The following is a 144,179-nucleotide window of genomic DNA, read 5'->3' as shown; positions in this document are numbered from 1 at the left end:
GTCTCTGAATGTGAAATGGGTTTCCTGAATACAGCACACTGATGAGTCTTGACTCTTTATCCAATTTGCCAGTCTGTGTCTTTTAATTTGTGCATTTAGCCCATTTACATTTAAGGTTAATATTGTTATGTGTGAATTTGATCCTGTTATTATGATGTTAGCTGGTTATTTTGCTTGATAGTTGATGCAGTTTCTTCCTAGCCTTGATGGTCTTTACCATTTGGCATGTTTTTGCAGTGGCTGGTACCGGTTGTTCCTTTCCATGTTTCATGCTTCCTTCAGGAGCTCTTGTAGGGCAGGCCTGGTGGTGACAAAATCTCTTAGCATTTGCTTGTCTGTAAAGGATTTTATTTCTCCTTCACGCTTAGTTTGGCTGGATATGAGATTCTGTGTTGAAAATTCTTTCCTTTTAAGAATATTGAATATTGGCCCCCACTCTCTTCTGGCTTGTAGAGTTTCTGCTGAGAGATCAGCTGTTAGTCTGATGGGCTTCCCTTTGTGGGTAACCCGACCTTTCTCTTTGGCTGCCCTTAACATTTTTTCCTTCATTTCAACTTTGGTGAATCTGACAATTATGTGTCTTGGAGTTACTCTTCTCGAGGAGTATCTTTGTAGCATTCTCTGTATTTCCTGAATCTGAATGTTGGCCTGCCTTGCTAGATTGGGGAAGTTCTCCTGGATATCCTGCAGAGTGTTTTCCAACTTGGTTCCGTTCTGCCCGTCTCTTTCAGGTACACCAATCAGACGTAGATTTGGTCTTTTCACATAATCCCATATTTCTTGGAGGCTTTGTTTGTTTCTTTTTATTCTTTTTTCTCTAAACTTCTCTTCTTGCTTCATTTCATTCATTTGATCTTCCATCACTGATACCCTTTCTTCCAGTTAATTCAATCGGCTACTGAAGCTTGCGCATTCGTCACCTAGTTCTCGTGCCGTGATTTTCAGCTCCATCAGGTCCTTTAAGGACTTCTCTGCATTGGTTTTTCTAGTTAGCCATTCGTCTAATCTTTTTTCAAGGTTTTTAACTTCTTTGCCATTGGTTCGAACTTCCTGCTTTAGCTTGGAGAACTTTGATCTTCTGAAGCCTTCTTCTCTCAAGTCAACGAAGTCATTCTCCGTCCAGCTTTGCTCCGTTGCTGGTGAGGAACTGCATTCCTTTGGAGGATGACAGGCGCTCTGATTTTTAGAATTTTCAGTTTTTCTGCTCTGTTTTTTCCCCATCTTCGTGGTTTTATCCACCTTTGGTATTTGATGATGGTGACGTACAGATGGGGTTTTGGTGTGCATGTCCTTTCTGTTTGTTAGTTTTCCTTCTAACAGTCAGGACCCTTAGTTGCAGGTCTGTTGGAGTTTGCCAGAGGTCCACTCCAGACCCTGTTTGCCTGGGTATCAGCAGTGGAGGCTGCAGAACAGTCAGTATTGGTGAACAGCAAATGTTGCTGCCTGATCGTTCCTCTGGAAGTTTTGTCTCAGAGGGGTACCTGGCCGTGTGAGGTGTCAGTCTGCCCCTACTTGGGGGGGCCTCCCAGTTAGGCTACTCAGGGGTCAGGGACCCACTTGAGGAGGCAGTCTGTCCGTTCTCAGATCTCAAGCTGCTTGCTGGGAGAAGCACTACTGTCTTCCAATCTCAGTTGAAAATGCAGAAATCATCCATCTTCTGCATCGCTTATGCTGGGAGCTGTAGACTGGAGCTGTTCCTACTTGGCCATCTTGGAGCTCTCAGCATTATTATTTTCTAAAAAGTATTATATGGTGCACTTTCATTCTGAAATATGTACTATCTCTCCCTGTTGGGGTAGGAGTATACATGTTGCCCATGGAATTCAGGCACAGCTGTTGTCACCTTCTCTAGGCAGAAGCTTCAAGAGCCTAAGCATGTTTCACAATGTCTTCCTTGACCCTCTGCCACAATAACCAGCAATGTTCTAAACAGAGGCTTCTTGCAGCCTAAGCCTCAGAGAAAATGCTATGGATCAAAGCCACAGTCCATCATAGCATGTGCAGTAAATCAACTTTGCTGCATTAAGCCATTGAGATTTGGGGACTATTCATTTTCACAGTATAATCTATCGTTAGTAGTCCAGATACCCAGACAACTATGGACAAAGGGAGGGTCTGAGAGTACCTAAGACGTATTTGACATATTATATGTTTGCCTGAGCTGGTGCTCCCCGAAGAATCTAGCGCTTTTCCACCACAACATTTTTTTTTTAAATAAAAATTATAAAAAGCACTAGGATATTTACTTGGGTATGATTAGAGGTCAATATTTTATTTCTTCATGTTTTCATGAAAAAGCAATATAGGAAAAAATAACTAAAGTATCTTAAGAATTTGAAAGCTATTTATCAAACATGGCATATCTTACAATTAAATGAGAGTCTTATTAACAACACTGATTCCAAAGTTGTGTCTCAGGCTGATGGAACCTGAATCCTTGGGACTGGTGTCTTCAAATCTGTATTATTTTAAAAGTTTCCCAACTGACTCTGATGAAGCCTGGTCAAAAATCAGTGGTTGAGGTAAACATCTCTCTACTTAAGACCCCAGAAGACACAGAGTGACATACAGATCAACAAAAGCCCTTAGGCTACCCTACTGAAAAACCCATCTAAAGATATTCTTTCATATCCTCTCATTGGATCAAAACACTTCAAATTTCCAATGGAAATTCTTGCATATATAGGATAACTTTCTATAGAAGATATCTTTGCTTTAGTTTCAGTTGTCATTAAATGGAAATAGTTGACTCTATACAAAATTCTCAAGGCAGTTTCACTTAGATCCATCTTCGTAGAAACAGGACTAAGAATACCATCACAATATGATATGATTGTTCTCTGTTTAGGCAATATGAGACTGACTTGGACTCAGCAGGAGAACTTCCTTCATTAATATAATATGAGGCAATTGCTTACATTATTTTATAAGAGGTAATTCAGGTAAAGTAGTAGCAATAACCAAGACTCCTACAGGAAACACCAGGATTTTATTGCTAGGTGTCAGAAACAGCCAGTGCTGGATGTGAAGAAAGAAGCTGAACACCATGTGGATATTTCTAAATGTAGGTAATATAATCAATACAGTCTTGCTTCTGTTATACAAAATGGCTTTTTTACCCAATCCATATCTTGTGCATAGTTCTCTCTCTAATAGGATAAAGAAGTGAAAGAAAAGGGCTGCAGACATTTGAACCTTTTATTTGACCTTGATGGCAGGAGTGAAAGTCTCATAAAGTCAACATGTTGAAGGAAAGGACGGTTAGAGATTTAGAGAAAACATACTTCTCTAACAATGCTGTAAAATAAAATCAGAAACCTTATACTAATTTGTAATGTATTTGCTTTTAGGAACAAGAGAAAATAATATTGAACAATCCCTCTCCAAAATGAGCTGTGTAGTAAGGGTCACCAAGCCAGAAGCAATAGCTGAAAGCAATGTGGTTTGCTGGATTGCAAGGATCAGTTCTGTATGCCTTGGCAGCAAGCCTCAACCTCAACCAGATATACATGCAGCATTCAGAGGGAAACAGATAAACATCTACCATTGCTGACAGATGAAGAGAACTGGTCTACCACATCTTGGCTTCTTTACCTTCATTTTTAGTAATGCAAACACAAATGAGACTTTTCTTTCCCATGAAGTAACTAATTACTAGGTGAGTTATTTCAAGTCCTAGCATTACTACAAAGAAAAACAAATTCCTTTCTGGCACCACCTCAAAAGAAGAATTTCAATTGGATTAGCTTCCTTTAATCTAGATGAACATAATAATACCTTCTTTTTTTTTTTAACCATCCTTTCGTCGAATCCATTCCTTTCCCATCCTTTCTTCATTCTCACTTAAAAATAGTCTTTGTGACTCAAACACTCATGTTTGAATTATTTAGAAAACTGAGGCAATAAATACAAATCACTTTACATGCATACAGGGAGAGAAAGGTAGAGACAGACAGATGTGATAAACAGACTATTCCCTAAAGCTCTAGAATACCAGTTGATCCTGTTTTTTAATTTTTTTTGCTCAAATCAAACCTTTGAATTGAATGAAGTGAGAGGTGCCTGTTGAAAGTTTTATTTAGAATGTAACTAACCATGGCTTTATATGTGTTTTTTCTCCTTCCTTATTTCAACTGACTTATTTTATAAATTAACAGATTAGGCATTTATCATTGCACATTGTAGTCACCTAAATGCAGTCTAAAACATTGCTTGGAAAAATGAGAAAATTATTCCAGGTATTAAGTCTTTCTTACTGTTATAAGAAGTAAAGCCTGCCTCTTTTTTTCTCAGATTCCCTTCAGCTTCTAATTCCTACATAATAGCCAGCAAACTTTCCAAAGATTGTCACTTTAGCAATTTTTTCTTTTTCTAGAGATCTTCATGAAACCTTTCAAAAATCCAGTTTACCCAGGGGAAATGTTCTTTTATTTGGGTAAAATTGTGAAGAACGTATATTTTAATTCTTATTTCTTGTTTACCAGCTAGATCCAAGCCAAAAAAAAAAGAAAAGAATAAAAGCAAAGAAGGATCTCAATTTCTCAATTGTTCAAAAATTTTGTGTTATTTGCTAACTTGTGCTACTTTTGATATTTGATAATAAAAAATCCCCCATTACATCATTTTATATCATGCTTCATATATTTCATAATATTTATTTCCTTCATAGTATTTGTGACTTATTAAGTAATTTTATGTAATTATTTCTAATATTTTCTGCCCTAGTAGTGTATAATTTCCATAAAGACAAAAGCTATGTTTATCTTATTCACCTCTGTGAAAAATATTTTTAAAGTTAATGCATAAATTGATTGGAATAAGTGAATGTGTCAGAATGACTGGGCCAATCTGTACAATGGGAGCAGAGACACCTTTTATGTTATTGCTAAACAAAAATGGTCCTGGCCATTTACAGGGCCTTAATCCTTAGTCTATGGATCAAAGATGTGATAACATTTAGAAAGTTGTCTGAGGGTTGCTTTTTTGACAACTTTTAAGAAACTTCCAGAAAGAAGGATTCAAGGAGAATGCTGACGGAGTGCAGCTGTTTTATACCACATGATACAATGAGTTTCTGAGAATTTGAGAAAGCTGTGGGACAGGCTGAGCATGTATAGCATTGCAGTGGCCAACAAATTCAGAATGCTGGCAGAAGACACAAGACTCCTGCACAGAGGTGAAGAATAGTTTATTACACATAATAACAGCAGTAACAACATTCCTGTGCTGGTCCCTGAGCCCCACTTCCTCCAGGTCAATGTGAGAAGAGCCGTAATACACCTGCACTCACTGTGGGTTATATTACAGGATGGGAATCTCGAGCTCAGGGAAACGGAGTCTTCTATAATGGCAGTAAGCATGCCTGCCATTTGCTTTAGAGGGAAACATTATATAAACATTTTAAAAACCATAGCCCAGAAAAAAAGACAATCAGTACATCTTTTGCAAGATGTTCAGACAAGTGAGACACATGGAGAATTGTCCCCCAACATCCTATCTCTGGAAGGTGTTCTCCCTGCCAAAGGCCTTTATTAAATTAACTGATACCAAAGATGCATACAGAGATATCCTCTAGTATCGACATGGCTCCCACACATGCTGAGTCAGGAGGGTGGAATAAGGTGAGCGAAGAGCTAGAAAGCCAGATGTCCAGCTAAGAAAGAAAGGGCAGCTGGTGAATACTCCTTCCATCGCCTGGTTCTAATGCATTTGATAGAAGTTAAAGATTGATGCAGAAAACAGGGGTGAGAAAGACCCAAAATATGCTATTCTTCTCTCTTGTCAGAATATATTATCATTTGGGGCAAGCTAAATCACTTCTCTTTCATTTCTTCTTATCTGAAGCTTATGAAAGCCAAAATAACCCTTTCAAAGGCTACTTAATCTCTGCTTAATATGCAGCTTCTTTGTTATCCTCAAAAGCCAAGAAAACATAAGAGTGAGAGTTCAGATATGACAGGGGTTGCAGGGGTGAAAGAAAGCAAAGAAAAGCCATTTGTCACCTGTCATGTAAGGACCCAGCAGTGCTGACACAGAAGTCCTGTGAATCTGGCTTACTCCTGTTCTTGCTAATGCATTTGTGCTAAAATGAACAATAGTTTCAAGGTTTGGAGTAGAAGAGAGCCTTAGTTGTCCAGGACAATTATGCTTGCTATTTATTTACTTATTTTTTAAGCATTACCTGACTTTGTTCTTTAGAGTGAGGACCCTTTCCACAAAACAGGCCTTCAGGGCACACAGGTAATGTGTAAAGGTTTGTTTTGCGGGGAATAATAAAAAGATCTTGAGGATTTATAAACTGTTCCATCCATTAGAAACTATGTAGATCTGGCATTTAGAGTGAATTATTCTTATTAAGCAAAAATTGAGAAAATTGCTTAAGTCTCACCAGAAGGTACCTGCAGTCTATCAGACACTAAGACACTCTATAAGCTATAAACTTAAGAGAAAAGAAATTGCATGTCCGCGTGGATGTCTGCAGCAAGATGAATGACTCTAAAGAGAAAGTATCCCAGCTTTGCTCCTCGGTCTGCTTGTGCTGGGTGGTTTTTTTCCATTCTTATCCTCTAGAGAACTTAAAGAGGGCTTTTGCAAGGATTACAGCCCAAGAAGAAGTGCCCCTTTTTATTTCTTCAGCGATATCCCTCCCAGCACCATTTCCACCATCATATATCACATGCAAATATATTCAAGGACTTTTATAGAGTGCCAGGCATTATGTGGAGCAGTCTACATGAATTATTTTTATGAATTTCTAGTAACAATCTCATGAGGTACTGTATTAACCTCATTATACCGATGTGGAAACTGAGAGGTGGGGAAATTAAGGAAACTAGCCGAAGTCCCATAGTTGTAGTGATAGATATGGGATGTAAACTCAGGAAGGCTGACTCTAGAACAGATTCTTCTAACCCCTCCATAATGCCACAATGAAGCTCTGCTCTCAGAAGTCACAGGATCACCTTAATTAGTTAGAGTTACAAAGGACTTCTAATGAGCAGGCTTTTCTCATAATGGCCACTTGGTTCTCCTAATTTTCTCAATTACAAATTTTAATATTTTCACCCTTTTCTCTTTTACATTTTTTCCTCATATGTCTGAATTCACAAAGCGAATTTGTGCCAATACACCCCTTGCAGTGTTTGGCACAGGGTAAAGGCTTAAGAAATGTTTTTTTACTGAGCTTAGAATGCAGATCATTCCAATCATACTGCGTTCATTAGTGCCAAAACCATTCATTGTACACATTCTGCCTTAGGATGTTCCACCTTTTTTTCTTTCCTTTGAACAAATTCTCACATTTACACTTCACAGCATCTGCTCCGTCAGTCTGGGAGCACCAATATAGCATGCCAAGCTCACTTGAACTAGTGGCACTACTATACAAACATGTTGGAAGAGTCATCTTTGTTTCCAAAGTTTTTATGTAAGTGTTCAATCAACACTTCCAGAACAGCTCCCCCAAAAACAATCATTTCCTAAGACTCCATTGACAATATTTATTAGATTTTCCTGTAGTTTTTGTCAAATTAATATTATCATAGTAGTAACTGGCATGTAAGACATTATATCCTGGTACTTCTAGTGTCATGAAAACCATCTGTAAGACAATAGTTAAGAAATCAAAAGAAAGTTGGAAAGAAGGAAAATGTCGTCTTCTTATTCTAGAGAAAAGATCTTAAATGTTATATAAGTTCTGCCTAGAAAAGTCACCATGTCAGCAGTCAACAATTTTCACTGATCAATATTTTCTATAGTTTGGGACAGCTGTGGTCATCTCTTCAAATAAGGATGAAGTCTTCCTTTCAGTTGCCCATTCCTTCACAATCCCAATTTTGTATTGTAAAATATTACAAAATGCTGAGATTTTCCTCCAGAAACCTAGAAATCACCCTTAACTCTGGCTACTCCAGAACTCATCTGTAGTCAAATAGTTCTACTTTAAGTTGAGCCAAAAAAGGAATTTCACTTTCTTTTATTCATCAGACTGGTAACTCAGCATCCTAAATGGACTTCGAAATAGCAGACACATTCCAGGCAAACATTCTGGGGTCTAGACAGTGTAATTGCACTGAAGTGCTGCATAGACAGCAGCACTGGCAGAATTCTTGAGAGCAATATCTGCCTTTCCAAATGTAGTATCTTTGCCTCTACCTAGCCTTGATTCCATTACCAGGCCCAATCCTTCCCAGACTCTCATTCTCTTTTGAGACGTCATTCATGACCCTCTTTTATTCTTGCCCCGACAAGTCGAAGATCTTCCTGGCTTTTGTGACCCTCCATTAATTTGTCTCTTCCTTACTATCTGTTGCAGAGCAGATTTTGAGGTGGAAATTTGCATGCAGGAAGTGTTGAGCCTACTTAGGGAATCCATAGCTATGGAGAAGTGACAGAAGCAGATTGGGTAGAGAGATATGTTAGGCTGTGATGCCGTCACAACAGAAATTTCTGATTATTCCGTGGAGTGCCCTGAAGCTGGGATGGTCTTGCAGAACGATCCCTCTATTGAAGCAAGAGGGCCCAGCTTTTACAACTTAGCATCAATCAGTCATTGGATATGGCTGTCTCTGGAATGGGGATGAGACTTTTGCCCAGGTGGCTTTCTTCAGCTGTGGGCAATTTCTGGAGTGGTCACAGCTGAGAGACTTCAGGAGTCACCAGTCCCAGCAGTTGGGCGAATGAGGACTTTAGTCTCGAAGGGTGGATACTATGACATCCACTATCCACTTATTTTTCTTTCTCTTCTCCAATATATGTTTTTCTTCCAGTCTGACCTATCTCACTAACATTTATAGTCTTACATCCAGAACTCAGAACCCTGAGTCTTTACTACAGCTGTTTCATTAACCTTTCTATCTAACCCACTAACCTGGGTCTCTTTCTCTAACCCTTGAGATATTATCTCTTCTTCCTGTCCCAGTGGTTTGCAGCCCTCTGAGTGCTCTGTTATCTGAATGCCTTCAGTATGTTGCATACATTAGAATTTAAATATAGAATTTCTTAGTTGAAGCAGCAATGTCACTGTTTTGTGTACCTGGCGATAGGCGTGGGCGAGAGAAGAGACAGGTGTATTTGTTCCTTCATTTTGGTTTATAGTCTCCTTGCGAGCAAAGACCATGGTTTTAACCTCTTATGTTCTCCACAATGTATGCAGAGTGCTATGCATCTTGAAAATGTGCAGTATCTTCACAAAAATATGTAAGCACTTACTTTGTGCCAAGTAGTATTCTAGGTACTGACATTTCAATGGTAAATAAGACCGATGAAGACTCTACTCTCAAAGGAGATTACAACCAGGTTATTAAGAACTAGAAGTCAGTCTGCTACTTATTTTATCTTGACATTTGATTAGTCATTATCTAGAAATAGCAATACTATATTCATAAAGAAACTCTAATAGTCAACTGTTACATCTTCCTTACATAATGAAGCTATGCTATGGCAATAAATTGGCTCTGAAATCTCAGCAACTGAACACAATGTATGTTTGTCACCCTTATCATGCCCTGGTGTGGGCTGGGTAGCTCTTCTCCATCTTGGAGGTATACCATTTGAAACACGTGGCCCCCAAGTTTTCCTCATCAGGGAAAGAGAGAGTTTAAAGGCACACTGGCTCTTACCTGCCTCCATCCCTCTGCTCCAGTTCATTGATTATAATTAGGCACATGGTCTGAAACTAACTTTAAGGGAGGCTGGGAAATGTATAAGAACAAATAAATAAGCAGTGAGCACTAATTGTCTGTGCCATAATAGCCAATATTTGTTGAGTATTTTTATATGACAATACTAAGTGCTTTACATCTATTACTCACAACTCTATGTAGTAAATATATCAATTCCACTTTACAGATTAAAAAAAAATAACTGAGGTACAAAAAAGACAAGTCATTTACTCAAGATCCCACAGGTAGTAATTGGTGGAAGTCGAATTTTAAACTCAAGCTCTAAAGACTATTTTTTCCATTTACTATACCTTAAAAATAAAATAAAATAAAACCCCTAATAGAAGTTCCTATCTCCTTTCTGGACAGATCTTTGAGAAACATTGTATAGAATAATATCTTCTTTCAGTTGGTATGATCTGGAAATACTAATCCAACCTGTTATAGAAGTTTTCCTCTTCCAAATTCTCCTAAGTTGATAGAGGAGAAATTCTTCTTATGAGTAACATCTCAGTTTTCTCCCTGCTCTGCATGAAAACACTTGCTATTTTAAATTTTTCATTCTTTATAACAGTCATTAATAGTTCAAGGATTTCAGTGAGCTCCCTTTGAACTAATAAGCTGGACGAAAGTCAGCCAAAAGCCTTACTATTAAGCTGAAAGCTATTGATGATTAAAATTGTATTGTCACTCCCCACCTAAAAAAAAGATTCTTACAATTAGCATGTTCAGAGCCTACTAAAATATACGTGTTCTTTCTAAATAGGCATCTTCAGTGATGTGGGAAAGCAAAGCCCTTCTCAAGGGCTCAGATTTTCTGTACAAGCTTTCATTCCTCCTACTCCACCCTGAATCTTCCCATCCTTATTCCCATGAGAACAAGGGGACCATAGATAATTGAAATTAGGTTTGCCTTAATGATGGGTTAAGAAGAGGGATGACTTACAATGCCTGGACAAAGAGGGAAGAGAAGACCCTCTATTGCCACCTACTGGGCTCCATGTTTTTATCAGCCTATCCAGTCTACCGTCTCTGGTTTCAAATCTCTGGCCTCTAGCTTCTTTTGCAGGCTAACTTCCCTCTGACATGTGTCAATCTTTTGGTTTCAGTTTGGATGGAAAAATGTTTATGAAAAATAAATTAACATTTTAGCTTTCAGCATCAACTATTCTTTAAACTTATGCTAATTCATAAACAAAGATAATAACTAACCACTTCTCCCTAGCACTCAGTTGCTTCCAAGTGTTTTTCATTAAACTTAAGTGAAAACATTTCTCAGGATGCAATTTGAAGAGACTATTATTAATCATACGCCTTGATTAGGCTTGAACAGTGGAATAAGTAAACTGGCTGAATAAAAATTATTTTCTTCTTTCTGAATATCCTTATTTTGTAAGCTGGGTATGGCTGAAGGTTTTGGTTGCCTTTAAAAAGTGAGCTATGTGAAGTGATTTTCCAATTATATATTGATTTGCAATCATGCCTGGCATATAATTTTATATGGCTTTACATTTTAACTACTTGATTATACGGAAGATATTGATATGGATACCTTCAGGGTCGAAGGCAAAATGTTTCAAATCTTTTCTAGGGCACTTAAGAGAATAAACAATTTAACAGCATAGATTTAAGGAATGAACAGAAGCCCCTAGCACTTAGAAAATTTCACGATATAAAGTTTTTACTGTTCTCAAATTCTTTCTTCTCTGTATATTCACAGTTGCCCAGAGTTATCTGAAAAACACACATGACTTTTAAAAGGGAGATGCCAAGAGTCCCACAAAAATGTGCAAAAAGATTGAGTTATTGGTAAAACAAATTAGCCTGAGTGGATCAGCAGAATTCAAGATTGAAGATTTCTTATTTAAAACATAGATTACATATTGTGTTCCTGAGTAGAAAAAGTCCATATTGAAAAGATGCTGATTATTACTAAAAAGAATATATAAATTTGATTCAATACAAATCAATATACTAGCAGAATTTTTCAATGTTATTTGACTAGCTTGATTCTAAAATTCATCTAGAAGAAAAAATGAGTAAGAAGAGCCTCCCCAAAAAAAAACTTTGAAAAAGAAACTGGACTTTTCTACACAATATAAAAATGTGCTCTAAAGATATAATCATGTAAGCAGTGTGATAATGTTGTGGACTTAGGAAAATAGATCAAAAGAACAGAATGGAACATCCACAAATGAACGTATTCGTATGTAGGATAAACTAATAAATTATACTAGAAAATTTCACTGGGGAAAAAGTTAGATCCCTAATATGCATCTAATAATAATAATAAAATTTCAGGTAGTTAAGATCTAAACATAAAAACTAAAAATTGTTAGAAGAAACTTAGGAGACTATAGTTTTGGAAGGCTTGAAAAGGCTCTTTAAGCTATACATCATAATCAGAAAGCAGAAAACCAGAGTCTAACGTTTTACTATGTTGAAATGTGTGATTGACTTTAGGACTTCTGATAAGACAACTTCTCTTCCAGATGCAAGGTTACCTACAGTGAGATTGGAGGCTCCCAAAGCTCCCTTAATCCTGAACCACATTTTACACTTCAGTCTAGAAAGGAAATGACTAAGCACCAAGTGCCCCTGAAGCTAAGTGAGGCCCCAAATGCTCCCATTTAAGCCTCCCTGTTACTGACCCACAGAATAGTAAGTGCCCTCTGAACACTGCCTCCCTCCCAGCATCCCTCCTCTCAACATCTCCACCTTGTCCTAGAAGGAAGCTTCAGTTAGAACTGAACAAGCCTTCCCTAAAAGACCCCCAGTACTAATCTCATTGGGAATTATATCCCCATTTAATTTAAATGCCACCAGAAATTCTGGCTTCCCAGAACATTATGGAGCCTCATATCCACAGACAGATCTGTAAAGTCTCTCATCTTACATTACCCAAACTTCTCCCTGACCTCCAGCCGTATAATTTGCAGAGCCTAGTGCAAAATAAAAATGTAGGTCTCCTCGTTAAAAAAATTATTAAGAATTTCATGATGGTATCAGCAAAACATTAAAACCAGCATGGGGCCCTTCTGAGCACAGGGCTCTGTGTGACTACATAGGTTATACACTCTGAAAGCCAGCCATACTCTCTACTCCCAACCCCTTTCTTTATTGCCTTATGGCCTCAATTTCTTCTCTAAATGTTTGAAAGCATTCTTCTTAATCTAACTAAAACTCAGCTGTCCTTTGAGGACACTATTGGATTCCCATATTCCACACCACAGGACCCAGGGATGGAGTAGGTACCCTCCTTAGTCCTCATTCCTTTCCCTTTTCAAAACTTTTCCTTCCTTCTTCAAAAATCATTTCTTTCAAGCCCTTGCCACCATCTAGACCCACTGTCTCTCCTTGATGAAGTCATCAACACATTGCTCCATTGTCCAGCTAGTACATGACACCTCATAGGACCTCCGTAAATATGTATTGAGACAGTTAACACTTTCTTGTCTTAACTTGCACAATTATTTTTTAAACTTGATAGAATGCAAATTCTACTTGCCCAACTGCCTAATAGGAGCAGTCATACTTTAAGCAAAGTATCTGTTTTGCCTGAATACACCATATACTTTCTGTTCACAGTATGGTATGTGGATATTTGCATTCTATATGCTGTGTAAGTTTGTCATTAAACTAGCCAAAATGTGACCTGTTATTAAGCCAACTTGATATTTATATCTTAAATATTTATGATTATTTCTTTAAAAAGTTGGGAGTGGGGAGATGAAGGAATCATTTGATATGACTTCAGAAGAAATGCATGCTCCTTTTACAGCTCCCTGCAGCCGTATGAAAAAAAGAGAACCCATCAGCCTGTGAATGCCTGTGCCTGCACCATGAGAATTTCTATGTTCAACACTTCCAAATACTGCCCTCTTCTGGCTAGAGTGTGCTTGTTATTAGAGTTGTATGAAATGAGCCTGCTTCTGAGAAGAGAGGAATAAATGGGTATAGAGACAATGCGATTGTGAGACAATGAAATTAGAAAAAAAAAAATATGGGAACAAAAATGGGAAAGTTAGATTTATAAACTTACTAATCTTTAGGTCCACCCACATTATTCCTGTAGAGGTCATCTTGTCCAATGACCTCCAGAATGAAAACAGACAAGGCATACAACTTGTCTGACTTGCCTTAGTACCTGTGGAAAGTTAGGGGCTTGAAAGAAATGAAGCCATAACTGCTCTGATCTTTTTGTTGTTGACAGCCCTCTCTTCCCGTGTATACAGACCCCGTTCCTGCCCTTCATCCCTGCTCCAGCTGTTCCTCTGATCTGCTGCCCATTGTTGGTTGGGCTTCCAGATAACCTGCACACACAGCATGGCCACTTTTAGATACCTCCAGAGCCTCCCCTGATAACCCAGCTATGTATGGGTTTTCTTTCTATCCTTCATTGCTAAAAGGTATATGGAATTGCTTCATCGCCTTCTGCATCTGGGTTCTTCAGCTCTCTGGAAAATACCGCATTGGTGATACAAGAAGAAAATGAAGCAAGTAAACAAAGAGAGGAAGAGGAATAATACCTTTAACTAGAGAAAGTAAAACATTAATTTTGATAACTTTTTAAAAGTTGATCCCACATGCAGTTGGATTCCACATCCCATACAGTATAGAATGCTACTGTACTTTTCCTCCCAATGGTCAATGTCACTTACCTGCATGTAGGCTGCAGAGCGTCCCACCATGTTTCACTTTACAGCACATTTAAAACATGCTAATATACATGCTAGTGTTCACCAATGAGGCTGCTTAGAGCCAGAGGTGAACGCCACAGGCCCTGGAGGACAGCCTGGAGAGCCAAAGGGATTAATGTTTTAGCACACCAATAATAGGCACATTGGTTAGGAAATAGTGGTCTAGAAAATACAACAGATTAAGGCAAAATAACATGACTTATCAAATTATCAGGAAATCCTGTGGACAAACCCAGGGAGTCAAAAAGAAAAACAGGCCAATTAGAGTGGAAACGAAACAGATCCAACCCTGCAATTCATGGAGTATCCCACAATTTCTATGGGTTTTTTCCTTGCGGTATCCTCTACTGCCCCCTGCTGCCTCTACCTTCTCATCCTTTCAGGGCCAGCTCCAACTTCTCTCTGCAGTGAGGTTTTCCTAGCAACTTCAGTCCTCCCATCTGCTTTGGCTACAGGAGGTAGAGCCCATATAACATCATTTGGTACAATTACACTAAGTCTTGTGTTGTTCATTGATTTTTTTTTAAGACAGGGTCTCGCTCAGCTGTTCAGGCTGGAGTGCAGTGGCATGATCATGGATCACTATAACCTCAAACTCCTGGGCTCAAGAGATTCTCCCACCTCAGCCTCCTGGTAAGTGGCGACCACCACACTTAACTAATTTTTTTATTTTTTGTAGAGACAAGGTCTCACTTTATTGCACAGACAGGTCTTGAACTTCTGGGATCAAGTGATACTCCTACCTTGACCTCCCAAAGTGTTGGGGTATTTTTTTTCAACATATTTAGTCATATATCCATGTTCTCTGGCCTTCCATGGTCAGATACACCTTTGCTAGCCAAGAAAAAAAACCACCAAGATCCAAACCCTTGTTGGATGATGTCAGGAATCCCAGTCCTCTCCTCAGGTGACTCTGAGGATTTCTGTAGAGGATGCACCTACCTTGGCTGTTGCTTGCCATCTGTTGCTTCTAACTGCTTTTTTGCATGCTTCATGAAATTTCATCAGCATAGCTAATAATAGGCAAGAGTGAATAGTAAAACTGTACTGAGGGCGTAAGATAATATTCAGAATTAGAATGCAGAAAAGGAACACTTAAAACTTGGTAATAATGACCACTGCTCTTAAGTCTACCAGTCTTATCCCAATGTAGAGTCCCACCTGCTGTCTCATCTCAGTCTGTATTGCTGACATGTTGCTATGGCTATTGTTTCAGTCCCTTCTCATATAGGTGGACGTTCCTCTTGATCTTGTGCTGAGTCCAAAACTCCAGTTTCTTTCTGTCAGATTCCAGCCAGAGGATGAAAAACTAATTTACTTCATAATAATTACCTGGAGTTGGAGCTCTTTCCACTCCAAAGGCAAACATTCATTATTCACATTCTTTTGCAAAATTGTCTGTCTCATCTTGGCCCCAATGAGACTTCTCATTTATGAGACTAAACCCAAGAATAAACTTTGCATAACAAAACACCCCTAAAACTGTTTCCTCAAACAAATAAAATGATTCTTTCTTCCAAAAAAGAAATGATGCTCCTATGCCTAATATATGAAAATGGCTACAATTTTTTCAAGTTTCACCTTTTTTTGTCTTTATTTGCCAAACTTGTCTGCCTTGATGGCAAGAGCAATGCCTTGTCCTCCTAGGTTTGTGCCCAAATATTGTTGATTTTCCATAAGAGGGAAAGCGACCCCTTAACAAGAAGCCAGGAATAGATTCATGTTTGAGCTGCTTGGAGACACCATTAATTATTCCCCCAAATTCTTGTGCACCTCTCCGTCCTGCGGCTGCAGTAAGAACACAGTTTTTATCCTTTCTTGCACTTAGGCACTACCATGTGGCTGAGATTCAGCTAAGGAATGTTAGTGATATGAGGAGCATTTTTTCCAATCTGGGCCTGTACAAAACTGCCAAATGGCTAACTCCTTGATCTTTTCTTCTGGCAAGGCTGAAAGGAAAGCCCTCCCCCTCCCCCACTCCCCCACAACCAGGGCAACTTCTGAGTGCCTCATATGGAATGTTGAAAATAGAAACTTCATCGGCCTAGGACCCTGACTGATTTTATGAGAAAGGGATAGCTTCCTAAACTGCTCACTTGCCCAGTGCTCTTTTTAGTGCAAGAAATAATTTTCTATTTTATTTAAGCCATTATACTCTTTTGGTCTTATTTATTGCAGCAACCAGCTTGTCTCAGTACAAGCTATAAATGGATACCTATAGTCAGAGAAGCCCCTACTCAGATGGAAAGTTAGCAAAGGTCTGTGTGGTGGGATAAGGCACACTAATGGTTAATGAGAGGCTCACTCCCCATGCCCTCTCAGCCTCCATTTCAATACCACTGTCTAAAATTCCACCACATGGATTTCATTACTTTGGATAACGACGTAATACTTCTAGGAATCTTCTTTTAAAATAACTATCACCTGAAAGAGATAGTACATTCAACCATGATCTTCCATGAACCTATTAGGATAGATGAGTTTCTCAGATGTCTTTGCAATGAAATACGTAGTGAAAAGTTGAGAAAGGGATACAGGCAGTAAAATGTTGAAGGGAAGATTAGGGGAGATGAAGGAATATATGGATCATGGAGCACTCGAGTTTTTGCTCCAACAGAAACAGTGGAGCTGTTTTGACTCCACTGCGCAGTGGTGGGCAGAAGGTGGCAATGGAGACTGCAGAAGAAACCTCGATGGGGAAATTGATGCAGAAGATTCAAAGAGGGAAGATGAAAGAATTGAAGGTGGGTTTCTTGCTTGATAATATAGATGAACTCTGGTCCTCAAATCAGGTGCTTTTGAACACCCTTTGTCTACCCTATAAGCAAGTTATTTTGATGGTCCAGGCTACTTTTTAGATCTGTACATGGCTCCTTAGAAAAGCCCCAGTGAAAATCTTAAGAGAATTTTGGAATTTGTTCAAAACATATGTGCATTTCCAGAGTTCAGATGTTTTGATTATTTTTTCAGTCAGTGCCTTATTTAGAGGTTCCTATAATAACTGTCTACCATTCTAGATTATGCAGTTATTATCTTCTTTCTGCAGCTCATGGAAAGGAATATGACTTCTCGTACAGACCGGTGGGCAGGGCAAGGCCATAGGGCTATTGGTGCCAAAAGTCAATCATCAAATAATTCAACTGCATTTGTCCATTTATTATTACTTTAAAAACAAGTATGTACATATGACAGAATCAGCTTTATGATTAAGAATATTAAAGACAGTATTTTTCCTTAGCATAACATCAGTAGTCTGCAACCAAAATTTATATACACTGCAAAATAGTTGTGTATTCAATGGTGGCAAATCTTGGAGCCAGTCTTTATATAAGGATATCTGCCCCTCCAGAATGTGTCTAGTTGCTCTCTTGCTAAAGCAAGCTGTGGAGGTAGCCAGTGACCTTTATGGGCTTGAGAGCTCTATGCATCTGATCAATAGGAGATTTTATTGGTCCTACCTTATGCCACATAGATGCATCTTGCATTCGTTGTCTGTTGTTGCCATAACAAATTACTACAAACTCAGAGGCTGAAACAACACAGATATTCACACAGTTCTGTAGGCTTCAATCCTAGGCTCACCTGAAACAAAATAAGGTAGCGGGGCTGCATTTCTTTCTGAGGCTCTGAGGGACCATCTGTTTCCTTGCTCATTCCTGTTCTTAAAATAATTTACTTTGCTACTTGTGCTTGTGGAACTGAGGCTCCTGTTTCCTTGCTGGCTCTCAGCTGAGGGTGGCCCTTAGCTCTGAGGGCTTCTCTTACCCTTCGCACGTAGCTCCCTGCAGCTCAGAACCTGCAACAGAGTATTAAACCTTTCTTATGCTGCCATCTCTCTCACCCACACTTCGCCTTCTTCTTCTACTTTTTAGAACTCAAATAAGGTTTCCACAACTCAAGGTCCATAACCTTAATCACATCTGCAAATTTCCTTTTGCCATTTAAGCTCCTGTGTCCACAAGTTTTACAGACTAGGATGTCAACATTTTTGGGGCCCATTATTTTGCCTAACACATTCTCAGCTAACTAAAAGACATCTGAAAACCTTTGGCCTCTAGGGTGATCAGTGTCAACAACGATGGGACCCAGCCCCATGATGCCTAGGGCAGATTTCACTTTCTTATCTCACTCAGTTAAGCTTATGTCCATGCTGGCTTAATTTTATGTTCCTGTAAGTAGGACTGAAAGGCATTGTCAGAGATATCCCGGAATCTTGGGATCCCAGCAACCCCTCCCTGCCATCTTCTTCTTTCTTTTAATTAAAAATAGTAGTAGTTGGAATTTAAACCGTTCAAATTCAACCTCAGTGGATGTCAATGACTAAGTTTACCTAGATGTAGAGAACATGAGACTTCATTATATTTTTCTCAATGAGTGTATCTATTTTATAACAACATTTTAAAAGAACTAAGCATAAATGTCTACCATCCTGTGATAACCAGCAGTGGTTTTCCTGGTGTATATTCTTTTCACAGCACCCAATTTGGCCTCTACTGGAAAATTCACTGGTTCTCATTTGCGTGATTTCTTCCAAGTGCAGAAAAGCTTCTTTTTCATATCTCGCCACAGTGCTCACAGAGAGCAGGCAGGGCTGGCAGAAACAGGTACAGCAGTTTGAGTGGTCCAGACAGTGAGTCAATATGAAAGTCATAAATGATAAGGGAAGTGGGACCATTGCCAGAGGAGGGAAAGGACCTCTCTGGAGTGGGGAAGGAAAGGGCAGGACTTCCCGCCCTGACATGATATGGGATTTAAGCCATATGAGTTGGTCTCAGTAAGGAGTGTAAAGAAGAAGTGCTACTCATGCCAGAAGCAAATGAATACAGAAAGACCAAGTGCTGTTATCTGGTTTGCAGAGGAGAAGACTGGATATTTATTTGCTATATATATATATGTGTATATATATATATATGTGTGTGTATATATATGTGTGTATATATGTGTGTGTATATGTATGTGTGTGTATATATATGTGTGTGTGTATGTGTGTGTACATATATATATATATATGGCTTACAAATGGTCCTGATTATCAATAGGAGCTTCTTTTTTCATAAAGACTCTCAGACTCGTGTTCCCCAGGCTATTATAGCAGTGCATCAGGGAGCCATCCTTGAGACCTCACTTAGAAGTACTTGTTAGAGCCAGGAGTGGAGGCTCACAGCTCACGCCTGTAATCCCAGCACTTTGGGAGGCCAAGGTGGGTGGATTACGTGAGGTCAGGAACTGACACCAGCCTGACCAACATAGTGAAACCCCATCTCTACTAAAAATACAAAATTAGCCGGGTGTGGTAGTCATGCCTGTAATCTCAGCTACTTGGGAGGCTAAGGCGGGAGAATCTCTTGAACCCGGGAGGCGAAGGTTGCAGTGAGCCGAGATTGCGCCACTGCACTCCAGCCTGGGCAACAAGAGTGAAACTGTCTAAAAAAAAAAAAAAAAACAGGTAATGTTTGTTAGAAAATACTATGATATATGGAGCCAAAAAAGAGTCCAAATAGCCAAGGCAATCTTAAGCAAAAAGAGCAAAGCTGAGGGCATCGTGCTACCTGACTTCAAACTACAATACAAGGATACAGTAACCAATACTGCATGGTATTAAAACAGACAAATAGATGAATGAAACAGGGAGAGAGCTGACAAATAAGGCTCCACACTTACAACCATCTGATCTTCAACAAAGTCGACAAAAATAAGCAATGGGGAAAGGATTCCCTATTCATTAAGTGGTGCTAGGATAACTGGCTAACCATATGAAAAAGATTGAAACTGGACACCTTCCTTACATCATATACAAAAATCAACTCAAGATGGATTAAAGACTTAAATGTAAAACATAAAACTATAAAAACCCTGAAAGATAACCTAGGAAATACCGTTCTGAGCATAGGACCTGGTAAGGATTTCATGACAAGATGCCAAAAGCAATTACAGCAAAAACAAAAATTGACAAATGGCAACTGATTAAACTAAATAGTTTCTGCACAGCAAAAGAAACTATTAACTGAATAAACAGAACCTACAGAATGGGAGAAAATATTTGCAAACTATGCATCCAACAAAGGTCTAATACCCAGAATCTATAAGGAACTTAAACAAAACTATGAGCAAAAAACAACTTTATTAAAAAGTTAGCAAAGGACATGAACAGATACTTTTCAAAAGAAGGCATGCATGTGACCAACAAGCATATGAAAAAATGCTCAACATCACTTATCATTAGAGAAATACAAATCAAAACCACAATGAGATACCATCTCATACCAGTCAGAATGGCTATTATTAAAAAGTCAAAAAATAACAGATGCTGGTGAGGTTGCCAAGAAAAGGAAATGCTTATACACTATTAGTGGGAATGTCACCTAGTTCAGCCATTGTGGAAAGCAGTGTGGTGATTTCTCGAAGAACTTAGAATTTCCATTCTGCCCAGCAATTCCATTATTGGGTATATACCCAAAGGAATATAAATCATTCTACCATAAAGACACATGCACATATATGTTCATTACAGCACTATTCATAATAGCAAAAACCTGAAATCAACATAAATGCCCATCAACAGTAGAATGGATAAAGAAAATGTGGTACATATGCACCATGGAATACTACACAGCCATATAAAAGAATGAGATCATGTCTTTTGCAGTAACATAGATGGAGCTGGATGCCATTATCTTAAGTAAACTAATGAAGGAACTGAAAACCAAATACTACATGTTCTCACTTTTAACTGGGAGCTAAACAGCAAAAACACATGGACACAAAAAGGGAAACAACAGATGCCAGGACCTACTTTAGGGTAGAGGATGAAAGGAGGCAGGAGGGAGAAGATTTTAAAAACTACCTATCAGATACTATGCTTATTACCTGGGTGATGAAATAATCTGGGCACTAAACCCCTGTGACACAGAGTTTACCTATATAACAAATTTACACATGTATCCCTGAACCTAGAATAAAAGTTTTAAAAAAGGAAATGCTATAATGAAGCTATCTAAAGACCCCCCATAATGGATCTGAGAGATTGATATGCTCACTCAGAGTGAGAGATTTCCCCTCTCCATGCCCCTGACTAGAACATCCTTGTTCAGCCCCCTTCTGGTAGGACAGACCCTAAAAGTTTGACATTAATTGAATGCAAATGAGCATCAAGAGATCCTGGAATTCCTCCTATAACTTCAACTAGAGGGGAATTCAGTTAAACTTTGTGCAGTGCCAAGTAACAGAATGGTGAGGAAATTGCATTGTTGTTGATGCCTGTAAGAGCATTACATCCCACACCCACCAATAATGGCCTGGGTTAGTGTAGACTTCCAAGTACCTTCATCTAGTATCTGCTCTTTATAATCTAAAACAGTATCTATGGAACTATTTCAAGGTTTGAATTCATAGTTCATGGAGGTGCCAAGCATTGTTAAAGAAATTATTTTATTTTGAGAGTTACAAAGAGCTGCATAGATGTGAACTCATTGTGGGAGGGCCATTGGCAGAGAAGGTGAGCTCTTTCCCATTAATAGAGAGACTTTAATGACTTGCCTTGATAATAGACCAGAACTCTTGGGTTGATGTCATTATAACTGAGCTTGCTCCAGATTTAATTCCATGGAACATTTGTAGGCCAGCCAAGGTGAAGCCATCGTGGAATCTCCATACTCAGTACCTTGATGTGTCTCAAGCTGGCTCACAGTTCCCTGTGGCTGCAACGATTTCTACAAGAACTCATTCTTTTCAACCACTTCAAGAACTCACTGACTTAATGCTTCATACACATAAGGATGCTGGGTTTTTAATTTTTATTTTTGTCATACTCAAAAGTCACTTATTATGACCTGAGTGACAACTCATTTCATAGTTGAGGCCAGAATTTTTTATATTCCCTGCTACTTGATTTCTGAACATCAGCAAAATGCAGAAGTGTCTTTTGAAAAACTTAACACTGTCCACTTCAAGCTTGTTTCACCTCAGTCTAAGTTAAACCCAAACCAGCAGCAGAACTGCAAGATTCCCATTTGCCTTAGTTACTTAAATAATATACAAAATGTTTCAGATTTGTCAGATCATTTGTGTTAGTATGGATAATCTTATTAGTGATGAAATCTAGCATATATATAGCAATGGATGAGTGTGGGATTGGAAGTCCAGCAGTCCTGAATTTACTTCCTTCACTATTCCTCAACTCAAGCTCAGTGTGACCTTGAGTTAACTATTTAGACCAAATATCAGTTTTCTGATCTGTAAAATAAAGATAATGATATCCATCTGTAGGCTTGACATGAGATGTATATAATGTAACATATATGGAGCACTTAGCACAGTGCCTGACCCACAGTAAACTCAACATCTATTTGATGTTTTTGTCATTTTGGTTAATAAGGTAAAACAACTAAACCATCAACTATGAGTCATTAAATGCCGTGATTTTTCACAAGATTTTTATTTGAGGGTATCTAAAGACTTTTAAAAAGTTCATCTCTTGCTTCCTTTGAAGCACGCAGGAAAAACAGAAATATCTGCACAATATCCTAACTTAACCCTGTGTAATAAGTAAAAGTATGACCAAAGTATTAGGTAGAATAAATTTGCCTGTGTAATTTGGATCTGACTATGCTGTGTAAAGTCATGAATGTGAGGCTTGCAGGAACCCACTGGATCCAGAACGGCCCTGGAATTCCGCCATAAAATGAACAAAGATCTCAAGCAAAACTGCTGGGAGTCCAGGCAAAGCAGCACAGCCCGGGGGAGCAGAATTTCCTGGGCAGAGTCCCTCCCTGACCCTGGCGTCCTCCCAGGAAAGCCCCACCTCGATGAATAAACATTCAAGGACTCTAAAATACTAAGCAGTTTCACAACCCACTTACTGTGCATGAGCCTTGGGTGGGGAGGCACAGAACTTTCTGGCAGGCATTTAGACCACAACAATAAAACACCTATAAACCCCTATGACGGCATAAAGAATTCATGCTGGACTTCTCCTAAAGAAGGAAGGAGTTAGCCTCCACCTATTTTGATGAATTGTATTGCAGCAGTCTCCTGACACATGAGGCTGGCAGTGGCTCTGAAATATCTTGTATCATTTCTTGCCATTTGAAAGCGAGAATGAGTTAGATATGGTTCCAGTACATTGAGTTCTCAGCGATGTTTTGAATGTCTCTGCTGTTGAACAATCTTATAGAGAAAAGAAGCACCCCAATCAATAACTCAAAAAATGTCCCTGGATAAAAGGACATGTGGAACGACAGGTTATTTCAGAAAGCTCAGGGAGAGGAAGGAATCCGGTTCTTCCTGGGATTAAGGAGTTGCCTGAAGTTGCCTCCAAAACCCTTGTGCACTGAATAAGAGTCCTAATTGTGAAGTTCAAAATCTTGTTCAGGAAAGAAAATGGAAGGAAAATGGGGACCATTGGCTCTGAAATTTCTTTTAGACAAAAATCCGAGCTCTGATGAGAAGCAGCCTGCTTGTAAATCTGCCTGACAAAAGTGTGAAATGGTCCCCAGCGTGCCTATGCACATGCAGCTGCTTGTTAAAACCAGAGCATTTGCCCAACTGCATAATAGTGAGCAATGCTTGCAACACCGAAGCGCTGAACTGGGCCTCCCCTGCTAGACCAACCGTTGGTCAATTCCAGTTTTCCTTGTTTCCCCTCGTCAGCTCCTTTTTCTCCTTCCCATTCTATCCCAATCTCTTTCAAAGGGATTAATTTCTGTAACACTTCAGTAGAGAGAAAAGGGCTTTACTTGGCAGCTTTGGGTTTACAAGATCGTTGGTGAACAATCAGTCTGTCTGGCAGGAAGGTACGCCCACAAACATTACAGGGAACCAACTGGCTCTGGGCACTTGTCCAAGCAGCTTCATTTAAAGCATCAAGATCATAGAAGCCTTTGGCTGGAAAGTTAAAGGAAAAAAGCAAAAAGAAACAAAGAAAAAAAAAATACCAAAAACAAAAGGGAAAGAAAAAGGTAAAATGGATCAGTTTTTATTCGGGAGAACCATATTCTACTTTCTATGGAAAATATTTTCAGGAAATACCTGTTGACTGAGTATTTTAAACAAATTATATTACTTTTGCCTCCAAAAAAGAAAGGGCTGCTCGCTCTTTCATGTGTTGAATAAAATTAGCTGGGAATCAGACAGAGGCTTTTCACTCTTTGGATTTTAAAAAAGGAAAGACATTGTTTTACATGTTATGATATGCATTCTTCACTAATTATTAACATCTTTGCATACACATTATTATTTTGCAAATATAACTTTTGGCCTTCTTTCAGTTGACTCTAAATATAAGCTTACAAAGGGGAATGAGCATGTATTTGTATTTTCCTTTTCTGTAATCCTTCAGTGGAATGTTTTTAGAAGCCAAAACTGACAGTTGAGAGTGAATTTAAGATGAATTATATCCTAAAAACTTATCATCTCTTCATGGTCATAAACTCAGATATTCTTTAAGTAATCAAAGTGGAGAATACGAACAGAATAATCTGACAAAAAGATATGTCCTTAAGAAAATAACAAAGACAGATGAGAAATGTATAATCTTCATTGGTAGAGCACAGGGAGAAAAAAGCATATGGCTTTACTTTAGAGAAACAATGTGGCATTTAGCTTTAATAAACCTTAGTTACAATAGAATGACTTTAGTACATTAAATTGACTATGTCTTAGAACCACTGAAAATAGGCCCCCAAAATGTAACAAGGCACTCAAAAACATATTACTTAGTTTTTATCTTTGGCACAGCATAGATTACTTCGTTAAAGCTTAAGCAATTCTCATATGATTTCTAGCTAATGGTTCACACAACTACAGTGAACCTTAAATTTTTTAACATGTCTGCTCCTAATACTCACTTTCTTGCTCCATGGGAATTTAAATCCCAGCAAAATCTAGTATTTATTCTTTGGATAAAGCAAATGTCACTGTCTATGTGGGATATGAATGTGTATTTTGAGTGCTTTGAAAAATGAGAAAAGAATGACACTGACTTTCTCGTTACTCATGCGAGTTTTAAAATGAACTCAAAAATTCCAGAGTAGTCACTGACTCTCACTTGAAGGTGATTCATCACATTTCTAAGTGTTTTTGCATAGGGCCTTGACTTCAGATCAGGAAGAGGGGTTATTTGAACCCTATGACTACAATGAGTTCATGGGATAAAAATGGTAATGTGAATTCTTTTTACCTAGAGAGGAAGGGCATCTTCAGAGATAAATAACACGGGAGTGAGAGGAAGACTGCAGGGAAGTGCAGTTATAGGACCTATCTTTTCCATCTGTAGGCAATAACAGAATAGTGAACCACCAGGGCTTTCAGACCAATCATTCCTCTTACTTCTAGCCTGATGGTAGTTATGGTCAAGCAGAGAAAGTGATAAAGATCAGAAGGGAAGGAAACATCTTTTGACACCCAATGAGAAATGCTGGAAAGAGAGTTTCAATGAGGTAAACAACCTGTTTGTGGAAAATGCTCTAATTTCAGTAGCTGGTTGTTTTCATCTTTAGCTGTTTTCCCACCTGTATGAAAAGTCCTCTTTTTGGCAAGGACTGTGAATAGCTGGGGTCTAGCAGGATATAGAATTTATCATACAATCTAGGCTCTACTTTGTGGGTTGTTATAAAACTCTCTTTGTGTCACATCTCTGACACAAGTGCTTTGGACTAATTGACATTAAATGACCCCCAACGTACTTTTCAACATTGCAAATCTACGGTTACATAGGAGAATGGATGAACTGAAAGATACTCCTCTTAAAACCAACACTGTCCTGTGAGATGGTTTCGGGGATCTACTGAGAAAATGACAATGGTAAAAATATGCTAAGCAAGTCTGAGCTTGCATGGCAAAAATATTTTCTTAACTATTCTCGTACCCTAAATGAATAAACTTGAGGCTTTGTGATGAGGCCAAACATGGCAGTGTAGTTTCAGTTTCATTTGGTTTGCACCATGCTTTACAAATGATTAAATGCGAAAAATTCTGGACATTTAAAATAGATGTCTAGATTTCTAGTTTGTTTTGTGTTATTGAAAGATATGAGTACATTGGACTAAATTTCTTAATGATAACACCAGCTGGAACTGGGCAGTTGCTTGTCTCCTTTAGAGTGAGCTGACGCTCCACAGCGCATCATAGTCCTTACCTCCCCTTTGTTGCACACACGGACCCAGTTTACTCAATGTCATAACCTGACTAGTGGACTTGGTGAAAATTCGAGTTTTGTATCCCTGCTCTATGAACACCAAGACACATTCATATCTGGAAACATGACTTTGGATGTTCCCAAAGGTTTTTTTTAAGTTTCATATTTTTTAAAGTTTTATTCATTTTTATTTTTTAAATATTTTATTATTTATTTTACATTCAAAGAGTTTAATGATGAATGAAAGAAACTTTTGGGAAATACAGCAAATTCCCATAGGTCCCTCTCATGCACAGTGTTGCCAGGACATAGTGTCTTTATGTCTCAGCATCAGAAGATAATTCTTTGGACAGGCATTTCAGAACTGTTTTTCTTATTTTTCTGTAACCAAGGCAGGAAATGTTGTTGATTTTGGTCGTTTGAACAAGTAAAAAAAGAATACTTCTGCTCTTATTAGTTTAGAGAGAAAAGTCTCCCCTTATGCACTCAAATCTTTTTTCTAGGAACTTACCAGTAATGGTCCTGACTTCTGGTTTTTTAGGTACTAGTCTCCTTAACTCTTTAGGCAACAAGTTGTTTTCATTATGCCATTTTTTCAGACATTGTGGCTCATGAATGCTAATAGATTTTGTTCCATATTCACAACCACAAATGTAGCAAACAACTGCTGGTGGACGCCGTATCATTGTTGGCTGCAAGTAACACAAAATAAGTCATGAGTGAACTCCCATTCACAATTGCTACAAAGAGAATAAAATACCTAGGAATACAACTTACAAGGGATATGAAGGACTTCTTCAAGGAGAACTACAAACCACTGCTCAAGGAAATAAGAGAGGACACAAACAAATGGAAAAACATTCCATGCTCATGGATAGGAAAAATCAACATCATGAAAACGGCCATACTACACAAAGTAATTTATAGATTCAGTGCTATCCCCATCAAGCTACCATTGACTTTTTTCACAGAATTAGAAAAAACCACTTTAAATTTTATACTGAACCAAAAAAAGAGCTCGTATAACTAAGACAATCCTAAGCAAAAAGAAGAACAAAGCTGGAAACAGCACACCACCTGACTTCAAAACTATACTACAAGACTACAGTAATCAAAACAGCATGGTACTGCTACCAAAACAGTTATATACACCAATGGAACAGAACAGAGGCCTCAGAAATAACGCCACACATCTACAACCATCTGATCTTTGACAAACCTGGGAAAAATAAGCAATGGGGAAAGGATTCCCTATTCAATAAATGATATTGGGAAAACTAGCTAGCCATATGCAGAAAACTGAAGCTGGACCCCTTCCTTACACCTTATACAAAAATTAAGTCAAGAAGGATGAAAGAATTAAATGTAAGATCTAAAACCATAAAAACCCTAGAAGAAAACCTAGGCAACACCATTCAGGACATAGGCATGGGCAAAGACTTCATGACTAAAACACCAAAAGCAATGGCAACAAAAGCCAAAATTGACAAATGGGATCTAATTAAACTAAAGAGCTTCTGCATAGCAAAAGAAACTATCATCAGAGTGAACAGGCAACCTACAGAATGGGGGAAAATTTTTGCAATCTATCTATCTGACAAAGGGCTAATATCAAGAATCTACAAGGAACTTAAACAAATTTACAAGTAAAAAACAAGCAACCCCATGAAAAAGTGGGCAAAGGATATAAATAGACATTTCTCAAAAGAAGACATTTATGCAGCCCAAAAACATATGAAAAAAGCTCATCATCGCTGGTCGTTAGAAATCAAAACCACAATGAGATACTATCTCATGCCAGTTAGAATGGTGATCATTAAAAAGTCAGGAAACAACAGATGCTGGAGAGGATGTGGAGAAATAGGAAAGCTTTTACGCTGTTGGTGCAAGTCTAAATTAGTTCAACCATTGTGGAAGACAGTGTGGCGATTCTTCAAGGATCTAGAACCAGAAATACCATTTGACCCAGCAATCCCATTACTGGGTATATACCCAAAGGATTATAAATCATTCTACTATAAAGACACAAGCACACATATGTTTACTGCAGCACAGTTCACAATAGCAAAGACTTGGAACCAACCCAAATGCCCACCGATGATATAGTGGATAAAGAAAATGTGGCACATATACACCATGGAATACTATGCAACCTTAAAAAAGGATGAGTTCGTGTCCTTTGCAGGGACATGGATGAAACTGCAAACCACCATTGTCAGCAAACACAGGAACAGAAAACCAAACGCCCCATGTTCTCACTCATAAGTGGAAGCTGAACAATGAGAACACATGGACATAGGGAGGGGAACATCCAATACTGGGGCCTGTTGGGGGTGGTGGGCTACGGGAAGGATAGCATTACGAGAAAAACCTAATGTAGGTAACGGGTTGATGGGTGCAGCAAACCACCATAGCACGTGTATACCTATGTAACAAAACTGCACATTCTGCACATGTATCCCAGAACTTAAAGTATAATTAAAAAAAGAAAAAAATTCTGTTAGATAAAGCTTAGATTTGGAAATAACATTTTAAAATTATACCACATTTAAGTTAGCTGGAAAATCAACGTGATTTAAAAAAAATCCCCACTAGTCTGGTGACTTTATTTTTTTGGCAATTAAAGGATTAAACTATATTATTTGAGTAACTAGGATTGGGGTGAGGACATGGCTTCAGAGGAAATAAAAAAGAGCTAACCAGAATTCTTCATATCGGTACTATATAAATTATATTTTCTCATTTAATAAATATTGATTGATTGCCTTCAGACTATTATATCCAAGTTACTATGCTGGGAGAATACAAAGATAAATCAGGTATAATTGCTCTTCTCAATAACACCAGGCTCGAGTACACCCATATATCTGAGAAGAAAAGTAATAAATGTCAATGGAAAGTTTATAACAGACATTGTTAACACTATTATGCCCGCCCACATTGGGATCATGTCAACAACTTTGTACTGCAAGCACTTGTGATTCTTTGCCTTTTTTGATATGGAGTAGGCTCTGCCCACAGCAGAACAGCTCATCAATTGCAGATGAGAGTTAGCGAATAAATACCCAGCTTCCTCACCAAGGTTGATTCCATATAGTCTTCCAGAAGTCCTTAGAGTGACTGTACCACAGTCGCTTGTTAACACACTATCTAGGCTTTGTTCTCTTCCCTGTCTCTCTTCCTATTCCTTTACTGGGGTATCATGAGATCACCTCCCAAATAAACTACTTGAACTCAAATTCTTAGTTTTCTTGTTCCTGGGAGAACCAAATCTATGGGAGAGTTAAGGATAAGATACAATAGGGAAATTCAGCTTCTGTCTAGGATATAGAAAAGGACAAGAATCATTGCTTCCACCCAAACAATGAGAACAAATTGAATAGCTTACAGAATCATAATTTTTGAGCCCATTGGAGACTCAAAGTTGCAAGATAAATAGATGAACTAAAAGGCCTACCTAAGTTTGAAGATAGATCAATAGTACCAAGAAAAAGCCTCCAAGCTCCAAACTTTATATGAGACATAATTTTCTGCCACAAGAAAAGGGCAGAGTAGCTGAGTGTAAGCCCCTCTAAGGTGCAGGCATGCAGGGACCGTCTGTGTGTACTCTCCTACCCACCATGTCTTACACTCAGTGATAGGAGGTGACAATCTGACATTGGGGAGAGGAAGGGGCATTGACAGAAGCCTCTACCATTTTAGGAACCCAGGGCCTGTCTAAATCTGAGGATAGACCTATAGAAAAGCCTTGCACAGAGTACAAATAAAACTTATAAATACAGAAAGGCAATTTAGAGAAGGAGAAAAACATTGATTTTGTTCTGGATCTGTTGAGTTTGACATAATTGTAGAATTTAAATAAATAAGTGCAGCCAAAACAGGAAATACAGGCCTGCAAATTCAGTATTCATTTATTTCAGAGCTAGTCACACATTAAAAAAATGTTTAAAACCATGAAAATTCTATAAATAGGAGTATGGAAAGAATATATGGAGAAAAATTCTTGGGAGAATATTTATAGTAGGGATATTGGACAAGGGAAATTACAGCTAGAAAACACAGAGAAAGGTTCAAATTTGTAGTTAAAGAAACAGGGCACGCAGACAAAAGATTCTGGAAACATTTCTGGTTTCCAGAAATATGGTGTCATCAACCTTGTCAGATGCTGCAAAGAGTAATGAGGGGCTGAGAAAAGGCTATTAGATGGAGTTATCAGTGGATTCCATACCAGTGACTTTTGAGTGGTTAGTTCCAAAGGAGTGGTAAGGGTAAAAGCTAAATTGTTAGGAGTTAAAAATTATATCAAGGAAGAGAACAATACACTTTCAAAAAACTTGCAGAAAAGAAACTTGAGAGACAAGCAAAGTAGAAGAAAGGTTTGTTTTGTTGCTGTTTATAGGATAGGGATGCCTTAGGCAGAGAGGAAAAGATTATAGGCCCACAATAAAATAGGATAATTAAAAATTACAGAGGAGGCAGTAGAAGATGAGATTAAGGGCATAATTTGAGGTGTCAGCTTCTGAGAAAAAAAGAAAAGTTAGAGAAAGGGAAAAAAGAAAAGTTAGAGAAAGGGAAAAGTTGTTTGTAGAGAAGTGAGGAATTGGTGATGCTCACATACATGGACTTAGTCTTCTAAGTATGAGACAAAGTGATCTTCAGAGAATGAAGAGATTTGAATTCTGGGAAATAGTGAAAGATCCTGGGATTATGCACTCTGCGGAATGTAGTAATGATTCAATTAGGGAAGAATATTCACTGAATAATGGAAAAGACCTAGTTACATGAAGCTGCAAGATATTTTGTTGGAATTAAATGACTTTTTTTCAATATGCTCTTTAGTAGCACCAGGTGGCATGAAAACAGAAACGAATTAAGCTGATTGTGTGGTCTCCTTTGGGGAAATAAAACTTGGTTAATGTGCATGTCTTAGAATCAGCCTACTTTTAACTATAACTGTTGGGACTTTCACTTTGCACAGACCAATATCAAAACCAGAAGGAAACACATTTATGATTTCTGATTACCAGACATAAAAAGAAATTTTATATGAATAAATCCACAGTTAATATAGACCAAGCAAAAAGGGAAAATAAAGTGACTCCCTGGATGATTGAAGTTTTTATAAAAAGGGTATTATTTGAAGTGGAATTTTTTTTCTATTATTCTATACTAACTTATGCCAATAAACTGTCTACATTTATCAAAATAACTAAATAGTTATCTATCCTTCTTTTTCTTAGCCATATGGTAGGTTCTAACAATTGAAAAATTGAAAAGTGACATTAAAAATATTTGAGAAATTCAAGAAAGACCCAAGAGAAAGTACAAAGCATAAGCAAAAATTTTCAAGATGTTTAAATGTTTCTGTTTTTTTACATGTTTATTTACTGGAAAGGTTAATTAAATGCAGATTTTTAGATTAAAATGAGAAGTTATTCTTTTCACTTTGAAAATAGCGAATTTAATAAAATTCCACATGGAAAGTATGAGCCAAATCCAGTATTTAACCACGTATATAAGCAAAATAAATGGCATGGGTCATAAATGAAGACATTCGTGTCACCGTCAGAAGATTTCCTTTGGAAGGAAAGTTAGAAGAAAACAGGCAGACACAGAGGTCAGAAGACATGTACTGAACAACTGAAATGGATGTGGGAGAAAATTAATACCATAAAAAGGCGAAGATGTTCTACATTATATTTTCTAAAGCTTCTCCCATGCTCTATATTTGTGGTTGAACTTCAGTTGAACCTGCAATATACTCCATATTCTTAGGTTTTGAGCATCTTACTCCTAAGCCATGCTCTGGTGAAGCTCAAACAGCCCAGCCACAGCAGAAGAGAAAAATACATCCACATGGGTCTGAACAGAGATAAGACCTATTTTATTTTTCATTGATTTTACAATTGTCAGTCTGAAACTTCCAGGGAAAGCTGAGCAATCTCCAACTTGTGGTTATTGCCACTGCCCCAGCTGCCAAGGTTTTCCTATTTGGCCTCTTTCTCCAGTCCATGGTTTTGCTATTGGGCCTTTTTCAGATAGAAGCGGATATGTGGGGGATGGAGAGAAGGAACAGAAAGAAGAGACTGTAGCTCTGGCAGAACCAGCAGAAGTCCCCCTCTTAGCAAATGTGCAGCCTGTAGCTTTCAGTGGCATGGCATAACAGAGTAAGGAGGGCAGTGGAAGGGTGGCTGAGGAGGTTATGTGAGGGCAGGGGGCCCTGTCTATGGAGGCCCTTGCCAGGACCAGCCAACTCCAGGAAAGTGTTATCAAAGAAAGGCAAAGAGGAAGTCGATAAGTCTGAGGTTGCTGAAGAGCAAAGAATTAGATCAACAGTTTTCCTGTAATATTTCAGATAATATTTTGCTGATGTGGCATTACTTTTCTAACATCAAGGTAAAAGACATGTTTCACAAAAAGTTAATCACTAGATCTATGTAAGTGTGCATAAAAGTCTATCAGGGCTCACCACAATTTTGTTTCTGTGCTCTCAGTTTCCTGGGAAAGTTGATTTAGGCTAGATATAGACAGGCACTTGAACATTTTAGGGAAAACTTTTAACTTGAATCCACTAACTTTTCATATGTTTTCAATTATTTTGCTGGCCACTATTTGGAATTATCATATTATTTTCCACACAGCATCTTTTTCTTTCTGTTAATGTCTTTTCTCTGTCAGGAATACTTCATGTTCAATGTTTTAGGCCAGGTTTGTGTAACACACAGGGAAGTGGATATTTAACAACTTTTATCCTAATTATTGTATATAACCTGGCATCCATACCTTCATTGTTACTGTTTGAAATAAATAGTCATAATGTCACTATTGAAGCAGGAGAGAAAGATTAAGGACCAAGAAAGGAGGCTGATTTGTTGGAGAACCTTAAGAGAGGTTTGGATAAAAGAGGAATGGACATAGCTGTTTCAGAAAACCGAGACTAGAATACCTATATTTCAGATAGGTTCAAATTTCTCTAGATGACCTCTCTGATAGCTCAGGCTAAAAGGAAATTACTGTGAAATACACAACTCAGTAACTAATAGCGTTTATAGAAAGAAGTATGACAATTGGTCAGAAGGAAAAAAATATTCCTAGCACTAAATTTATTGCATGAATTTATGAATTTTAATAAAAGACATAATGAAAACTAAAATGGAAGTCATTACTAGCAGTTTTACAAAATATCAGAAACACTCCACATTTGTTCATTTCTTTTTTTTTTTCTGAGACGGAGTCTTGCTCTGTCGCCCAGGCTGGAGTGCAGTGGCACGATCTTGGCTCACTGCAAGCTCTGCTTCCCAGGTTCATGCCATTCTCCTGCCTCAGCCTCCCAAGTAGCTGGGTCTACAGGTGCCTGCCATCATGCTCAGCTAATTTTTTGTATTTTTGGTAGACACAGGGTTTCACCATGATAGCCAGGATGGTCTTGATCTCCCAACCTGGTGATCCATCCGCCTCGGCCTCCCAAAGTGCTTGAATTACAGGCGTGAGCCACCGCACCAGGCCTACATTTGTTCACTTCTTATACTAATTATACAGAAGATACGAAGTGATAACTTATAGCGTGAAAGTATAGTTCTGTGATGTTATTTACAAGGGAGTTCAGAGAATGTGATCCAAGCATCACCTTATGAAATAGAAATTGGTAAGAAATGTTGATGGAGCAATAGTCTTTGAAAATCTGATTAGTGTAACAGTGATCTCCCCAGAAAAATGCATATGTATACAGAATTGTGGATATGATATCGAATGATTGGTAGATTCCCTAAAACCCATCTATTAGCCCCAGGAAGTGAGCTATTGGGCCTTTAGACAGAGCCAAACTTTTTCTTCCAATAGATGATTCGTTGTTAAAGGGGCCATTTGGCACTGTTTAAATGGCTCAAAAAGTTCTGAGTTGAAGCATTCAAGAACTTGGCACCATATCTGGCTTTAGGGTGATTCTAAGCACTGTTTTGCCTAGAACAGTCTTATTATATACCTGTTGTCTTGGCTAATATTAATAGCTCTTCTTTTACTCCCTAAAATGTCCCTGTATAATAAATACATGATATAGCCACTCTACCCTGATCCTCTTTGAAAAACATTAGTTAATATAAGAAATCAAGGGATGAAACAACAAAAAAGCTAAAAAGTATAGAGATTGTGATTCAAAGAGTGGCAATTAATCCGCTTAAACCATAGAAGGCAAAATAACTACAGAAATTGTAGAGGCTGTGCCCAGTGGCTCTTATCTGTAATCCCAGCACTTTGGGAGGCCAAGGCAGGTGGATTGCTTGAGCCCAAGGGTTTGACACAGGCCTGAGCCTGAGCAATCTAGTGAGACCCCATCTTTACAAAAAATATAAAAATTAGCTGGGCATGGTAGCACATGCCTATAGTTCCCAACTATTAGGAGCCTGAAGTGGGAGGACCACCTGAGCCCAGGAGGTTGAGGCTGCAGCGAGCTGTGATCATGCCACTGCACTCCACTGTGAGCATCAGTGTGAGACCCTGTCTCAAAAAAAAAAATTATAGAGAATATAAAATTAATTATCAAAATTGGCAGGGGAAGGAGCAGTACAAAGAAGTTAATGACATTAAATTCCTCACTTTTCATGTGAAACAGTCAATTGAAGCAGTGTAAAATTAAAGTTTGAAGTTAATCTTTTGCAAATACATTAATAATTACTTTTTTTAACTTTAGTGGGTCCTTTTAAAAACTAAACTTAGTGAAGAAATATTATCCTACAGTTCAGCAAAATTATTAGTTTCACTTTGGTGCCTTTTTGTCAAATGCAAGTAATTTAAATTTATCTCTACTAATAATCTCACTTCTATGAAAACATATACATGTCTACTTATGCATGTCTGTGTACACAGATGCCTGGAATGATATTCACTAAGGTCAAATTAGGGGAATGTGGGGTAATTTTTATACTTTCCTAATGGCTTGGATTTTTATAATGAATTTGTACCATTTTTATAATAAAAAGTAATAAAAAAATCAGCTCTGGAGTCAAAAGTTAACCTGGATTGGGCAATAAAATCAGCCTTAAAGGTAAAATAATGCAGACTAAATTATTTTCTGCAAATTACTTAAATAACTCATAAAAGATATTCAAAGATTATATATATAATATAGTTTAGTATTATAACAAACTAGTAGTTGGAATTAGAATGAATATTAAGAATGAATACAGCTTTGCATAGCATAAAATTACAATGCTGTGGCATAATAAGAAATGCATATTTGGTCTCTGCACCTACTTCCTGACACAGAGCTTTCAAAACCCTTGTAACTTCTTGAGTGACAGGGGTGATAGGAGCTTTTAAAATTATATTTGGTCTTTTCCCTGTTTCTGAAACAAGAGCTTCTAAGACTTTTGGAATCCCTGGGGGTGATGAGTGTCTTTTTGTATGCTAATGAATGACTGGTGGCTAGGACCCCCCAGACAGCTTTAAGATTCGGGCTGGTTGCCAGAATGACCAAGGCCTGATCAGAGGGCTGGAAATTTCAGTTCTTCTCGCTGACCTCTGAGGAGGGAAGAGGGGCTGGGGATTGAGATAATCACTAATGTTCAATGATTTAATCAATTATCTCTGTGTAACGGAACCTCCATAGAAACTCCAAATGAAGGGTTTCAAAGAGCTTCCAGGTTGGCAAATCCATTGAGGTGCTGGGAGGGTGGTGCCCCCAGAGAGGTCACAGAAGCTCCACACCACCCCTAACCCCATACTTTGCCCTATGTACCTATTCATCTGACTGTTCATCTGTATCATTTGTAGTAAACTGGTAACATAAATAACACGATAAAGTGTTTCCCTGAGTTTTGTGAGCTGTTATAGCAAATTATTAAGCATGAAGGGAGGATCATGGGAAATCCAGTTTTTAGCCAAGTTGACAGAAGTGTGAGTAACCTGGTGTCCCAGTAGTGGAGACTGGCTTCTGAAGCTGGGAAGCAGTCTTGTGAGACTGAGCCCTCAACTTGTGAGGTCTGCGCTAACTCTGGGACAACACGCAGTTGTCTGGAGAACTGGAGAACTGGTTGTTGCTGTGGGGGAAAAAATCCACACATTTGGTGTCAGAAATGTTGTCAATAGAAAAGATTTTCCTTTTAAATACAAAATAAAAATACAGTACTTTAAGTTACATTATTCCAATACTATTTTATTTTGCTAATTGTTTATAGTTGAATACATATCAGTTAAATACTTGTATGATGAAACATAATTGAAATTCTAGAATTCTGCTCCACTGCTTTAAAAAGCAGTAACAAATGTCTGGAAAAATAGTCTGAGAACAAGATTTAGCATGAGTTCATTTCCACCATAAGATAATCCTAAATGCAGCTTTTACAGATATTTTAATTTTGTCTAGGCTGTTTCCCACACCTGAACGCATTAGTCAAAAAATGAACTCACAAGTAACTAAGTGGGGCTGTGTGGTACTAGTCATCTTATTTTGAAAAGTGGTGGTCAAAAGGATAATTTGGTGGATGGATGAAGCAGGCCATCCTTTGGATCCTGTATTGCCCATTCTAGCTGGCTTGACATATCGCCATATAATTTTTATCTTCTCAACTATCTCCACTCCCCGCCACTTGACTGTTTTGTGCAAACTTGGCCTATCTAACATGATGTCAGTAATTTTATGGTTCTCTGTGGCTACAGACTAAAGTCCAACACTTCATATTGACTTCAGCCATGGCCAGTCTTAGCCCCATGAAACACATCTTTGAGCCACACCAAACTGGACACTATTCCCCAAGCTAGAGGCCACAGTCCTCAACTTTGCTGTCTCCATGCCTTCATTCATCTACTTCATCCAGCACCAAGCTGGAGGTTGTGGGGAATCCCAATCCTTAACTCTTCTTAGTTATGGAGGCAAACATATAAACTATTAATTTACAAGCCAAAATGTGTAAGTGTCATGATATGGGGACATAGTGCCACAGGAGTCTGAAGCAGGAAGAAAGGGAAGTGTTTTGATCAGAAGCCAATCAAGTGGATAATATCTGAAGTGGGTTTATTGAATGGTAGAACTGTACAAGAGAGAGAACTCCCTCAGGCAAGCTGCTAAACAACATGACCTTTTCAACAACTGTTTAATAGTACTGTAGTATGTGAACATGAAAGTTGTAATGCCCATAATGGAAACAAGAAGTCTGCTTAGAGGAAGTGTACAAGTGAGGATCAATCTGTTCCACATAGGATGGAAACACGAGTGGTTAGACCTTGAGAAAACAGTTGAATGTCGCAACATTTTCTAAGCGTCTCCCCTGGCCCTCTGCCTTTCCACCTCGGTCCAGATCCCAGACTTCATCCTCCTGTCAGAACAGTGGGGTGGAGATTTGACAAATAATACTAAAAGGAAGGGCTTTCTATAAGAGAGCTGCATCAGTCAAGTTAAGGTGTTATGCTGTTTTGGCTAGAGAGAGGGCAATTTTGGGGATTGTGTTGAGCCCTGAACGCAAGGATGAGGACTTCATATGTTTGAGACACAATCAGATTAAGAAATGGGCCAGATGGGACAATTTATGATTTTTTTTAGACGGAGTCTTGCTCTGTGACCAGCCTGGAGTGCAGTGGCACAATCTCGGCTAACTGCAAGCTCCGCCTCCCGGGTTCACACCATTCTCCTGCCTCAGCCTCTGGAGCAGCTGGGACTACAGGCGCCCCCCACCATGCCCGGCTAATTTTTTTGTATTTTTAGTAGAGACGGGATTTCACCGGGTTAGCCAGGATGGTCTCGATCTCCTGACCTTGTGATCCATCCACCTTGGCCTCCCAAAGTGCTGGGATTACAGGCTTGATACAATTTTTATACAATAAACCATCTTGGTTATCCCATGTTGGAGAAATGCAAATTGGTTCTGCCTGCACTAAAGCTCTGAAGTCACAATAAAAAAACATGAATGAGGCCAGGTGTGGTGGCTCACGCCTGTCATCCCAGGGGAGGCCGAAGCGGGCGGATCACCTGAGGTCAGGAGTTCAAGACCAGCCTGGCCAAAATGATGAAACCTCATCTCTACAAAAATACAAAAATTAGCTGGGCATGATGGCAGGTGCCTGTAATCCCAGCTATTAGGGAGGCTGAGGCAGGAGAATCGCTTGAACCTGGGAGGCAGAGGTTGCAGTGAGCCGAGATGGCACCATTGCACTCCAGCCTGGGAAACAGAGTGAGACTCCATCTCAAAAAAACAAAAAACAGAACAAAACACGAATGCAACTGGAAACATCCATAAATAGAGCAAGAAAGTTGAATACAGTGATTCAATGGTCTATTACTGAGCAATAAAAAAGAACTACTGCTACTTGCACCAGTGGATGAAACTCAGAATCATTATGCTGAAAGAAACCAAACACAAGAGTACACACAGCATGATTGTATTTATATAAAATCCAAACTAATCTGTAGATTAATGGTTGCCTGGAGGCTACAAGTGGAAGGTGATAAAGGAATATAAGACATTTTGGAAGGTAATGAAAATGTTCTATGTCTTGGTTATGGTGGTGGCATAACAGGTTTCTAAAATCATCAAAATTCATGAATTGCACATGTTTAAAGGATGCAGTTTATTGTTTGTAAATTATTTCTCAATAAGGCTGATTTAAAAACACTCATGCAGATACAGTTTAGTGGAGTATTTTTGCATTGCCATGCTCATGCATGCAGTCAGTTAAAAGTCAGCAGTACACATTGTAAAAGAAATTCCAGAATCAAGCAGTGTATTTTAGTTATTTTTGCCAGGAGCTAGAGAATATTTCAAATGATCTCTATTCTAAACTCTTTAATTTGTCTCCCAAGAAGTTTTCCTAGTTCAAAAAACAAAGCATATAACCACAAAAGAAAACAAATAAAAAGACCTAGAGAAAATTAGAAAATATTTTATCAAGACTTTTTTTTCAGGACATTAAATTTTTTGTAGGAGAAAGTCCATTAGGAAGCAACCCCATTTACATAAGATTTCATCAAGAAAACTCAACCCTAGAGTTTCAGGACCTGAGCCCTGCAGCCAGAGATGAATAACATAAAAGCAGGACTCACCCTCTGCACTCACGTGCATGGCATCTTGTCTGTTTGAAACATAACTGACCGGTTTCTTGGCTAGCCATATGTAGAAAGCTGAAACTGGATCCCTTCCTTACACCTTATACAAAAATTAATTCAAGATGGATTAAAGACTTAAATGTCAGACCTAAAACCATAAAAACCCTGGAAGAAAACCTAGGCAATACTATTCAGGACATAGGCATGGGCAAGGACTTCATGTCTAAAACACAAAAAGCAATGGCAACAAAAGCCAAAATTGAGAAATGGGATCTAATTAAACTGACAGTGTGGCGATTCCTCAAGGATCTAGAACTAGAAATGCTGTTTGACCCAGCCATCCCATTGCTGGGTATATACCCAAAGGATTATAAATCATGCTGCTATAAAGACACATGCACACATATGTTTATTGTGGCACTATTCACAATAGCAAAGACTTGGAACCAACCCAAATGTCCATCAACGATAGACTGGATTAAGAAAATGTGGCACATGTACACCGTGGAATACTATGCAGCCATAAAAAAGGATGAGTTCATGTCCTTTGTAGGGACATGGATGAAGCTGGAAACCATCATTTTCAGCAAACTATAGCAAGGACAGAAAACCAAACACAGCATGTTCTCATTCATAGGTGGGAATTGAACAATGAGAACACTTGGACACAAGGTAGGGAATATCATACACCAGGGCCTGTCATGGGATTGGGGGAGGAGGGGATAGCATTAGGAGATATACCTAATATAAATGACGAGTTAATGGGTGCAGCACACCAACATGGCTCATGTATACATATGTAACAAACCTGCACGTTGTGCAAATGTACCCTAGAACTTAAAGTATAATTAAAAAAAAAAAAAGAAACATAACTGACCAGTTTCTTATCTTCCAACATAAGAGGCACTTCAAAGTTCATTAGTATATAAATGTGTAAGTGTGTATATATGCACAAAACACATATAAATTCAGTTAGTCCTCATCTACAGTTGATTTTAGGGATACTGAAAGACTCCCCTTGTGTCACACCATTTATTCCTTTATATTTTCCTTGTGCTTGCCCTTGTCTACCCTCCAGCCTACAATTATTTTCTTTAGGGTCATTCAGCTCAAAAAGAGAGAGCTGAGAACTTTGGCTCTAGAAGGGCACAAGAACAATTACCCATCTGCTACCAGGGAATAAAGGAAGCCTCCTGCATTCACACATTGGAAGGCAGTAATTTGCTGGATTTATTTTTAACCATTACAAAAGCAGTAAGCCTGTTCTTTTAGATGAGGTCATTTTAGTGGGCCTTTGCCAAAGAGCCACATCAAAATGTAAACTATGTTATTACTAAATATGTATGCAAATGAAATGCCTGTGTCCTTCTCCCAAGTAACATGCTTTGTACATTCCTTGGAAATATTTTTTTAAATGCAGAAAGTTTAATGGTCTTTTTTTTTTTTGTAGGTTGCATCATCCCTACATCAAACCTACATTTTGTAGGTTGCATCATCCCTACATCAAAATAGCCATATTCCCTGTGTTCATTTGAGGTTATTCATTAACCTAAGAGTCAAAGAGAACTCAGGGCACCCAGAGGTAAGAGAACATCCTGCAAGGGAAATAGCCCCTGTAAGCCTGAACCGCGACTTGGAGCAAATCAGAAAAAGGCACTCCTACTTTCAGACACTTTCCAACCATACGGTTGTAATCATTAATCTGTAATAACACAAGTCACAACATGTAGAATTAAAAAATGGCGACCACGGGTGAGATACACATGACAATCCTTACCCTGTCTCACAACTGGGCCTAGAACTGGCCGTATATGTCAATGTGTACTTTGTCTCTCAGATGGAGCGTGACTGGTAACCACTACAATATGCTAGTCCATAAATATCTGGGATGAATCAGATGCTTTTCAATTTGAAAAGCCAATAAAACAATAGGATTCTAGATTTTGATACTGCATTTCCATTGTGAGCAGAAATAAACCAGAGACATCTGCTGGAAACACAGCTGAGACTGATTCACGTGAGACCCGCACTAAATGCAAATGCATCTGGAAGAAAGGGCTGTCCCTCAACAGGTGATTTAATTGAAGCCCAGATGTTGTTGCTCAGAAGTATTTTCTGATTACTGACAATGCGCCAGGGACTGTGCTGGGTACAGAACTGAGAACTGGCCCTAACAGTGGGAATGACCATATTGAACTCACCACTTTATTTACTTTCTTTTCTTTTTGCCCCTTTCATCTCAGTCCAACCCCTTTATTTAGAAAACAATTTTTAGCTTTGTCCAAAGCTCTATCTCTGAGACAGTATCAGGTTGACAGATCCCTATTTGGCTTGTGCTGAGCCCGTTCACTTTAAATTACTCAAGATACAGGGGCAGGGTGAGAAGGGGACCTGCTGAGTGGAGGAAGCATTCTGACTTCTCTGCCCACTAACATGTTTGAACTCAGACTGATTAGTTTTGAAAACTACTCTCCAGATGTGCAGCCTCCCTAGGATCCTGGACTTTTGGTCCTTAAAAATTATCAGAAGGTTTGGCTCCAAGGGTCTGATCCAGAAGAATAGCTTCATCGTTCCAGAGACTCCCACAGGTGATCCAAATGGTAGTTGGCTGCTGGGGTGAGTTACCCTATGCTCAGGTATGAAGTGTGCATGCCCCTGGTCCCGGCACACGGCTATCACACAAACATGTGGCTCCTTCAGCATCCGCAGCTGTCTTCTCCTGGCCCAGGCATGGGTCTTTACAGCATCTCACCTGGACTACCCAATAGTACTGCCTCCTCTTGGCTTTCTACTCTGGATTTCAGGTTGCAAGCTGATGGACCAACAGCCATTTTAACCAACAGGCATGTTTTACTTGGTCAGCACAATGTTCTTAAAAGTTTTAAATGTGAATATCTTTAGGTGAGGCTTACTCTCTAGTATACCACAAGCTCTACCACTCCCTGTTGCCCTCTATGCAGCCTGTTCTGCCCCTGAAAGCATTTGAGCTTGTGACTCTGAGCTGCCTATTTTTCCAATCCCTCTCCTCACTCATATCCCCAATAAAAGGTATTTTCCTTATATCTCATTTCTAAGAAATGAACTAACCTTATTGTTAATTCACATTAATATGCCAGTGACTAAAAAGGGTTTGTCACCTATCAAGGGAATCTTTGCATTTTAGCTGAGATCTCCTGTAGAGTCAATGCTTTCACTCAAAAGACTGAGTCATTGACTGAGGAATTAAAACAAAACTTGCCAGGTAATAGGAGAGGTATTTAAGAGAAAAAAAAAAAAAAAAGGGTAGTGACACAGAGATTGTCACATTGAAGATTCCTTGCTCTTTTTGAATTTAAGCATAATGACAATTACAACAGAACTTGACAAGAGGCTTGAAGCCTATCCTTAGGCAAAAGAAGCTGTACTTTAAGGCATGAGACTGATTTCCAAGATACTGTGCACACAGTAAGCATGGGTAATCCTTGAGTCATTTACTCTCTGGAGGATTTTTGCTTTCCCTGCTCCCAGCTGGATCCCAGGCTGTCAAAAACAGGGCACATCTTGCCAAGGTCTGTGGGAATTATGTGATTGTGTAGCTATTTGAATGTGTGTCATTCCATCAATGAGTGTTTCTCTTTCTCCATGATAAAATTAAACTAAAAATTTGGGCCTTAGCTTCTGTTTTAGATTTTCCACACTCCTGATTCCTTCCATTAAGCCAAATAATTGAGATTTCTGTGGTAAGTGCACAAGGCATATCATAGAATGCAGGAAGTTTGGATGGAGGAAGTAAGAGTGAGCGTTCCCCTCCCTCCAAACTTGGTGAAAAAGGCTAAAACCTCTTTTATAAATACTTGTGTATGTTGCAATATTAAACATTCTGACCAAGTGGCATAATGGCAGCTAATTACCAGCATTTACTAACAGGCCCTGTACTAAACACTTTACATGCTTTATTTCATTTGTTCTCATAATAACCCTCTGGGCAGAGCTCAATGCCCCTATTTTATAAACCAGGAAACTGAGGCACACAGTGATTACTAAGTGGAATAGCTGGTTTCTGTTGCAGAGATTTGGGTCTCCTGTGAAGCAGGCAGGGAGAAGCTGACAGATAAAGTTTTGTTAAGCACCATCCCAGGTCCTTTGCAGGCATCCTCTCATTCCAACCTCTTATGGTGGAAACTGAGGCTTGGGGAGGTTAAGTAACTTGTTCAAAGATATTTGATTTAATTGTGCATCTATGATCTGAATCCAGGTCTGTGTGATTCCAGTTGCTTCTAGAAACATGGGAGATACAGTCATCAGTGGTCAGTGGGGTATCATGCCCTGCCTTACATGTCCAGAGTCAGCCATTGAATGGGACTGGGGAAAAACTAGCAAAACTCCTGCCCTTGCTCTCCCAACTACCTCAAAAGTTTATTCCTTTGGGTCAAACATTACCTTCTCCCAGATAGGTTTTCAGAATGCAAACAGTCCTATGAAGGATGGTTTTCTGTTAAGTTTATAAAATTATCTTGACCCTTTCCAACAATACCAAGGGGTGGGGTGCAGAGGTAGAGAGAGTGCAGAAGGTGCTAAAAGGCAAAGGAGATTAGAATATGAGGCGAGGCCATCAGAGACTCATTTCTCCAAATCAGAATTTTGCCTTCAGCCATTTAAAACATAATTTCAACCAACTCGACTGAGACTGAATATATACAATTAAGTTTCTACTCTCTTAGTCATGTCCTACTACATGCAAAGTATAAATAGCATTTTAATGTATAGGAGTAACTGCATAGTTCAATCCTAAACCTTAACAATTGCAGAGTTTGATTGTCTAGAAACCACTGGTATTTCACATTTACTTCTGGTGTTTTTAAACAATTCTCCCCAAATGTCATATCTGGAAGGATCATTGTTTGAAATTAAATTGTTTTTGGAAATCACTGGATGCCACATAAAAGAATTTCCCAATCCGGCCTGTCTATTGGCCAACTATAAAAGAGTCTGTTACTTGTGATTTGGAGTTTTGTTTTGTTCCTTTGAACCTAAGAAAGATTTGACATTCATTTGGAAATGTTGTTTTTATTAAACTATCTTTATGTATTTAATTTTTTAAAAGGAACTATTGATATTTCCCATGCATGCCTGACATTTTAGTTATTTAATTGTTAATCTTGAGTTACAAAGCTGAAAAACATAGGTCAAAGAATGAATTCCAAATTAGACTCTAATTTGGTCTAGGTTTCTGAAAGAAACAATTTCCTAGGTGAAGGTTTTTTTTTTTTAATTTTCACATTTGAGATAAGAGCTGTTTCTGCTTTGTTTTTCTGATCTTAGAAGAACATAGTTGGAAGGTGAAGTGTTTGAGGTATTGATTAAATGTCTTGCCAAATTCTTGTCTGAAATGACTTTCCTTGAAGAAAATGGTTGGAGAATGTTCTTGGTGTTTGGTTCTTGTGCTCATCAGTTTGGATACAGGCCTGACTTTTATGCCAGTTGGCTTCTAGGTCACAGAGTAAAATGGAGAAACAAGGGAAAATGGAGGAAAGACAAGAAAAATCCATGGGCTATGGCAGACAATTTGTCCAGTGCATATAATTAAAGAGATGAAAAAAAATGCTCTCTGACCTGAACTTGGATGTTGGGTTATTTCTAGTGCCTGATTTGTCTACAGCTTATGTGTTAGAGAGCACATTGCTCAGGGGCGGAGGCCAAAAAAAGGAATTTTCCTATAAAAAGGAGACCATCACCTTGGATAGGCCAGAAAGAATTCTAACTTTAAGATATTTTTTAAAAATTTTCCTATCAGAGTTGACCCCGCTCTCTCCTTATCCTTTGCTTCTACTCTCTGCGTTCAATTACTTGAAGCTTTAACATGGGACCAGTGATACCTTTATGTTCCCACCTTCTCTGATTAAAGGTAACCTGGGATATGAGAGCAGCATGGGAGACTTTAAAGATGGGACCATGACATCAGAGCAGGTGCTTGGGCTGAGAATATTGGAAACTTATTGAGTTCCTGGATTTACTAGCCCTTTCTTCAATTTGTAGATCATTTCTTTTTATGTATAAGACAAACTTATAAAGTAAATGTTAGAAAGAGACAAGAGATGTAAGGGAGAGGAACACTACACAACATAAAGGGAGAGAAGAAGATGGAGTCCTAAGTAAAGTTCTCTCAATTCCCCACCTATCCATAAGGCTGAACTTATGCCTCACATTGAGCAGTGAGATTCTGTTCATGAGACAGTCACCTCTGTTTCAATAAGGACTCCTTATAAATTGCGTTGCACTGCCTTTGTTGGAGTTTTAAGAATTTTGGGAGAGATTGTAGTTGTTGATTTTGGAATTTGGATTTTTAAGTACTGAAGCGATATCCATTTGCTCATTATATAAAGATTCAGTATGCATGATCACTAGGAAATGTGGATGTACGTGTGTTTGGACTGGAAGCAAGTGATGGGGGAAAAAGGCTTTGAAGACATATGAAATTAAGCTAGATTAACTTTTTGAGAGTATAACTATGTTATGGTTTTTGTTCATTTTAGGCCTAAATAATATTTGAATTTATAATATGTGATTCTCTCCTCTCACAGAAGTGACAGTCAGTATTTTTCTTTCTGGAGAAGCAGAAAGCCACATACAGAAGCGCCAATGCAAAGAAAGAGCACCTATTTTTGCTTTGGGCTTTGGGCTCTGGGAGATGTAGTTGTATCTATCACAGTCTCTCTACCCAGCAATATGTGATATATAATTATAAGTCAAGGATGAGTTTTTAAATAATTATATTAGACTGTGATTTGTACAGGTGAGTATTATCCTTTACATTTTTAGATTAGAAAGCTACATGTCAATTTCACTGATGAGGCTGTTGCTCTAAAATGTGTAACTTTCCCCACCTTCAACACACACATATTCCACACATGTAATACATATACACAAATTCCCTTGGGTTGCCTTCTGAAGCCAACAATGTAGAAGAGAACTGGTCCTGTTACCTTAGTGTTGTGGTCTGTCGATGTGAGAGCCATGGGATCATAGAATGCTGCCCAGATATGCAGGCATGGTTGGCACCAAGGAAAGATGAAGAAATGGCACAGGCAGTTGGATATTAGTGGTCCAGCGGTCAGCATCATCAAGGGGTAGTTTGTGAGGTCGAGGCTGGTTTTCATGACATCAGCACAGCTGAGGAGGTGAACTAGGACCACTGAAGATTATTAAAAAGGTCGGATCTACAAGTAGGATCCCACTGAATGTTTCATCTACCACCTCCAAAGAAGCGGAGATCATAGAGGGAAATAATTCTAAAAGACTGAGTCTTTTTTTTTTTGAGACGGAGTCTCGCTCTGTCGCCCAGGCTGGAGTGCAGTGGCGCGATGTCGGCTCACTGCAAGCTCCGCCTCCCAGGTTCACGTCATTCTCCTGCCTCAGCCTCCCAAGTAGCTGGGACTACAGTCACCCACCACCATGCCCGGCTAATTTTTTGTGTTTTTATTAGAGACGGGGTTTCACCGTGTTAGCCAGGATGGTCTTGATCTCCTGACCTCGTGATCCACCTGCCTCGGCCTCTCAAAGTGCTGGGATTACAAGAGTGAGCCACCGCGCCCGGCCTCTAAAAGACTTAGTCTTGATTTCAGGAGCTCAGTTTAACAGAAGGCATGAAGAGACAAAGGACTAAGAAGGTTCTTAACATTAACCTTTTTCTATCTCTTTATACCTCTCTCTTTCTCATCTGATAGGCTTGATAAGATTGCCTGATATTTCATTGAGAAAATATGAGATACAAGCTAACAGATAGTAGTTACTTTATCTCCCCACTAATAACCTACAGGCTTGCCTTCATCTATATTCATCACTCTCCTGAAACAAAAAAAAAATTGCCCTCTCCTATTGAAGACCTTCCTTCCACACACACTGGTGATCTCATCTCCTGGTGCCTATTTTTTTTCCAGGGTTTGCACTTTCTCTGATCACCTCTCTTGCTTCTTCAACCTCCTTTTCTCCACTGGATCATTATTCTAAGCATTAAAACATAATCTAGAAGCTCTCACCTTTAAAAAAAAAACCTCTCATCCCAATACCTCTATTCCTAGCCTACCTACTATTTCTCTTCTAGTCTTCAAAGCCATACTTCTCAAAACACATTCTATCTTTATTCTCCATACGCTCTGCAGCTCTCACCACTGCACTATGTTCTTTCCAAGGTTAGCAGCAGCTGCATCCATACTGCCAAATTAAATATTTTTTGGTCCTCATTCTACTCAACCTCTCAGCATAAAACACTGTTTTCCACGCCTTTATTTACAACATTTGTCTGATCTCAGCTTTCATGGCACCCTACTCCAGGCCTTTCTCTTGCATCTCCAGACCTTCATTCTCCAGCTTCTTCCCCTCTAGTCCCTAAATATTGTATCTCAGGGCTCAGCCCTGGGCCTGTTTTTCTATCTGAGTATTCATTCTGATTGCTTTAAATATACGTTAATAATGCACAAATGTATATCCCAGCCCAGTCCTCCCTTCTGAGTTCCAGACTCATAGATACAGTTTAACTCAAAGATCTCATATGCATTTTGAATTTGATAAGGCCAGAATTAAACTATAGAACTTACTTCCCCAAATCCAACCCTTCCACAGTCTTCTTCATCTTAGAAAATGGTACTACTAGTGCGGTTGCTCAAGCTAGAAATCTGGGAGTCATCCTTGACCCTCTTTCTTGCCCTCCACATCCCAACTATCACCAAGATCTGCCCATTGTACCTTATCTTTATCTCTGCTACCAACATGATAGGCCAAGGCATCACCAGCTCTCACCTGGGTTCCTGCAGTAACCAAACTACTGACCTCCCTGTGTCGACAGAGCAGCTGGAGGAAACTATGCTACCTCTTCAGCCTCATCATGTGCCTGTCCCCTCTCTCATTAGGCCCCGGCCACATGCGCACTCTTTCACTTCATTATAAGATCTTCCTTACCTCAGGACCTTCATACATGCTGCCCTTGATCCGAATGTCTTTTTCTCTAACCATTCCTTTCCTCCACATGTTTCCTCTTGGCTAGTGCTTTCACACCTTTTATGTCTTAGCTGAAATATCTTCCTCCCACAGGTTTTCTCTAGCCAAGATCCTGAATGTTTGTCTTCCACCATTCCACACTGTCATATCACAATTTTAAATTGTATGTTTTTAAAAAATTCCATATGATTTCCTCAATAGGACCAAAAACTCCAAGAGGTCAAGAACTATGCCTATATTTTCATGACTCTATATTTAGTACTTAGTCCAATGCCTAATGATAAGTGTTAATGAATGAATGGAATTCTGTCCTCTTTTTCCTAACACTCACAGGTTGGCAGGGTAGCAATACCCATTTTTTATATCACTTCTGTGCCCCTTTCACAGTGACATGAAAATATATGAATTTTTGGAATTAGAATGACTCTGACAGCCACTTGCGAACCCACTGTATGACTTTAAGCAAGTTGCTTAACCACAGTCTCCCAACCTGGAAAGTGGGAAAATAATGTTTATCTTATAGTAACATAATGAGAATTAAAAAGACATCAGGTATATAAAATGCTAATCATAAGGTGCTGTGGTTTCAATGGTGGTGTCTCGTCCAAAATTCACAGTGGATCTTACTTCCTAGTGCAACAATGTTGAGAGGTGTGGCCTTTGTGAGGTGATTAAGCTGTGAGGGCACCACCCTCATGAATGGGCTTCACACCCTTATAAAAGTGTTCAAGGGTAGAAGAGGGAGCACCCTTCTTGCATTTCCATCCCTTCCACCACAGCATTTCTCCCCTCTGGAGGATCTAGCAACTAATTACCATCTTGGAAGTAGAGCATTCCTCACAAGTTCATAAAAATCCTGCTGGTACCTTGATTTTGGACTTCCCAGCCTCCAGAACCATGAAATATAAATTTCTGGTCTTTATAAACTACTCAGTCTTTGGTATTTTGTTATAGCAACACATATGGACTAAGACATTAAGGCATTCAGTAAAAGTTAGTTGCCTGTCTTCTATGCCTTCCTCTAAACTCCAAATTCTTCTTACCCAATAGATACACATGCGCACATACAGAATTTGAAAAGATGAGAATATCCTGCCCTCATGAGTTTTTCTGATTATGCTCTTCCCACTGTGAGTTTTGCCTGTAAAGAATAAGATACTTAGCCAGAGAAGAACATTTCTGGCTTTAAATCAAATATGTAACTCTAGCAATAAATAACTGGAGTTTATCTAATAAGGGCACCTTCTCAAATACATTTGGGGATAACACAAAGGAGGAAAAAGTCAATAATATTATTTGATAGTACAGAACACATTACTTTAAAAGAAAACACCAGATGGCAGCACCAGATGCTGGAGATGTGTCTGATGGGGCTTTAGCTCAAACCTGAGGACTGAGGATGCTGAAAGTAGCTTAAAACTGTGTTCAGAGAGACAATCATTTATAGAAAAGATAATTCCCCTTAAGAAAAATAATACATATTTTGCAACATAGAACAAGGTTTTTAGGAACAGCATTTCAAATGTTACAAGTGAAATCCTAGGAAAATAACCCCAAGCCTTAGCTAATAAAAACTTATTAGGCAAAAGCTTCATTTTGGTTTATAGTTAATTAGCTCTCTTCTGTTCCAATTAGCTTGAAAGGGCCTAAAGCTAAAGAATGAATTACAATCACCTTCTAAAAACAGGCAAAATTTTATCAACTATTAAATGCAAATATTAAAATTTATTCATTCATATTAAAATAAGAATAATTACTTCTATTATATTCCTCAGCATAGCTTAGAAAATAATTTACTAAAATAGACATCAAAGAATCTCATTAAATGTATGTGATATTAAAATTTAAAATGTTAACATATAATTTGATCCATATTATGAATCAAAATTTTATCTGCGATTGACACCCCTTTTAAATTTTTGCTAAATTGGTATTACCCATCTAGGCTTTTCTTTTAGAGGAAAGAAAGGAAGTGTGATGCTGCTCATTACACCATGAAATACATATACACAGTCCCAGGACCATTCCACCTTTTAAATAAAAATCCACACTGAAAGTTTTATTCCCCTTAAATACTGTTTGGTGTCCTTCACAACTTTCCCGGGAGATCAGGAAGAGTGAGTTCAGTGCTATACTTTGGATGTGAAACAGTGAGACAATTTGAGCCAATATATTGGTTAGAAGGCAATGCAAAATGCCCACTGAGATCCTGGAGCAGAACTTGTCTAATCAGTGTTTGTGTTTAGATTTGATAGAAGGATCACAGGAGCATCTGTGTCATAAGAGACCTGAGCCAATCTATTTTGGAGAAACATTCTGAGGGAAAGGTAATTCATTCTGCCAGTGAAACAGTGACTGTGGGGTCACTGGAGTGAATTGTTTTCCAAGTACTATGATCATAGTTCTGAAACTATTTGTCTCACCTGAATCCACTACAAGATTGAAACCTGTGAGAACATAAGGCAAGATAGCTGATTCTAATCTGAAATCAGACCAAGGATTCCGGAGGGAAATCTGAATTGTAAGAAGGAATGTATGAGTGTCACAGGCTGCCAAAAGTCAGCTTTCACAGACAGATGAAATTCTGAAATCTAATAATCATTAGAGTAGTGTTCTTTATGGAAAATGAGTAATTCATAGCACTATCTAAAATTTAAATGATAGAAAGAAAAATATCTATAGGGAGGATCAAATCATAACTAAACTACACAGTGAAGGAAAGGCTTTCTACTGAAAGCACTATGGAATGGTAAATATCTTCTCTAAGAAAGGGCTAAAGCCCACTGCTTTGAAAGTTCTTATGCTCCCTGGAAGCCTAAGAGTTTTCTCCTTCATAACTAACCCAAGCTTGTTTTAAGTCTGGCAGCCAAAGGGTCCCTATGTTGGATGACCTTTCTATGCCCTCTACGGAATCTTGTGTGGTCCCCAAACAGGCCAGCACACATCTGACAGTGGTCGGGGCCAGTTTCCCATTCACATGTGTGTTCTCAGGCCTGAGAGCAGGGTTGGGTGTGCTCTGACATAGCCATGTCCTCTAGACTGCCTCCCCCTACTCTCGTCTAAATGCATAAGTAGAGTCACTGAAGGGCCATCGCTGGCCTCTCCTGACATTCTCCCCTCCAGATGACTGGGTGAGTCAGGAAGGTGTTTCCTCAGGAAGCTGGGGGCCCAAGCCAGACAGTTTCAGCCATCGTTACTGAGTAAGAACATGCTGTGCTCAGCCTGTTGGCTCCACTCTTGAGCACAAAGTATGTGTTACAACAACAAGCACAAGAATACTGACCACACGCTTCCCTATCTCTAGATCTGTAATGAGAACATTTGAAGTAAATACATACCATCAAGAAACAGTTCTGTAAGGCAGAAATTGAACAGAGTTTCTGATTTGTGGCCCTGAGACACAGCTTCTTGTACTCTCTGAATCCAGACCCCACACGTTATGGAAGAAAAGCAACAGACAGAAGATGGGAAAAACAGGTCATGTTTATAAGACCAGCTTGAAGACCATGCCACACTGAGGAGTTTGGTTTTTCATTAGGCAAAGAAACTAGCTGTTTTTTCTTCAATGTTCATCGGAAAACTTGCTCAGCAGCTGTGAGTGACTGTTCAACTTTCGAATCATTGTCTTGGAATCTTCTAAACCAGTAAGACCATACTTATTTTATTTTAAACATGGAATTTAGGAGCAAAGGACTAGACAGTCCTCAAAGTAACAAAATAAAAAAGAAAGAAAAATCAAATCAGAAATAAAGAATGCCCCCTCCCCAACCAATTCCTTTGGTTTAATCTTTTATAATAGCTTGGTATAATCTTCGTTTTCTTTCTTTTTTTTTTTCTTTCTTTCTTTCTTTTTCTTCTTCTTCTTTTTTTTTTTTTGAGATGCAGTCTCACTCTGTCACCCAGGCTGGAGTGCAGTGCGTGATCTCAGCTCATTGCAACCTCCAACTCCTGGGTTCGAGCAATTCTCCTGTCTCAGCCTCCCGAGTAGCTGGGACTACAGTCGTGCCCAGCTAATTTTTGTATTTTTAGTAGAGATATATTGGTCAAGCTGATCTTGAACTCCTGACCTCAGGAGTTGGCCTCCCAAAGTGCTGGGATTACAGGCATGAACCACCACACCCGGCCAAATCTTAGTTTTCTTAAGAATCCATTATCCCTGCAGGCTGGGCTTTACATTATCCCCAAGTGCTGGGATTACAGGCATGAACCACCGCACCGGGCCTAATCTTAGTTTTCTTAAGAATTCATTATCTCGGCAGGCTGGGCTTTTCAAGTAGCAAGCCATGGAAAAAAGACTTTTACCAGTTCCTGTTTCTCATAATTTGATATTCTGTAAGGCTGACACAAGACAAAGCATCCACAATCTGGTTTAATGGACAAAGAACATGGACCAGGCCCTATCTTGCAGGTAGCCACCCTCGTAAGCATCTCTCTCCAATCCTTGCCCATGGTGAAACTTTAGATAAAACCCTAAAAGCTCTTTGCCATTCAAGCTGGGGGTTCCTGGCGTCATGCTTATTCAGAATGGCTCAAGTTGGGGGGGTGGGGGTCAGGGCCTTGTCTTCAGCCTGAACACAGGGCACAGAGCAGCAGCAGGAACCAAGCACCTCCCAGAACATAACCTAGTTGCTTCAGTGTCTACACTGGGGTTAATTTCCTACTTACTACAACCATATAAGTGTCAAAAGAAAAAATATGCTGTATTTACAGACCATGTGTATTTTTGCAAGTGCTTCAGTGTTTAATTGTTGCTAAAGTCATTTGGGGATTTTGACATAGATTCTATTTTAGTAAGATAAACTCAGCATAACCCAGCATTGCCAAAAATGAATTCCTAAGGTAGATGACTAAGATAAACCGGCAATAAATATTGGCTGTTGGAAAGGGAATTATATCTCTGTAATGTAGACACAGCATTAATGACTCATTTTCAAATTACAGTCTCTCCCAGGGATTATTCGTATCAGGGATCAGGGAAGAAAGAAGTCCATCTCTTCTTCTTTTAGACAGCAAAATTGAAGAGGAATATGAACCCATCAGGCAAGGATGTTCTTATATCTATTCAGCCAAGAGAGGTATAGGCCGTGGAGTTCAACAGGGAGTTAACTTGAACAGGATGCATTGAGGCTGATACAAGGCATTGATAGAAAAAATACTGGGGCTGAGGTGGCTGATTCTGGGGATAGTTTTCTCTCGTTCCCCTACAGGAAGAGGGCGCCACCAGGTTCACCTAATGCGTCTTGTGTGGCATGAATTACCTTATCAGTTACACTGGGTGCTGCCCTGTTTCTTTGCTGCTTGGAATTAGTGGACTCTTTTAGGCCTCCTTTACTCCCTAAAGTCAAATTCTGATATTTTGGCCCATGAGGATGACTTTTACAACTTCTCTGGTGTACCAGAAGGCGGTCTGAGGTAAAGATTCGGCTACAATGTGGGCAGGATACAAGCTGAGCTTGATTTGGTCCCGCTTGGCTGGACTGTGCATTCAGAAGGGGCTGAGGCTTCTGTGGGAGTGGCTGGTGGAGCTCCACAGGGAGCTGGTCATTTTCTATTTTCCACTTTTCCAGGCATTTGGGCTCATGAATAGGAAGGGACAGGGTGCCAAATTCCTTACCACAAATGTAGCAGATAACAGTCCTTGGTCGGGCTGGGGTTCCACTACAAGCTTTCTTGAGGCCAGTAAGATGATCAGAACTGTTAGAGTATGGTGCTCTGGGACCCTCACCCTTTGACTTGCAGCTTCTGTGATGAAGAAGAAGATGATCTGGCAAGAATGTGTGGCCACAGGATTCACAGGGCAGTAGCTGAGCCTGGGCACTCTGAAATGCAGCCTCATTAGTTGCCTGAAGACTGTAGGACCCACTGCTGCTGAGGGACTGTGGTTTGGAGGGTTCTGGCCTCCTCAAGTGCTTGGGCAACTTGCTGTTTTCAATATGCCACTTCTGCAAGCACTGGGGTTCATGAATGGCAATTGACTGGGACCCAAATTCTCGACCACAGATATAGCACACCCGGAATCCAGGCCTGCGGGCCGGGATCACAGGGGGGCTAAACTGGCTTTCCGATATAATTCTTCTACTTGACGGTTTTGATAGTATCACAGTCCCAGGTCTCTTTTTCTGAGTGTCTGTCTTTATCTTTTCACCAGGATTAACACTCTCTGTTTCTGGCAAAAGGCTAGAATAGGAGTCACTAGAGAGAAGCCCAGCTTGGTTGATAAGGAAAGTGGGTTCTTTAGAATGGTGAGAAGTTTGTTGTAACTTATTGGAAATTCTTTTCTTCTTTCCTCTTTCCATTAACAAAGATGTCTTTCTGTAGTGCTTGCTCTGATTTCAGGCCAGACTCACTTTCGGCTTCTGCTTAGAGTGAAGGTTAGTGAGGTTAGTTGTCCTGGGGTTCACACTGTTGCCAGTACCTTAGCCCCACAGACCATGACTCAGAGCTTCATTGCAGGACAGCAGTCTGGAATGTTGGAAAGTCCTCATTAAAGCTGAGATGTCTCCAAGATCTGTGGAGGGGGGTGGGAGACATAAGAAGTTATTATGTATACACACACACACACACACACACACACACACACACACACACGGACGTTTAGGTTGTTTGTTCTGTGTTTTTTTTTTTTTTTTTTTTTGCTTGTTTTAAATATTGACCTTGTATACTTTTTGACTAGCACAGTAACCAGCATATGGGATTTGGTCAATAAACTGACATAAACCTGAGGAAATCTTCCATCATCAATTGCACTATCACTGTATTGAAAATCGTGTTCTGCCCAAAAAGTTAACTTGACAATTACAGCACATCATAGATACAGAAGACTCAAACCAATAGAGGCTGAGACCAGGGTGGTGGGACCATAGAAGAGAAAACTGCAAACTGTGAAAATTAGATTAATGAAATCAGCAGGTCATATGAAAAGACCCCCTGGGCCCCACAGAAACTTCCACTACGTCAGAGATCCTTAACTTGTTAGTGACATGGGTTTCTTTGACAATTCTGTGAAGCCTCTGCACTTCTCAGAAAAATATTTTTATAAGAAAAAATAAAAATTGTTGCTATCACAGGTGAAATCAGTTTTACTGAAATAATTTGTCAACTGTTTCTAGTTGTGGTATACATTTTAATTGAGGTAAAGTTGTGTCACAGACTTCTTGAGTGTCCATGGACCTGAAATTAAGAACTCTTGCAGAAGAAGTAATTCAAGAATGAATCTTATGAGGATTATCAGGATAGCCCTCAGAGGGACATAAACTTCTTGTGACACATCATGTATTCACTTTTGTTTATTATGGGAATAGGGTATTAATAAAGTGGAGCTATAATTCTCCAGCAAAGAGTACAGCCTAGGCCGGCACCCATCCTGGTGGGATATCTGCAGATCTTTCATGGAAAGATGATACACAGCTGCTGCTTTAGGCTCTTTTTTTTTTTTTTTTAAAAGGGATCATACCTACTTTCTTGTTTTATATATGTATGACTTCCAACTATTTTTAAATATAAAACAAAGGCCCTGGATTCTCCAAGGATCCCCACCAGAAGAAGTGGCAGCTTAGATATCCATTTATGGGAAGAATCCTAAATTTTTATATTGGGAAAAGTTATGAGTAAATTTTACCGTGGGTTTATAATCTGGCTCCCCAAAAGATTATTTCAGAAGCCTCAGGACCTTTTTCATTTCCTTTATCATTTCATTTATCAGGATGATAAACTCTAAAGCATCCATTCTTCACAGAAGAGCAGCCCCTGGTGTGAAGCTGGATCCTGTACATCACGGCAAACACTTCAGTTTGGACAGTGCAAGGCCAGCAGTCCTGGTAATATGGAAACCCCGGGTCCTGGATTTGATAAAGAACAAGAAGAGCTGTGATATCTGTGCCCAGCTCCTGTACTTTGGTGCCAACAAAGGTCTGAATCCTTGCCTTCAAGAGTGTCAAATCAGGTCTGGCACGGAGAAGGAAGTTATTCTTCATTTTGACAGATCCTAAGACAGTAATGTCAACAGATGTGGGAAAAGTATGTGTTGGCCCCAGAGTGGCCAGCACAGAAAATAAAACAGAGAAATTTATCACTTGATCAGTACCATCTAAAAGAGAAAGTAGATCTATGGAACACAGGAATAGGGTAAAATTATTTCATTAGGTTTTAAATCCAGCCCATGGGTTATTTCCACAAACTACTCTGCTTCATTGGCTCTGTTCACAGAGAAATTTTAGTTTATCATTTTCCTTGGTACTAGGAAATTGCAGACACTAATATGACTTAAGAAGACAGATTAGAAAAATAAATGCAATCAAATAAGCCTCCTTCCCCTAAATTTTCTCTCTCTCTGCCTCTCTTTTTCTCTCTCTGTCTCTCTTTCTCCCTCTCATACACACACACACACACACACACACACACACAGAGTCAATTCTGTTCCCAGCAGATTAGAATACTGAGAAATCCCCATGACTTTCCCCAGCAACCCCTCCATCTCCCTTTTGATAAGGTGAGAGAGGTAATATTTACTGAATGCCAATTATGTATCAGATAGGGCACAGATTTTTTTGTAAACCTAATTTTAGTTAATTCTCAAATGATTATGAAGCAGATATTATTATTTCAATTTTATAAGTAAAGAAACTGACTCAGAAAAGACAAGTAATTTGCCCAAGACTGTCAGTTTCTAAATGACAGAACTGTGAATCAATTCCAGCTCTCTTTGGCTCCAATACGTGGCTCTTTCCATTATTCATTCTGCCTAAATTCCTCCAGCAGAGCTTCTTCCCTTTAGTTTTTATCCCTGTTTTAATGTACTATCCATATGCCTCAGGGGAAGGTAACTAAGCTCTCACCAGCTGTTATGCTTCCTTTTAGGAGAAAGAAGAGGCAAGAAGGAGGAGTGCAGACAAGGTACAGAGGAGAAGCCTCTGAGAGGGACAAAGCAGAAGAGAGAGACTGGGGCTACGGAACACAATGTTTTCAATGTTAAGTGACCGGGGACTTTTTTTCTTCAACTTTCATTATAGGTTTGGGGGTACATTTGCAGGTTTGGTATATGGGCATATTGTGTAATGCTGAGGTTTGGAGTACACATGAATCTGTCTCCCAGGTAGTAAGCATAGTACCTAATAGGTAGTTTTTCAGCCCTTCCTCCGCTTGCATTCACTATCTGTTGTTCTCATCTTTATACCCACATGTACTTGACATTTAGCTCCCACTTATAAGTGAGAACATGTGGTATTTGGTTTTCTGTTTCTGCATGAAGAATCACTTTTGCCAGGCTGGGTGCAGTGGCTCATGCCTGTAATCCCAGCACTTTGGGAGGCCGAGGTGGGCGGATCACCTGAGGTCGGGAGTTTGAGACCAGCCTGACCAGCATGGTGAAACCCCGTCTCTACTAGAAATACAAAAATTAGCTGGGTATGGTGGCTGTAATCCTAGCTACTCGGGAGGCTGAGACAGGAGAATCGCTTGAACCCGGGAGGCAGAGTTTGCAGAGAGCCAAGATCGCGCCACTGCACTCCAGCCTAGCTGACAAGAGTGAAACTCCATCTCAAAAAAAAAAAAAAAAAGAAAAAAAAGAATCACTTTTGCCATATACAGTTGTTTTCTACATGTAGTTTTTCCTGAGTGATGTGCAGTACAGATTCTTTTCTTAATTTCACCAATATCTTCAGAAAAATCTACATAACCAGCAGAGGTAGGGACCAGTTGGGGGAATGGGGCAGACCACCAATGAATGATGTGTTTTGTCTGTCTTGATCATGGGCACAGGGTAAAAGTGAAGGCTTCCCCAAGAGACCAGGTAGTGCTCAGTTTGAAGCCACGTCACCATTTTGATTAGGGATAGATCTTACCGCACACAAACATTTGTGCCCTGCAAATATTTTCTATGCAGCAAACACGATGAAACATCACAAAACGTCCATTTGAATCTTCAACTTTTCTTTTTCTACCATCCCTTTCCTTCTCCAATGTTCTCCTGAAATTTTTCCCTTATTGTGACTAAAGGTATCAAAATATGAAAGATGAGGTAGCTGGAAGCCAGTGAAATTTTTGGGAACGGAGGTGTCTTATGGAGAAATGCATAATGTTTCCGCCAGTGACTGTGCAAAGGCAACATGCCATGGCACAGCAGTGTTGGTTGCTCTCCCTTTATAAGTTAGCTCTAAAAGCAAAAGTGCTGGAAAATACTAAATGCATATATTTAAATCACCTAAGAAATTGGCCTGTCACCCAAAACGTCATAAAGCAATGTTGCTAGTTTATAAAAAGAACCACTTTGCAAAGCCAGACAGTTTTACCTCAAGCATCTCTGGAGAAATGTTCACTCAGTTGGCCTGAATTATTCGTTTTGACCATATCTGCACATAGGACATTTACAGAATGTCCTGGAAGGCATCACTTTTTATCAACATGATGCCATTTTTCCATTCTCTTCAGGGTTCATGGGAAGGGAGAGACAAACACACAAAGATGAATGTAATAACTGTGGAAATCCAAAAACCATCTTGGCATTAGAAGGTGTCTCTCTAAAAGAGAGGGAACAGAACACAATGAAAAGTGTGATCATATCTTTTAAAAAATAATCTAGTCCTTTGAGGATGAGTTCATGTCCTTTGCAGGGACATGGATAAAGCTGGAAACCATCATTCTGAGCAAACTATCACAAGGACAGAAAACCAAACACTGCATGTTCACACTCTAAGTGGGAACTGAACAATGAGAACACTTGGGCACAGCATGGGGAACATCACACATGGGGGCCTGTTGTGGGGTGGGGGGATGGGGGAGAGATAGCATTAGGAGAAATACCTAATGTAAATGACGATTTAATGGGTGCAGCAAACCAACATGGCACATGTATACCTATGTATCGAAACTGCACGTTGTGCACATTTACCCTAGAACTTAAAGTATATAAAAAAACTAGTCCTTTGAAACAAAAGAAATATAGTTGATACATGATATGACCCCTTCTCTATTAGTATTGAATTCAAATTCTTTAAATGAACAAAAACATAAATAAGAAAGATGGAGTTGGGGCTGATGGTGGCTCTGATCAAGATTCTAAAATAGAGGAGGTTCATCTTCAATGTTCTTCACCCACCCCATTCAGCAGCCTCCACTCCCTAGCCTAGTGTTCTTGTATGCTCACCAGTCTGTCTTACCTATGAAATCTTGCTTTCCAAAAGGAACTGATGGACTCATTCACACCAAGGCTTATAATTGATGAGATAATGTCCCTTCTAATGTCTGGCAGAGACAGTTAGTTCCTTACCAATAGCCATTCCATTCAACTCCCTCAATCAATAGAGCCCCAATTTTCAGCTGGGCACATCTACAAGCTCCTTTGTCGTTAGTGAAAATATTGTGTGGAACTTGTAAGAACAATTCTTGAAAAGGAAGAAGAGAACAATTGCTTCTCTTCCTTTCCTTCTTACTGATGCTTAGAAGATGGATGTGATGACTGGTGCTTTAGCAGCCAATTGAGAACAGATTTCATTTATGTAACCCTTGATATGACAGAGCAGAGACCTGGATGGACTTGGGTCCCTGGTAATACCGGAACCATCATAGAAGCCCTGGAGTGCCTTCCTTGGACTTTATTTACATAAGAAAAGTAAATTTTTATTTTTATTTTAGCCATTTTTAAGAGTCTGTTATTCACATGGAAACCTAATACTAATTGAGAGATATCTGTATTTTAATACTGGTGATTAGCACAATTCATCCTAATAATGTTATTTCAAATTTCAGATTTTTTTTGATGAAGGAATTTTTTTTGAGGGAGTAGAGGTTTGGGTGCAAAATTGACTTATTAAATATACACTTCTTAAAAATCAGAAATTAAAAAAATTGATACTATAAATACTGGGTCAATGGTTCTTATGAAATTGATCACAACACTTCCTTTTTTAGAGATTCTTTTAAGAAAAAAAATTTAATGACTATTTTTTTTCCACACGCTTATTAAAGAGCTAGCAGATAGCAATATTGTGCCAGTTATTAACTTATTGTCTCTATACTCCCAACCTTCTTTTCTATATTTAGCTTTATGATACGGGTACAGGGACTCTGCACATCCCATTTCTGCTTTGCAAGCTGGCTCTGTGTTATGCTCTGCCAACAGGAATAATGGAAGGAGAATGCAAGAATTGGGGAGCAAGAGGGCATTTAACCCTTTTAAAGGCTTCCTGTGTGCATGTGGTCACTGTGAGCATTATTCCAGCAACACTCCTCTACTCCAGCAGCAGCAGTTCTTTTCAGTAGCAGCAGCTGAATCCAACCAAATTTGTAAAACCAGACGAACTGACCCTTCCCCAACAGGTGCAATCACCAGCTAGTCTGTGCCTCCTCCTTGGAGATCTGATTTTCAACTCCATAGGGTGCCTCTTCTAAGTTTCTAAATTTTAATAATTCAAACGGATGTAACAACCCTCAAAATATAAGTAATAATAATCTGTGATATTCAAGCTACATATTACTTAAATATTGCAATAAATATAAATGCAAATTAATTCTTTCATAGAATCTCACAAAATAAGATGCTTATCTGAACATTTAATCCTCAACTCATTCAGACCACTGAAAATGCGTTTTTGTTATTTTTACACTATCGAAGTGCTTTAAGAGCTAGAATGTATTGTTCTTCCATTTTCCAGTAGCTGAACAAATTCATAAGGGAAGCCTACTGTTCTAAGCATGCTTGTACTTTGCTAAATTTCATGTGACACTCTTCACCTGCTGACCCCCCAGCCACAAGGCCACCACTGCCACAGAGGGAGCCACAGCAAAGTGATCCTACTCATAGACCAAAAATGACCAGGAGTGTTGAGGGCAGCTTGTCTGGCTCATTCTCACTGGTTCTGCATACTCTCTTCTAGGCAGCGTCTGGTCCCATGGCATCTGCAGACCTCAGCCAATCTGATGTGGGTGGGAAAGGCCATGTGAGAGCAGCTGGGACCTAGGGGCAGTATGGTTTAAGAAATATAGGAGCAGCATTTGAAAGGTAAAAAGTGGAAACATCTTCATAAAAGCCACTTAGCCTGAGGCATGGCTTTGAGAAAATATTGGCATTTCTAGACTGATTATAAATAACTGATGAAAAATTCCTTTTCTTTGTCTCCCCTTCACTATGAATAATTTTAGGCCAAGAAATAAGTTATTTCACTTTCATTCAATCTAATTGTCAGGTATGAACATAATAGTCTATGGTGTTAGAAAAGCTATGAAAAAAGTGGGAGAAATGCACTCTTTGTGCTTCTAACTAGAGCCCTCTGCAAAAGGCATTTTATGTTGTTAAGGCTTATAATATCACCCTGTGAAAACAGTTGTTAGATCAAGCCTGTAATTTTCACTCTATATTGAGTAGCCAAATCACAGAGTACCCAAGAGTCATGAATGCCACACAGGTATGATCATATAATTGTAATATTGACATTTGCAGTGGTGGAGCACTGGTTATACAAACTGTCAGTATAATCACATTAGAGGCCTATAATATATAGAAATTCAAAGGATAGCCCAAAAAAGAAAAAAGTGGAAGAGTCGAATAACAAGTCTTCAAAGGAATTTCACATGCCATATTTTATCACATTTAGGATAATTTTATTCCAACAGGATAGCTCTATACCAATATGTCTTTTTCAAGATTGTTTAAGCATTGGCTGATAGGCACATCTGGTCCATAGCTATGTTCCTTTTAGCCTGCAGAAAGTCAAAACTGCTTGACTTAGTTCCTATTATTTTAAAATTGGGAGATGTCATATAAAATAAGGATTTTTGGTTTCTCTTGAAAAGTGGAAGAGCTGGCAGAACAGAGCCCATATTCCTGTGTGGCAACATCTAACATAAGCTGATGCTGAGTAACAGCTGTGCCTGTAGCTCAGAGAGCCAGCCTTTACTCTTCCAATGCTTCTCACTAGCTGGATTCACTAATTTATAGTTCATGCTTCTTGCTTGAAAGTGTCCTGTGGGGACCTTTTTCTTCTTAATTAAATATTGAAAATCACTTCAAGGAACTGAGAATCCAACTGAAGTCTTCTAGGATATAATTGTTATAAATTCAACATATTTATTAGTAAATATTTAGAATATTTAGGAAGGAATCTTCCTAATGAAAGTAGGTTAGGGCTGAAATGCTTCTGTCTAGGAGGGAGGGTAAAATCCAAGAAGAAAAGACAGAATCGGTGACCTAAGAAGGAATTTTCATAAGTTATCAAAGGGTTATAGAAGATGATATATACATAACTTTAGAGAAAAAAATAAAGCAGCCAGTGTTTAGAACAACTACAGGTGGGATTATAGAAGAAATAAAAAGAAAAAAAGGAAAACACAAACAGACAAAATTGTGTTTTGTGGATCTTCTAAACTTTTTGGAGGCATTCCCATAATTATTTATTGATCGGTTGATATCATAAGAACTACTCTTCTATTTAAGCCAATGGACCTTTCTTCACCATTAAATGACTCCCCAGATGAGGACTGTTAGATTATTAAAGAAATAATCAGCCAATTAAAAGAACCATAAATAAGCTATTAGCAATATAGACCATAGTTGGATTGTAAAGATTTGCTCTGGAAATACTTTATAAGAGAATTATGCTTCCTCTTGGGGATTACAGGATTTGGTACACTTTTTCTTTCTGCCAAGCTGTCCATTTTGTCAAGAAATACCTATAAATTAGTTTGAACTGCAAATGTATAAGAACAGTATAGTAGCCCCTTCTCAACCTAGAATGAGATCTATAGCCATCAAGTGTCTAAAATTGATATATTATGGTTTTTAAACATTGGATGGAAAAACCCACAGATAACCATATTTCAGTATCTACATTTTAAAAGAATTGCAAATAGATGCATATGTTTGCCAGCCCCCATTATGTGATATGCTTGCACAGAGTTCCCACTGTCTTTATACTCTTGATTTAGTTGAACTCGGTACGACACTTTTGGCACAGACTTCTGAGCCACGCTGTGTTAGTATCAGAAGTGTGGTCACTTCTGTGTGTCCAGGTGGAAACAAACACAATGAAGAATACAGTTGTGCATGAACGGAGCTGCTAGGCCAGGATAAATTGGCATAAGAGAGATGGGCTCACTGAATCCGGGAGGAATCTTTCTAACACATCACTCACTTACCTTACAGCAGTTTCAAAGTTGTGCCTTATTTCTGTCCACCTCCAGGAGGTCAGTGCCTCCTGGAGCCTGGCTAACACTTACACTGATTATCAATACCATTCATTACAGACATCAACACCCTTTGTTAATAATGCGCTCTCCACCCAAAGCTGTTTCTGAGGAAAATGCCTGGGAAGGAAGTCAAAAACAGCAGAGTCCATAAGGCAGCCTGGGCCTCTGCTGTGTGCATGAATGAATGTGCCTCTATTTTCTGATATGCTCGCCATGACGTTCCTGGCGGTAACTCTGGAGACCTGGTAGTTTGTATGTGCCCACAAACTGAAGGCTGTTTCTGAATATGGGCTTTTTGTTGCTGTTCTCCCCACATCTCTCATCCTTCTATGTGAATAAGTCATTAAAATACGATTGTCATACTATTTGACATCGCTGAATCATGGCAACAAGGCTCTCTTTCATGGGCCGCATAGTTAGAGCTCACTGATGATTCAGAATCCTCAGCCCTGCAAATTCTCATTTCCCAGGAAAGCTTATACAAGATATCCACTGCTGGAGAAAACCACCAGAATGAGTCTCCTGGTGTCTAGGGGAAACTTGTTCATTCTTTGTGTCCCCAGACCCAAACAAACATGCAATGTGGTGATGGTTCATTTAAAAACCTCTTCAGCTTCTAGTTTAAATTTTTTTGTGGTTCAACATTTATAGAAAGCCTCCTTCCACTCCATGACCAATAACTCTCAACTGCCTTGTTCTGTTTGCCTTTAGTAAACACAAAGATCACGTGTATATTTTAAGTCACACTTAAGATTGGAAATATTAGGATACTGGATGGGAAGAGTTTAATTTAAAATCAACTTTGTGGTTGCTGATGTGTCCTATCTTTCTTGTGTTTTCAACAGGGTCTTTTTTCCCACCTTCTGTGTTCTATTTCACTTTGTTTCATTATTTCCACTATCTATCTGAGCTTTAAGTTTAGGACAACCCAACAACAATACCCAATAAGGACAAGATGCCATTAGAAAGACAGTGAAGAATATAGCACCCCATGATTGACACCACTGCTAATGTCCTCTGGATTTTCCATTTGGCTGGAGAGATAAGGCAATGCCAACAATTCCAGCTCACTACTAGAAAAATGTGGCTTATATTTTAATTTCATTATATTCTGGAGAAAGCAGCACTAGAAGTGACGGGCCCAGTCTAATCACATGAGTCGTCAAATGTGGAGAACTTCTTCCCCAGTCAGTGAGAGAGAGACAGCAGCAGAAAAAATTTCAAGTGTGAAAGGGCCTCAATTAGCTGTTCCAAAGAAGGGGTCTAAGAGCCAAAAAAATGCAGGCACCTTTTGAAGCCAGGAAGACCAAGGAAACAGATTCTCTCCTACTGCCCCCAAAAGAAAGATGATCGTGCTGTGAGCCGGGTGTAGAGGTTCATGCCTGTAATCCCAGCACTTTGGGAGGCCAAGGCAGGAAGATCACTTGAGGTCAGGAGTTCAAGACTAGCCTGGCCAACATGGTGAAACCTCATCTCTACAAAAAATTAGCCAGGGCCGGGTGCAGTGGCTCACGCCTGTAATCCCAGCACTTTGGGAAGCTGAGGTGGATGGCTCATGAGGTCAAGAGATCAAGAACATCCTGAGCAACATGGCAAAACCCCGTCTCTACTAAAGATACAAAAATTAGCCAGGTATGGTGGCACACGCCTGTAGTCCCAGCTACTTGGGAGGCTGAGGCAGGAGAATCGCTTGAACCTGGGAGGCAGAGGTTGCAGTGAGTCGAAATTGCACCACTGCGCTCCAGCCTGGCAACAGAGGGAGACTCCATCTCAAAAAAAAAAAAAAAAAAAAAAAAAAAATTAGCCAGAGGTAATCCCAGCCACTTGGGTGCCTGAAGCATGAGAATAGCTTGAACCTGAGAGTTGGAGGCTGTTGTGAGGTGAGATCGCACCACAGCACTCCAGCCTGAGCAACAGACTGTTTCAAAAAATAAAATAAAATAAAAAATAAAACAAAAGCTGAAAACACATTTCCATTTTGTGGTGTCATTTCCTATATGGAATCCTAACCTAAAATGGATCCCCCATCCTGCTGTGCCATGACACTTCTGTATAACCCCGTTAAATGTCCCCTTGGCATCGGTAGCTCATGGGCATTGCTGTTTATCCAGCTCATACCCATTCTGTATGCTCTACATAAACATGAGCAATGCGAGGATAAAATTTGGAATATACTGTAAAATAGCACAAGAACATTGGAGATGCTGCCTGTGGTGCCCAGAAAGAAGTAGATTTCATTTTAATACAGGAGTGAGACTGAATATTTTGTCTATAATTGAGCCAGAATTAGAAATTCTCCACAGGTAGAAGAGTGTCAAACAAAGACAAATGGTAGCATTAACATGATGTAGCTGTCCCAAAGATGGGGGTCCCTTACTCTTTTCCTGCCTGTATGCTCCCTCATGAAGAAAGACATACATGGTAGTTTGGATTTAATTGCAGTTTATAGTTCCCTAGGTGTATTTCACTTTGTTTTGTTTTATCATACTATGATCTTTTAAAATATATCTTGCCACTCAGATGTTAAGAATTAATGTTAATTTTTTAGGTTTGATGACATTATAATTGTATTTTTTATTGTAATTTTTACTGAGATAATTGTAGATTCACATGTGGTTGAAAGAAGTAATACAGAGATCCCTTGTACACTTGCCCAGTTCCCTCAATGGTAACATTTTGCTGAACTATAGTGTAGATATTATACTATAATAATACCTCAACCAAGATGTTGATGTTGATACAATCTACTGAGCTCACTCAGAATCCTCAGTTTTATTTGTACTCGTGTGTGTATTAAGCTCTATATAATTTTATCAACTGTTTAATAAGTATCCACTACTGCTGTTTTTAATAAGAATTTATCACACTGGTAGCATCCGAATTTTGGTTGGAATTAAATTTCAACATGAATTTTGGAAGGGACAAAACATTCTACAATAACACCTAGGGTTTCCAATTCCAGGGTCTAGAAGAGCTCTTCACCTGTGAGGGTTTTCCGTGATGGTTTGTGGTTAGCCCAGCTTCTAGGCAAACTTTTCAGAGAATTCCATTGGCCTGCGTTCATGGGACACCAATAATAGGCATCATGAACATCCTCTTTTTTCACTCTTGTCCTTTACCTTTCCTGTCCACTGTGCTTATAAGTCCTCTCTGTGAAGACCACTCCATTAAATGCAAATATGGCAAATAACTCCTAAGCTGCCTTAAAAGGTTTTTTCTTCTCTATCTTGAGAAATAACAAGTTTACTCTGGATCCCAGGGTGGGAACGTACAGATGTGATGTCATGTCCTTATTTCCTTTCAACAGGCATTAACAATTTCTTAATATTTCACTTTTATTGAGTCACTACTCTTTCTTTCCAATTTAAGTGTTATAAGTTGATTTTCATCTACTTGTTCACATCATCATGTTCCTTGTTTTCTAGTTTTTCAAATACCAGGATCTTACAGTACCATAATTATATGGAAAAAATACACAGAATAGGCTGAACTACCTGAAGATGTTATGAAATCAATATTTGAAAATTCTTACATTTAGGATTTGTCCTGTAAATATCATGAAATAACGACAATTTTTTAGGTAACAAATCTTGATCCTTTTTAGTTGACTGTAAAATTCCAGTTACAAAATTGACAATAAAATTAATTTGGTTACATGAAAGATAATTACATTTTTAGGGAATGATAATGAAGCCTGTTTCATATAGGCAAGGAATGGGTAGTGTTAATTTAAGTAATTTTAGCTAAAATAGCATTCCTGTGCTACTTCTGGGACTCTCTGTTGAAAACTTTATTTAGAAACTGCTTAACACACATAAATGCCCCAATAGTTCAAATAATTAAACTCTGTTTGACATGGTATTTTACACTGGAAACAGGTTAACTGAAGGGGAAAATGTGGTTTTAATTTTTGTTGATTGAAATGTCATATGTTTCATATATAAGATGGTTCACTTGGAACTGAACAGATAAAGCAATCCAAGATTTATCTGATTTTAATGTTTCACAATCATTTAGTACTTTTGAGTGGAAATGCCATGAACTGATTCAAGGAATGTAAATATTAACTTTTATTACACATTTGTGATTTTAAAATGAACCAAAATGGAAAAAGTCTTTCACAAAATAATTATATATTTTTCTATTCTTTCAATGGATATGTATACTTGATTGTCAAGAAAACAGAATTTTATCAGTTATATTTATTATAACCTCACTGAGGACTCTGCTTCCAATTGTTCAGACACATGAATACACATACACATACACACACAGACATACACACATACATCACAGACCTTATACATTCCTCTCCATATTTCTTCCGGGTCAAGGGGATGTATTGATAATCAATGTTATAATCTTCATTTAGTAATTAATCCATGCCACAATGCTAGTCCATCTGACACTTATTTGGTGATGATATGCTGGATTGTAACTAGGTCATATGGTACTAATAAGGACAATTGTTGGCTGAGGGTCTAACTGAAACTCGAGATTTGAGTCTTTGCCCAATTGCCTTTTTCTTCTATTTCCAGTCCTCACTACTCTTCATTTTGTTCTTTGTTCATTTCACAATAATTTCACTAAAATAACCTTTTGAACATATCTTTGAACTTGGGAGAAGTCACATTGGTGGTGAGGCCAGGCTGAGAAGATCATGAGGATGTTTGCCTTTGCCTCAGCTCTTCAAGTAGATTCCTCCTCTTATTGTGGGTTTGCATGTGAAATGCAAGGTAAGGAATTAGACAGCGAGGGAAAAGGGAAAAAGCACTAACAGACACTCTATTAACAATATTTAGCATGTTTTTGTTTCCTATGTGATTGCCCATTAATAATTTGGCTGAAAAAAACATCTTATCCTAAACTATCATCTTCTTATATTTTCCTTCTGCTCCCCTTCTCATCTTAGTATTTTCTGCCTTTGCATTTTAATATATCTCCTTTCCCATGTTTTTTTACTCCTGTCTTCATTCTACCTATTTGATATTGGATAACCTCTTGTGATGTTACATCAATTTATGTAGAAGCATTTCCACATCTAGCATTGAAGTGGTTGGTTATTCCTTTTGGCTGTTTTGCCTGCACTCATAAATCTAATGCCAGGCAGGTGAACGGGTGCGCCTCGCATCTGTGGGCTGTTTCAACCACGTAGGTGAAGAGGCACTTTCACTCTCAACCCCCATCTATCCTTTTCAGAGCAGTCACATTTAACTCCTTAAGCTACAATCACAACTTAAACCTCTGCTGACTGACTGCTCCATGGTTGTCCCACTACTCTCAAAATAAAATCCAACCTCTTGACCTTGAATGCCCTCTGTAACCTGGTACCTCCCTCAGTCTCTGCCTGTCTCCTTTTGCTCTCCCCTTTCTGCACCATGCTCCATCCATGTTCACCTCTCAGTTCCTCAGGCAAGTCAAACTGTCTCTTACTTTGGGAGAGACTCAGGGAGGGACTGGGAAGAGGCTTTGCATATGCTCTTGCCATTGCCTAGAATCTTCCTCCAGTTCTTTGCTTGGCTTTCTTATTTTATCCTTCAGGTCTCTATTTATTGTCAACTCAGGCCTTTCCTAACTACTCTTTTTTTTTTTTTTTTTGAGACAGAGTCTAACTCTGTTGCCCAGGCTGAAGTGCAGTGGCATAATCTCGGCTCACTGTAACCTCTGTCTCCAGGTTCAAGCAATTCTCCTGCCTCAGCCTCCCAAGTAGCTGGGATTGCAGGCACCTGCCACCACACCTGGCTAATTTTTGTATTTTTAGTAGAGACGGGGTTTCACCATGTTGGCCAGGCTGGCCTTGAACTCTTGACTACTCTTTTTCAAATAATTTCTCTCCCTCTGTCCCAAACACACACACTTACACACCCACCTGCACCCATACACATGCACATACACATGCCCATTCACGTTCATTCATGGAACTGATGTCACCATCACCATCCATCATAGTTATGTTCAGTGATGCCACTGTTTATCATCTTTACAGCACTCAGCACCTATGTTTTTGTTCTGTTTGTTTGCATGTGTAATATTTATCTCTTTAAATTGCATGTGAACTTCAAGACAATAGAGACTTACTTGCTCTCTACATAGTTATATCCCCAGCACCTAGCCCAGTGCCAGGCACATTGTAGGTCATAACAAAATAAATTTAATGTTGACTGAGCTGAGTGAGATTAGCTTGATTTTATATTAAATTTTTAAACAAAACTGAAGTTCATTATTTATATGAGGAATAAAAAACATAAAGGGGATTTTGGAAAAGAAGCGTTATCAGACAGCTTTGTAATATTTTCTCAAGTCTTACACATATGTGATCATTTAACTCTTGTTCATTTTTATAATGCTATCTCAAGGAATTAGCATTATGATAATATTATAGCTTTAAAAGCATAACTATACTGAATCCAAGATAAATGAGAATCTCTCCAAGGACCATGAACTAGACCAAGCACTATACGTCATGTTAAAGATTATCAAGTAGTGAGCAACCAGAATAGATGGGCTGCTGCTCCCTAGAGAATGGACCTAGACAGGCACACCAAAGGTAGCCATGTGAGCAGCTAGTCACTTGTGCTGGGGGCACTGCCTAACTAGGTAGAAAGCTGAAGGAGAATCACAAGAGTTTGGCTTCCCTGAGCTAAATTTATTCATACATTGTTTTTCTTGACCACATATGTTCTGAGTGCTAATGACTTTCAAAATTTAATTTCCCTTGGAAGTCAGATCTCTTCTTTTTAAAATTTTTAATTATTATGAATACATAATAATTGTACATATTTATGGGATAGGTATGATATTTTGATGTAAGCATACAACATGTAATAATCAAATCAGGGTAATTGGGATATCTACCTCCTCAACATTTATCATTATTTTGTGTTGGGAACATCACAATTCTACCATTTTCATTATTTTGAAATATTTACAATAGCTTATTGTTAACTATAGTTGCCCTATTATGTTCCTGAACATTACGTCTTATTCCCTCTAACTGTATTTTTGTGCTCATTAACCAACCCCTATTTATCCATTTCCCATTACCCTTCCCAGCTCTGGCAACCAACATTCTACTCTCTACCTCAATGAGATCACATTTTTTTTTTTTTTTTTTTTTTAGCTCTCACATTTGAGTGAGAACATGTTCTACTGTCTTTCTGTACTTAGCTTATTTCACTTAACATAATGTCCTCTAGTTCCATCCATGTTGTTGTAAATGACAGGATTTTACTCTTTTTATGGCTGAATAATATTCCATTGTGTATATGTGCCACATTTTCTTTATCCATTGATCCACTGATGGACACTTATCTTGACTCCATACCTTGGCTCTTGTGGATATTGCTGCAATAAACATGGGAGTGCAGATATCTCTTTGGCATACTGATTTCAACTTTTTTTGTCTATATACCCAGCAATTAGTTTGCTGGATCATATTGTAGTTCTACTTTTAGTTTTGTGAGGAACTTCCATACTGTTCATAGTGGCTGTACTAATTTACATTCCTACCAACAGTGTACAGTGTACAGTGTGCCCTTTCTCCACATCCTCGCCAGCAATCAATATTGCCTGTCTTTCTGATAAAATCCAATTTACCTGAGATGAGATGATATCTTGCTTTAGTTTTGATTTGCATTTCTTTGATGATTAGTGATGTTGAACATTTTTTGACTGTTTGTGTGACTTCTTTTGAAATATGTATATAGACCTTTCACCCATTTTTAATTTTTTTCTAATTAAAAATTTTTTTTGAGATGAAGTCTTGATACGTTGCCCAGGCTGGTCTCTAACTTAGGGCCTCAAGTGATCCTCCCACCTCAGCCTCCTGAGTAGCTGGGATTATAGGTGCATGGCACCAAGCCTGGCTTTTTGCCCATTTTAAAAATGTATAATTTGGTTTTTCACTATTGAGTTGTTTGGGCTCCTTATATTGTCTGATAATCAATCCCTTGTCAGACGGGTAGTTTGCAAATATTTTCTCCAATTTGTGGGTTGTCTCTTCACTTTGTTGATTGTTTCCTTTGCTCAGTAGAAGCTTTTTAGCTGGCTGTGATCCCATTTGTCCATTTTTGTTTTGGTTGCCTGTGCTTTTGAGATCTTACTCAATAAGTCATTGACCAGACCAATGTATTAGAGTGTTTTCCCAGTGTTTTCTTCTAGAAGTTTTATAGTTTTATGTCTTAGATTTGCTTTAGTCCTTTTTGATTTGATTTTTTTCTATGGCGAGAGATAAGGGTTTCGTTTCATTCTTCTGCATATAATTATCTAGTCATCTCCCTTCTAAAGAGAACCCCCAAGTACCAGGCACTCAAGAAGAACATTTTCAAGGCCACAGGTCTTTCAATATCAATGTATGATTTTTGGAAAGTGTCTCATCAGAACTCCTTGAACATTAGAAGGGCTGACAAACTATGGCCTACAGGATAAATCTGGCCATTGTTCAGCTCTTTTGTAAATAAAGTTTTATTGAAACACAGCCATGTTTATTCATTTATGTTTGTCGTTGACTGCTTTTGCCCTACCATGGCAGAGTGTATGGCTTACGAGCCCTTAACTATTTACCATTTGGGCAAAGACAAGAAAATTTTCTAACCCTTCCATTACACCATTTAAATTAGATTTCATTTTAACATTAAGACATCAAGTTATTAATCAATGTGAACTTACAGCACACAATACAACCAGAATCCTACTAAGTGCTGTCTGCACAGAACTCCATAAGGTTCCTGTTAGAGTCTCCTCTCAAACAAATGCTTGGCTGCATTGCACCTTGGGGGACCTTCTATTTGCAGTTTGCCATCCTCTTTAAATGATTAACAACTTGCCTTCTTTATATTCTCCCTCTCTGCTGCCCCCAACATAGTGTATTCCTATTGCCATATTTGTGGGCAATGATATTTAGAAATTGCTTCTCCGTGTTTGTAAGACTCCACAGAAGTCATCACTGATCCCTCAGGAAGGGTGTTCTGGAATTGTTCACATTCTTCACCATTTACAACTTACTTCTAGAATAGTATATAATCCTGAAAATGTATCATTCACCAGATAGTCTGGGAAAATGAGTTAAAATAATATTACATATTTATTCAAATTATGTAGACCCAGAGAAGAAACAGTCATATGAAGGTCCAGTTGGTAAAACTAAAAATTCTCTTAGAAATAATAGATAAGATTTGAATTCTCAAATAAGCTGGAGCTGGGCGCTATGGCTCACGCCTGTAATCTCAGCATTTTGGGAGCCAGGGTGGGAGGATTGCTTGAGCTCAGGAGTTCAAGATCACCTTGGGCAATATAGTAAGAGCTCATCACTACAAAATGTAAAAAAAAATTAGCCAGGCATGGTGGTGCACACCTGTAGTCTCAGCTACTTGGGGGACTGGAGTAGGAGGATCGCTTGAGCCCAGGAGGTCGAGGGTGCAGTGAGCTGTGATTGTGCTGCTGCACTCCAGTCTGGGTGACAGAGCAAGACCCTTTCTCAAAGAAATAAATGAATGAATGAATGAATGAATAAAATAATCTGGAAAATGCAACTAATAGAAATAATAGTTTACATTTTAGTCTCAAAAGAAATAGGTATTTTATGGAAGTGATAGCAAGATTCAGAAAGGCTGGAAAATATTTTTTCTTAGTTAACATTTGAATGTTTATAATTTTCTGTCAATTTGCAAGAATATGTGATGACATTTATTCTGATGCGTATTTTACCAGGTATAGATTTTTCTCTGTAATTGTGAGAAATATACTGTTAAACAGGAAACAGAGTTGATGTTATAAATAATGTTTTCTTGCAGAAATTATGAACAAATAAATATTCTCCTCCGCTTTTTCCTGTCTAGAACAGTGTCTGGAATACAGTAGATGCTCAATAAATTACTGAATAAATTAACAAATAAAAATTAAGTTCAAGTCACATTCTATATTAATGGGCTTGAAAAATACTTATTTTTTTCACTGGGATTATGATTCCTGAATAAGTTTATAACTATATTTGTGGCTTTTGCTTATTACAGAATCACTTAAAATAAGGTTGCTGCCTGGGGAAACATTTGGGCAACATGCAAGGAGGACTGCCCAACCTGATTCTAATTCTTGCATATGGTTCACTAGTAAGCCATCATGGAAGAATTCAGCTTCCATATTTATTTTGAATACTTGTTTCAGGTATTCAAATAATATAAGTTGGCTTATTAAAATTAATATGCCAATAAGGATAGACAAACAGATCCATGTAACAGGATAGACAGTCCAGAAACATATGGTCAATTTACATACATGATCAATTCATTTTTGATGAAGATGCCAAGACAATTCAATGGAGAGAGGAAAATCTTTTTAACAAATAAGAGTGGAACAACTGGATGCACATAGGGAGAAAATATCAACTCCCTACTTTCACTACACACAAAAATTAACTCAAGATGGATCATGGCACTAAATATAAAAGCAAAAATGATAAAACTTTAAGAAGAGAATATCTATGATCCTAATATTTGCAAAGATTTGTTAGACAAAACACAAAAGAACTAAGTATAAAAGAAAAACATAATAAGTTATACTTTCTCTTAATTATAAACTTCTGCACATTAAAAAAATTAAGAAAATTAAAAGGCAAGACATAGATTGGGAAGAAATGTTTGCAATACGTATATTTAAAAATTGGATTATCTAAAAATTTAACTTTATAAAGTTAAATTCTAAAATACCCAATGGTATTGACATTTTAAATAATTACCTAACAAAAATGAAAGTATATGTCCACAAAAAGTCATTTACAGTAGCTTTACTCGTAGTAGTGAAAAACTGGAAATAACATAAATATACATCAATGGATAAATGAATACAAAATTATAGCATATTCATACAATAGAATATTGTTTCACAATACAAATGAAGAAACTACTAATATACACTACAGGGATCCCTTTGAATAATGTGCTGCCAAAAAAGTCAAATGCAAAAGAAGTATAGGTACTTAATTATTCCATTTATATGAAACCCTAGAATAAGCAAGGCTAATCTGTAGTGACAGAAAGTATATCAGTTATTGTTTGGTGAGTAGGTGCAGGAATGGAAAATTAACTACAAAGGTTAATGGACATTTTCTTATATTTATATCTTTGTTGGTTTCATGGATATAATCATTTGTCAAAACTCATCAAATTTTGTACTTAAAATGGGTGCATTTTATTGTATGTGAGTTATACATCAATGAAAAATACATTAAAAAGAAAAAATGTTAAATGAGTAAAAGTTATGAATAGATAATTTTTAAAAAGATACAAATTTCCAAGAAGTTCATAAAAAGTACTCCATTAGTCATCAGGAATATGCAAATTATGACCACTGTGACATATTATTCCATATTTATTACAAATATCTACCCTATCACTCATTAGTTTCACTCCTGGGTCCGAATCCAGAATAAATAAAAACATATATCTAATAAGACTTGTGCAGGCTTCCTTTTTTTTCCCACATATAAGTGAGATCACATAGTGTTTGTCTTTCCTTATCTGGCTTATTTCACTTAGTGTAATGTCCTCAAGATTCATCCATGTTGTTGAAAATAGCAGTAATTTCTTCTTTTTTAAGGTTCAATAATATTCTATTGTATGTTTATACCACATTTTCTTTATCCATTTATCTGTTGATAGATAATTTGTTACCATATATTGACCATTGTTAATAATGCTGCAATGAACAAGGGAGTGTAGATATCTCTTTAATATACTAATTTCATTTTCTTTGGATATATACCCAGCAGCGGGACTGCTAGATCAGGTGGTAGTTTTCCTTTTAACTTTTTGAGGAACTTCCATATTGTTTTCCATAATCCATAATGGCTGTATTAAATTACAATCCCACAAACAGTGTATAAGGGTTCGCTTTTCTCCACATTCTCACCAACACTTGTTATCTTTTGTCTTTTTAACAGCCATTCTCACAAATACATGGTAATATCTCCTTGTGATTTTTATTTTCCTTTCCCTAATGATTAGTGATGGTAAGCATCTTCATATACCTACCTGTTGAGCGCAATAATGGTTACCATGAGTGGAGGATGAGGTGAAGGGAAGATAGGCAAAGGGTACAAACCTTCAGCTATAAGATGAGTAAATGCTAGAAACCTAATGTACAGCATTGTGACTATAATTAAAAATTATTATAATTAATAATAATTGAAATGTGTTAAGATAGTAGATCTCAAGCATTCTCACCACAGCCAAAAAAAGGGAATTATGTGATATGATGAATACTTCAATTAGCTTGATTGTGGTAATCATTTCACAATGTCTACATATATCAACACATTTCATGATAAACTCCAAATATATGTGATTTTTATTTGTCAGTCATACCTCAATAAAGCTGGAAAAAAAGTTAGACATAAAAACTAAAATTAGGAGAAAAATACTTTGTGCAAGAATCTTTATAGCTGCTTTAGCTATAAGAGGCCCAAACTAGAAAAAAACAAAATACCAATCAATGTAATAAACAAATGTAAAGTAAGCATATAATGCAATTATACTTACCTTTAAAAAGAATTGTATTACTGACTTAAAAAGTCACATTGAAATGCTTGAAAAAATATTCTGCTGAGCCAGAGACGTCAGTCCAACAATATAATATATATGGTATCATTCTATTCATATAAAGTTCATGAATGGCCAACTATTCTTTGAGGATAGAAATCAAAACAGTGGCCCCCGTGGAGGGAAGATTGGCTGGAAAGGATGTGAGGAAACATTCCAGGGTAAAAGAAATGTCCGGTGCCCTGACTGAGGTGACCATGACACGGTTGTATATACCTGTTAAACTCATTGATTTTAGAAACTTGAATTTAAGAACTCAAGATTGGTTACAATTTACTCCATGTCGATTTTATCTCAAATAATTAAAAAAAAAACAGCCAAGACAATTGAGTAATTACAGCTTTTAACACCCCTTTTCTTTCATGGATAATCTGGCTAATAAACATATAGTTCTGAATTAATGTTAAAACCCGACTTCATCTACTTTTCTTTGAAGAAAGTTATTTTAAAAATCATTCTTTTAAATACAATTTTATTATCTTTTAGATATTAGAACATCTAATCCATAGTTCACTCATCATTGCCAGCATCCAAAGAAGTAAAATGACATTTATTGTTTTGTTTAGTAGTACTAGAGATTTTTCACTTAAGAACTAATTATTATTATTATTATCATTTGGGTTTCTTTTCAATAGCAAGGAAATATTTGCTGAATACTGGTGAGAAGCCAATGGAAGAGAACAAGAATATCTAAGAGAAGCAGTTGTTATTAGTTGAAAGGTTTGGGATTTAAGACCTACCAGACAACAGAGAATGCACACACCCTGCGAGAGCCTCACCTTGTGACATTTGTTCTTTACCTTTGTATTTTGCCTTTTAGCATGGCATGCTGAGCACCTCTGAGTTTTCAGGGAAGGAGCTGACGGAAACAGGAACAGAATAGCTGGGAGCTCCAAGATTCGCATTCCTTGCAGGAGTTGGTGTGAGTTTTTGAGGCTGCTGAGTAACAGGAACCGCAGCCTTTGTTGCCTGGATGTATCCTGGCAACCTGTCAACAAAAGGGACGGGACTGAGTTCTCTAGTAACTGTTGGGAAACAGAGAACAAAGTAGGTATGGATTTCAGCTTTCTTTTAAATTGACTCCAGGAACTTTACCGATGGACTGAGCAACCAACAGGGACAGATAAATTTAAGTCACAGGCTCTTCTTGGTGTAGAAACACAATGTTTTATTTTAAAGAAGAAAAGAAAACAATATTTACTGATTATCTTATTGATCTTTTCTAGGGACTTTAAAAAATACTGTGACGGTTAATATTGAGTGTCAACTTGATTGGATTGAAGGATGCAAAGTATTGTTCCTGGGTGTGTCTGTGAGGGTGTTGCCAAAGGAGATTAACATTTGAGTCAGTGGACTGGGAAAGGCAGACCCACCCTCAATCTGGGTGGGCACCATCTAATCAGCTGCCAGTGCGGCCAGAATAAAGCAGGAAAATGTGGAAGGACTTGACTTGCTGAGTCTTCTGGTCTTCAGCTTTCTCCCATGCTAGATGCTTCCTGCCTTGGAACATTGGACTCCAGGTCTTCAGCTTTTGGACTCTCGGACTTACACCAGCGGTTTGCCAGGGGCTCTCAGGCCTTTAGCCACAGACTGAAGGCTGCACTGTCGGCTTCCCTACTTTTGAGGTTTTGGGCTTCCCTACTCCTCAGCTTGCAGATGGCCTATTGGGGAACTTTACCCTGTGATCATGTGAGTCAATACATCTTAATAAACTTCCCATCATATACACATCTATTCTATTAGTTCTGTCCCTCTAGAGAACCCTGACTAATACTAATACCATCTATATAGAAGAGCTTGGGCCAGGTGCAGTGGCTCACACCTGTAATCCCAACACTTTGGGAGGCTGAGGCGGGTGTATCACCTGAGGTCAGGAGTTCAAGACCAGCCTGGTCAACATGGTGAAACCCAGTCTGTACTAATAATACAAAAATTAGCCGGGCATGGTGGCACACACCTGTAATCCGAGCTACTTGGGAGGCTGAGGCAGGAGAATTGCTTGAACTCGAGAGGTGTAGGTTGCAGTGAGCCAAGATCGCGCCATTGCACTCCAGCCTGAGCAACAAGAGTGAAACTCCATCTCAAAAAAAAAAAAAGAACAAAAACTTGACCTCTAATATTCCCCAACCCTGCCCCTTGTCTCCAGATAATGGAATTGGGATATGGAGGTAATTCACAGGACTCTTAATTCTGCTGAAGTGACTCTTCAGGCCACACAGTCTAGAGATCCCAAGGGACAGTAATGTTTCATATCGTAACTTGTAATAACGCTCTAACTATTCTAGATATCTAATTTATGATATAAAATATTTCTAATTTAGGTGCTTCTGAAATCATAAGATACATATACAAATAATAATACATGCATACAATGACATAGAGCTGATATAATATCAGTGAGTAAATGTTGAGATGGGGGCAAGAAAACCCTGTTTTACATGTTGCCTTTTACTGACCTGTAGGCCCCTAGTTAACACACTTTTCACTTTACACAAACTGCATGTTTTATTGGCCTTATTGTGAACTAAATGTGATCTTTCTCTAAAGAAAGTGCCCAATAAATAAACATCATCCCAAATGCACACCCAATATTCAGTCCAGTGGCTGGCTATTTGGGCCAGATGGCAGAAGAGACAGGAAGTGTTGGCCTATGACAGGACAACCTCAGGAAAACATCACGAGAGTGGATATTTCTGAGCTAAAGCAGGGCAGAGTCTCTATCCTGGCTGGAGCAACTCTTAGGAGGCCCAAGAATAACAGAGCTTGCAGGCTTTGTTAGCTGTAGCTAATGGTGCACTCACGGCCCTCTCTTCCCTGGTGCTGTGGCTGAGCTGCCAGCTGCTTTTCTGTATTCATCGAAGCTGCTTCTAAAATTGGCTGGAGTGGAGCCTTTGTTTCTTCCCAAATTCTGGACTCATTTTTAATTCATGGGTTTGTAGTTTCAGTCAGAATTGAACTTCCTGGTGTTCAAATGTATTTCATCTTGGCAAAACAGGAGTTCCTAGGTGCTCTGTCTCTCCCTCCTTCTCCCTGTCTCTGTGTCTCTCTGGTCTTTTTGAGTGACCAAAACTTTTAAGCTGCTCGTATTTTTTTTTTTAAGCATGCGCAGAGGCATCTTGGACATCAAAAAGCTCTTACAACACACAACCTTTTGATGATTTAAGTGTAAATGAAGCAGAAACATATGGATTCTATTTTCCATAAATCACATACGGTCCTAAAAAATCAACGAGGGTGTGTGTTTTACACGATGTATTCTGTTTAGTTGAACCCAAAACATCTGAAGCATACTTGGAGGTTGATGAATCCAAAATATTTACCCATCCCTATTTATAACATTGTGGGGGAGCCCTTGATTTATGGTGACAACTAAACTGCTCACATCTGTTGAGTGGGCAACCAGCAACCAGTGTGAGCCTCAAAGATAACCGTGTTCCTTCTTCTGTTCTGGCTCCAGGCATTCAAGTCAGCCTCAGATCAAAGACACTGAAGCCTTTACTTGAGCTGGTCTGGTTTGCTCTTGCTTGAGCTTTTCTCACCTAAAACAATTGCCAGTTATTTCAAATTATGTGATATCCAATCACGCTTGTGTCACTGTGGGGTGATGCCAGCCTCCAGCAATAATCCAGACCTGACCCCTTGTGGCAGCAGCCCCACCACAAGGAATTCTGGATTATTTTCCCTTCATAAAACCACAGCTGTTGTGCCTGCACAAGCCCCTGACTTTTTCATTAAAGGAATGAATCACATTTTCATGGAGCAGGAGAAATGCTTCTCCTTGCTGGTATCTCTGCCCATCCTCAAGACTCTTCATTGATGCAAAGCCCAAATCTTACTTTGCAAGCTACCAATAATCCTTTGGAGTTTATTTAAACTTGGCAGAGACTACATTCTGTGAGAAAAAAAAAATTGCAATGGCAGCAGCAGGGATCCAAACAGGATGTTTGTGAAGTCTGGCAAAATAGGTGCACTAAATGCCTTGTTCTTGTCTACCTAATTATTGTTTACTTCATTCTTATCGCCTAACTCAGAAACAGCAAGTTCCAGCCACCTGACATCCGTTATCTCAAATCTTTTAACCATCCTACAAGGTAAGCATTAGTATCCTTGTTTGACAGATTAGAAAACTGAGGCTCAAGAGCATTAAGCAACTTGCCCCGTTGGCAAGGCTATTCCAAAGCAAATCTGGGATGGACATGTGTGTCTTTCTGGTGCCCAAATGGCTTCCCTTCACTGCCTTCTGCTAGATCTTGCTGCCATATTCCCATACCCAATAAATAATATTTTCTATGAGTTGCCCAGACTCAGTAAACACTTAAAACCTAGACCCTCATGTCTCTGAAACTGGAGGCTTGAAGAAACACTGAAGAAACATTATATATAACACTGAAGAAACATTCCCTGTCCATAGGAAGGGAGATCAAAAGACAGAAATCCTTCTGTCTATCCTGGCAATGTTTTTATTATGAGTCTGACCTCAAAAGAGAGAGTCATTTTTCAAATACGCCTTTTGTCACAAGAACAGTCTTTGTATAAATTGAGTTTTATATACTGTAGTAGATTGAACTGTAAAACGTCTAAATTTAAAATAGTGCAAAAAGTGTTCTCTGGTAGATTCGAAGGAAAGGAGGAGAGGGTGCACTTTAAATATTTTAAAACTTAAAAAAATGTATTGTATTTGATGCACCGGAGTCCTGTCCATCAGATCTTAAATCTTCAAGGAATCCTTGCCCTAAGATAGTATTTCTCAACTTTTTTGTGTTAGTGCCCCTCTGCCACAAAGACTTTTAAGGTTTATTTTCCTAATCTTCCCTCACCCACCATGAAATTTTAATATCACAGATATACCTTATATCTGTTTATGTACTGTGGTTCTTTGGCCCGCCACAAACAAATGCAATATCTAAGATTATGTCACCCTTGAAACCAATTTTCACTGCTTCCATGGGGAATGCATGCTGAGGGTCATACAACCAGAGAGCTGACAGTGTTGGCCTCAGATGATCTCATGGCCAAGCTGATGTACAGAAAAAGTGGCCAGGACGCCACAGAAACCATGGTAATCCTCCACAGATTGCCTAAACAGAAGAGAGGGGCAAATTTTCCTTTAAGTGTGTTCAAGAGAAAAATGGACTTGTTTGAAAAGGGGCAATAAATTTATGATATTTTCTATGTATTTGAGTGGTTTTATCATAGAAATAGAACTCTTGGAGCTGAAGTGGACTTCAAAATTGCATCTAGTCCAGGCAACTGTCCTCAGGCAAAAAGATATTTTTGGTCTGACTTTTTAAATTGATGAAGCATTTAAGTAGGGAATATTAAGTTATTTGTTTATGTAGCACAGATTTAAATTCTGACACCAAGAAAAAAAAATACCGTCAGAAGACGCCTTTGCTTGATCTTTGCCATAATAAAAACATTGCCAGGACAGATAGAAAGATTTCTGTCTTTTGATCTCCCTTCCTATGGACAGGGAATGTTTCTTTAGTGTTATATCTAGTGTTTCACAGATAATACAATATTTTGTATATACTGTGTTGTAAAGCCTCCTGTTTCAGGGACTTGAGAGTCTAGATTTTAAATGTTTGCTGTGAGTCTGGGCAACTCATCACAATCCTGGCTCTCCAGGCTGCCCTGGCTCAGTTCTCTACTCTGGTGTTCCACCTCTTTTCCTAACTTTCCCAACACCCCTAAATCAGGACCCAGAGCAGCTTTACATAGGAGGTTCTCAGTGAATATTTGCCTACTATGCTGGGCACATACCTTATTTTGTTAAAAGAGCTGATAGTGAGAAGTGGGTTAAAGATAATCAAAGTTACAAGATGTTAAGATCAGATTCACATTTAAAGATTTTTACCTTTAAATGTTAACATTTTGAAACAATTTTGCATCTTTTTAGAGATTTGGCAGAAGTCCAAGACCTTATGGCATGTGAACAATAAATATTTAATCAGTAGTTTATCACTCAAAGGTCTCTAAAGCTGGTTTAAATTAGAGTGTTCATGGCTGATAATAGTCTAATATTTGATGTTTTCATGTGTGTTTTATGAAGTGCTTTTCAACTCCTTAGTTAGAGATAGTAAGTTATAAGGAAATTCCTTCTAATTGTCCTTCTTTCCACCAGTCTCAGAGAAAGGGATATATTTGTCTCTGGTAATTTGCCCCCCCAGTAAGCCTCTCCTCTCTAGCACCTTTAGTTTCTTCTATTCTGTTGGCTTCTTCCCCTCAACTTTTAAACAGACTCAGCTGTCCTCTATCTTAAAAGAAAATAATCTGCATTTGCTGTGTGTTCCTACCTACTTCTTGAGTAGGAGAGATTCAAGCCCCTGGCTCTATTTTACACACACACACACACACACACACACTCACACACATTTAATCACCTCTGTACCCCATCATTTGGTTTCTATTGCTTCTCTCACTGAAGCATCTTCTGAGAACACATTGGTGCGCTCCCAATCGGCTCAGCCAAGACCTTTTCCTGGTTTCCATCACCCACCATGACTTTGATACATTTAACTGTTGCCCTCCCACCCACTAGAAATTCTCTTCTCCTTTAAACACCTCATTGATTTTACAGGCAAAAAATGTACCAAGTTTTTAGGCTGACTTCAAGACTTGATTAGTATGAATATAATCCATCCAAGAAGTGAAGAGTTCAAGACCTAAGTCACAGCCACAGTGCTTGGTGTGGAACCTGTTTGTCACCACTGTGAATGAGTGGAGAGAGAGAGATGACAGCTGGTTAGTAGGGAGCACTGTATTCTGAGACGTGGAGATTATTCTTGCTGCATGCCAAGTCTCGTGCCAGGCAATTTGCTATTGGGATCGCCCTTTGCTATGACAGGTGGAGTTTTCTGTCTGTTCCTTTCCTAATTTTCTGCAGATCTTTGCTAAAATAGAAACTTGGTTAGAGTAATAATACACGAAGGTTTTACCAAGAGGTGATCAATATCAACAAGACTAAGTCTATTTACCTTTTAGAGGCTTTCCTTGAACCCTGAAAGCCCTGAGCCGACTCAGATAAAGACTGTACCATGCCACTGTAGTCCTTGTTAACTACTTAATGAGGCTGAATTGAGGGCCTATGGTAAGGGATGAGGATGCTAGAAAAAGAAAATATTGTACAGACAATCACCCTAGGCTGACTTCATATGAACCAAAATAAAACTTAATAGGAAAACATCCTCTGGATCAGTGATTCTTAAATGGTGATAATTTCTCCACCCCAGGAACATTTTGCAATGTCTACAGACATTTTTGGTTGTCACATATAGGGTGAAGGGGAGTGCTGCTAGTAGATAGAGGACAAGATGCTGCCAAACATCCTAAAAAGCACAACTAAGCCCTCCACACACAAAAAATTATCTGGTCCAAAACGTCAGTAAATGCTAAGTTTGAGGCTTGTGTGCTGAACTCTTTGGCTATAAAATAGACTGAGTGGCAATGTTTTCTTTCTAGAACAGGCTGAGACAACAGGCTTTTTTCCAGATTCATGGTGCATAACCAAGGGGTTCCATTGCAAATGAAGCAGCAGGCACAGAGAGTCTCTATAGCTTGTTCATATTTCTACAGCCAATATGTGAGGACACCTTGGAAATGTGCACGCTGGCTCTGCCTGACTCACTTCACAGCCCACGCTTTTTTCCATATCACCTGCCCCAAGCGGCTGAGCTGCAGACATTCAGTTGCATGTGACTAAGGGCTAAATCACTTGTGCAATGCAAAAATTAGCTAGAGAAAATGCTAAGACAGAGAACTGAGACTTAGTGTTCCCTGTGAAATTTGTAATGGAATTAGAGTGGGACAGAATGAAGCTAGGGGTTGTCTGATATGTGGGCAAGTACAGACTCTGAGGTGTGAGGTCAGAGCCAAGTTATAGGAAAATAAGATGAGGTCAGCTGGCTCCTAGATAAAGCAAAAGACTGGCAAAGGCTCTTATGAAAGTGATGATCCCAGCCAGGTGAACCTGGTATTTACCAGATTCTCTCTTGCATATGCCCTATTTGTTATATCCTCTGGACCTGGAATCACCCAGCTCTCCTGTCCTCCCCCAGCTTTCACCACAAGTCACCTCTCCTTTCCCTTTGTTCTCCTCTAAAGCTCCTTCTCAGAGCAGCTCTTCAATAAGCAACCATGAATTTTCAACTTTTTGGCTAGTAAGATAGTGCGTATGCTTCACATTGTTATTATTAACAATATGTTGTCTCTCCAACATCAGACTCGGAATGGAAAATTTTATTTATACTATTGTATAGTCAATGCTTTGGGAAACATTAGCTGTTTTTGCAGACGAAACTCTATTCCATCTTATTTTGGAAAAGAGGCATCTGAAGTCCAGAGGGGAAAAAATTATCCACCCAGTTTAAAGTAGAGCCAATGAAAATATGGCCCTTTTCACTCTGTCTTTTGTTATTATTATTTATTTTCTTGGACGGGCAGTATGTGTGTGCACACACACACACACATACATATATATGCATAATATATATATACATACAGTACAAAACTGAAAAATAAAAAAAAATTCTATTTCCACCCCTGACTCACCAGGTTCCCACTCCTGGACCGTACTGCAGCAGCAGCTTCTATTACCGATTTCTTGTGTATCCTCCCAGAAAGTCTATGCATTTACAGATATACATCTATGTGTGAATATTGTCTCCTGGCCTGAAACCAGTGCCCTTCCCATTCCTCTTTGTGGCCACCACAGCCTCTATTGCTCAAAACAAGCCACGACAAAACAGATGACACATTTGTGCTGTTGAAGGAAAACTCAGTGACTCAGATAGACACAAATTGTTCCATGTACCTTTCATCCTCATTACCAGGTGACTTTGCCAAGGTCAAGTGGTGACATTCTGATTTACCACTAAACTGACTGGATGTAACTCACGTTTGATGAGAATATGAAATTCAGATATCAAAAAGGAAAAAAAACTCTTAAATTTTTGAGTTTCATAATTAAACTTGCTTTTATTGCTTTGTTGAGAATATTATTTCTCTTTTAGTTCAATGGATGCAATCTATCTGAAAAGCTAAAAATAGGATTTCTCCAAAATTGCCAATTAATACCCAAATCTTTAAATTTAAGTTCCAGAATCATCACATTTCTGAAATTTTCCTTTAGCATCTCAGGTAAAAGAGCCAAAAGGGTCTCACTGTTTTAACTGGCCAGATTAGGCTGAGCTTAATCCGAGTTCCTGGTATGAAATGCAAATTTGGCTCACCGTGGCTGTGCCATTTGCAAGAACCTGCATTTGAATAGACCAGGAATACATTTCTCTTGGCTCTTATAGAGCCCTTTTGATAATGACTCCAGCCCTCCTAAGGTTTTTGTCCAGGTTGCCTGAAAGTGGACAATTTTTACAAGTTTGCTTTGGCGCCCATGGCATGGATTTTTATGGAAAGTCACAGTTGTTTTAGTGGGCGCCAGTTTGCCCGCAGATCTCTGTGGGAGCCTCCCAGCCAATTTGATGAGAACTATATGCACCTAAAACATGCCAAGTGATGTAAGGAGTGACCTGTCCCCAGTTCTTTGCTCTTCTGCATAAGACCACTGATACATCTTTGCTCTCAATTTAAGGACACACTGTTGAGTATGTGCAGTATTTCTGAAGTCAAAAAACCATTTCTATATTGAAGCCTCCTCTGCTTTTTCCCTGCAAACATGTCTGTTTCTCTGGGATTAGATCCAATTTATTCTATCATATCAAACTGGTAAGGCAACAATGATACAGGTTCATTGGGAATATATATTTTCCATGAATGAAACAAAATGAGGATTTGGTTAGGAGAAGGTGGAAATGTGGCCCAAGATTAATTCTCAACATGCCTTTTAATAACCAGCAGGAAAAAATCACTCATTTAGGTGGCTTCTAAATGAGTGTTCAGATGTATTTATGCGACCACATGTAAATCATGATGTAATCACCAGGAAGTCAAACTGAGATTGGCTTAGATTAGAGTTTACAAGGTTCTTGCCCCAAGATTAAGACGTGTCCCATATTTTTCCTTTATTTTATTATTTTTTTCTACCTGCCATTTTACTCTCGTGTTTTATTACTTTGTATTATTGGAAAGCTTATTACAGTTTTACTTTATGAAACACTTAAGAAGACTAAGTTTATTAATGGCTTAATTTAGAAACAGCACAATTCTCATTTAATAAATTAAACTAGAATTCTGTAAGCCAGTTATTTCATATTCATAAACAATCCTCTTAGTATACTTTTTCAATAAGGCCAGAAAACTAATATATAGCAGAGAAAAAAGTGTACTTGAGAATAGATTTTATGTTTCATGCAAACCAAAACTCAAAAGTAACCTGTTATTTTACAGTCTTCACCTTCCCTTCAATTATACCAGCTTTAATATTTTTCCTTTGAATTCCCCTGAGTCAGATGGTTCTCTTAAGCCTCAAGATTTTAAAAACAAAAAACCTTTTCAAAATCACATGGTTAAAGTCTCAACCTGCCATTAAAAATACTACTGGTGAGGCCAGTGCTGCATTCTCTGGACAGCTTTCATAGGCTATATGAACTCAGAGAGTCACAGTGAGCTGTAGGGAGCATGGCATTCTGTACCACCCTTTCCCTGGAAAAATACCATGGCAGACTCTGGGAATTGTCTACCCAACATCTATTTCCTACCTCACTGGCCCTTTTCTCTTTCCAGTAAAGAGGCTGAAAAAAGATGATTTTCCCATCTTCCCTTCCATCTGGGGATAGCCTTGTCACCAAGTTCTGGCTAAAAAGACATAAGAAAACATCTATTAGAGCAGTGCTTTTCAAACTCTGCTGTGTATGGGTATCACCCGGAGACAGTGTCAAAATGCTGAATCTGAATCAGGCAGGGCCAGGGACATTGCATTTTAATAAGTTCACTAGTGATGGGTGATGCTGTGATCTGAGGACCACAGTTTGAGTAGCAAAGTTTTAATGGGCTTCTAGCAAGGATTTTCCTTCTTGATTTGGACAGCAGGGAGAAAACTTCCTTTTGTTCTCCCTTCTGGCTTCCTGCTTTCTAATAGAATTGAAGAAGGATGTAAATGTGGAGTGGGGTGACCCATCTTATATCCAAGAGGAATGGAGGCTAACATGCTGAGAATAGCAGAATACAAGAATAGAACATGTCTAGGACTTTGATGATGTCATTTTGCCACTGAAGTCAACTAATCTTGGCACCTTCTACTTCTAGACTTTTTAAAAAATGGAAGAAGAAGTATCATTATGATTTAAGTCACTACTTATAATGTTTTCTATTATATGCAACCTAATAGTTCTTATGTATTACACAAACTAACCTGATACATCCAGAGCTAGGTTCATAATCTATCAGCCTTGAGGCAAATCCCATTTCTTATAGTCAGTAGCCTACAGAGAGTCACCGGGCCTGGGGAATGGTAATTCTTTGGCTGCCAAATCTTCTGGGAGCAGAGAACATTCATTCATGTGCTGCTAGATGAAAAAAATATATATTCTTAGGATTGCGGCAATTAACCCATGGCACAAAAATGGGGAAAAGGTGAATGGAGAGAGGCATAAGATTTGAAATTGTTTCTTGTATTTTCTTATTCTCTAATTAAACTATTCTGAGGGATAACAGAACAAGTGGTTTCCTATGAGTGAGCTCATAAAGTGAAGTTTGCTGCTGAAACTCATTGGCATCCAAAGGCATTTTTTTGGTATCTAATACTGAAGGTATGTGTTGCAGAATTACAGTAAATTAGCTAATGTGTATTATTTTGGAAAAGCTTGACACTTGCTTCTCCTAATATTAAACAAATACAAGGTGAATACAACTTTGTTAACAATGCATTTTGAATTTGTTTGCTCTATCTTTAAGAATATTTTACCCCCAAAGCTCTGATCATTCCAATTCTGTCCAACCCTTTGATATCTTTCTCTCTCACATCTCAATTTTCTCATAGTATTAGTTAGGTTACAATCTTACCTGCTGTGAAAAACAAACAATAGTAGCTTAAATTAGATACAAAATTATGTCTGCCTCATCTAACATCCAAAGACAGATATGGAGCTTCATGGTCAGCTCCTCACATTTCCACATTCTCCATTGGCTATTGAATGGATATAGTTCAAAGCAAATCCATTGGATTTCATCTTCCACTGGCTAATGTTTCCACATGGAAGAGATACACATCACTTTCCTATTCTTCCCATTAGCCAAAGCAAGTTACAACTTACTGGAAGTTAGAGAATCACAATAACCACATGCCCAGAAGGAGGAGAATCAGAATATTTTTAAAGAGCCAAATAACTGCCACAATATTTAAACAGTGAATTGCAAATGCCATATAAGACTAGAAATACTAGTTATAATGATTGCTAGAACAAAATTTAGTTGCTGCTAACAACTGTGTTAATCAGCGTCCTCCCTACTTTGTGCAGTTTTTTTTTATGAGTTTCTCAGATACAGGCCATACCTACTAATGCGTGGCCTAGTAGCCAGAGTAGAAAGGAAACCATGATTCTATTGGTCTATATTACATTGAGAAATTGGCCATGCAGCTAAAAGTCATCGCATTTGATGTTCAAAAAAAGTTATCTTTCAAAGGTATTTTTCATTTTCCTCTAGAATTACTACTTTGGACAGCGCTGGGACTGGGAAAAATTGTGAATAGGGTATGATTTAGAGACAGTTTATAATATTTTGAGGGTAATAGCCCCTTTCTATTCTCTATCTTGCTTTCCAAGTCTTCTGTAAGTCCAATACCAACACCTAAGTTTTCACTTTCCAAGGAGAAATTCTTATTTGGGATCATTTCCATCTCAAAATTTACGATCAAAATTTAACTCCACTGTGATCTTTTCTTTAAAGACACAGGTCTTTGCTAATAAATATGAAAAAAAAACTTATTACAAAGTGTTCATGGCCAAAAGGAATTGAATATGTAATTATTCCAACTAATACATTTGTAAATTTACAAGGGCCTTCAATACCTTAAGCCAAAGGAGAAAGAATAGGAATCTCAGTATTCAGGAAAAGAATTATGGAAGATCTCTTTGAACAGATCTTCCCTGGGGGTTTCCCTTAAATCACTCCATAGACCTTAAAATGCTTGTTATAAACATGAATGATATATCTTTTTTATTATCCTGCTATTAAAGTAACCTAAGTGATACCATCTGATGCCGGCGAGGATGCAGTTTAACTGACCTCTAATACATTGCCTTGTATTGGAATGGGATGACTTCTGTTGGAAAGGTAGTTTTGATCATAAACTCAATCAATTAATCTAAGATTATGCATTAGATGTGATTGCTGATGAATGTTAGGTAAAATGCAAAAGAAACATTTAATGGTCCTATCCACAGTCTCTTCTCCTGGCATACTACCTTCTTTGAGTTCCTCTAACACATATATGCCCCTTTGCTTTCACGTGCCATTAGATTTCCTGAAATGCACTCATCTCCTTTCCTCTATCCCATCTTACAGTTTTGCTGACTAATTCTTCATTTATTGTGCTTTATTTCAATGCCACTTCCTCTAGGAAGCCATTCAAGGCTCTATGAGGAGGGGATTCAGTTCCTTCTATGTGTTTCCATAGGACCTCTACTTCCTCAAAGTACTGGTCACTCTGTAGGCTAGTCTACACTACCTGTAATAAGGAAAACCCCATCAAGACAGAGATGGTGGCTCCCTTGGTGCTATGGTCTGAATGTTTGTGTCCCACCTCCCCCTTGCTCTACAAATTTATATATTGAAACCTTAAGCCCCACAGTATTAATAGGTTTGGGGCCTTTGGGGAGATGATTAGGTCATGAGGGCAGAGCTCTCTTGAATGTAACTATTGCCGTTGTATTATAAAACAGGCTTTAAAAAGCTTGTTTGCTCCTTCCACTCTGTGAGGACACAATAAGAAAACAGTCTGCAACCCAGAAGAGGGCCCTCACCAGAACCTAAACATGCTGGCACCCTAATCTGGGACCATCCAGCCTATGGTATTTTGCTAGAGCAGCCCAGTATACCAAGGTACTTGGTCACTGTTGCCTTCTTAGTACATCAGGAATAATATCTGTAGTACTGCTCAAAAGCATATTTTGAATAAATTAGTTAATATATTTAGCATTGTAGAAGATTGTCTCTTTATAATATACTTATGTCTCTTTATAATATACTTATGTCTCTTTATAATATACTTCCCTGATGTTAGGGTTTCAAAATTTAACAGTTGTAAGAAAGCAATAATAGATACAGAGAGATCTACTCTATTAGATATAGATCTAGGTAGATTAATACGTTATCTAGAAATATGTAAACAATCTCACTATTAGGTGAAACAAAATACGTAAAAAGCTATAAGTACAAAGATGCCCCTAGCAGTCTTCTTTATCTTATCAAATATCAAGTGTATTCCAAATATTCCTAAATAGGGGAATATTTAAATTAATTATAGAGTTATGCTTGAATGGAATAATATGTAGCCATTGAAATGATGGTTATAAAAAAGGAGGGTTGAGGAGACTATGTCACAACGTGGAAACACCTTATAATAAAATGTTAGTCAATTACAAAGTAAGATACTAAATCATGTGGACATCATTATTATAAGTATGTGAAAAAATTTGTATGAAAAGAAATAATGATTGCATTTAAGTAAAGAATTGTGGATTTTTTTGGTTTACATTTTTATTCATGTGATTATGTTGCTTTTATAATTAAAGTATGTAATAATGATGTTTGTAACTTTAAATGCAATGAATCTGCCTTACGGGTAACAAAATCAGAGTTTGTCTAACCCTTGTGGTTCAAAGTTTAAGAGATAAGATACAAAGAATGCAAACCAATATTGACTGGATCAAAAAGGAGATTTTACTTCATGTGATCGATTAATAGGAAATAAATTGCGAATTCAATAAAAATTATTTCTTTTGCAGAACTCTTTTTGCCCAACAGAATGTGGACAGCAGAACTGCTTCATAAATCAGGAGGAAGGCACACCTGGAGGGTGGTGATGCCGGCGCAGCGGGAAATGTGCCAGTGTGTACAATTCTTCTCTGGTCTTTGTAAATAGAAATGCTCACTTTCTATGTGAAACACCTAAATGATTCGATGCCAAACGCAGAATAAATGTAAAGGTAGAAGAAGCAAATAGCTAAACAAGGGAGTGTTTCAGAAAGGAAATATGTCAAGCCTTGGCTCAAAAGCAAAACAGTCTTTTCATGAAGGGAAGTGTTCACAGCATTTATTAAATGCATACTCAATCACAAAAATAAAACCCATCTGTTTAATATTAACATTTGTAATAAACATTTAAAAAAGGAATGTAGAAGGCAAATATGTATCATAAAACAAAATGTACACTCTTGGGATAATTAAAACTTCCTCTGAAAGAATTGTAGTACTCCAAAGCTTGTTCTTTACACCAAAAGCAATAACAATTAGTTGCATGACACTGCAATAGCAGAGGCATATTCTGCCCTTTGAGAGGACAGGATATTAAGCTGAAAATTGAGCATATGATCCCCTAGTATAGAATACCAAACTTCCCTGGATGCAACTTACCAAAGCAAAATTATATAGCTGAAGTGTATCCTAAAATTTAGAGACAGAAATGATGTATTTTAAAACCATGACTTAGATATACTAAAGTTTTTGGCTACATTAAGAAGTTAATTGTCATGTACTTTGATACAGAATCAAGATGTACTAATTTTTATTGGTACACTGGCATTAAATGAATGTATAGCATATGTTTAAAAGGATGTATCTGAGAAGCAAGGATGAGAGTAATAGAATACTAAAGTCTAAACTGAGGGTCGCTTCAGTATTTTATTAGCCATTTTATGCGTATGAACACAGACCATATTAGATACTTACCAAGCAGGGGAAAAAACCTGTTTCTATCAGGGAAAGAATTATCTCTATTGAGAAACACATGTTAATAGGTCTGTCTAGTTCGGAAGAAGTTGCCTCTCTTGGTCAACATTGGATGATGTGGAGCTGTTCTATCCAATATAACAAGCACTAGCCACAAAGAGCTATTGAAATGTACATGGTAAATTAATTAAAATCTAATGTCATGTTTAATTCATTAAGTGCTTAATAGCCATATACGATTAGTGGCTACCATATTGTGTAGTGCAGGTTACAGGACATTTCCATCATCATAGAACATTCTATTGTATAGGACCAGTCTGGGTAAAGTTTGGGAGATAGAGAAACTACTCCACGGGAATCTTGGATTTAGGGGCAAGTAAAAGTTTCACAAAGTGGCAAGGAGATCTGAACAGAGAGGCGAAAATTGCAGTGTGGTGAGAAGCCAGAATCTTGTTAGAAAAGAGAGATTGTTGGCTATAGAAATGTCTGAAGTGTTTTTTCAAAACCGAATACCTAAGATTAAATGTAAACTGCTCCACCTCCTCCCACTGATACCTTTTGTTACAAATCTTCAGGAAACCTAGAATGGAACAACACAGCAAGGGCTGCTGCCTGGGCATTAGAAATAGAACACCACACCCAATGGCTAAAGCTGGTGGCCAGAGATAAGAACTTAGAGGCATCTCTCCTGCCTAGCCGACTGGGCCCCCTGTTTTCCCACCACTTCCTTTAAATAAACCATTCAGGCATTTGCCTGTAAACTTAAAGTGACCCATATTCTGCTAGCTGCCACTCTCTCTTTCTCTCTGCCTGACCTTTCATTCCTGCCTTGCATGACCCAGGGATGGAGGGCTGCCCTTCAGATTCATTGCACCCTCCCTGCCCAAGGCCTGTAAGTAAAAAGCTTTGACTTTGCTTCTTTTTGTGGTGGTGTATTGAATTTTCACCTTCCATCTGAAGACCTGGGGACTACCCTAGACTAGATTTTCCAAGGGAGGCCAGGACGAACACACGAGCAGGCTGCCAGTACTAAGGCCATGGTCAGGTAGGCATAAACTATATACGGGTCAGGCAAGAGTCTCAAGGGTGTCTGCCAATATAACCAAGTTCCCCATGTGAGGGACATCCTGGTCTCAGGTCAGACAGCTAGGCATTAAGCCATCTGCTAGGTGAAAGAAGTGTCCTATGAAAGGCTCCTTTTCATTTCCTGTTAGGGCAGGATTGCTAGCCTCTCTGATACTGGAACCACAGTTTAGCTAGGGGCTCTCAAAACAACTCTCTTCCACACATAGCCATGGGTCAACGGTATCTGGGGCAGTACAGGTCAGTGTCATATTCAGCAGATGCAATGAAGCATGGAGATTAGAAATTCAATAGAAATAGCAACTTAAGGTCAGAGGTAACCAGGAAACAAAAATAAGACACCAGCCCCACCTCGGTACCCCAACATAGCCATAAGAAAGGATCACCAGAGAACTGTCTAAAGCAACTTGTATTAAATTAATCTAAGGCAACTTCAGTTGATTATAGAATTACTTCAGTTCTCCAATTGACAAAAGTTACACACATGTGAAAAGAATTATAAATTACTATTCCTTTGTCTTTATTTCCTGACAGACAATAAACATTTTCTTAGGCATTAAGAAGGATAAAGTATAGAACCCAAATGCATTATCCTCTATTTATTCAGCTCAGAAAAGGCTTAGGTTAAAAAGTCCTAGAGATAATTTTTATGAGGTGGAAATTTCTGGATTGACAATGAGAGATTGATCATGGAAACTTCCTCTTACCCTTCTTTTATCTTTGCCAGCTCTTTGCTGCTGTTTTCAGATGTGTTAGGAGTAGAGAGAAACTTCTGGCAGGCCTGTTTTGTGAGGTAGATGTTCTAGCTCAGAATAGAGTAAAGGTTTATGTCACCAGATTTCTTGGTCAATACCAGGAAGACGTTTAGCTTCTTGGGTGGGTGCAAGAGTAACTGACTGTTCATTTGTTTTCCAGAAACCAGTCACATCCACCATATTAAAAAAGAATTTGTTATTTATTTGTGTATTTTTTAAGTATTTTGGTCAGCCCTGCAAATAATAAAGACGTCTAAAATTAAAGGAATACCAAAATAACTATGGCATTTCCTTAGTTAAGCATAATGGCTTCTTCAGAGCAGACCCACTGCATAAATACTGAACATATTCTTTCCTTCCAGTAACATCTGTGAACAAGTTTACCACTTGGGAAAACGAGAGACTAATAACTATGTCCAGACACGGGTGGGCACAGGTGCTTCAAGAAACCATTCCACAAACACACCCCAGTTCCGACAAGTGAGTTATTTCTGACTGATCCTTTGAGACTTCCAGTCATACTGTGTGTTTGGCCTGGGAGCAGGGTGACCCACTGGCAGGGCAGTCAGCATCATCAGCTCAGGGGATGGACTTTACTGGCAGAGTGCCTTCCCTGATTATATTGACTCTCCCAACAGAGAACGGCAGCCCAGCGATTTATTAAAAGCAATTGTGTGTTTCCTTAGTCTAACCAAACATTTGGTGCATGTTACACAACCCTCTAAGACCAAGCTTCAGTCTGACTCCGAAGAAAAGCTGTCCCCCACTAGCCCAAATTATAATGAACCTCTGATCTCCTACAGCGACCAATTTCTGGGATGTTCATTGGTACTTAATCATGTACTGCCTTGTGAGAGGTACTTTTTCCACTTGTAATGAAAATTTTTTATTTTTCTCATTTAAAATGTTTGCAATTTACCCCTGTTAAATTAAATTTATGGGGTGGCATTGTCTTGAATTCAGCTTGTACACAAGGCCCCAAGAGACCAGCCCAACCCAGAATGGAGTCATGTGTGCTAGGTGCCACATAATCAAACTGATCATGGCTTTTAAAAAGCCAGTTTAAACAACAACAACAAAAACAAACCAGATTTTCAGCAACCAGTCCAAAAAGGTCCAGTCACCTTAAGCTGGTATGATAAGGAAACTCTGTCTTCCTTAACCCTGCAAGGAAAGTAACTTTTAAACAATGAATCCACATTTTGTTTCTTGTTTTATGTTCTTCAGCCTTTCTGCCTATAAAGCCTACTCCCTCTGCTTAGCTCATTCGAGTGTCTTTCTGTTTTGTAGATGGAATGCTGCTTGATTCACAAAACACTAATAAAAAACAATTTGATCTTTGAAGCACAACTTGCTGAAATTTTGTTCTTTGACACCCTTAACTACATTTCATACTCTTTAACGGTAAAGACATTTTTAAAAAATTTTATTTGATTTGTAATAATATTAAGTGTGACAGCTTATGTCTAATAGGCCTTAATCTATTTCTGTGAATTTGAAAATAGATTTTTAACATTGGAATTTAGACATAAGCATTAACCCTTAACCCCTTATAAAATTGTTTTGGGTAGCAAAATGTCATTTATCTAGCATTCTAGTAGCGTCAGAGGGAGAAAAACTAATCCTCTTTTATTAAAGTTGGGGATTGGTGAGTGTGTGAAGAGAAAAGGCAGAACAGAAACTCTAAGGCTTGGGAGATCCAGAGTCATTATTTCATATGCTAGCAGAAGGAAATCCGCTGAATCAATTAACTATTCAAATGCAAACTGCCCATCTCTAGAATCAGCCATTTAAAAATGAAATGCTCTTCTCTGCTTCCTAACACCCACTATATTGAAGCTGGTTATTTTATAATAGTGATGTTGTTCTGGTCATAGACACTGAGTATCTGGATTTTCCCTATAAGTGACACTTTGTATGCTCACATATTGTATGCATCAGCTAAACCATGTTCAATGTTTAGCAAGTCAGTGGTTTTAGAATTCAAAGTTAGCAAACCAACTTTTTTCAAATGACATTTCACTTCAAAGACCTGTGAGAAGTGAACACAACCTATTATTCTTGAATACTGTAAAAAAACCCTAGAGAATTGGATTTGGCCTGTGCAAAAGAGAAAATTTTGAGAACAAATTAGCTGTTCTCAACCTTATCAAAAGACAAAGAGGAAATGCATAAATAAAATGCCTTTAATACATATATAGCAAGAGGGGGTTTTTCTTTACTCTCATTTTTGAGAGTGGCAAGCATGTGTGTTTATTAAACCAGAGGCAGACTTTGTTATCATAATGGTGCATCAAATGTATATACACACGAAACCATTACCATAATCACGATAGTGAACACATTGATCACCTCTGAAAGTTTCCCTGTGCCTCTTTTGTCTGTCTCGCCTGTCCCCCAACCTGACCTCACCATCCCCAGAGGGACATTGATAACCTTCCGACACTATAGATGAGTCTGTATTTTCTAGAATTTTATATAATTGGAATAATATGTAACCTTTTTTGTTTGACCTCTTTCACTCAGCATAATGATTTTATGATTCATCCATGTTGTGTTCAGTACTTTTTATTGCCGAGTAGTATGCCATTGTATGGCTATATCAAAATTTGTTAATCCATTCACCTGTTGATAGATTTTGGGGTTGCTTCCAGTTTTGGGCTATTACCAATAAAACTGCTAATATTTGTATGTAAGTCTTTGTATGGGCATATGCTTTTATTTCTCTTGGGTAAATACCTAGGAGGGGAAAGGCAGAATCATATGGTAGGTGTATGTTAATCTTTTTAAGAAACTACCAAATTGCTTTCCAAAGTGGTTTCCATTTTATATTGCCAACAGCAATATATGAGAGCTAAATTTCCTCTACTTCCTTGCCAACATTGATGTGATTGTACCTGTAATTCTAGTTATTCTACTAGATGTGTAGTAAAGTTTTGTAGTTCTTTATATTCAGCTTATATGTTCAAATGCCAGTTTATAGAATGATATTCTCAACTCACTATATTTTAAAACTACATCTTTACCAGTAATAGTCACAGTGTCACTGGCCACAGGGTCCTGGTAGGATTCAAAACCATAAGGCAATCAATATCTAAGTGGAGGCTCCTCATCATCTTGTTGGCTTCATAGTATTTGTAGTTGAGGGAATGCTAGATCACCAGTGCATCTGTCAATTTCTCTTTGGAAAAGACCCAGTGAAATGGCTGTCATATTATATGAGAAAACACCCATCTGTGGCACTGTTTTCTTTAGGTCTGTGATTTAATGAGCAAAAGAGACAAAGAATATGTTCTTAAGCTACTTTGTGTTTGACAGTTGAGAGAGATGTGTAGATCAGGAAGGGTTTGGACTGAGCATAAAGGGCCACACTGCCCTGTTTTCCCAGTCCTAGAATAAGAAAGCTTATGTAAGAGGTAATGCTTTCAGAATCCATCAGTCATATCCCATATTGGATAGACTCTACCTTCTGGTGTTTTTCTTACTCACTTTTTCAGCTCCCTTTTAGCTCATTCAGGAACCCAGTTTCCTAGGGATTTTTTATTGCTATACCTTGGACTAGAACAAGGTATAACTTTGGGCAGATGTGTAGCCAGATAGAAACAACAGGGCTTGAAGAATGCGGTGGGTTGTATCTCACCAGGGAAGAATATGTGTAATGGGAATTTTAATGTTTGATATATTTTCCCTTACAGTAATCCAGTTTTTCCTTTTCCCTTATTGCTCTTCAACAATTAAGGCTAGACTCAGAGTTTTATTATTCCAGGAAAATAATGTGTAGCTATTCCCTGGATCAAAAATGCCACTCCTCAGATTTGAGTCTAAAATCAGATTTTAAAAATATTTTGTGAAACAACAGCATTAAAATTCAGACCCTGTTGAAACAAAAACTTTAAGAAAAAAGAAATTCTCAACTTTTCTGTGTATATCAAGGTCAAAACATGGGAGTGTGAACCTAAGTATTATAAGCCACAGTAAAGAAAGGAATGAAGATATGGTGTAAGAAAAGACTTCATCTAACAGAAATAAAAAAAAAGATTTTTTTCTAATTGCTGTGGAGCAGAGCCAAAAGAGGGTGAAGTTTTGGCAAGAGGTCATATACAAGTGTCCTAGCTCCTCTCTTAGTGCCAAAGTCCCTGTGATCATGAGTAGAAAGATACAAAACAGGAACAATTCAAGGGCATTGGAGCTAATGGACTGTGTCCACAGAACCAGTCCGTGAGACTATACTCCTTAGCAAAACCCTATGTTCTGTTTGGTCTTGGTGTCTGAAGAGAACAGCGATCGCTGAGAGAAAGGCATTGAACTATCTCACAGGATCCTGCAAGCGGCAGCAAAATGTGGAGGAAGCAGGCAAATGTTCTGGGCTTCCCTGTGGGGAACTGAGGTACTGGACCAGCCGACCAAGGAAGTCTGTGGTACAGGGGTTAATGCACAAAAAGGCAGCGATGAAATCCATGGCCAGTGATCTGTGAATTTCAGTACAAGTGCATAGCACCAGTCCAGACAAGAACAGCCACAACTCAGCAGGCGTCTGCAGATCCCTCCCAGTAAGGACGAAAGATAGGGCATCTCAGCAAATGCTGAAGAGCAGAGGATGGCATGAGGAAGAGACTGCCCTCCCAAATACTATAAAAATGCATTTGCTTCCACTAATATCCAGAGGCCAGTTTGGACAGAAAGAAAGGGAGTAGAAATTTTGAAACTGAGAGTTAATCCTGATGAGAAATTAAAACTAAGAGAATAATTTACCTTTAATTGGCAAGTGCAATTATTTTTTCTGCTATCATCAGCAAGAATGGGGTTTCCAAGATAAGATGAGATCAGTTTCTGGATATAAAGAAACTACATTTTGTTGCAGATTTGAATTGTGCTGTACACTTTTTACCAGGTCCCCCGACCCCAACCCCCAACAACCACTGCACCACACATTCCTATGTGTTAGCAGTCATCTCAGGCAGAATTCTGCAGGGACAGCCTGGTCCTCAGCCCCATGAAAATACCTCTGATTTCCTTGAGTCCCAGGCTACAGCACCATGGCTACTCCTGTCTCTGGGAAAATGATCCTGTTGCCTTGTGCAGAATACAAATCTCCTGGAATAAATAAATACAGATAACGATGCTTTGTTGGTTCAGGTCATCTCACCCTTTCTCTCATACAGGGGAGGACAAGAGAATTAGATCCTTGTTTTGACTCTTCTTCAAATATGGATAGTGTACATGAAAAGGAGACACAAAGCAGGTTTATACAAGTCTCTTGTTCTATTCTGTTAGTCTTATATATAGTTCTATAAAGAACACACAAAAATAACACAAATAATACTTAACTTTTAACTTCTAATTGATTCTAATAATCACATAAAGTAGAAATCTTGACACAATCAGGAATTATAGTTGTCATTAATTTAAAAATCAGTTAAAACACTTACTTATAAAAGTTATACATACATTTCCCTTTTTATTTTAACTAAAATATGCATTTATTCACCATTATACAAATTATACAAATGAATGCACTTTTGCTTACCAATCTTTTGATTTAAAGCCAATAGGTCAAATGATTAAACACATGCTGTTATTCTCAATAAACTACTTCATTGTGTATTATTCATCATTTATAATTTTTATTTAATCCACTTACTTAGGGTGGATTGAGCTGTTGAAAATACTTGTGAAGCAATTTGGGTGTAAAATCATTCTAGAGTAAGATGATTCTTCACTCTATTTTTTACACTAACTATCCACAGGTAATTCATTGGTAATTTTTAGTTACTCATCTCAATCTAATTTTGAATAAGTTTTCCACTTAATTTTCATAGAAGCAACTTTTTAAATGTTTTCATTCACAGTTTATTGATTTATATAACGTGTTTAGTTTACATATTTAAAGTTATAAGTACAATTGGCATAAATTGATTTGGAAATAAACACAACTGGCTATGGTATTGGTCAACATATATCTCAACTGGTAGGTGCTTGCCAGACTAAAAGCTGCCAACAGTGAACATTCAGCAAGCCATGGGCAACAGTGTGCTGGAATGGAAAATATTGGTTAGTATGGAAAGTTAATGAATTGGTCATAAGGTAATAGAGTTTATTACAAAACCATTCCCAGCAAATTCATATTGCATTACACAGCAATTTTTTACAAAGTTCACCAGAAGCATCCTTTATCAACGAAGTCAATCAGTTTTCATGTACCTACTTTGTAGTGCTCAGTAAGGCACTCTCTATATATGATTTGTTATTTTTGTCTTCATACAGGTTGAGCATCCCTTATTTGAAAATCAAAAATCCAAAACTTTTGAGCACTGACATGACTTCTCAAGTGGAAAATTTCACACATAAGTATTTAATACAAACTTTGTTTCATGAACCACATTGTTTAAATATTGTATAAAACCACAATAGATCAGGCTATATATATAATAAAGGGTGTATGAATTTCATAATAAATAGGAAATGAATTTCATAAATGAATAACATAAATAACAAATGAATTTAATGTTAAGAGGAGTCCCATCCTCAAGATATCTTATTATATATATGCAAATATTCCAAAATCTGAAGAAATCTGAAATCTGAAACACTTCTGTTCCTAAGCATTTTGAATAAGAGATATTCAACCTGTAATCTATTTATTTCCTACCTGGTCCTCTAACTTTGAGATATTGAGTAAGTCCTGGGTTTTTAATGTACATAGAGAGCTCTTAGCCTGGCGTTTTAGTTAGTTCTTTTCTGCTTTTCTGCAATTATTCCTTATTTTCTTGCCACAGTTTTGCCTATTTTTTATCAGTTCCCAAGATCAGTTCTATAACATGTTTTAAATAAGCAGTTTTTCAAATTGGTTACCAATCAATAAAGCAGGGACACTGTGACGGTTAATTTTATGTGTCAACTTGACTGGGCCATGACATGCCCAGATATTTTGTTAAACATTATGTCTGAGTGTGTTTGTGAGAGTTTCCAGAAAAGATTACCATTTGGATCAGACTAAGTAAAGCAGATTTGCCATCCTAGGGTGGGTTGGCCTCATCTAATCCGTTGGAGGCTTGATTAGAACAACAGGTCTCCAGTAAGGAAGAGTTTACTAGCTCAACCTGTTTTCAAGCTGGGACATCAGTCTTCTCCTACACTTAGACGGGAACTTACATATTGTTTCTCCTGTTTTTTAGTCCCTCAGCTTGGACTGGAACTACACCCCCAGCTCTCCTGGGTCTCCAGCTTGCAGAGGAAAGATTGCAGGACTTCTCAGACTCCATAAATGCATAAGTTAATTCCTTATAAAAAATCTCCCTCTCTCTCTCCTCTACACACACACACACACACACACACACACACACACACACGTATTCTCCTATTGGTTCTGTTTCTCTGGAGATCTTGACTAATACAAGCACCTTTCAATCAGATTGGAGGCTGCCTAATGCTGGAAGTGGGCCACCCATCTCTACTGTGCTAAATTTCAACCTTTTAGTTGCCTGATCATGGAGAGGTCTAGGTGGCCTGGGTGCAGAAACACAGTCAAAGCTTAGAACAGCAGTTATTTGTCCTCATGTATCTTAATATTTTAGCAAGTACAACTATCTGTGTGTGACAACAAACTACAGAATTCTCTTACAATTCTAAGGCATTGTGTGTGCGTGTGTGTGTGTACACAAATGCATATGCACACTAACATAACTCCCAGAAATGATTTCCACTGACAAGTCATAAAGAGTTGTAAAAAAACCAATATGACTAGTTTAGTACAAAATACTAATTCTTCTTAGACTTTCCATCACTAGGAGTCAAATATTAATAATTTTACCATAAAAGGGGTGGTAATCAGAAAATATTCTCACTTCTGATGGAATACTTTAAAGTTGAAATGGTGTTATGTTTCCATTAATAGCCTGGATCTCGTTAAGTCACTAACACATTCTAAATTCAGTGACACAAATTCGAGGTAAAGCAAGCGGGAAGGAGGAGGGATCTTTAAGCTTTAAAATATCTCCCTGTTTTAAGCTGAAGTTAAAGCTGACCATACCAAAGACATAAAGTACTTTTTAGTGTGAAATGACATTTGTGGTTATGTTTCTATTTGATGAGAAATGTTAAGTTTGTGACAATCATCCATCCTTATTGTGAAATTTTATTTTTATTAAAAATATGTGTATTACTCAAGTATTTATAGATAAACTAATATGCTATCATGAATTTGTTTCAAAAGAATTCAATGGACAGGTGGAGGAGTAGGAAGTACGGATAAAATGAGATTGGCTGTGTTTGATAATTATTGAAGCTGGTGATGGGTAAACGGGGGTTCATTATATTATTCTATTTTTATGTATATTTGAAGTTTTCCACAGTACAAAGTTTTTTCTATTTTTTCCATTTTCTATTTTTTACTTTAGCCATAATTATACTTGTGTCTCTAATGCACATTTTAAAAGTAAAATAAAAGATAATTAATATGGTATGTATCCAATTAAAATTAAAATAAATCTTAAAATAATGAGCCCTTTTTCATAGCCATTCCATTATTTGTCTTTTAATCATGATAGTGTTCTTTATGGAAATTAGAGAAATTACTTTGGGTTCATTATTACAGAGTTAATAAAGTTTAGAGAATTTCTGTTTGTAAATTCATTTAACAAATATTGAATACATCCTTTGTACCAGAAACAGTGTGGGAGGGTTAAATGCACTGAGTGAAAATATATTTTTTCATTCCCCTCCAACAGACAGTTGTCAAATCTATGCTGCATTTTAGCTATTTTCTCGTTTATCAGCTCAAGGCATACAGCATCCCTTATGAAAATATTGCTGAGCTTTGCTTTCTGCTAAGAAACTTACTATTTTTAGAAATAACATGTTTTCATATTCTAAGTATTTTTTAATTTATTGATTTCTATAAATAGCCCATCATCAAAAGTGGGCTAGATCAATAAGATAAATTAATTACTTTTTGGAACTGGCCTAGTATCTAACATCTGAAGAAGTTAAAAATACTGATTATAGAATGGTACAGTAAAAAAGAATACAACCTTGTGAGAGGCTATTGTCAGGTCTGGAATTTTATTTTACTCTACTTACAAACTATTAAGTCAGCCTGTTATGATTTCATATGAAGACATAGACTCTTGGATCAGAAACACAGGAGTTTATTAAGCATAACACAGCAAGCAGTGTGAGGTTCTTCCTGTTCAAGTCCCATGAGCATGACTCAATGTGTTCAGATATTTGGGACACACAGTGGGTTTGCATCACAGCTAAGGAACACTGAACTTGTGGAATCCACTGCTTTTATAGAAAACAATAAGCAAGCCCATTCTCTTTTCAATCTGGGGGAATATGCTTACCTCATCTCTCAGAAGAGATTAAAAATATTCAGTGTATCCCAGACAAGGAACTGGGCTAGAGGATGTCTATAGTCATTCCCAACTCTGATGTGCTGAGCAGTAAGCTATGTTCTGCAACTGTGTTTTTCTGTTGCCCATTAGACATGAATTAGACATGAGAATCCCTAAGTCAATCATTCAATAACAGTTGTTGCTTTTTTTTTTTTTTTTTTTTTTTTTTTGAGACAGGATCCTGCTCTGTAGTCTAGGCTGAAGTGCAGTGGCATGATCATAGCTCACTACAGCCTTGCACTCCTAGCCTCAAGCAATCCTCCCGCCTCAGCCTCCCAAAATGCTGGGGTTACAGGTGTAAGCCACTGTGCCTGGCCTCAATCACGGTTTTTAAACAGATATACCAAGATACAATTTTTCAGTAGTAAGTTTCTCCTTCTGGGACCCCATTCTACTTTATGCTAAATACTTAAGATAAAATGAGTAAAATTCAGTGATTTCACAGCTATTTTGGTTTCAACCTTCAGTGATGTTGGGGCCACCCCTTCTCTGGGGTTTGATGCTCCTGGGACTTATATAAACAAATGCTGCTGTGGTGGGAGTGAGGATGAGGAGAAAAGGAAGATGTTCACCCTGGTCTGCACAGGTTCCAGGCTGCATTCTTGTTTTACACATCATTTCTGTCATGTACATACAGGCCATTTGCAGGACTTTCTTGGATTGATGGTGAAGTCATAAAGAAGAAAAAGGAGTGTATCAGTTAACGAAGTATTACCTCCACCACACCAAGCTAATCAAACATTGCTTGATAACTAAAAGCATCTATGTGTAGGAGGAAAGTAAGAGTCTAACTCTCATAAAGTTAAAAGCTACTTGTCTTCAGATTTTTCTCCCTCTTATATGAAGCCTAGCATGGAGTATATGCACAATTGCACATATGTTTCTTGGCAAAGTAGAATCTAGAAAGAGTAAGCTACTAAACATTACTCACTATGACCAGGAGAGGGCACCTAGCACAAATGAATAAAATAATTCAGTCAACACCAGGTTTTATTTAAAGATTCCTTTTGGACTCTACCATTTGCATTTTACAAATCAATGTATGTGTCCACTGTAGACTGTTTTTGATGTAAGGATAACTTCGATTACACATTCTTCCTGATGACTGTCTCCTACAACATGTTATCCTAGGTGGCTGAGATACTGATTTTTCTACACAGGGTGCAAGAACAACAAGTCCATACGAATAGGAAACAATTACAGAGGAAAAAAAATTATTTTTGTAGATAATTTTCAAAAATTAATGCTCTAGAGGAATTAAAATGTGTTTAAGCAATCTTTCAGAAGAGGAGAAACTCATATATTTATTGAAATCTTGTAAGGAAAGACTTCTTTTTCTTTCCTCCATTTCTTATGCATGTATGTGGTTTGGTCTAGATTGCAGGCCATGCTCAAAAATTTACCTTTGAACACTCTCAAACATAGGAAAGAATATTATTCTGTCATAAAACAAAATGGAACACTATATTTCCCAGAAGAAAAAAGGAAACTTGAATTCTATGTATTTCCTTTCTGGCCTAGCAGACGTAAACAACAATAAATTGGCCAACCATGTTCTTCAGGCATATAATTTTCTTTCTTCCTAAAGTGGACACTCCCTGGGAAAATGCAAATAACTTCTAATTTCAAATCCTTTCAACACAAAAGGAAAGTAGGCCACCTTGACCAGAGCACAAAATAATCTTTTCCAAGAGGACTTGAATGAGTACCTCATTCTCCAAGGGAAAAATACATACCAGGATTTTTTACTACTTTATTTTGTTTGATTTTTAAATACTTTTTATAGCCATGAAAAAAAAACATATTGATGAATTGATTTTTCCAAAACAAAATCAGCGTGTCTTTTAAATTTAGCATGAACGTGGCTTCCCAGCTGCAGTATTTTTGAGAGTGGTTAAGGGACTTGCTTGGAGGGTGTTGCCCAGTGTTTTCAGCTCAGGGGTAATAGTTCCACTCATAAGGCATTGATCTTACACTCTAAAGTCATCAAAAATACCAAACTGTTTCTGTCCTACAAGAACATATTATAGGGATAAAGAATCCCTGCAATTCAACAGACTATGGTTTAATTTACATGATAGTAACTATAATCAACTTTAGTCCAGGAACCTAACTACTTCCCATTCAAAGGAAGTACATTTTGCTTTTGGCTGACAATTCACTTTCAATTCATTAATAATAATAACCAATATCATTATTGAATGACTGCTATGTGCCATTATCCTCTTAACTATCTTCCAAGATAGTTTTTGTTATCCCTGTTTTAAAGAAAACTGAGGAGGCTCAGAGAAGTTAATGAACTATCACTCGTTACAGAGTAATCAGCGACAAAAGCAGAACTGGCATGTCTGGCTCCTAAAACTATGTGGTCTCCACTAAACCTCACTACTTAATTGCATAAATTGTTTTACCAAATTGAAATGCAAATCCCACTTTCTTTTCATAGCCATGGTAACTGCTTTCCCACTTTTCTATTTTTCAATTTGGAGGAGAAAGGAGTTATGAAGCAAATTAATTTTTAGTTCCCCTAATAAGAAAGTACTATGAATTCTTATTATATAAAACACACTTAAATTACTAGGCTGAGTACACAGTATAATATATATTTTCAGAGATCTTGTTATTAATAAAATATTGTCTTTTTTTCTATTTACTCATAAACCCAGGTAAAAATCTTGTTGTTAGATACAACACTTAATAATCTAATAATGAAGTTCTTGAGACAGCAATATATAGTAATCAGTGATAAAATATAGATTTCAGCAAGTTTAAGTAGATTTTGATAATCTGTCCATGTGCTACTCAGAGTCTCACACAAGTTTTAAAACTGCTTTCATGCAATTTATCAAGTTCAAACTAGGTAATATAAAATACTTTAGTAATTCTAGGACTTTTTTTTTTTTTTTTTTTTTTTAAGATTAGACACCTAAAATCTCAGAAGCACATACAAGTTTTCTAAACAGTTGCCAGCTTTCTGAGAGCTATCAGTGTCAAAACAATAGGCAGAATTTTTCATGTGGTTACTGACCGCCTGACTCTTGACAGGAGTGTTCAAGAGCAGCTGAATCTTGGGGAAAATATACAGAAGATGAATAGAAGACGGTAAAATTCTGGGGGCTCCAAGCCATCTCAGACTAGCCGCTACCTCTGGCTCCTTCCTTCTCCCCTGGTTTGTAGCAGTGAGTCCCCAGCGTGATCTCTATGTTTGTAAGAGTCTGTGTAGGGGCTGCTCTGTGGTCGGAGTGCTAGTGTGTCTAAGCAGATGCAGGGGCAGGCATTCCCTGTATGTCTCCCTGCCTTCTTGTGGACCTGGTCTTCCAGCCAGGGCCTGGTCCAAAGGCTGCTTAGCTGGTGACAATAGTGGGATCTTGCATTCCTTTTCACCTATTTCCCTATTCAGCCTATTCGTCCTTTCCCAATGAGCTACCCCAATGCCATAAGAGATAGAATCTATCACATCTTATCCTGCCACACCCCACCCTAGCACTGCCCTCTACACTGGGGTTGCGTCACAAGTGGGAGCAAGAGAGTTAGCTGGCTGTGGGGAGATGGGGCCCAGGTCTCCTCAGCGGCAGAGTTCTCCTTGTCCTCTCATTCTACTTCCATCCCAGCTTGCTCAGCCCTGAGTCATCTGACCTCTGAAGCCTCCAGTCTTCGTCCTTTCTAACAGTCAGCATGATAGAGTTGCTACAGCCCCTGCTTCTGCTCTTTCTGGCTGTATGACACTGGAAATCAGTTCACCTGTGAGGCTCTTTTCTCATTTATAAACAGAGGAATAGTAGTTCCTACCTTCTTGGGTTGGTGATTATATGAGGTACTGCATGTATAGCACTTACCATAGTGCTTGGCAAAAATAAGTTCTCAAACAAAGTTTAGTTTTACCTCGTATTATTTCCCATTTAATTTTTTATTAATGCCTACTTTTGTTTTCCCAGCGATCAGCCATGTATGGTCTTCACATGGTCATGGATTCTTGCATAGCATTGGCTGCAGCAGTCACATGAAAACCACTCACACTTTAACCTGCAGGAAGCATTCATGAGTGGTTTATAGGCAGACTTGATAATTCTAATTTTTTAGGAAAATTGGTCTCAGAAAGCAGCCCATTTTTTATTGACTCAACAACACGCTGAAATTTCTAAAATTAAAAAAAGAAATATATTTACTAATAAAAAATATTTTTAGGCTAGGCCTGGTGGCTCACGCCTGTAATTCCAGCACTTTTCGAAGCCAAGGCAGGAGGACTGCTTGAGCCCAGGAGTTCAAGAGCAGCCTGGGCAACGTAGTGAAACCTCATCTCTACAGAAAAAAAAAAAAAATTAAAAATTAGCCAAGCATGGTGGTGTGCACCTGTGGTCCTAGGTACTTTGGAGGCTGAGGTGGAAGGATCACTTGATCCCAGGAGGTTGAGGCTGCAGTGAGCCGTGATCACGCCCCAGCACTCCAGGCTGGGTGACAGAGCAAGATCCTGTCTTTAAAAATAAAAATAGGCCAGGTTCGGTGGCTCACACCTGTAATCCCGGCACTTTGGGAGGCCAAGGCAGGTGGATCACCTGAGGTCAGGAGTTTGAGACCAGCCTGGCCAACATGGTGAAACCCCGTCTTTACTAAAGATATAAAAAGTTAGCCAGGCGTAGTGGCGGGTGTCTGTAATCTCAGCTACTCGGGAGGTTGAGGCAGGAGAATTGCTTGAATCCGGGAGACAGAAGTTGCAGTGAGCCGAGATCACACCATTGCACTCCAGCCTGGGCAACAAGAGCGAAACTCTGTCTCTAAAATAAATAAATAGATAAATAAGTAAATAATTTTAAACAACCATTTTAAAGCTTATTTTTGAACCGAAAACAATAAAGGCAGTTAAAAGAATAACTATTATTTTAACTTTCCTTTAGATATACAAAAGGGTTTTTTGTTGTTGTTGATCACTAACTGAATTACATTAAAAAAAATTGTTGCTAACATAATTAAGTATGGTAATCTGTGCCTATATTACCCACATGGGATACCAACTCATTAAGAAGCAATGTTGCAGGTGTGAGTAGCCCTACACCCCACCAGATTGACAGCAGCACGAGACTTGGTAAAAACATACATTTCACCTGGTGGTCTTCCTGCCTCTACATGATGTGCAAGCCTCAGTGTCTCTCAATTACAAGCTGTAATAAAAAATAAAACAAATCGAACTGTGAGGGAGCAGCTTGAAAGGCACTTAGGAATGACTGGACTCTTAGCGGCACATGGCTAATAGAATGGGTAAGATGTCCTCTGTGAGAACCTTCTCAAGAAGGCAATCTTGAATACTTGTTAAAATTGTGGGTTTTGTCATCTGGATGAGAAAACAAAAAGAGATTCTAATCTCATGCTTTACACAAAAAAGAATGCCATACTTTCAAATACAACAATGGAAACCAGAAACATACAAACATTTCTGGAAACCAGAAAAAAAATTATGGGAGAATATTTTTACTCTTAAAATAGGAAAGGCTATCTTAAGCCTGTCAGAAAAGTGAAAGATCATTAAAAAATTAAAAATAAAAAAATGAATTCACTCACATAAAAGTTAAGTAAACTTTACTTTCTGCCTGGAATAAAAGTACTATAGCCAAGTGAGAGCAATATTTCAACATACAAGACAATAAAAAAAGCTTATTCCATTATACAGTTAACTACCATAAATAAAATGGAAAGGACTGACAATCCAGGAGACGAAGGATATCAACACTTAACAAGAACAAAAATACAAATTACTTTTACAGTTAAAAAATGCTCAAAATAACCCATAATAAAAATGCAAATTAAAGCTATAATGAAACCTCTATTTCTATTTATCTAGTTGATGAAGATCAAAACATCTGACAAAACCCTGAGTTGGGGAGGATACAGAAAATCAGTGCTTTCATATGCTGTTGATGGGTGTGCAAATAATTCTCTTGGAGGGCAATTTGGCAGTGACTAGCAAATGAAAAGTGCACATATCTTTTTATAAAAAATTCTCTTTCTAGGAATTTATCATGCTTAGATGAGTAGGAACTCAAAGCTACATATACAAGTGATACAACTCGGATGAGGGGAGGAACACCAGGGTTCTAGGTCCTCATGCCGGTTTAGATAAAAGGACATGGACACACGTGGAGTGGTTTAAGGAGCAGAGAGCTTAATAGGCAAGATAGAAAAGAGAAAGCAGAAGATAGAAGCTCCTCCCTACAGAGACAGAGGGACGGGGGCTCCAAAGCGAAAGAGGAGACCCCAAGAGGGGCAGAAATCAGCCAGGTGATTCAACAAGCCATAGGGACAGATTTTGTGATTGATTTTTGGCTACATCAGCTCAGCAGCCACAAGAAAGAAGATTCTTTTAAAGCTAAAAATTCCCTGGCTCTCTCACCACATTGAATGGATAATTTAAAGCCCTGAATTTCTCATTTCTTTTTAAAATCTCTCCAGCGCAGTTTGCAGCAGCCAGTTTATCCTTATTCATCATATTCTCCTACTATGCCATGACCCTTATCACTCAGTCCATCAAAGCCAGGTTTTCTGTAGAAACTCATTACAAGTGATAAACCACCAGCTGCCAAAAATTACTATTTTACTGTTTTACCACCTGCTGCCAAAAATTACAATTATCCCCTCATTTAAAGGTAAGTACGGTGCAGTAGCTCACGCCTATAATCCCAGCACTTTGGGAGGCCAAGGCGGGTGGATCAACTGAAGTCAGGAGTTTGAGACTAGCCTGACCAACATGGAGAAACCTCGTCCTTACCGAAAATACAAAATTAGCCAGGCGTGGTGGCGCATGCCTGTAATCCCAGCTACTCAGGAGGCTGAGGCAGGAGAATTGTTTGAACCCAGGAGGCGGAGGTTGCGGTGACCCAAGATCATGCCATTGCACTCCAGCCTGGGCAACAAGAGCAAAACTCCATCTCAAAATAAATAAATAAATAAAAAGGTAAGTACTTCCTTGCTTGCATCAATCACAAGTAGGTTAAATACCTAACCTATCGTCTCAAACATTGTTATCAATCAAGATTCAGTTACAGATAACAAAAAAACACTCTATTTTAAGCAGAAAATAACTTAAATTGAGAAATTACATTCTTATAAAATTATTGAAAGAGATGGGGTATTGGAGTCTAGCATGGTCTCCAGAAATAATTGCAGGAAGATTCTGTAACACTGGCTTACCAAGGGAGCTGCTACCTCGGTCACATTTTCAGTGGAAGTTGGGAATCTGGAAGCTGTCCCTGGAACTATGGCTCCAGTAACACATACTTTAGCTGGAATCCAGGGATCTGCAAGGTGCAACTGTCAGCTCCAGAGATGTCCTGCACCTCCTAGACCCTGCAGGACACCCTAGACCCATAAAGCTATTGAATGGACCCTGGAATGTCCTCTGCAGCTGAAAATCTCAATTCCTGCATAATCATGCTTGTCAGCAAAATCAGCAAAAACTGAAAAAGAAGAAACTCTGTCTTACTTCAGTTTCAAATTTTGTACATCTCGTTTGGTTTCAGAACCTAATTCTTGAACTCTGGCTTCAGGGCACTCTGAGAGGTGTAGATTTTAGCTGTCCTACCTCTAGAGTTTAGGAAGGCATGTGAGGGGGGGACACATGCCCCATAAAGTTTCAAATCAAAATGCTAACATTTTGTTTAAGCTAATTTTAAACTCAAAATTTAGCTTATTAACATTTTGTAAATATGAAGCATCCAAGAAGCATTTTTATTACAAATCCAAGCTTGTCAGAATTTTTCTATGCACTTGGGCACATCTGAAGTAACACTTTGGAGATGAACCAACTTATTCACAAATGATTTTTAAAAGTTAACTTTTGTACTTAGGCTGTCCCATTTGCAATTTATTTGCTTGCATTTATATTCTGCATTTCTACAAATTGGTTCTACACATTTCCATCTTAGAAAGAATAACAAGGAAATTCAGCTTCAACTCAAAGAAAGGATCTGGGCATTTTGGCTGAGAACTGTGCCTGCTGTGTTGCTTGGTTGAGCAGTGATCCTGTCGCCCTCTGCTCCCTAAATTTGCCTCAGTTCCTCATAGCTTTGTGGTTGTTTTCAGTACATGTGTGTTCTCAAATAACTGACAACTCCCACCCACTTCCTAACCTGACTTAAATGTGGACTTTGCATTTATATATTCTAAAGAGTATAATTTAATAGATGGTTTATCACCATGGTATTTAAAAAAGCATGAAGATAAAAGGAAAAAAGAAACAAATGGGCCTGGCGTGGTGGCTCACATCTGTAGTCCCAGTACTTAGGGATGCTGAGGCAGGCAGATCATCTGAGGTCAGAAGTTCAAGACCAGCCTGGGCAACATGGTGAAACCCTGTCTCTACTAAAAAAAAAATGCAAAAATTAGCTGGATGTGGTGGCAGGAGCCTGTAATCTCAACTAGCTAGGAGGCTGAGGCAGAAGAATCGCTTGAACTCTGGAGGCGGAGGTTGCAGTGAGCCAATATTGCACGACTGCACTCCAACCTGGGTGACAGTGAGACCTTGTCTCAAAAAAAAAGAAAAAGAAAAAAGAAACAAACCATTGGTTAAGAGAAAGGGGGAACAAATAGCATAGGTAATGAAATTTAATGTTCAATTTATTCAATAAAACATACACCCTATGTTTCTCAGATCTGCCGAGTGAATCCACCTATAAATCTCTTCTTCTAGCATATAGGCTTGAACTAACCCACCAACTTTCCAACAGACTAGTGACTCCACCCAGCTACTCATTCCAGAGTTATAGTTATTGAGTCAAATGCCTTGGCCATTCTAAGAAAATTCCACAAGTAACAATTACTGTACTTGGCAGAAAGCCTGGTAATACCCAGCTAGAACTTTATATTTTTGTTGAATTAAAAATACATTTCTAAAATATTTTTCAGATTTATTGCTACTTAGGAAAGCGTATTATCCAAATATAAAGTGAACAAAGAGCTAGAAGAAGTAATTTAGGTTAACAGATAATAACATTCCAAATCGTTATACTAGATAATTGTATTCTAAAGATAATTGAGTTCCTGCCCCCAAATGGCCTATTCCTCTATAGTCAATAAAAGCATTTGGAATCTTTACTAAGTCTCTTGGTGGGGAAAATGCCTGAAAACAGACAGCATATTGTTAATATAAGCCACATGACTTAACATTCTTTGCTGGATAGTTTTCTTATTCCTCATCTCTTTACAAACTCAACTCAGTCCTCTAAAATGATCCAATCACTGGCACCCTTTCTCTCTCATCTTCCTTCCAGAACTGTCCTTTTACTAAGACCACTTCTTTCCCAATAGCTCCGGCTGCCCACAGTGACTTTCCCTGCTGTATGCAGCCCTCTGTCAAGTTTATTCTCCTCCTGTGTTTTGGTTGTTTTTCTCATACGAACTATCGCATCACCCCACATTCTTCATGGAAAATGAAATCCAGCCAGTAAGAATTTTTTTCTCCTTGGAAGAAAACAAAGGGGCAAGAGAGACTATAAATGTTTGCAAATTAATACTCCGTCCTCTGTCATCCTTTTCCCCCATTAGTTCTTCATGCAGCTCTACCAAGAAGAAAATGCTGTATGTGTTTGGACACCACATTCCCTCCTCTCATCACTCTAACGTGCTTTTTCTCTTCTTCACCTAGGTCAGGCAGGCTTACCAACAGGTACCCTGGAAAGCCACCACACCTATGTCAGTCCAAGTTTCCACTAGAACATTGGAAAGGCAATATAGTCATCCCTTGGTACTTATGGGGGACTCATTCCAGGACCTCTCACAGATAACAAAATCAGTGGATACCAAACTCTCTGATATAAAATGGTATAGTATTGGCATATAACCTATGCATATCCCCCCATATGCTTTAGATCATTTTTAGATTCTTTATAATATCTAATACAATGTAAATGCTACCTAAATAAGAAAAAAAGTCTACATGTTCAGTACAGACACATTTTTTTTTCCTAAACATTTTCCTCCATCAGTGGTTGTTTAATCCATGGATGCAGAACCCATAAACAGGGAGGGCTGACTGTATATCAGCATTGGGATTTTACTCCCCACCCACCCAGGGTCATTGTTTTCGTAATATGAGGACGAAGATAACTCCGCAGAGTTCTTTCTATTACCTGAGCAGTTGATCGCTAGATGAGCTGCACCAACAAAACTAAAGCAGCATGATGCAGGCCAAACCACCAAAGTTTTGGGAAATCCAAAGTGGCCTAGGAAAAGTTTTCTGCCATCCTGTGTACTATAAAATGTAGAGAACTGAAGAGCTGAAAATTCATACTGAAATTAAATAAAAGCACACAGTCCCCAATAAAACCCCTGACAAGACGGGCTCCTCAGGGTCAGAAACCTCACTGGAGAGCATCCCACTTCAAGAGCCTGAGTCAGCCTTGCTGCATCCCTTCCTCGTCTCATCTTCCCCAGTTCTGGGGTTCAGGTTCCATTCATTTGTAATGCACCAGCAGGGCAGCTACACTCATCCCTTGGTCCACCTCGGTGCTGTTCAGCCTTACCACAAAAAATCAGGGAGATTCTTGAGGGGCTGTAATAAAGTTGAACCAGCCGACTGTTTTTTCAAGTGTAAGACAGTTTAAGAATTCTTCATGACCAGTCTTTCCCTCAGGATCTTGATCCCAGCAATTCTGAGCCTAAGTCATACTCTATTGCCCCCTAGAGGATGACACATTTTTGTCGTTTACTGTAGGAATTAAAAGTAGAGCTTCTACCCACTCAGTTATGAACTTGACATATGAATTCCAGTAAGTCTCCATCCCACCATACATTCATTCTAGAGAACTGAGGAAGTCCACCGTGAAAGGAAAGTATTTCGTGGTTTTGAGTTCACTAGACCTAAAGAGAATATTTTTCTGTTTCCAAGGATTTATCCCAATGCAGTTTTAAGTCATTCACTACCCACATCAAAAATTCCATTTTTTGGGTTCCTGGTGAGGTACCTCCCATGAATTTCTCAAATTCATACTAGCAAGTAACCTCTGTCAGTAAATCCTAAAACCATTTGTCTTGAAGTTTCCCAGTAAAGAGACATGGGGTTCTCGGAAGAGGAGGAGAGACATTCAACTTATAATAGCATGTTTACCAAGATCCTCTTTTCTCCCAGGAATTATTATAAGAAGTTGACAAAAATTTTAAAAATTGAGAGTCTGTTGAGAATGGATTAAAAACCAACTTTATGACTCAATATCACAAGTGATTTTTTTAGACTTCTTTAATAGATAGCCTTACATGATGCTGCATACATCTAGGCCTACATCGAGAACATCCTATCCCCAAAATTAACGTTTTGCTTCAGTAAATCTCCATCACATTTCGTTGGCTTTTAGTATTATTCCAAAAACCATTGCCACTTGTGTTGGGGGCCATTTACCCCTTCATTACTATTCTGATAGGCATAGGGTGTGTATATCTAGAGTTTATTATAATTTAGGCTCAAAATCACAAGAAGTAGTCCCTAATGTGTAACCCAAATATAACTTGGGCTCCATACCAACCCAGCAGAATGTCTTTTCAATAAACCAGCGGTTCCCAAACCCCAGGACATGGACCAGTACCATCCCTGTTAGGAACTGGGCTGCACAGCAGGAGGTGAGCAGTGGGCCAGCGAGTGAAGCTTCATCTGTATTTACAGACACTCCCAACATCAAAAATTCCATTTTTGGGGTTCCTGGTGAGGCACCTCCCATGAATTTCTCAAATTCATACTAGCAAGTAACCTCTGTCAGTAAATCCTAAAACCATTTGACTTGAAGTTTCCCAGTAAGGAGACATGGGGTTCTCGGAAGGAGAGTAGAGACATTAAACTTACAATAGCATGTTTAACAAGATCCTCTTTCCTCACACTACCGCCTGAGCTCTGCTTCCTGTCAGATCAATCATGGCATTAGATTCTCATACGAGCATGAACCCCATTGTGAACTGTGCATTTGAGGGATTTAGGTTGTGTGCTCCTTATAATAATCTAAGGCCTGATGGTCTGTCACTGTCTCCCATCACCCCCAGATGGGACTGTATAGTGGCAGGAAAACAACTGATTTTACATTTTTGTGAGTTGTATAATTATTTCATTATATATTACAATGTGATAATAATAGAAATAAAGTACACAATAAATTTAATGTACTTGACTCATCCTGAAACCATTCTCCACACCCTAACCTTGGTCCATGGAAAAACTGCCTTCCATGAAACTGGTCCCTAGTGCCAAAAACGTTGGGAACTGCTGCAATAAACAATAGACAATCATCCTAATAGTAATTAAGCAATCAGAAACTTCACTCAGTCTCCAAGAAAAATGCCAAAATAGAGAGCACATACTTAAGCCTGTCTTCATTAAACATGTCTTTAGGCATAATCCTCAGTGTCAATCTCTAGCTAATGTGAAATAAACATCGAATATTTAAAACAGATCACCATTCTCTTACAAAGTGTTATGCCCTAGTCTCTCAGAAATTAACATGGGGGCCATTATGAAAAACATATCTTTAAAAAAGATGATTGTGATTATGTAGTATATTATAGCAGTATCTTATTTTGTAGTTACTTAGTATTAATGGGAAAATACATTATTTACTTCCAGAAATATCAACTTGATAATATCCATTAATAATAAGGAAATGATTGAATTGTGTCAGTTTTGTTCTCACTAATCACTTGTTTATATAACTGATTGAGTATTAGTACAGGGTCATAGCATAACGCAAATGTGTTAATAAAACAGTAATTCTGTTTCTGTTTTTTGTTGCTGTTCCTATAGCTAGTCTTAGGTTTTGTTTTGTTGTTTTTTTTTTCTTTTTCCGAAAACCTTTAATGGAGACACTTAGGATAAAAAGCCTATTTGATCGTGTGCATGAGTGTTAACATAAATAAAATGTGCTGTAGTAATTAGTGGACTTCCTTTGTGGTTTGCTTGAAAGATTACTAACTGCTTATTAGCACTTCACATATGAAAATATCACCATTTGGACTGCAGCTGGAGCTGCTTTTAGCTGGCTCCCTGTTATCTCCCAAACTGAGTCACAGCATTTTGAAGAACCCTATCTCAACACTCATGCATGCATTCTGCCACATAAACCTTAGAATTTAGTGTTAGATCATCTTAAAGTATTTCCTCTCATCTCATTCACAATTTGCCACACAGTCATTGTGGAAATACCTAAACGCCATTCTCAACACAGGGTACTTCATAAAATAACCTGGCTCCTAACAAGATGTAAAAAAGACTGCTTAGTTACATGAATTATTCAATTTAAACATGAAAATTTTCAACGGGTTAGCCCTAAATCTATTTACTCTACCACAAAACTGTTTTGTTTACAATGAAGTTACCTTAACCCTTTTAAAATTAAGAAATGTAGATTTTTGGTGCATGTAAATGTGAGGGCCTGAATAAAGCCAGATTGGTGTGGTCAAGCATTGGGCAAGATTCCCCATTAACTTATGCCAAGACTGTCATTTTAATGAGATTAAGGTTTCAATTTCTTCAGCCCAAGACCTCTCTGGAGCACACGCTCTGCTATTCTGGTTAAATTATGCCTATTTCTCTCCAAAATGAGTAAATACTTAAGTTCTCATGCTGAGAGAGCTGAAGCGAATTTTCATTTGGCACACATATTCTGAGAGTGTAATGCATGTTTGTTGAAACCATGCTGAGCTGGAACAAAGTGTCTTTATGATTACTACTTATTAACATGTATTAAGAACAGTTATTGTACTTGGTCTACACACAATACATAAAGGAAGTCATCGTTCCTACAGAGGGAAATATACAGCTTGGATGAATATGTTACTGATAAAATTTATATCATTATGGAAATTACAATTTAGTTGAGAAGACAGACATTGAATACATAATTACAGGTGAGGGTGGCTTTACAAAGAAGTGCAGTATGCTATGTAAGGGCAAAGAGAAGGGGCTGACTTTGTCTCCAGAAAGCAATGACATTTAAACTGAGGCTTGAAGAGTGAGATGAGGTTGGCTAGCAAAAGAGTGGAGGAAAAAGTAGTTCATGAAAAGGGAATAGCAAAGGAAAGGCCCTGAGGCTCTCAAAGAACATGAGAGTTTGGTCTGGAACCTGCAATTAGTAGTGGTGTAAAGGAGGTAAGGCTGTGTAGGGAGATGAGGGTGCTGGTGGTATTGAACCTGCAGAAGTACTCAAGAGTGGGGAGCATTAGACCATAGTATAGATTGTTTGCTTTACTCAAAGGTAGTGAGATTCCCTAAATTGTTTTGATGACAGAAATGGCATGGTCAGATTTGTGTTTATGAAAACATCATCCTAGGTGCAATATGGAGTATTTGAAGGGTGGGTGGACATGAGTGGATGTGGGGAAATTGGTTAGGAGGTTATTGCCTAACAGAGAGATGGCTGGTGACTTGCACAGAGGCGTTTGAAATGTCCAAGGAGGACCAGAAATGTCCAAGAAATATAAAGGAGGTGCAATTAATCATATTTGAAAATGGATTGGATGTTGGGGTAAAAGACAGAGTGACCTGAGCGATGAGTCTCAGGTTTCTGGAATAGTCAGCTGGGGTTATGGTTTCTAAAATAAAGAACAACAAAGAAAAAATGTTGGTGCAGACAATCAGTTTCGACATGTAATGTTGCATATTAAGAGTTTTAAAATACACACACACAGAGCTGTATGTTTGTATGAATGCACTATAATATTTTATTTAAAATTATATCCCTTTCATCTATTATTAAATGAATAATGCTTTCATATATACAAATATTTCTATATTCTATGAAGAAGCTCTGCTACTGATTCTATGACAGGTTAACTTTATTTAAAAAGCGAATAAAGTATGCTACCTTTTTTGCTTTTAAATTTTTATGAGTCACCATAATTGATACAAAAGTATTAATCTTTTAGATTAAATAGCAACTGAATATTTTGGAAGTATCTAGTTATTTCTAATATTGTGAGATGTAAAAGAAATTATTCATGTTCTATTCAATAGGCATTTTTGTGGTCAAAATTATTTTCCCCAATAAATCAATCTACTCACAAATAGAATAAAATAGATCTCACATATAATTCTGAAACAAAGATATAGCTGAATATAGCTATATGAGGGAGCCCAGGTGATAACAGCAGAAGAACAACTCAGCTAGCCTACAGGATTGTGAAATAATATTATGTGTTTTATTTTAAGGCACTAAATTTTGAGATGATTTGTTGCATAGCAGCGGTTAACTGTTATGGCCCTGTTTTTTTCATTGTCTTTTTTCCAAAAGTCTTTATATAGAATCATTCCTTGTTTCTCTTGATTTTGTTCTCTCATTTATATCCTTCAGTTCTCTTTTGAGGTCTTTTATTATTCTCCTCCTTAAATTTTGATGAGAGAAAGTTTTTAAAAGGATATAAGTCAATATATAAAATAAATTGTCTTTCTATAAACTAGTAACAAACAACAATAAGCTTAAACTTAAACATTTTCCTCTATGATAATTTTAAAACAAATAAAATACTTAGAAAAAAATTAACAAAAGACATGCAAGCTTTCTAGATTAAATACTATAAGATATTGCTGAGAGAAGTTAAAGAAAACCTGAATAAAAGGAGCAATATACCATGTTCATGGATTGGAATATTAATATTGTTAAAATGTAAATTGTCTCCAAATTTACCTATAGATTTAATGCAGCCTGAGTCAGAATTCCAGCAGTCTTTTAAATGGAAATTGACAGGCTATCATTAACATGTATACAGAAATGCAAGGATCTAAAACAGAATAGTTTTGGAAAAAAACATGAAGTTGGAAGACTTTCACTACCTGATTTCAAGACTTACTAGAAAGCTACAATAAACAAGACATATGGTATTGGTATAGGAATAGGTAAATAGATCAGTGAAACAGAATAGAAAGTTCTGTTTCACTGATTTGTTATATCTATATTTGTTATATACCCACACATATAAAGTAGATTGATTTTTGACAAAGGTATTAAGGAACACCTTAGAGAAATACTAAACCTTTCAAAAAACAGTTCTGAATCAACTGAATATTCATGTGGAAAAAGATAAACCTCAACTCCTACCTCATACCATATACAAAGTATTTTGAAATGGATCATAGACCTAAACATAAAGCTAAAATTAGAAAACTTCTAGAGAAAAATATGGAAGAAAATCTTGTGGCCTCGGGCTAAAAAACGATTTCTTAGGATACAAAGGACACTAATAGTGAAAGAGAGCAAATTGATACTGGATATATCAAAATTACAAACTCTATTCTGCAAAAGACATCATTAAGAAAATGAAAAGTTAAGTCCACAGACTGAGAGAAAATATTTGTAATGCATTTATCTTAAGTAAGTCTGATATCCTGAATGTATAAAAAATTTTACCTCTCAATAAGAATCCAAAAAAAATTAAAAATTGGGCAAAAATTTGAACAGATATTCCATAAATGTGTGAAAATGAAAAAAATGCTTAAAATATTTAGTCATTAAAGAAATGCAAATTAAAATGACAATGAAATACCATTTCACACTCAATGGCTAAATTGGAAAACACTGTAATACCAGAGGTTGATAAGGATGTGAAACAACTAGAACTTTATATGTGGCTGGTGTGAATGTAAAAAGAATACAACTAACTATAAAATGATTTGACAATTTTGTGTAAAATTAAACACACACCTACTCTAAAGATGCAGCAATTCTATCTCCATTTACAAAAAGGAAATGAAAATATACATCCATGGGATAATTTGTAGATGAATGTTCATCGCAGCTTTATTCATAATGGCCCCAATCTGGGGGAAAATTCCCCCCCCCCAACAAAATGAACAAATAAACCGGTTATGATATGTTCATAGCATGAAATACTACTCATCAAGATTGAGCAACAACATGGACGAATCTTACAGACATTATGCTGAACCAAAGAATAGACACAAGAGAAGAGCTGCTGTAAAATTCCTACTAACTTGAGGTTTTAGAACAAATAAAACATCTAGGTGAAAAAAATCAGAACTGTGGTTACCTGGGGTAGGGGTAGAGTGGGCTCAAGAAGACTTTGTAAAATTATGGAAAAATTCTGTATCAGGCTTGTGGTACTGGCTACAAGGGCATATACATTTTTAAAAAATTCATCAAACTGCACACTTGAAGGTTGTACATTTTACTTTGTATAAATCATATCTCAATAATTTCTTACTGATTTCTTTTTTTAAAAAAACCTGCCTGCCTCAAAGTAGCAAAATAGGCACTTTAAGAAGGAAAGAATGTTCCTTTTTCCTTGTTTATAGAAAATGCCTTTTTGCATGATTGTATACAATTGTCTTTGTCGACTTTTAAATTCTATGTCCAAGTACCAAGTAGTAATAACTACTATTTATTCATTGCCTAATATAAGCTAGATGCTCTGACATGCACTTACAAACATTTCATTCTCACAACAACCCTGAAGATAGATTTTATTATCTTTATTTTTGGTGTCGGAACCCAAGTCTCATAATAGTTAAGTAATTCATCCAAGTACTTATTGTTAGTAAATAGTAGAGGTGAGAGTTATCCAAGGACTGTCTGTCTCCATTGTCAACGTTCTTTCTACTACTTGTCACCTTCCCAGCTAACTTGTATGTCACACGTATCCCACAGCCATTTAGCCATGGGCACTAGAATGACAGTCACTGCTAGTCTAATTATTTAATTGGCCTGGCCACAATCTCCTTGTGATGTAAACTTTAATGAGTCACTCAGCTTATTTTTTCCAGTAATTAAACAAAGAAAGGAAAATGAAAGAAACAACTACTTACCTTTTTTCTACTTCACATAACAAGAATTTAATATCGTGCTTATAACAGGCTAGACCTGGGTTCAAGATCCAGCTCTGCCAAGTTTTAACTGAGCATGATGCTTTATCTCTCTAAGCTTTATAGATATGTTTCTTATCTATAAAATGAAAATATCAATAATCACCTCATAGGGTTATTGTGAATATAAAAGTGAGGTAATACATTCAAGCACTTTGTATAGTTCCAGGAGCATAGTAAATGGTAAGAAACAGAAGTGATTATTAGTAATGAGAGGACAGGTATTGTCCTGTTAGAGAGGGAGATTAAATTGAGGGAGTTTTTATAATTACTTGTTTTTGCTTATTCTTTAAATTATTTCTTTCCTTGACTAGGCATCTATTTAGCAAATTTGAAAAGACCCTGTGTATTCAACTCAATGATTTAGGCACTGGAGACTCCTTAACCACAGATCATTTAAGGTTGTATAACTTTATTTTGAGATTTTCACCTAATATTTTCATTTAATCAATGCATTTATTATTTTTCAATATGCCATTGTACTATAGGCTCTTATGTTAACCATTTCAAAAACTTACATAGACCATTGAGAATAACGTATAAAAGATATCTCACCGGCAGACAAGCCTGTCTTCTTCACATAAGTAGCCTAGAATGGGGTCAAAGAGTCCAGTGCCATTATGTGACCTATTGGAGACACAGTTCCCACAGACTTTATGACATAGGGCTTAAGGTTTTTTCTCTGTGCCTTCTGAAAGAGATAACTGTGATCCATAAAACAGCTGAAATATTAGAAAATAAATAAAAGCCAGAGAAACCCATGTTTACTGCAATATAGTTATAGGACTAATTATAACTAACTGAGCCTGTTTAAAAGACTCACAGCTTCAAGAGCCATTATATAAAAAAATTTCAGGCTGGGCGCAGTGGCTTACACCTGTAATCCCAGCCAGCGTTTTGGAAGGCTGAGACAGGCTGATCATTTGAGGTCAGGAGTTCAAGACCATCCTGGCCAACATAGCGAAACCCTGTCTCTACTAAAAATAAAAAAATTAGCTGAGTGTGGTGTCACGCACCTGTAATCCCGGCTACTGGGGAGGCTGAGGCAGGAGAACCACTTGAACCTGGGAGGCAGAGGTTGCAGTAAGCTGAGATTGCATCACTGCACTCCAGCCTGGGAGACAAGAGTGAAACTCTGCCTCAAAAAAAAAAAAAAAAAAATCATTGTTTGATTAAGGTGCTATATAATCAAGAGTAGCATTCTAATCATAATAGAAAGAAAAAGAACTGATTCTCAAAGTTGACCTCAAGCATAATTGTGAAGCAGGTTTTCACTTTCACAGCCTCATCAACATTTTCCTTCCACTCTGCCTTCACTCCAAACACACATAACACCCTCAAATATTCTGAGATCTATCATTTTACAGGAGAGAGGGACAAAAAATTAAATCTCAGATAATTCCCATTAAGATGTTAGGCATTTGTCATCTTGTTTTCCCTGGGCCTTAAGAGAAGGCAATACACACTGAGTTAAGTTAAAGCAGAGGGATGACTGTCTAATAGTAAGATTGCAATCATTGCATGTGATAGGCAGAAGAATATAAGTCAGGACCCTCCTGACTTATACCCCACAATTTTGGAGGATCATGCCTAGGTTATATTAAATAACTTTTAGGGTACTGGGACAGTGAAACTGAATCCAGCAAGAGCTTAGGAGCAGAAAAGAAGGCCAGAGGTAGAACTAGGAGCACACCTCATTCTATCAATTAATAACAAAAATGACCCTATACACCCCACAGCATGAAGAACGTTGCCATTTTGCCATCGGACTGTCCATCAGGACCAATTAAATCATGTGGACTTTACTTGTAAGCAATTTTGCCAATTGGCTGAACCTTTTTTTTTTTTTTTTTTTTTTTTTTTGAGACGGAGTCTGGCTCTGTCACCCAGGCTGGAGTGCAGTGGCGCAATCTCGGCTCACTGCAAGCTTCGCCTCCTGGTGAACCCTTATTTTTATTATTAATAGAACTAATTACTTTGAACTCTGATCCCCTGTATTTCAAAGACCCATTGTCCTATCACATCACCTCTTCTCATTTTCCCATTTTGTTTCAGTAACTAACATTCTTTACTTCATCACACATGAACATGCATTAAGGACACCAGAATGAAATACTTTTCTATTCCTTAGAGTTAAACTCCGCTTTTCCATTCCTTAGGTGGCCCAAAGGAATGGGTAACCAAGCCAGATATATTTAAAAGTTATTATTTCTGGAATTCTTCTACTCAGTTTGTTTATACATGTTTTTTTTTTTTTTTTTTTTTTCAGTTCGGTCTTGACACACAGACAAGTGTGTACCCAACCGTCTACTTTTTATATTTGGGTGAATACCTGGAAGTGGTATGTGGCAGAAGGCAAGGATGAGTAGTAGAAGGGAACACAAGCACACTGTTAACTTTAAGGTAACTTACTCCTCTCCTCCATTTCACTCCAAGTAAAAAGATTTCTAGTTCTGTATTTCACTCTGTTACATTTCTTAATTACTTTTTAAGTATCCTCAATGTCCTAATTCAACACTCACAGTGTATTCTCCTTTGTGTTATATGGCATTCTGTTTTCTCAATCATTTTCCCCTTACACATCTCCAACTTTCCACTTTTTAAATTTTATTCTCTCTGCTGTTTTGTTTTCAAACCACATGGAACCAAAGCACACACAACCATTAGTCTTTACCAAAAAACAAGCTTTGTATGAGCTTCTTGAGCCCCAAACAAAAGAATTTACACTTGAACCTGCTTGCTTTGACTGTGGCATTACTTTTCTGGCTTCTGCAATTCAGAGGCCCTGCTTTATGGTTTCAGCTTTCTGTTTTCCATTTATATGAAATGTCCTACAAAAATAAATGTATGTAACAAATACCAGGAACACAGCATTACAACAACTTTCATTTCTTGGCCAATGGGCCAGACATTGCAGTTTAAAGATTTGACATTGATGGGCTAGAAACTCAAAAAAAGAATTAGCAACCTTCCTTCCCTTCTCTTACGGCACATACTGCGGAATTGTTCATGAGAAGAAAATCTCATGGTCAAAAGTGCAATCAGCTGTGGATCTTATCAAAGCAAAAACAGCTGTTTGTATCTTGATGTAGCTGTGGCTTATTATTATTATTATTGTCATCATCATCATCATCTCAGTTTTGAGTGGAAAGGAACTATGGTTTCTCCAATTTTGTGAATAATAGTTTTGTTATTGAACAGGGAACACAATGTGTGGCTAGATTATCTCCCGCAGGGCTTGCAAACACTGTATCGTCCCCAAATGTGGTAGCCACATGTTTGTTTTTCAGCTGGCAGAGTCGTAAGCCAGAGAGATTTTAGAGGAAATGAAGGAGAGTGAAAATCAACTAAGCTTTTCATTAGCATGTATGACAAAGGGTAGTGTGTTTTTCTCTTTTGATAGTGTGTACGTGTTTTAAAAAAATAAATATTGCACATCATTACTGCTCTAGTCAGTTATTTATACTCTGATAAGAATTTTAAAGTCTGTTGGAACAAATTTGGAAAAAAGGATCAACTTCATTCAGCTCTAAATTTTTAGTGCTCACGTGTGCAAGTCACCATTATGGTATACTACACTTCAGAACATATATGTGTTCGAGAAATGTTTGTAAAACAAATAAATATGTATTGACTTTCACTAATGGAAAATATGTAGAATGAGAAAATTGCAGTCTGCAGATTCTAACTCACACAAAATGCATCCAATGTTTTAAAGTCCAACTAAAAAAATTATTTGATTAAATATTAATAATCATATGAACACATTATAATCAATGAATCGAAAGTAATTGGAATAACTTGAATATTCACAAAAATCGGAGATTTTAAAACTAGGAAAGATACTTTAGAAAGAATTTGGTTAATCCTTGAATCCTAAATATAACAAAAGCCAGAGACAGTAAATGAACTGTCCGAAGATACACAGCCTTTTTTTTTTTATTGGAGCACTAGGATTGGAAACAAGGGCATTTTATCTGGGATCCAGTGTAAACTTTCTACGCTCCCATTAGGGGTGCTGCTTTGGTCTGCCATTCTGACACTATGTCTGGCATAGCGGAGGTCTTCCCTCGGAACCTGTGGTCAAGTAATAGCAGTTTCAGGCTTCCTAGTCTAGGGAATAAGCTGTTCATGGGCACATGCAGAGCCTTTTTCAGATGAGGGATAATTACACTCTTTCGCTTCCTGCTTCTCCTGTAATTTGGCCTGTCCATTGAAATTATAATCTATACACCTGTTTCTTCTTTTTCACTCCATCTTTCTTAGTGGGTTTGGAGGAGTTGAGTGGTTTAATTTTAAGCACTGCAGCAAGTCTGTAAAATGACAGCTAGGGATGTCTCTGACCCTTATAGGGAGAGTGAGATGTCACTGTTGACTTGCCATCAGTGGGAATTGCACTTGAATGTTCATCTTCAAGTGCAAATTATCATGTAAGTAATAGATTTGCCAACCCATTGGCAGGCTTCCATGTGATATTTCCCTGTGACCAAGGATGCTGTGCGGTCATGGGCAGGGGAAATCTAACTTGATTCAAACTGAACCAAACCCATCACCCTGAACTGAGAATCATGTGAACTGATTAGCTGACAGAAGCAGCCACACACCCTGCTCAGTGTCAGTCAGCCTTCTTAGGTGGAAAACAACAGAAATTGACTCTGACCATGTTTAGTCACAAAGGAATGTATGGGGGAAGGTGGTGGGGGGGTTGGGGAATAGGAAAGAAAGAAGGAAATGCTGAAGAACCAGGTCTCAGAATGTACTCGCCTAAAGTAGCTTGGGGGGCGGGGCGGGGGATGGATCCCTGTAGCAAGACATAATGGGCACTTTTTTGTTTGTTTGCTTGTTTTTTAGATGGAGTCTCACTCTGTTGCCCAGGTTGGAGTGCAGTGGTGGATCTCCGCTCACTGTAACCTCTGCCTCCTGGGCTCAAGCAATTCTCCGGGCTCAAGCAATTCTCCAGCCTCAGCCTCCAGAGTAGTTTGGGATTACAGACATGCGCCACCACGCCCGGCTAATTTTTTGTTTGCTTGTTTGTTTGTATTTTTAGTAAAGACGGGGTTTTGCCATGTTGGCCAGGCCGGTCTCGAACTCCTGACCTCCAATGATAATGATCCGCCCGCCTTGGCCTCCCAAAGTGCTAGGATTACAGGTGTGAGCCACTGCTCCAGGCCTGGGCACTTTCTTTAGTAGTTTGAGGAGCAACATTTTTGACAGTGTCCTTCTGCTCAAGATTCAGATCCCAGATAAAATTAAACCATCTAGAGGGATGGCTTGATTAGCCAAACCTGGATCTCATGACCACTTCTTGAAGTGGGTAAGTCTCATAAATGCTCAGTCCTTCCACTATGCAACTGAGTGGGGTGGGTGGGAAGCCCTCAAAGGAAAATCCGGTTGTTCTTACTAGAAAGAAAAGGAAAATAGATGTGAGGCAGTCAAAATCAACAGAGGTCCACCACACCAACAAAATGTGGTGATTAAACATGGAGAGACAGAGACTAACAGAGGTACGTGAATATTGAAGTATGTCTGGACAACAGCCCAATGATGAGACCAATAAAATGGTTACCAAAATCTGGTTTTGAGTAGTAGTGTTAAATCAGACCATTTAGTAACCATTTTTTGTTGCAAGGTTTCTAGCACTGCCCAAACCCTGAGTGGTATATGGATAACTGGTCCATTATGTATCTCTTTCCAGTCAGCATAATTTATCCCCCACCTATATCCTCTTCTGACCACTCCTACTTCCTTCTCTTTTTCAAAATCTAAACTCTAAGGCTGTTTCTTCAGCAACTTCTTTGTTTAGATTGGAAGATAAATCAAACAGCATGCGATGTTTTACTGACTTTCAGTATTTAACAGAGGTGATTTAATTTTTTTTTAAATCCAGAGTCAAACTTCTTTATAAGATGAAGGAGAAAAATGTCTTATAAAATGCATATGTGAAGATGCCTTCTGACTGCTTTCTCATGCAGACTTGTTCTAGTCTTTAATCAATCTTCCTTGTAGACACTGTGGAGATGAAAGATGGTTCTCCACTTCTACTGAAAGTACAAATCAGGCCGGCATTTTGAAAAAGAGACAGGTTTATTCATCGCTGCAGCGTTAGCTGGCTTTGTTCCCTGTACAATTTCACTTTTGGTTATTAAAATATTCACTGTAAGAAATAAATTTGTAACCCATTTCTCATATTACCTACACACAGAAAAACAAAATTTGATATCCTGGGGTTTATTTGCTGAGGGCGCTTCCCATAAAAGCGAGTGAGTGTGCGCTGGGAAATGTGTCTGGTTAACTCTTTTATGGATAAACTTTAGTCACAATCTTCCCCCGCCCCCCTCTCGCCCCCAGCACCCTCCCAACCACCCGACTTCCCGCCTCTCAAGGGCTGGTGACCTAATAGCATTTTTCTTCGTGCATATTTTGGCGTCGCCCCATGGCCTGGCTGCCTTCGCCTGTCTGACTTTTTTGAAATTCCTGCATGTTCGCCCCAGATTAAGCCAGTGTGTCTCAGGATGTGTGTTCCGTTTTGTTCTTTCCCCTTAACGCTCCCTGTGCAACGTGTCTGCGGGGAGGAGGGCAGGGAGGGGAGAGAGGGAGGGGCAGAGGCGAGGAGCTGTCCGCCTTGCACGTTTCCAATCGCATTACGTGAACAAATAGCTGAGGGGCGGCCGGGCCAGAACGGCTTGTGTAACTTTGCAAACGTGCCAGAAAGTTTAAAATCTCTCCTCCTTCCTTCACTCCAGACACTGCCCGCTCTCCGGGACTGCCGCGCCGCTTCCCGTTGCCTTCCAGAACTGAGAAAAGGGAAAGGGAAGGGTGCCACGTCCGAGCAGCTGCCTTGACTGGGGAAGGGTCTGAATCCCACCCTTGGCATTGCTTGGTGGAGACTGAGATACCCGTGCTCCGCTCGCCTCCTTGGTTGAAGATTTCTCCCTCCCTCACGTGATTTGAGCCCCGTTTTTATTTTCTCTGAGCCACGTCCTCCTCGAGCGGGGTCAATCTGGCAAAAGGAGTGATGCGCTTCGCCTGGACCGTGCTCCTGCTCGGGCCTTTGCAGCTCTGCGCGCTAGTGCACTGCGCCCCGCCCGCCGCCGGCCAACAGCAGCCCCAGCGCGAGCCGCCGGCGGCTCCGGGCGCCTGGCGCCAGCAGATCCAATGGGAGAACAACGGGCAGGTGTTCAGCTTGCTGAGCCTGGGCTCACAGTACCAGCCTCAGCGCCGCCGGGACCCGGGCGCCGCCGTCCCTGGTGCAGCCAACGCCTCCGCCCAGCAGCCCCGCACTCCGATCCTGCTGATCCGCGACAACCGCACCGCCGCGGCGCGAGCGCGGACGGCCGGCTCATCTGGAGTCACCGCCGGCCGCCCCAGGCCCACCGCCCGCCACTGGTTCCAAGCTGGCTACTCGACATCTACAGCCCGCGAAGCTGGCGCCTCGCGCGCGGAGAACCAGACAGCGCTGGGAGATGTCCCTGCGCTCAGTAACCTGCAGCCGCCCAGCCGCGTGGACGGCATGGTGGGCGACGACCCGTACAACCCCTACAAGTACTCTGACGACAACCCTTATTACAACTACTACGATACTTATGAAAGGCCCAGACCTGGGGGCAGGTACCGGCCCGGATACGGCACTGGCTACTTCCAGTACGGTAAGTACCCCCAAGTCCGCTGGAAGCACGCGTGCACCTGGTCCCCAGCTGTGTGGCTTCTCGACGTGGCTGCCTGGGCGCGGCGGGCCCCGGTCCTCGCAGATCCGATCCCTCCCCCACGCGCCTGCAGTGGCAGCCCTGGAATCTAGTGCAAACCGCGCGTCTGGCCCCTCCTGCTTCCTTTTCACATTGCTTTGCAGTCCCGGGCGTCCCCAGTTCTCTTGCTGCGCTCCGCTCCACTCTGCAGTCCCGGTGGGCGAAGGGTGAGGAGTAAGGGACCTAGAGGGGTAGGGAGTTGGAGCGGGGGGCGCCGGGTTGTTTCACTGCTGCGCCCGTCGCCTGCTGACGTTTAGGTCTCCCAGACCTGGTGGCCGACCCCTACTACATCCAGGCGTCCACGTACGTGCAGAAGATGTCCATGTACAACCTGAGATGCGCGGCGGAGGAAAACTGTCTGGCCAGGTACGGGCTGAGATGTCTGAGGCCCCGCTCCCCGGTCTTCCTTCAGGGGGCGCTCTGGTGCCTGGTTCTGACTGCTACTGTTTCGCGCAGACAAGTGTTAGGAAGTGGGACAAGAGCTGGGAAGTGGGACGTGACCTCCTGGGCATGCTGATCTGGACGGAGAGTTAATATTTTGAAGATTTCTGTGGGTTCAGTCTCAAACTGCAGCACGAATCAGACAGGTGGAGGAAACCCTTATCCTGGAGACTGAAAGTCTCATGCTCTTTTTCCAAGATACTTAAACTTGGGAGTCAATTGTTCCAATCACTTTTTATAAAACAACTACACAGTAATTCAAAAAATTTATTGTAATTGAAGGGTGTGTTAATACCCCCTTAAAAGACTGGGGGCAAATTTGCCATCGTAGCCTCATTGGTAAAGACTAAGTTTTCCTCTTTTGTTTGAGACCACGATGAACTTGGTTGTTTTGGTATTACTTCAGCCAGAATAAGACCGTGAGCAAGAGCTTTGTTTTTCTACTATTCTAAAATAAAATAGTAACTCTGGGATTGGGGTTCTCTGAATTTACTGCTGGGAAACAGCAGAGGGAGCAAAAGATGTTTTAATAAAAATTTAATAAAAAATTTAAAGTGTAAAATAAGGTCATCAATACCCTCTGAACATACAGACACACTAAATATATTAGTAGGAACACAGTGATCTTTATTTGTACATTTCTTCCACTTTGACCCTTCATAATTCTCAGGCTAAAGGAAGTGAAGAAATCCAAGCTCATTTTCATTCCTGAGTCTTGCATCACTTACACCACTGAAATCCTTATGATGTTTTTACAGTACTGCCATTGTTTTGGGATAGTGAAGTTACAAAATTATTAATTTAAATCTGGGTATGCTCTTTTAGAGTTATTTCCTCAGGTGCAGCTTATTAACTATTTTAAAAGTTTTGTTAAATTTGAAGTTTGTAATAAACATCTATGAATTATTTTTTTAATTGGGGGATTATTTCCACTTCAGTTTCACTCATTCATATGATCAAACTTGAATTGATTCTAAACTTTACTTCTGACATTTAGATTTTTAATGCTTATTATGTTTTTACTGTTAAGATCTGTGGATTTCCATAGTTGTTATTCATTCACTTATTCACCAAATATTCATTGAGCTCCTACTACTCCAAGACTGTTCTAGGAGGTTCGGATTCAGCAATGAACAAAATAAACAAAATGCCCTAGACTCTTGGAACTGATAGTCTAGTTGGGGAAGGAGGATTGTCACTACTATATAATGGAGCTTTTATTTGTAGTTTTGTCTTTAGTTAATATTCCATGAATATAATAATTTTTCTTTTTTCAAAATCACAGTACAGCATACAGGGCAGATGTCAGAGATTATGATCACAGGGTGCTGCTCAGATTTCCCCAAAGAGTGAAAAACCAAGGGACATCAGATTTCTTACCCAGCCGACCAAGATATTCCTGGGAATGGCACAGTTGTCATCAGTAAGTAAATGGGCCTCCTGGGTACTTTTGGGTTGCTTTTCTTTTTTCGGGTGATTTTTGATATCACAAATGCAAGTCTTATTTCTTACCTAAAGGAAGAAAGTTGCTATTACTTATATTTAGAATTTTTCTGTATGTAATTTCACATAACCCATCTACTACAAGATCCTGTTATCTTTTGAAGTGGAAAATCTGAAGCCCAGCTTATTAAAGCTGTTGATAGGATACAGCAATTGACTTCAATAAAATTTACTCCAATGCATTACAGATAGGATTTCTTTAAAAGTCTATTACAGCCAAGATCATCTACAGTTAGTTAGCATTAAATAGCATTTCATAAAGACCACACGTTTTTTATCACAAGCATTCAGAAACCATTCTCAAAGAAAGATGTACATGATACACCCCATCAGCTCAGAAGGACCTTCTTCCATCTTTTAAAAGACCTGTATCAAGCCCAAGGTGGTTGCCTGTTCTATACTAAATTTAAGGATTTTCGCATAAGGTAATTCTATCATTTGCCTTAGTAACTTGCCTAGGTGTTTATTTTCAGGAAATCCTCATGTGTGGCCTTAAACTTACTTCCTGAGATCCAAGCCAGTCCTCATTGTTTTTTCCTTATGTGGGAAGATGAACAGCTCAGCACCTTCCGTTTAATGAAATAACAAAAGTAGATATGTCACTTAATTTCCTGATAAAATAGGAATACTTTATTTCTAAATAAAAGTGTGTACTATTTAAATAATAATGGTGGATAAAACATGCCATGAGTTCTCCCTTGCTTTTCACTAATGATTTTAAATATGTGAGAACTCAATTTTTAAAAATCTCATAGAAACCTTGAAAAAGTCATGTGCTGCTTTTTGGAATGAAACATCAGCAGTGGCACCAAGGGGAATACACTAGAGAACACATGGCAAGTTTCACTTAAGCACAGATAATTTATTGTCCATTTCTATTTAATATTCAAAGACAAAATGGGGTACAATAAGATAGAAAAATACTGAACTAAGTCTTTTGTCCTAGTAGCGAAGTTATACCTTACAATTTTGATAGATTTATGTCCTGGGGGAAAAAAAAACCCTAGCGTGAATCTCTCTTTTAGAAGATAAATTTGGTCTCAATTTTAATGTGAAAACAAATGTGTGAAGCCATGGGGGAAGTCATTTAATATCTTCATTGCTTTCTCTGTATGTAACTGACCACCATCTTTTTGTTTTGTGGGACATTAGACATTACCACAGTATGGATGAGTTTAGCCACTATGACCTGCTTGATGCCAATACCCAGAGAAGAGTGGCTGAAGGCCACAAAGCAAGTTTCTGTCTTGAAGACACATCCTGTGACTATGGCTACCACAGGCGATTTGCATGTACTGCACACACACAGGTATGCTGGCACCCTGAAATCCAGAACCTCAAGTCTCAGAGAGAAACAGGTCATCTACCGTTAGTTAGCATTAAATAGCATTTCATAAAGAACACACATTTTTATCAAAAGGATACAGAGACTGTTCTCAAAGAAAACTGTAGATGATATACCCCATGAGTCTAGTATTTTCTTTCCTCTCACCTCTCTTTTATAAAGCATTCAATTTGAGGTCCATGTTGTCAAGATGGAAAATAATTGGGAAAAGGCAAATGATGGCTTGATGATCCAAATTACTTTTGAAGTATTTCCAGTTATGCATGTAGCCCCTATTCATGATCACAGGTCAGTGTGGGTCCTTGTTACATTCCACAATGAAGAACAAAAATTTACTCTCTGAAAAAGTCTGAATGGTTGACAACACATGCACCCATTCTGTATTCCTTAACTGGCTTAGTAAATAACTGTAAAAAAAGATATCTCAGTTTTTTCACCTGGGAAACCATTCCTTCCTTCTGTTTTATGCTGAAAATAGAATAGTGGTTGGAGTTAGCAAATGGAGGAGAAATAAGTTTCTTTAAAAGCACTTTAAAAAGTTGTCTCTTTTAATAATGCAAGTAAGAGCAGAAGGACACCATTTCTTTCTCCACACACATATATATTTAAATCTACAGTATAATTGATGTCAGATGTTGTTTGGATGGATTTTTTTAAAGTAGTGCTGAACTAAGCAGTTTGTATGTTTTATCATTGGAAAATGCGTGTCAGTTAAAAGCTATGTCAGTATTTCCATATGAAACCCTAATTTGTAAAAGGACATTATAATTTGACTCCCGCCCAGATCTTGGCAAGGGGTAGTGAATGTACATAACTGAGGGTATGAAGGGATCAGAAGTTGGCATCTTGGGAAGCAAATTCCAGGGCTGTGGCAGGAAGCTGTTTGGTGACCTAAATGTTACCATTGCTTTTTTCTCTGAGCTTAGAACATCATAGCAATTGGAGGGGGAAAGGTTAACTTCTACATGCCCCAGGACAGTACTTACTTAAGAAAGAGGAGATGTAACTTACTCACACATTATTCATGTGTGCATATAGAGATTCCCTTTTCAGTGATCTGCAAGTCCTGTGCAAGGGACCTAGAGTTTATTTGCCCCATTTACAAAAAGAGGCACTCTGGACAGCTCACTCTGAAATATTTGAAGCCGGGATTGTAGACATTATAACACTTCTGGTTCCCCCCCTTCTTTGGGGTGACCTCATTTCATTTTATATGGTAGCTTTCTTGTTAATCATCTTCCATATATGTTCTTTTTAACCATTATTCACCAAATCTTGCATTGAGTGATTTATATATTTGTTTTTTTCATTAGACTAATGTGTTTTTCAAATGGACTTCATTTAAAGGAAAAAATAATCTCTCAATCACCCAATGATGACTCAGATTAGTTTATTGTAATGCTGCTTAAATGTATTCAAGCATAAAACTAGGTATAACTTCTTTAGATTTATACTTTTACATACTAATAACTCCTGTGTTCTGAGACAAAAATTTACATATTTAATATATACAAAACTAAAACAGTTGCATTCACCTTATTAATTTAATGTAACAGATAGTATGTATTGCTAAAACTCAAATTGCTGATTTAGAGAGCCTCAGCTAACATTCTACATTTAATTTGTTTTTATATTTTGACTTTGCCTACATGAAGTGCCTATTTGCCTTAGTAACTCTAGTTTTTGTTTGCTTGTGCAAATAATCAAAGCTTATACTTAAGTTCTGCCAGCTGATGAATTCTAGAGTGCCAATTTCAGCATTTTTAAAGCTCTTTTGTCTACTCGAAGGCAAGATAAGCATTGAAGCATCATTTAAACCCATCTTAAATGAAAATCTAATCCAATGAATCTTTTACAATGCCATGAACATTGTGGTAGCAGGAGAAGTAATAGCTAGCACTTATTGAGTATGTATTATAGGCCAGAATCAGAATTGTATGCTGGAATCAGACCAAAAATTCTTCATTTTATATTTACTACTCAACATACTGTTAAGTGATGTATGGATCAAGGTAGGAATCTAGATAATAACAACAGAATATGAGTCTCACTGCTGTGACACTGACCCTTCTGAGTTTGGCCTGTCTGTGCTATTGTGTGCTCTATGACAGCACAGTTCTCCCCTGCTCTTCCCAAATCAAGCTACAGCTAAACCAGCATTGGTAGAGCATGCTAAGGGGATTTTATTGTCTCTTGGTTGACCAAAGTGATCTTAAACAGCAAAGCAATATTGGTTGCTAGAATTGAATGGCAGTATTGAGTTAAAATGAATCTAGCATGTACTTTTCATTTAAATTACTATTGGAATAAAAATATGTTAAAACTTTTTGTGAAGAACTAATGGAATCAAGAATATACCTACAGACTCCAATCTGAGGAAACTTCTCTAGACTATAACATTCTTAAAAGCAAGGACTGTATTTGTTATATTTTTCTCCTCCCAGCCTGTAGAAGGCACTCATTTACTTATTGATGTGAATATTTTAGCAAGTGGAGTGATGTGGCATTCATCAATTTAGTCAGGCATTTACCCCTTCAACAAAATATGTCATATTTCAGTGACTGTATGAGAGAGAGTATAGTGGGGTAGTTAAGAACAGGGACTCTGGACCTTGATTACCTAAACTCAAAACCAGCTTAGCCACTTACTAGCTGGATACTCTTGGGTAAGTTATTCGATCTTAGTGTGCCTCAGTTTTCTCATCTATAAAATGGAGATAATAATAGCACCTCATGTAGTTGCGAAAATTGAATTTTTATATATATATATACACACATACATATATATATAGTGTGTATATATATATAAATGTTTACAATTGTTCCTGCCACATACTATTTAATAAATGTTAGTTATTCAAAGATACAACATAAACTCCACCCTTAGGGAACTTGCAGCCTCTGGTTAGCTATATTCTTACATAACATGATTATAATGCAGAGCAAAAAGGGATAAACACTATAAAAGCTATCCACAATAAAAAGTATCATGGATGTTCAAAGCACAAGAAGGTAATTTCCAAAAGGGGAAACTGGGGAGGATTTCACTGAGAAGAGGACATTTGAGCTAAGTTAATTATTATGTGGCCTTTATTCCTGAACTGTTAAAATTCTAGAACTTTGGTAGAGGCCTATTTTGTTCCTTCAGATTGCATTTGTTTCTGGTGATATATGACACTTTTAAGAAGTGAGGTGTACTACTACTTATATTAGTCCTGTATCTTTTTTAGCTGGAGGTGCTATAAGGCTGAGTAATAAATACTTCTCAAGGGAGATGAAATATAAGTATAGTTTTATGTCAGACTCTTGTAAGTACTAACTTAAAATTTAATTTGCAAATAATAGCATATTATTTAGCATAGTCTGACCATATACCATCATTTTAAATTTTTTATTTTGTTTATTTTAGGGATTGAGTCCTGGCTGTTATGATACCTATGGTGCAGACATAGACTGCCAGTGGATTGATATTACAGATGTAAAACCTGGAAACTATATCCTAAAGGTAAAGACCTTTGAAAATATATCATATATTGATATTGCAGATCAATAGGCCCTCTTCTCTGGATTCAAATGTTAAATAATCATGGTATTGGAAGCAATTATACATCCTCAAACTATTTATAAACAATATAATCTAACCTAATCTGTCTTATTTTAAAGAACTTCAGGGGAAAATATGCAGTCTCTTTCCATAACGTCTCCAGAGTTTAACCACTTACTTAAGTTAAAATCCCTTCCCTGCTTGATTTAGCTAAGTCCTCATTAACAATTTCCTTATTGTAGCCCTATGGAAAAAGAAATACTGAGGAACTCTTTGTGTTGCCCAGGTCAGTGTAAACCCCAGCTACCTGGTTCCTGAATCTGACTATACCAACAATGTTGTGCGCTGTGACATTCGCTACACAGGACATCATGCGTATGCCTCAGGCTGCACAATTTCACCGTAAGTGTTATTTGCTTAGCTAAGTAATTGTTGTCACAAATAATTTTTGTTCATGCCAAACATTATGCATAGAATGTATCTGTTTCTACTACTACAGCAGCTTTCTTGTAAGCAGACTGAAGGCAGAAAATGGTATGCAGTCTGATTTTATTTTTTTAAATAATGGAAGGCAAAGGAGAATGTACTAAGGTTTTTAGTTTTCAGGAGAAGCTTAGTTTTCACGGGAAGACGTAAACAGACCACAGTGTTTACCCAGAAGGCATTTGTGAAGGCCCAATATATCAAATTGCTCAATATGTAGAGTGGGTGAGCTTGTAGAAGCTCCAGTAGTTGCTTCTTGCCCCTTCCTCACAGTTCCTGAAAGAATTGCTAGGGTTCTTCAAAGTACATTTTGAAAACCACTGCCATAAAGTAAGCAACTAAAGAGTTCAGCTCCCCCTGGTCTGTACAAATCAAGATGTCATATATTTGAGTTCTAGAACCATTGATACTAGGAAAATACTCTGCAAAAGATTGAGGTGTGTGGAAGTTTCTTCATAATATTCCTACTCCTGAGACTCTTCTTTGAATGAAATATTGGAAGATACCTATTCACAGGGAGGTGCTTGGATGAAAATAATGAAAGAAAGTTGGGTAGGTTTGACTGCATGCCTGTCTGTCCTGCCCCATCTCCAGCACTACCTCCCCAAGTGTTGCTAGGTGCTAGATTATAATTACATATGCCACTTGAGTTATGCCTTCCCAACAATGAGAATACTATTTCCATTGGAATGATACTCAACACTCATCAGCTTTGCTTTGTCACTGGAGAACCACCAGTGCCACTGGATCATACAGACAGGTATAGCAGAGCTATACTAGAAACTCATAATTAATAGAAATTTCTGCCTGATACAAATACCCAGGACTTTATACATAAAGAAGCAGAGACTGTGCTTTACAAGTGTTGTCACAACATTAGAGATAAATGAAGCCTGTGATAGCAAAAGGATAGCACTGAAAAAATAGAGTCACATACATTCTTCTGAACATGCCCACAGCACAGAAAACCTGGCAGGTTTTATGGCCTATATTGTGTGGAGTTGGTTATAGTATAACCCCCGCCCCCCACCGCCAGAACACCATTATAATTTAAGCTAAAATAATTTGCACTTAAATAAACAGATTAGTTAATTTTTTCTTAATTTTTATAATTCCTTAATTTATTCATCCATTCTCCATTTATTTATTCATTTGCACTCTCATTTTTGTACTGTTTGTTGATGCCCTGAACTAGATATTACTGAATAACGCAAACATAAATAGGACTACTAATCTCTATACTGCTGTAGCCTTATTACACTATTTTCAGTTAATTACTTATGCATTTCTTTGTTTAATGTCTGTCTCCTGCTCTACTCAGTGATGGCTGTGATTTAGTCTCTTGTCCACTGTTGTATACCCATTGTCAGGTACAGGTCTGCCACCTTGCAGCCTCTCACTCACCGCTTAATGAATTTCTTTCTCAAATAATCTGAGTAAAGGCATTTTGAGTAGGGGAAGTGAGAGAATTTCACATATAACTGTAATAGAGATACAATATGAGAAGCTTCATGAGGGGTAAAATAAAATGTGGTGGGATCAGAAGGACCTTTGCTATAAGTTTGGTAACTCCCACCTATGTCTTACTGACTTCCCACTAGAAATAGGTCTGGAGAGGTCTGTTGCATAGAATGTCTCTTGCTTTTAATCAGTAGAATCCACTGAATTGGGTATTGCTAGATATTTAGAAGAAATAAAAATTGTTGTATTGCTCCAGCAATATGACTGTACAAGAGGGATTCCTGATGTGGTCACTCATATAGAGTTGATTTTTTTTTTTTTTTTTTTTTTTTTACTAGTTATTACTGACTGTAACAAACTTCAAGAGTGGTTGAAGCCGGAATGTTTATAACTAATATAGATCAGATGAAAATATGAAAAAGTGAAATTACTCATAATTAGTGATCATAATAAAATATCATACTTATTCTGAGTGGAAATATTGGGGAAAGTATAGAATATTTGAGAAAAAAAACCCCACACCTTCAGGATAATAATTCTTGCTTCTTATATTTTGACTTTCACATCAGGCCTCCCTTCCTAGGAATCAGAGTTCAGAGAGAGGAGAGGTCTCTTTGGGCTGAGTTTCAGGAGTGACTTTAGGATACATTTGAATTGAGCCTTGAAGTCTGAGGAATGCACTGGGGAGCATTAAGGAAAGGAAGCCCAGGGCAAGTCAACGTCACAGGCAACTTGCATGGCAGGAGGAAACTGCAGGGCATGTTTGGAAAAACAAGTCTTCTAGTTTGGCTAAAGCATACATTTTGTGGAGTTACGAGTTGGACAAAAAGGATGGAAAAGTAAGTTGGGGCCAGATGGAAGAGAGCCCTGAAGAGCAGGCTAAAATTTATTCTGGAGGCAGTGGGAAGCTGAAGCTTTTTGAGCAGGAAGTGTAACTTGCCTAAGGCCATCAGGTCAGTCTGGTGGCTGTGTAAGCAGCAGTGAGTGTGACTCTGAAGATTCACAGACTCTGAAGACTCTGATATCATTTATCAGTTCACGGATTGCTTTTCCTGCCAGATATTTAAGAGCATTCTGTTGATGTGTAAAAGCCACCCAGTAAATAGGTGAATAGGTGTGTGCTGTTAATGTACCCTCTCTCCTTAATTTTCCTCATTGAAACAAAATGTATGGACCAGGTGACTCTGAGGCTCCTTTCAGTTATAAGATACTATGTAAGTTTTTTTTTTTCTCCTCACAGAATTTACAGAATTTGTTTGGAAATTGATAGTTTATGATTTGAATAAGTAAATTTTTACTTCCTTACATGAAGATCTATGGTCACATTTAAAGATAGTAATATTTGATTGATTAGCTTTGGTCCAGTTTCTGCCTATTAATGTATTATTCTACATCCAAAGCCATGCTGGAGAAGGACTAATTCAAGATGGAGCAGAGGCCTTGACTCTGCTTCTTGGTGGACATGCCAACCTTGTTCCATGGAATGAATTCCCCTGGTCAGGGATGCTGGTCCCAGAAGTCCTGCTGTACTCTTGAGTGTTTCAGAAGTGGTTTCTTTGCTTCTAAATGTGAAGAGTGTAGGCATCGGGCATCTCTGCTGTTGACATAGTCACTTTCTTCAAACCATTATTAAAATGATATACTACTGCATAATTTCACAACATGATTGCTGCTTAGGTGGAGGGAAACTGTTGCATAAGGTTTTTAAAAGGTTGACTTTAAATTTGTCTGTTGTACTCATTCATTATATTATCAGGTTAACAATTTGTCTTATTTTGTCTTCTTAACCTAGGTATTAGAAGGCAAAGCAAAACTCCCAATGGATAAATCAGTGCCTGGTGTTCTGAAGTGGGAAAAAATAGATTAACTTCAGTAGGATTTATGTATTTTGAAAAACAGAACAGAAAACAACAAAAGAATTTTTGTTTGGACTGTTTTCAATAACAAAGCACATAACTGGATTTTGAACGCTTAAGTCATCATTACTTGGGAAATTTTTAATGTTTATTATTTACATCACTTTGTGAATTAACACAGTGTTTCAATTCTGTAATTACATATTTGACTCTTTCAAAGAAATCCAAATTTCTCATGTTCCTTTTGAAATTATAGTGCAAAATGGTCAGTATTATCTAAATGAATGAGCCAAAATGACTTTGAACTGAAACTTTTCTAAAGTGCTGGAACTTTAGTGAAACATAATAATAATGGGTTTATATATGTCATAGCATAGATGAATTTAGAAACAATGCTCCTACTGTTTAAATACATATGGACACATCTGGTGCTGAGAAAGAAACAAACACATTACCATTGGTGTCAAGAAATATTACTATATAGCAGAGAAATGGCAATACATGTACTCAGATAGTTACATCCCTATATAAAAATTATGTTTACATTTAAAAAATAAGTACATAACTTTCTTTCTTTCAAGTGCACAATTTCATTTTGACTTGAGTCAAGTTTTGTTTTGGAACAAATTAAGTAAGGGAGCTACCCAATCCTGTCTGATATTTCTTGAGGCTGCCCTCTATCATTTTATCTTTCCCATGGGCAGAGATGTTGTAAGTGGGATTCTTAATATCACCATTCTTGGGACTGGTATACGTAAGGCAGCCGTGAAACTGGGAAGACATTTTGATGACTGATATGATACATCCAGAGATAAAATGCATTTAAACATATTAAAGTATTTGCCAAAGATACAATTTTCTTGCTGACATAAAAATCATACAAACAAGTCCCCCCCAAACCACAACTGTCTCTCAAATAACTTAAAAAAATTGAAAAACATTTTAGGATTTTTCAAGTTTTCTAGATTTTAAAAAGATGTTCAGCTATTAGAGGAATGCTAAAAATTTTATATTATCTAGAACACAGGAACATCATCCTGGGTTATTCAGGAATCAGTCACACATGTGTGTGTGTCGGAGGTATAGTCTAAATTAGCAAAGCACATAGTATTACATACTTGAGGGGTTGGTGAACAAAGGAAAAATATACTTTCTGCAAAACCAAGGACTGTGCTGCGTAATGAGACAGCTGTGATTTCATTTGAAACTGTGAAACCATGTGCCATAATAGAATTTTGAGAATTTCGCTTTTACCTAAATTCAAGAAAATGAAATTACACTTTTAAGTTAGTGGTGCTTAAGCAGAATTTTTCCTACATTAACCAGTATTAAAATCTCAAGTAAGATTTTCCAGTGCCAGAACATGTTAGGTGGAATTTTAAAAGTGCCTCGGCATCCTGTATTACATGTCATAGAATTGTAAAGTCAACATCAATTACTAGTAATCATTCTGCACTCACTGGGTGCATAGCATGGTTAGAGGGGCTAGAGATGGACAGTCATCAACTGGCGGATATAGCGGTACATATTATCCTTAGCCACCAAGGCACAAGCTTACCAGTAGACAATACAGACAGAGCTTTTGTTGAGCTGTAACTGAGCTATGGAATAGCTTCTTTGATGTACCTCTTTGCCTTAAATTGCTTTTTAGTTCTAAGATTGTAGAATGATCCTTTCAAATTGTAATCTTTTCTAATAGAGATATTTTAATATACTTGCTTTCTTAAAAAACAAAAAAACTACTGTCAGTATTAATACTGAGCCAGACTGGCATCTACAGATTTCAGATCTATCATTTTATTGATTCTTAATCTTGTATTAAAAACTAGGCAATATCATCATGGATATATAGGAGAAGACACATTTACAGTCATTCATTGGGCCTTTTATCTGTCTGTCCATCCATCATCATTTGAGGGCCTAATATATGCCAAGTACTCACATGTTATGCATTGAGACATAAAAAAGACTGTATATAACCTCAATAAGTATTAAGAATCCCATTATTACCCATAAGGTTCATCTTATTTCATTTTTAGGGAATAAAATTACATGTCTATAAAATTTCAATTTTAAGCACTATTGTTTTTCATGACCATAATTTATTTTTAAAAATAAATTAAAGGTTAATTATACGCATGTATGTATTTCTAATAATTAAAAATGTGTTCAATCCCTGAAATGTCTGCCTTTTAAATATAACACCTACTATTTGGTTAATTTTGATGATTTTTTTTTCAATTAGAAAGCTAAAAATACTACTTTATTCCTTATATGAACATTCATCCCCCTCCTGGCACCTCTAAACACACCCAAATAACTCACAAGTACTGATTCAACACTCAGTATTTCTGAACTTCTTTGAACTATTTTGAACTTTGAATCTCTTCTCTGAATAACTGCCGAAACTCAAAGATAATGATTAGTTGATGAAGGTTATCAATTAATAAAATAACACAGACCAGTCTTACCAAACTCTAAATACATTTAAAAAAATAGGAACTGGCAATGATAAAAAGAATGTTGAGTACTGACAGGAGATTGGCTTTTACACTAAAAAGACAGAAAATGGACTAAATAGGAACATAATTTCGGAGGTTATGAGTCAGTTTACAATATGCCATATTAGTAATCTCATTCAGACCACTGTCTGGGTTAAAGATGTCTTGACCGCTGAGGCTAGCATAACATATATGAGTATACAACTTGCCTATTTCCAGAAAATCTTTATATTTTTATAGAATAACTTTATTTACAATTTCTATCATCCAATTACTCACTAGGCATTATTTGTAGTACTTTTTTTCTCTTTGAAATCTCATAGGATAGTCACACTAATAAACATTCCCAATATTCGAATTCTAGAAGAAATGCAATTCATTAAAACTTTCCTGGCACTGAGAGTTAATCTTTAGCAGATTGCATGAAAATACTGAATTCCTGGTAAGGAGATATTTTGTTTTAAAAATAATGTGTTTTGATACTAATCAGTGTATTAACTGATAACTAAAAAGTACCCTTTTTTCTATATATATTTTTTCTTTTGAACTCATATTCACAATCCACATATTCAATCAGTGAGTTAAGTCTCTTTCCTAGCTACCAAAATTCCTGGACCACTTTTAAACACTAAACATTTCATTTATCCTCTAAGCTAAAATGGTGCTGAGTTATTTAAATCTGAATGTAAAATGCATTAAATCTTAGCTTGTGGTATATAAACATTTAATTAATATAAAACTACTTGCTATAAACTAAGTAACATGTCATTTGGTGTTAGGTTTTTAATGAAGTTTTAGCTTCTCCCAAATTTTTCCGGAATGTTATTTGTAAGACGTGCAACTTTTTTGAAGAACTCTTATTTTAAATGCTCAGACATTGGCTTTTATTCTTCTTTGCGTTCTCATATTCTTTTATTATACATCTATACTATAATTGCAAGATTATATAAAAATGCCTTGAATAAATGATTTCAAGTGTCTATAGTAGTCATTTGTTGTTATATAAATAAATCATCTGATTTTCATTTTAGTTAAAATGTTATAAGCCATGGATATGGTTGGTAGTTTTTCTTAATTGCCTTTTGTACTAACAAATTGTTTAATTAGGTCACACTGGAAATTTGTCTATGATGGATAAAAATCTAGCTGATGTTTTAAGTAGACACTGTCATACATAAACTTTTATCACCATTACCAGCTACTTATAAGGACACAGAGCAGGCATTGCAAGAACAATCACACTGCTTTAATTAAGGTTTACAAGAAATATATCTGACTATAGATATAAACACACACATATACACACATTCATTTAGGCAATACATCTAATTCTAGCTACAAATTATTTATATAAAGAGACACATTGCTACCATAGTAATCCTTATTTAAACATGCACCAGATTAGCCTGAAATCTGTTAACATGAGAGGGCAAACGGGCCCAAACTTTGGGCAAGTGTTTCGGGGGAACAACTCACAAAACCCGCAAAAACAATTCATCCTTAAGGAGTCTTGCAGGTAAAACAGATGTAGACTTGTGGCTGGCAATTTGCAGATTAGAGCTGTAGAATATCAGTGATACTTGAAACCACAAATGTCCTGCCTCTGTCTCCTGCTCAAGACAAAGCATCTGAATATGCTTTTGTTATTAATTCAAAGATGATTTCCTTTGTCTCATCAGTGTACAGTGTTTCAAGCAGTGTTCATTAATTAGCTCAGTAACCAAAGAAAGGGGTGTGTAGATCTTTCCTTTTTGTCTGAAAACTTGTCTGCCTTTATGTGACTCATTTGTTAATATTTCTATTCCTTACCACAGATATTAGTAGAGGATTAACACACAGGTTGAATAAATCACTTTCATCATAGTAATTTGTAGCTTAAAATCAGAGACCTTTCCCCATACTCCTTTTTAATTTGGAGAGCAAATAATATTTATATAGAATTAGGACAATATTGATTTCCTAAAGCATGTACTAAAGAGTTCCAGTTTCACAAGATACTCAAAAAGAATCCAATATTAAGTAAGTATGGGAAATGTTATCTTTCCCATACTTTGGGAGATTCACAATACTTTTTAGCATATATAAGTGTCTGAGAAATCCTGCAGTAAAGAAACCACTTT

The 144,179-nt window shown here is 38.1% G+C and overlaps 4 protein-coding genes and 1 long non-coding RNA gene across 14 annotated transcripts; 3 read left to right on the top strand and 2 right to left on the bottom strand.

Annotated features, from left to right (window-relative positions):
* Positions 1 to 24,076: 24,076 nt before the first annotated feature.
* On the bottom strand, positions 24,077 to 46,900 carry ZNF475 (zinc finger protein 475). 2 transcript variants are annotated; one of them, XM_054555873.2, is made up of 5 exons: positions 46,491 to 46,591; positions 39,526 to 39,628; positions 36,396 to 36,529; positions 27,007 to 27,187; positions 24,077 to 24,244 (listed from the first exon to the last, which is right to left on the bottom strand). In XM_054555873.2, the coding sequence occupies exons 4-5, from the start codon at positions 27,179 to 27,181 to the stop codon at positions 24,093 to 24,095; spliced, it is 327 nt and encodes a 108-aa protein (XP_054411848.1). In that variant the 5' UTR covers positions 27,182 to 27,187; positions 36,396 to 36,529; positions 39,526 to 39,628; positions 46,491 to 46,591; the 3' UTR covers positions 24,077 to 24,092. The 2 variants fall into 2 exon arrangements, with proteins under 2 accessions (XP_054411848.1, XP_002815868.4); XM_002815822.4 differs by lacking the exons at positions 36,396 to 36,529; positions 39,526 to 39,628 and having other exon boundaries at positions 46,491 to 46,900.
* On the top strand, positions 46,717 to 65,597 carry LOC129059515 (uncharacterized). 7 transcript variants are annotated; one of them, XR_008525470.2, is made up of 8 exons: positions 46,717 to 47,174; positions 50,748 to 50,828; positions 51,806 to 52,145; positions 56,204 to 56,318; positions 57,358 to 57,467; positions 60,538 to 60,813; positions 61,371 to 61,495; positions 64,524 to 65,597. XR_008525470.2 is itself a non-coding variant. In XM_063724236.1 (6 exons), exons 3-6 carry the CDS (start codon positions 52,887 to 52,889, stop codon positions 57,470 to 57,472), a joined length of 477 nt encoding a protein of 158 aa, XP_063580306.1. In that variant the 5' UTR covers positions 46,717 to 47,174; positions 51,929 to 52,145; positions 52,839 to 52,886; the 3' UTR covers positions 57,473 to 60,355. The 7 variants fall into 7 exon arrangements, 5 of the variants coding, with proteins under 5 accessions (XP_063580306.1, XP_054411846.2, XP_054411844.2 ...); XR_008525468.2 differs by lacking the exons at positions 46,717 to 47,174; positions 50,748 to 50,828; positions 51,806 to 52,145 and adding exons at positions 52,772 to 52,909; positions 53,443 to 53,541 and having other exon boundaries at positions 56,204 to 56,409; XM_063724236.1 differs by lacking the exons at positions 50,748 to 50,828; positions 60,538 to 60,813; positions 61,371 to 61,495; positions 64,524 to 65,597 and adding exons at positions 52,839 to 52,909; positions 53,443 to 53,541 and having other exon boundaries at positions 51,929 to 52,145; positions 56,204 to 56,443; positions 57,358 to 60,355.
* Positions 52,290 to 77,266, bottom strand: ZNF474 (zinc finger protein 474). 3 transcript variants are annotated; one of them, XM_002815821.6, is made up of 2 exons: positions 77,072 to 77,266; positions 52,290 to 55,009 (listed from the first exon to the last, which is right to left on the bottom strand). In XM_002815821.6, the coding sequence occupies exon 2, from the start codon at positions 54,795 to 54,797 to the stop codon at positions 53,703 to 53,705; it is 1,095 nt and encodes a 364-aa protein (XP_002815867.3). In that variant the 5' UTR covers positions 54,798 to 55,009; positions 77,072 to 77,266; the 3' UTR covers positions 52,290 to 53,702. The 3 variants fall into 3 exon arrangements, with proteins under 3 accessions (XP_002815867.3, XP_054411841.2, XP_063580305.1); XM_054555866.2 differs by having other exon boundaries at positions 77,051 to 77,207; XM_063724235.1 differs by lacking the exon at positions 77,072 to 77,266 and adding an exon at positions 56,120 to 56,339.
* Positions 77,122 to 91,624, top strand: LOC129059516 (uncharacterized). Its single transcript, XR_008525472.2, has 3 exons — positions 77,122 to 77,960; positions 80,303 to 80,362; positions 91,172 to 91,624. It is a non-coding gene; the product is annotated as an uncharacterized LOC129059516 (long non-coding RNA).
* A 36,197-nt stretch (positions 91,625 to 127,821) lies between these two features.
* Positions 127,822 to 141,740, top strand: LOX (lysyl oxidase). Its single transcript, XM_009240996.4, has 7 exons — positions 127,822 to 128,829; positions 129,183 to 129,291; positions 130,652 to 130,789; positions 132,022 to 132,178; positions 135,624 to 135,719; positions 136,045 to 136,160; positions 139,495 to 141,740. Exons 1-7 carry the CDS (start codon positions 128,199 to 128,201, stop codon positions 139,499 to 139,501), a joined length of 1,254 nt encoding a protein of 417 aa, XP_009239271.3. The 5' UTR covers positions 127,822 to 128,198; the 3' UTR covers positions 139,502 to 141,740.
* The last annotated feature ends 2,439 nt before the right edge of the window (positions 141,741 to 144,179 follow it).

Source organism: Pongo abelii, chromosome 4, assembly GCF_028885655.2.
Source record: "Pongo abelii isolate AG06213 chromosome 4, NHGRI_mPonAbe1-v2.0_pri, whole genome shotgun sequence".
In the NCBI taxonomy this organism is placed as follows: Eukaryota; Metazoa; Chordata; class Mammalia; order Primates; family Hominidae; genus Pongo; species Pongo abelii.
This window is presented reverse-complemented; position numbering and strand designations above follow the sequence as displayed.

Coding starts and splice junctions, on each gene's coding strand:
- ZNF475 (XM_002815822.4), bottom strand. CDS start 46,664: ATGAAAACCAGCCTCGACCTCACAAACTACCCCTTGATGATGCTGACC. Junction 27,188..46,490: donor CGACAGACCACAACACTAAG/GTAACAGGACCA, acceptor TGTTACTTGCAG/CCAACAATGATACGGCGTCC. Junction 24,245..27,006: donor AGAAGTCAGGACCATTACTG/GTAAGTTCCTAG, acceptor TTAACTTTCCAG/CCAAAGGCTTCTATGATCTT.
- LOC129059515 (XM_054555867.2), top strand. CDS start 52,887: ATGGACCAGGCCCTATCTTGCAG. Junction 53,542..56,203: donor GAGGAATATGAACCCATCAG/GCAAGGATGTTC, acceptor TTCATTTATCAG/GATGATAAACTCTAAAGCAT. Junction 57,468..60,537: donor CGGAACACAATGTTTTCAAT/GTTAAGTGACCG, acceptor TTCTATATTTAG/CTTTATGATACGGGTACAGG.
- ZNF474 (XM_002815821.6), bottom strand. CDS start 54,797: ATGGAAAGAGGAAAGAAGAAAAGAATTTCCAATAAGTTACAACAAACT.
- LOX (XM_009240996.4), top strand. CDS start 128,199: ATGCGCTTCGCCTGGACCGTGCTCCTGCTCGGGCCTTTGCAGCTCTGC. Junction 128,830..129,182: donor CACTGGCTACTTCCAGTACG/GTAAGTACCCCC, acceptor GCTGACGTTTAG/GTCTCCCAGACCTGGTGGCC. Junction 129,292..130,651: donor GAGGAAAACTGTCTGGCCAG/GTACGGGCTGAG, acceptor TCAAAATCACAG/TACAGCATACAGGGCAGATG.